Source organism: Argopecten irradians, chromosome 2, assembly GCF_041381155.1.
Source record: "Argopecten irradians isolate NY chromosome 2, Ai_NY, whole genome shotgun sequence".
NCBI lineage: Eukaryota > Metazoa > Mollusca > Bivalvia > Pectinida > Pectinidae > Argopecten > Argopecten irradians.
Window position 1 is genome coordinate 15702615 of NC_091135.1, and position 133156 is coordinate 15835770.

Sequence of the window (133156 nt, forward strand, 5' to 3'; positions counted from 1 at the left end):
TAGATAAAAACACTTTATTTATCATCCATTTTTAAGTTGAGTGATATTAAGAACTTTCATTGGATTCTATCATGATATACCTAAGATGGTTGCATCTTACGGTCACATGAGCTACAACATGGAGCAGACCCCTCAATTTTGAAAAAAACCCCAACAGAATTCTACCTGTTGCATGGTCGTAAAAGGCGACAAATTTTAGGACCTTATCTTTTCTTTCTTCCTAACTGACTTTTTTCTTCCTAACATTTCCCTTGACACCACCTCACCTCACCTATGGCTTTCGGTTGAGCGCTTGCCGTTGTGAGAAAGTCTCTGGGTTCTGTCCCCTGGCCGAGACACACCAAACAGTAGTTTCTGCTCCTGCGAAGCGCTCCGCATTGAGGGAGTGAGACGACTGGTTCGCCCCTTATCAGTGTCTTCTGCATCACGCTTCAGTGATATATCACTATAAAAAGGGCATACATAATTCCCGCAGTTTTTCGCTGTAAACAGATCTGATCTTTTTTAATCTCACAAAGACTCAGTGAAGACTGATGGTGGCTGTGGTGGAATCAGCTTGCAGTCTCTCTGATGGTTCTATTGAAGGATATAGTTGATTATGGTATCGATATTTGCACGTGACATACTCAATCTATCGAAACATAAAGTTGAGTAGTCTTTCCTTGAAATCAACGGGGTGCACATTATCAATTCACCACTGACTGTATATATAACAGATGTAATACGTGGACAAGTTATCATGATTAAGACGTCAAACCACGTTTTGGTAGCAACTCATTGGTGAGAGAAAATGGTGAAAAAATGGACGATGCTTGGTTTCTAAAATGCAAGCCATAATTGTCAGTAATTGATATCTGCCTACGGTGTCAACAATAAATACTGTATTTATAAGTAGTGTCAAAGTCTTCCTCCACACTTACTAATATACACGGCGTCTGAAGCCACTGAGAGCGATAATCTATACTAATAAAACATTGGTAAAAAGAACTGTCTATGTTTGTACCGACATTTGAGCATTAAGTTGCCTTCTTGGGGGATTGATGGTCATATAATTCTCCCAGGATTGTAGACAAATTGAACAACGCGCGTTACAAGAAGTTATGACGTCACAATTGCAATCTGTATAAGGTTATAATGTTAAGAGTTTAAAACACCGAGATGATATTCTAAATATCGACTTCTATGTTACCATGCTTAAGCCAATGAGACGAGTGGAGACGAGTGGGTAATTCGATCATAATGGTATTACGAAATATGTAATAACGATTAACACTGTACAATGCTTTCATTAATGAACGTCATGAATACTCGCATCATAAATAATTAATAATAAGTTATACTTAATGATAAATTCTTTGTGGGGGATAGTAACTTGTACCGATGTGATTTGTTTTCATAAATACTACCATCATACTCTGTCCCAGGTTTACACTATCGCTTAATACAATGTTTACTTATAACTGGTAAACGTTTGTTCACTAGTGGAAAATTTTGTGAATAATTATTAAAACCTCAACAAATGCGGACTATGATCATATGTTAAACTAAATGATTTCGAGCAAGCGTTTCAGTTGTCTTGCACACACGGATACACTCACTGAACACTGTATTATTCTATCAGTTACATAAGAGTCTTGAGTGTATTTCAGGCAGGACATTTATTAACATTGAGAAATTCTTCTTGTATTATTTAATTGCATAATAGTTTGTATTCTCCATCTTTAAAAAGATGAGCCTCTTATCAAATTCTGTTCTAATCTTATGTTTGACAGTCTTTATCCTGTATTTGTTTTGTGAAAGTGGAGACAAATACACTCAATACTTGTACCACAGTGTGTAGGAGAAGACTTATGAAAGGCAATTGTTCTGTCAAGTTATCTTTGTGAATAAAATTGTTTGAAAAGGTAAAATAGTGTATGTTCAAAGGGGGTGTAGAGAGATATATTAAACAGAAACATAAAACATGAGGAGACAGTATTGTCCCATGTTGTTTACAAATTTGCATATTCTTAGAATTTCCTCAATCGTAAGAAATTAAAGTATGATATATTTTTAAGAAAGACAGACATTTTGATTTTGATAAAGATAAGGGAGGTTAATACATTAAGTTGTCTTTTGAAAATGATATTTATGATACGTTACTGTTAGTGATACCCAATTAAAGCAAGTTTCATTGATCCCCCCTTCTTCTTCTGTCTATATTTGTCCTTATGTCCATCCATTGTATCAGTTGTCATTCTGACACTACATGTACATTGTTAGTTTGTTCAATCCTGTCTGTCTACAGTTTTCAGTGTCTGTCTTTCTGTCTATCCATGTTTCTGTTTTGTTAACACTTCCTGTCCATCCAATGTGTGTGTATGTTTCAATACATGTTGTGTACATTGTAGCTTTTTTTGTTTATCTTTCTCTGGTTTTCATTTTTTGTATTGTTACCTACCATTAATTTGTGTCTTAAAATGTCCTTCTTGTATGTTTCCAAAATGTATTTTGGTATATGTGTGCGCATACTTGTCTTCCATTTAAGAGTGATGTGTTTATATATCCACGTATGTACATATGTATAAAATGAGTATCTATATTTTGACAAGAATAATGTTAGTTGGTGTGTGATTGCATGTATGTTAATGACGGTAGGTGTGAGAATAGGCAAGATGTTAACATTTTGTGTGTTATTGATAATTAAGAATAAAAATAAATTGAACGGGTTGTATGTAAAGGCGTGCGAGTGTGTGGCTGGGTATGTGTATGTGTATTTATTTTGCATGTATGTGTATTCTATATCTGTACGATCTTAATATATGTAAAACAACACTTTTGAAAAATAAAACAATTACAAAAAAGTTTCATTTGTATTTTTCAGTTCCACAATATCTATTTCAACCTCTAACACGCGTTAGCATAAAGCATGTAAGTAGTTAGCTAAAAAATAGCCTTCTTTGTTCGTCGTCTTTTCGTTAATTATTATAATCATTAGCCTCCGAGGTATCAAATTTGTTGATGCTTTAGTGATGATTTCTTAGTTTTTCACACCTTTTTGCTCACACGTCGTGAGACATTAATAAAAGAGGAAACACGAAATAAGAACGATGTTCATTATGTTGTAAAAACTCAAACATTAGTTGTCATATTTTTTAGATGCGTTGGTCATACATGGAATGTTGATCTAGCATATATAATATAGTGCGCTATTTTTTCATATTGATCAATTTGCAGAACATTTTTAAATCCTAAGTTGAATTCTCCCACTGACGTAAACTGAGTCATTTTGTGATCTCTTGAACTCTAATGAAGCATTAGTACACCAGAGCCGAAATGCCTATGTAAATACTGGAATTCATCATACATTGATTTAGTGTTAATATTTTTAATGCAATGTATAATTCCAACAGGAGGGAATACAAATGTTCTTATTTAATGACCAATACCGCTGATAAAAATACATTTCAAAGTATTCAGAGCTTTATCAGCGAGTGACTACATTCACTCGATATTTCAGGTAATTCGATAGACATAGAATCATAAAGACTGGAAGGTTGCCAACAATATGAAATATTTAAATACGACAAGAATCCAGATGTGATAATTTAGGCTACATTATTTCTTTGCATTAATCCTTAATGGTTGCTGATTTTTTACGATTATATAACTTATATAAGACTTGTTATATTATTCGGGGGCGAGTCTTTAAGTATTAATGCAGCCTTTTTCATTCCATTTGAGTTTCGCCTGAGCTATCTCCTTGTGACTTCGTTCGATCCACAAACATGAACTAGGAAATCTGTAGACGTCACCTTCTGTCTGACTAAGATAACCATGACGTCAGTTGAGGACCGGGTCAAGGGAGATAACACTGACATTTCTTTGCTAATGACTACACAAGAAGACATTTCCTCTAGACAAAAAGAGTTGGATCTCAAACGAAAATAAGAAAGACTGATTACATATTGACTTGCTATCGTATGTTTAATGCCATTTTATGTATCATGTCTCTTTTCATACCGTCATATGTACACAGTAATATAGTAGCAATGCATGCTCTTTCTCGCCTTTCTTATAGCTTTCTTTGACAGGACTGAAGATACATGAATACTTATATAACTCTTATATAGCCCCGTGCTTGTTAAAATACCGTTGTCTTAATCATATTACCACCTATTTCAAATTGATTTTGTGTTTTCCTATACAAAGGTTTCGGATACCCTCAAATGTTTTGATCTCGTATAGACTTGGTTTACTTTATTTCAATCTTTATACTAATCTCCGCAGACTGAATGTTTTCTTATATTCTGTATTTGCATATTACAGAGTTATCTGCCCTTGCGGGTAGGTATTGATTGTGACGTAATGTGTTTTCGAGCGTAACGTCATATGTTTCGGAGAAAACGACGTGAATTGCGCTCACAAAAATATGAAGTAACAATTAATACCTAACCGCAAGGGAGCTAACTCTGTAATATGGCGGAATAACATCATACACAGTGTATGGATATTTTTGTTCATTCTTATTTAACATGTTTAAGTTTCAAGACGCTAGTAGAGCTCTCTAATGGCTTTACTTCCCATCGCCAATAAATCGTCTGGTTGATATGAATTATCGCTTTCCTGTTTTGAAATATAAAAATAATTTTAAACGCCTTTGATATATGTCAAATAGTTTGGTTGACCTGGAATTGGCATTACTTTGGCACGTCAAATTGGATATATTTGTTTTTCATTATAACAAAAACGGAAGTAGAACAAGACACGGATATCGGACTGAAATCCGGATATTTGTACCATTTAGCATTCACTTTAAATACTGTTCACTATGTGCCCTCTATACGTTCATAGGAAAACTACCATTGTGATTTGAAGCAGAAATTCTTAAAAAAGTATTCAATTAATAGACTTCTTTACATTGTCAAAATCAAAACTTGAAATGAATTTGATGTTACCTGGCTATACATAAATGCGTTCTTTTTTAATATTAATCAACACAATACCAATGATTAATTAATGTTTTTTATTGATAATTAGGAAAATTCATGCTAGAAACTGCAGTTTTACACATCCAAAGGTTATCAATAAACGATATGAATCCTCAATTAATTAAAAAAAAGATAGATAAAAAAATAAATATCAAAGAAAATTTTTCGTAATGTAAATATTATTATTTTTTTCAATTGCAATGAAATCCATTATTTGTGATATTCGATTAAATACAAAAATAAAACTTAAAATCAAAATTTTTGACTTAAGGAGACAATGATTTCACTGAGAATTTTACTATATAATGAGGAATAAGGATAAAACAACAGTCACATAATCATAATCCATTTAAATATGTACACTGCTTACAATTTAAATCAAATATTTACACAAAATTGATTTGCATTTCAAATATTCCAGTCATTCTCCGAATACTACTTGCATTAATAAAAAAGCTTAAAAATACAACATTATTGTTTAAGCAAAGGAGTAACTTTAGAACGAGAACAGTTTCGTTGTCAGTGTGTAGTAGTCCGTCTTTGCATATTACAGAGTTAGCTCTCTTGCGTGTAGGTTTTGATTGTTACGTCATTATTTTGTGCACGCAATTCACGTCTTTTTCTCCGAAAAGTATGACGTTACGCTCGCACACAAATGACGTCACAAGCGATACCTACCCGCAAGGGCAGAAAATTCTGTAATATGTAAATACAGAATAGTAAAAATATGCTAATCCTCTTTAACATTATATCTAAAAATATAGAAAATGACAAGGACGAAGACCCTTAATAGTTTTAAGGCTTTAACATTTCATTGACTTAGTACACTGGAGATTTAAAACCATGGATTTGTTTACAGTCAAAATCACGAGATATATATACAAATGTATTGTTTATTTTTCGTCATGATTAATTATGACATAAACATATCACTACGATAATGATTGATTGTAACAATGCAACACAAAGGAATGTATGAATGATAAATCTAAAACAAACTCAACAACATGCCATGGTATGATTAGCTATGGGTACAACTATCATAGCTATGGGTACAACTACCATTTTCACATGGAGCTTTTCAGAATGTTGATTTGAACCATACATGACGTCATAATGATTATGACGCCATAACATAGTCTAATAAAACTATATAAGATGGCAACATATATATATTTCAACTACGAACATAAAGCATCTCGGAGAACCTTCTACATTATGGATTGTATCTATTCATTGATTTGATATTTATAAATAGTTTGTCCAGTGAGAAAGAAAACGACATTTAAATTTATTGAAATAAAATAAGCGCAAACTGGTTGAAATAAAAAGCACTTTTATATGATTTCTTAATTACTTACAGAAACAAGTGAATTAATTTCTAGGTATATAACGATACAATGTGAGATGTATGAATAATGATGAATGTTCACGATACGCACGGAGCTAACTCAGCGTCCTGTTTTCCAAAAAGCTGTTGTTCTTGTTTTCTACACTTTGTTGTCATAGATGAACTTGTTGTCATAATAAAACTCATCACCATCCGAAGACACGAACAGAGTCTCGATTTCTGCGCGCACTTTGGCAAAAGACGGTCTCTTCTTTGCAGAGTCATTCCAACATTTCTTCATCATGCCATACATTCTGTGGGAAAACATTTTTGAATTATTCGAGCCATTTACCATTTTCAACAACTTATCCATTATTACCATTGTGTGGCCCTGACATATTCCCGAATAATGAACATACATGTATAACTTCCTTCGACACGTGCAGTTGGCCAATGAACCAGGAGACTGTATATCTGTGACACATATCGACTACACACGAAAAACATTACAACATAGTGACTTAAATACATTCACAGGGAAAAATCAACGACATTATCATTGTAAATCTGTTGAACTTGTAACCAATTTGGTCCCGGCCCTCTGGCCCCTAAGGGTCAGCCAGGACCAATTTGTATATGCTATCAAAATGTTATCTCGGGCTTATATGACCAAGTTTTACTTATTTCCTATGGGAATTGAACAAATAGTGCTCAAAAATATGTTTTCCCTATATAAACTATAGTAAATTTGACCCCATCGTCAGGAAAAAATCTGAGACCCAAGGGCAATCAAATCTACAAGTTTTGAAATCGGTCTAACCTTCTAAATACGGAGAGTATTTGATTCTACCACATCTGCGAATGCAGAAGTCCATCAAAATTTCAAAATTGTTATTAGGTTATTAATTTGTTTTATTTTAAATATTAAGTACATCCCTGATTCAACTCCAATGATTGTTTTCTGATTTTGCAGCTTCAGCTGCAATGGTAATAACGCGAAATATGCATAAATTATGAAACTGGAAATTTTGACAATTTTGGCCATTTTTTGCTTTTTGTTTTTTTCTCCTTAAGATGTATTGGAAGTGTACACATATTCTCAGTAAATATTACGTTTGTTTTAGGATGCGCTCTATAGTTTCATAGACAAAAACTTAGCAAAAAATGGCCAAACTTGTCAAAATCCCCACATTTTCATAACATATGCATATTATGGATTGCTACCATGGCAACTTCAGTTGCAAAATTAGAAAACAGTCCTATAGTTGAATATGGGATTTACTAAATATTTGAAATACAACAAATTTATCAATAAATAAAAGTTTTGAAAATTTGATGGATTTGGGGGCCAAAAAGGGCCCAAACAATACATAGTCCTTTTAGTTAATGCTATTTCCTAATGGCCCCTTCCACTGTCCTCTGGGATGCGAGTCATATGATTTATGATTTTGATTGGCCTTATGCCTTAGAAGATTTGTACAAAATTTCATTGAATTTTCTAGAGCAGTTTTGGAGGAGAAGTCTTAAATATAAAATGTTATGGACACATGACAGACGACGGACGACGACGGACAAAAGGTGTTTAAAATTTCGTCTCCTATGACCATAAAAATCCTGACCCTTTCCTATATGAAAAACATATCACAATATATCCACGTTATGTTCCCGTTAGCAAACTGTAAACGACACCGGCACTGGGTTTCCAGGAATCATATTATATGATGATGGCGTCATTACTGAATTGAATAGATGGGAGATCCTTTCAAAATTAAAAACAAGTAAATGTCTTACATTACAGTGATATCGGCCATTGCTGTGTAGAATAAAAAAACCTGACATTTATGATCATTTGACGTCCTTAACACGTCCGTATTAGCAGTTTTAAAGGCGATAAATTCTTCACGTTGGGATTCCATAAACCAACAAAACACGTCTATCTATGACGTTATCATACCGCTATAAATATAAGATTGACTGCATACATTCCTCAATCTCGTTTGTGCCTTCAGACGTAAAAGACCAGCAAACTAGAGCAATGAGCGACGAAGCTTCATCCGAATTCTTATTCCGAGCTGTTATGAAGGGACATTATAAAGCCGTGAAGATCCTTGTAGACGGGGGAGCTGATGTTAATGCCACTGACAAGAATGGAAACTCTCTTCTGTTGAAAGCAGTTTATGAATTACAGACATCTTCCAAAAAGATGATTGACACAACGTCATCAAGATACAAAATTGTCAGGTATTTAATACAACATGGTGCAGACTTTTACAATTTTGGAAAAGCAGGAACAAGTGCAATAGAAACTGTTTACATAGCTAAACACGCCTTTAATGTTGATGATTGCACCAAGGGGGCTTAGTCCGAAATCTGAACACTGGTAAGAGTGTCCTGGTTATACATGGCCAACAGGAGGAAGTAACTGGACAAACGAGGTTTAGCAGGCATCAGTGTGTGTATGACAAGAGAAAGAGACCGAAACGTATGAGTTTGAAAAAAGTGACATTCTTTGCTGCTTCAAACAGTAACCGTACCGTGATAGTCACGTATAACAGACACAGCACAACAGAAATAAGACGTCTGTACTAGCAGATGTGAAGTGATGCACATGTTATGGAAAGGACAAAATCAATGGTGTTGTTTATATATAAATGCGAATAATTATATAAACGTAAGTTTTGACCTGCTATGTTCAGTGTTTATATTTTGCTTAAGTTTAAGTGATGTTGATTAAATATTGTGATGCACACAATTCATTTTATGCTGCTTTCTTATAATATCATGTACATATAGCTGATACATGTATTTATCTGATGAAAATATAAATACTTTTTAAAAACTTTATTGTTGTGGTATATATTTTCTCCAAATACGAAATTATAAAACGGTGAGCTTGTGGCATTAAAGATGGTATTTGTCCGCAAATCCTTTCAAGTATCAGTTGGGCAAAGTGTATAACGGAATCAATGTTCTTTTAATTTCTGAAACACCAGATATATAAAAATAAATGAGAACAAATTACTTGTGATCGGCGTATTCCGGTTTGCTCGGTCTCTCGCCTTTCCTCAGCTGTGATAGTAAACTTGCAGCCCGTATATCAGGGAAAGGAATGTCACCTGTAATAGCAGAATTTGATGGTGTTAATATACAGGATTTTACATGAGTGTTTAGTAAGTTCAGTTATTTGATATGCCATGAGCCTTTAAGCTCGTGGCATGATACTCAAATTATTTCATAAATTTAATAAACATATAACGTAGTAACGAGTGTAAGATTTTATTTATCACATGACTAGTATTAGTGTATACAGAGGACAAACTTTCAATTTCCTTTCTATTTAAGACAGAAAAACTAAATTCGGCTTAAACGGAAATTCCTTCCGTAAGACATCAGGAATGTTGAAATTCTAAAATTAAAATGAATGTTGGGGAGGGGAATACACGTGTTACACGATTTATTAACTAGCCATAAATTACACATTAGTGGGGGGAATAGATGTGGTATAAACCAATATAGAATTATGCTTATCTACTAATTATGTAGTGTTTATGTTTATAATTTTGTGTCCACGTTTTTGTCGGAGACGGTTTAAATTATGTAAGGTTTGCTTATAGTCAATGCCATTTGCATTTCTTCATTTTTAAGTTAATATCACAATAATGAGAACGCTTGCAAAAATGAATAAATAAATAAAATGTATACATCTATACAAGAAAAACAAGAAAAATGATGTTCTGAGGGGATGTTTCTTACCTAAAGAAAAGATTTCCCACATCACAATTCCGTAAGACCACACGTCCGACTTTTCCGTTGCGTCTCGAGTGGAGCTGGCTTCTATGCATTCAGGTGGTAACCATTTCACAGGAATTTTCTCCTTTAAGTGTACAGAAAATACGTATATGTTCTGTTTGGTGATTCTAATCAATTTTCCAAGCTCACTTTCTAGTATTCATTATTTCGAAATAAATTTCTCATTAATTTATTTCATAAAATTGGTGTAAACATCATCAATACTCCAGGGTTTACTATCACTAACGTTATATCAACCCCTGAACTATCTCATAATAAAACTGGAGGCAACAGAAGACACAGGTAATTTGATCTTTTGATGTACATCAAAGGAATTGTATGAAGGTACACTGTGGTTGACAGTGTTGCTTTGAAATTGTTAGTCGCTCTCTATCTGTAATCTTCAAAGAAAATATCTGTGCAAGCGCAAGCCTGTGATTGGTCAGTTTTTTGTCTGGGATGTGGTATGTACATCGCTTACATTCTCAAATAAATACCATTAATAATTATATTTTTGAAAATATTACTCATGTAGGGTTTGGTTTGGTATGATTAGTTTAACGTCCTATTAACAGCCAGGGTCATTTAAGGACGTGCAAGGTTTGTTGGTGGATGAAAGCCGGAGTACCCGGAGAAAAACCACCAACCAGCGGTCAGTACCTGGCAACTGCCCCACATGGGATTCGAACTCGTGACCCAGAGGTGGAGGGCATGTGGTAATATGTCGGTACATCTTAACCACTCGGCCATCGCGGCCCCTAACTCATGTAAAGTCATTTTAACATGGTAGATTTTTAACATGACGGTGGTTTTATTCTGTAAACATACTTATTATGGTGTAATCAAATAAGTGTTAAATGATTTTGAACAGGTCTACGCAGGAGGAATCTCGGCATTCTCAATAAATGCTATAATTACGACACACAGAAGACTTAAACTAAAAAAGTATGGTGTTAAAATATAACAATCTGTGTTAATTTACAGCATATAAACATTAATCTCTATCAAACTTGAAATCGTGTATTTCAAATGAATAATCAATAATGAAGTATACTTAAATGCACAATAATGCTTACCGCTTTAGCGCCTTCATCTTCCTCGTTCGGAACTGGTCCGAACCCAGAAATTTTCACATCAAAGAGAAAAGTAAGTAGAATGTTTCTTGCTGCCAATCGACGATGCACGATCTAAAATAGGAATAAAGCAACACACTTATAACAATTAAAACTTTTTTATGTCTATTTCCGTTTCAAGTCTATACCTTAAAGGAAAACCAAATAAAAACATCGTAATGGCACAGTAAAAGTTCTCATTAATTAACAATATATTATTTTCTATGAAGAATCTTTTAGGTAGCTATTGTATATAAAATAACATTCACAAAGAGAGGAAACGGTGCAATTAACCTTTTTATTGGCCAGGTATTCCATGCCCTTAGCAGTGTCGAAGGTGAATTTAAACAGGCGTTCGTGCAATTGTTCGTCCACATGGTCCTTATGTTTCGTCAAGTAGTCTTTTAATGTGCCATTTTCACAGTATTCAAGAACCATGAATGGACCCACTGTAATACGAGAAAGTGTTTGATGGAGGATTACCAAAACAGAAAGCAATGCAGCTTCTAAATCATCAGCAAATGGGGTAGACGTTGAATCCAATGAGGTCAGGATGTAATATGTGAGACTGTGAGGCAGGAAGATATTGTCAAACTTTGTAAACATTACAGGAAATATAGTTACATTCGGTATTGATAAAGTGGGGAATAGGGATATTACATCAGTGGTATATGTATACACATACGGATATGTACGTATTGGAAAGGGAGCGACCATTATTCTTAAAATATTTCATATTTTCCATTTTCGTGTTTTGAATATTAAATTTTACATAAACTCATACTATCGTAATTTGTATGCTACAAATAAAATACTCTTTAGCGGGTCAATAAACATATCATGATCTCTGGAAGGCTAAAAGCTCAATTGAATACGCACGATCATTGCGTGACTGCCGTGTACATGTATATTGCACCTGTGTCACAGCGTGTTCTGTGTGACCTGGGTAACGGGAAGGATTATACGGTTAACGTTATAGTTTGTTTCATTGTACATCGTTTGATTAATATTATGAGATCAGAGAATTACAATGTGTTATATAACATATGAATAAAACAGACGCAAAATACACTATGTAGAAAATATGATTAATGGTCACTCCCCTTCCAATACGTATCTCTACACGTATACCGCTTATTGTAAGTATCCCTACATGTATCTTTTGTATTCAAAAAGTTATCGTTTATCCAGAAGGATATGATCACAGATGCATGATAGCACTGAACAGGTATATTTTTATATATGTAACGAATGACAAATGTATATTTTTTTCTGTAGCAACATGCGGCGAGAGACGTACTTGCGATGTCATCGTTTATCCAGAAGGATATGATCACAGATGCATGATAGCACTGGACAGGTATATTTTTATATATGTAACGAATGACAAATGTATATTTTTTTTCTGTAGCAACATGCGGCGAGAGACGTACTTGCGATGTCATCGACAGCCCCAATAAACTTGAGAACATTGGGATGGTTACCAACTTCAGTTCCATAGAAATTGATTTTGGCCCGCATTAATGTAAGATCCTTTTCGGTGTAATTTGCTACAAAGGAACGAACAAATCTAGGTATAATTTGTATATATGTTTATAATTATTATGTCCATATTCAAGTCCGCTTATTCGAGATTCGAAACATGTAAATATCAACTTGCCACTCAAAAATTGTTTGTAAAAAAGGTTCAGTATAACAAAGGCACTATATGGTTATACATGTCAATCATGAGCACAGATACATAGTTGCATATAAAGGGAAGAAAACACTTCAACAGTACTAGTTGTTTTTTTTACTAAAACAAGTGAAGATGATGAGAAAATCAAACACACAATCCAAGCCAACGTTTGTTAAACAAAATTGTAACATTATTTATCGTTCAAAACATTTGCTGTAGTGCCTTCATATTTTACGCTACCAGTTTCATGAAAATACCTTTCAATGTTTTCAAAACCACGGTATCAGCATCTGAACTGTGACTAGAAAACATCTTCCCCTTGTATATAGTAGCAAATCGTCCGGTCTTCACTTGCTCCTCCAGGGAGATATCCTTTCGTGAGAGAACCCATGGCTGCTTAGCGAGATCCACTTCACCATAGTATATCATGTCCTCATCGAATGACCGTGAATACGTTTTGTTCTGTTTTATACAGTAATCGTTCTTTGTTAAAGAGTTCCAATAAAGAAAACACACTGGTGGCTAGTAGTGGTTATGCACGTGCAAGTTACATATAATGATATGGACGAAAACGTCTGAAGAACTTATAAAGCAAATATATTCTAGACATTTTATGAGTGAGTTAGGAATTGATGTATCAGGGCAAAGATATAGTTCTCGCTTAATCCAAGATTATAATGCTATAACATATATAGATATAAATTATAATAGCTATGTAATGACAAAGAGTCTTCAACTTTATTATTTTTACATGCGAATCAATGAAAATCTATTCAGAATAAATGTCCCATTACATTCAGGTGGTATTTGATTTAGTTGACATTTAGTGAACGTTAGATTTAGTTGACCTGTATATTGTCTCGACTCACTGAATGTCTGTGACAGAAGCAATTTGTACCATACCTGAACACCCCTGGTTGGAAAGCCTGCTGTCTTCTCCCTCATGTAAGGCTCGTTAGAGAAGCTGATATTGGGAGCTGGTGCTCCTTCTCGTCTGCTCCGCATCCGCTTCAACATCACCTCTATCTTGCCAGTCCTCCACAACAGTACGATACCAATCACAATCACGATCAGCAGCAGAACCCCTGGAAAATATGTAGGTCTTTTATAGAGTGTAGTAGAGGAAGAAACATTTCAATGACGTGTGCCTCGATTGTTAAAACAACTCCAGTTTGAAAGGACAGAACAGCTTGCTAAGACCATGAATGCGTTTTATGCCATCAATCAGAGGCTTCTTTATATATGTTCATATTGTCACACCATTCTTAGTTGTTCAATAATAATCCAGCAGACTGAAGCTTCCCTAAACACGAATCTAATTAACCTACCATGTGCATAATGGTTTCAATGACCGCTTTCCATACCAAAACGTTTCCTGATTTTCTAATTATCAACTAGATTTCGGTAACTGGATAACTTGGAATAAAGTATATGTTAAAAATGGAAAACCAGTCAGTTCACACTAGTGATACTGAAAACAGAAAACGATAAAAAGGCATCGACGGAGGTTCTCTACATGTACCTACAATGTATGTATTCTGAGATTTCCTTGTCCATGCGATGAGAATCTACGCTTTAAAAGTTGTGAGAATGGATACGTAGTTCGGCCGATATTTTTTTATAAATATAATTTGTATTGCAACTATCAAAGAAACAGTAATCTGCTTTCAATTTCCCTTAGATATCTGCAAAATTGACCTGTTCATCATCTCAGATAGGCATATGTATTCACGATTATTTTCACAGACAAATATGTATATATTTTGTTCCAGGTAAGAAAAATAAAGATTTTAAAGAAACTATTAATAATGATATTTATAAAATGGAAATTTGGTTTGTAAAAAAATCATTCTGCAGTCATAATTGTCTTTGAATATCCTGAACTGTTGATAGCAAACTTTGCATGTTGACATGTCTATTTAGAATGGTGACGAGGCGCTTTACATGGATAACAGTGATACGATGACCTTGACTGTCCTTTACAAAGGTCATTAAGCAAATAGTGTACTTACCGATCACAATACCAGCAATGGTCCCAGCTGATAATCCCTCATCTGGTGGCTCTAGATTCATGGAAATCATTTGTAACAATTTTTTTTTCAATTTTTGTGATAAGATTTTTATTCAAAATATTTAAGAAAGCGACTTGAAATGAACTATTCATCCATCAGTGTGAACATTCAATCATGTCTTGAATGACGATACTCAAACAGGTTGACGGTGTCAATATGGTATCACAGATCGACTGAAGCCCAAAACCATCATCTTGCAATATCATAGATTCGATCAAGTTTTAATTTTGCGTGTTTATCAGAAACGCCAATAACGAATATGTTTACAAAAAAAACCCCAAAAAACATGACGTTTCCCCATACAAAAAGAGATAAAATTACAATTATAAAAACAATCTCGTCCTGAGGTTTGAAATTATAACTTTGCTTTCAGGACATAATACTAAAAGATCAGTGATATATAAATGTTCTCAGCAACAATTCTTTTTTCTAAATATTTTTTTTAATATTTGAAGTCATTTTCATTTTCACAGACAATACAGACAAAGACAATTAATTCAACATCATCAATACAAAAACAAAAGTATTACATTTGTATCAATTTTACATGACATTCACATTTATACTTTTACACACCTCAATGTACACACACACACACACACACACACACACACTCCACACATATACTAAAGAGTTTACTTATATTATTACATACATTCAAAGGTTTCCATACATCCACATTCGTTCAGACATACATGTATGACATTTAGAAGAGGCGGAAAAGATAGGTTAGACAGGAAATAGTTGTATAGGAGGATAGAGTCGAGATGTGGAATATATGTATTTTTTATCTAATGGTAGAGAATTTGTTGTAAAAGTAATACTGGTAAGTTGTCAGGATTTAAATGAATTATCCTTGGTTCTTAATTTTTTTCATAATTTAAAAGAGTTCATATAACAAATTGTATAAACGGTTTCCACTTACTCCAACTTTTTATAAATTTTGCTTTCAAAAAATCATTTTGACCATTATAATATTCTTTTATATTTTTTGCCAATTTGTTTATATTTAAGGTTTTATGAAATCATCTTGTTCTGTAAATGTATTGTTTTAACAATTCTTACTTGGTGCCGTTTTTATAGTGCAAGTAGAAACTTCGCTGAGAGTGGTAGTGTCTGTATCTTCATCAATGATGTAGACAGTGTATAGTCTTAATGGATACTCTGTGGACGCCACCAGACCAGTAACGTCGAATCTGTCAGTGTCCTTGTCCGCTCTCAGGGTTTTGGTGCTGTTGTCTGGCATTATCACGACCACCAAAATTGTGTCACGTTCATAACAGGAAGGGGCGTGATCCCAAGACAAGCTGACACCAGTCTCAGACTGACGGGTCATTTGAATATTCATTGGTCCAAAATCTAAAACCATCAAGAATATATCAGAAATGATATTTTATATGACAAGTGTTTTCCATTAAAGTTTATAATGGAGCTATACAATAAGGCGTATTAATTTCGTACATGCCCGGATAGACAGACAGGCTTGGAATCTGCTAGCTGGATCGAACAAATTTCCATATAAATCACATCTTCTATCGAATTGGCTAACTGTATCAAGTTATTTATAGTTTTTTCCAAATGTCTTGTATTTCCAACAGGTTAATCCAATATCAAGTATGCTCCTGTTGCATATGAATGATAAAAGTTATCAATTATAATGATGAGGATAATTAATAAAGGACTACATATATCTGTTTACAGGTCACACAATAACGATTTCCGTCCACACATGTTTTACTAACTGTCCCTACAATTATTTGTTGACTCCTTCGTACGATTCCTTTTTGTTCTACGTTTCCTTTCGAAATGCCGTGAATTAATATAATACCTTTAGCAAATCCAGTTTTCCTTTATTTAATATTACAGCTTATAATTAAAACTTGTGCAAAAATAGTGTAACTTTTGAACAGGTCAAAAACCTCAAAGAGCTTCTCCGTGTTTTAACTCTAAAGCTACTTACAGTCTTCGATGCCAGTATAACTTCGAATGCTGTTAATCTGCAAAAGTTAAAATACGTTATTTAGAACGGTTGTTTTATATTCGATACCTGTCAATATCATTGCATGCATAACATTGCAATGATACTATTTCGAATTAAATATCTTTTGCGCAAATAAATGAACATATCACCGCGAAGGAATGTTGAGCAACGACTATTCATGCAATAAAGTAGTCGCAGACGAAAATCGTACCCTAATGGTTGATGATAAAAAAAAACATAGAGAGAATAGCTGGCCTACCGTCATGACTGATGTCTGAGAGAGCATTGCTGAGTTAAAGACGTTGATCTCCAGCTCCATCACTTGTGTGTCCAGATTCTCCTTAGGGATTCTCATCCAACAGTGGTTAATGTCAAACTCAATGCTGCGGTTGTACCACTCATTTACTTGTGTCCGGTAACAGTCCGATGTACACGAACTCGTTTGCTAAATAGGAAATCATTTCATAACTAAAAATACAAATTGATACTTAGTATTGTTTCTAACCCATTCTCTATCAAACGATGGTTAAACTTTCACAGAGACTCTCAGAAGATGTATCACATAGCACAGCAGTAATTTCTGTTTAGTGATCGACATTCAAAAACTAGAACGAACTCATTGTTATTGACAGTGAGATGTTAAATGTTTCAAGTATTTAAAAGAAAACAGTATGACTACCAAACCATACCACTGGATTTATCACATCCCCTTCCATCTTCACAAACGACCGGTTGTTGGCCATGCGCAGTCTCCAGTGTAATTTATACACTCCGCTGTGAATGTCCCTACACTGCACATTGATTCTGAAATCAGTAGTGCATCATCATACATCAGTAATATCATTTCTTTATATTATTATTACAATTCAAATTACATGTAGTACACAGTCATCAGCCATGGTTGGGGACTGCATTTGGGACTAACATAACTTAACATATCTTTAACCCACAGTGTACATGGTACTAGCACTACAATACAATTTACAATTATGTCTTTCTTTACAGATCCAAGACGAATTTGTGAACCAATGTTTTGAGCAATGTTTGGTAATGTGGACTTTGTCTTTCAGTACCATACCATAATACATAATCTAGTCTTCAACAGGAAAAAGAGTTAAATTAATTCTATTTAGAAATAAAAGAATTCAATAATGTCTTACCGACTAGAAAACGGAAAAGTTCCGTTCACTATGTTAGTTTGTATTTGTGGCCCTCGGGTTATTTCAGGATCAGACTGGTCAAAACTGACCACAGTAGACTCAATCCTGGTATTCCCCATCGCATCATGTGCTCGGACCCAAACCTTTACTGTACTACCGTCCGAAATCACATCTTTATTGAAATACTGTGTTCCGTCATCTTGAGGGCCACTAATGGTTTGCCAGTTACTAGGTGGTGTAACAAGCGAGGAAGCCCCGTCACCAGCGTAATCGGACACGATATCAAACCGCACGATTCCTCGACTGTTAGGAATCGCCGACGTCGACCTGTCGCCGCTTTTATCCTCATATTCGTCTAATATTTTCTTATATCCCTCTCCACGTCTACCACCGTCGTCGAGTTGGGGCGGATATTCAAGAATCTTATTAAGCAAGTAATTGTTTTCATGAACACTGTTTACGAAGAAATCTTTCCAGGATATATCAATTGTAGTGCCTTCATTGGTAGAGTTTCCATAAAATGATTGCCATCGATAGCCGGTGTCCGCCCGGGCAGAGGTTACGGCAAGTTGGTGGGCATCACTAACGGAAATACTAGAATCGGGGTCATATAGAGCGAACCGTCTAGTATAAATAGTATTGTTTGCGAAATCCCGTATTTCTAAAATCAGACTGTACATTCCAGGTCCAGGTGGTGTGTAGGTTTGAGAGTACAGGTTACCAGAAGTAGAATGGTTGTATCTGAATATTGCGTCAGGTCCAAGCGGATTCGGCTCCTCCAAGAATTTCGATAACTGATTTGGACGAAGCTTGAAGATTTCTAGTGTATAATCCGCAACCCCACTGAGATCATCGTCCCATCCGGACCAGCGGGCAATGATAGGCGACTGAAATAAGAATACAAGAGGATCGATTGAAGACAATACCCTATAGTAATTGATATTATCTATATTATAACCATACTTGATGAAAGTAGTATTCCAAAATGAAATAAGTGTTCAGATAAGGAGATTGACAAAAAATAAAGCAAAATAGAAATATGATGAAAAACACAAAAATGAATAAAAAATAATTGTTATTTATGCATGGCATTGTTTCATTCATTGATTAATTATATATACATTTACGTCCTTTTATCTCAGGGAATCCTTATATTAAAATAAGTCTTCTTATCTATCTGCACAAAATGGAAGCTTGGCTTTTACTTTATCCTGCATGATTAGTTTTTGAATTATCGGTTTTCCTTATTACGGGTAACGTTGGGAACAATCTAATTCAGTTATTTCATACATGGTGTATTATAATACCGCACTATAGATTTTGAAAGGTCTTTATAAACGCCAATATATTTAAAGATGTTCCACCGCTGACAAATGGTATTTTTTCACTATCAAAATTAGGATCAGACTATTTGGTATTTTTCTTCAGTTACAAAAGTTACTTACTATACACCATTAGCACCATTGGAAAGTTTGAGCTTCTAATCTAATTTCAAGATAAGAATATTAGAAATAATTAATTGCATTCCGTAAAAATTCCGTGGCACTATAATCTATATAGAATGAAGTTCTGACTGCGCATGCACCAAAAGCAAAATAAATTATCTTATATTATTCTTTTGTGTTACTTAGACATATATATACACTACTTGCAGTAAGTATAAAAGATCAACTTGCTTCGAAAGAATGTAATATTTGCATAAACGCTTGTTCAATTTAATTAAAATATACATACCGCTATAATTACATATCAAGTATATTTCTTTGTAAATCTTTTGGTCATATTGAAGTTCCTCTAAGCTACGACCGACATGTGTTGTATTGTTATATCGCTAGTACTTTCCCTAAGCTACGACCGACATGTGTTGTTTTCTTATATCGTTCGTACTTTCCCCAAGCCACGACCGACATGTGTATTGTTTAATCGCTAGTAGTTTCCCTAAGCTACGACCGACATGTGTTGTATTGTTATACTGCTAGTACTTTCCCTAAGCTACGACCGACATGTGTATTGTTATATCGCTTGTACTTTCCCTAAGCTACGACCGACATGTGTTGTTTTGTTACATCGCTAGTACTTTCCCTAAACTATGACCGACATGTGTTATTTTGTTACATCGCTAGTACTTTCCCCAAGCTACGACCGACATATGTATTGTTATACCGCTAGTACTTTCCCTAAGCTACGACCGACATGTGTTGTTTTGTTACATCGCTAGTACTTTCCCTAAACTATGACTGACATGTGTTGTTTTGTTACATCGCTTGTACTTTCCCTAAACTATGACCGACATGTGTTGTTTTGTTACATCGCTTGTACTTTCCCTAAGCTACGACCGACATGTGTTGTTTAGTTATACCGCTAGTACTTTCCCTAAGCTATGACCGACATGTGTTGTATTGTTATATCGCTAGTACTTTCCATAAGCTATGACCGACATGTGTTGTTTTGTTATATCGCCAGTACTTTCCATAAGCTATGACCGATATGTGTTGTTTTGTCATATTACTACATGTGGTAGTGATTAATTACCTTTGTTATTTCGCTGGTGATTTCTAAAGGCATTTGATCAGTGCACGATGTATCACAATGCACGGGTTCCTCCAAATCAAACTGGAATCGCATCCGTTTTACAGTCTCTATGTTACCCGTATAGGTTTGTGTTTGGTAGGCCTGGTTAGTATTGGTGTTTACCAGCCTCCTGTATCCTCCGGTCTTAGCGGAAAATGTGAACGTAAACCTGCCAATAATGAATTCGACATTTTGAAACAATTATCACATCTAATATAAAACAAAAGCCATGTCATAAAAATAATCTCGGGATACATCTTAGGTCATAACTGAATACAACAGGGCTATTTAACATCATATTAACCCCCACAAAGGTCAATATATAATAAATTTAAGAGGAGACATAAAACTTGTAACATTGGGGTAATGCTCAATACAGATTAAAAGCAAATGACACGAATGAAGCTAAAACTAACAATTACTTAAAACCGCATCAAGTTTGAATGTTGACCTAGTTGGAGAAATCCGTGATTCTGTTATCAGGAATAACGATTTGTGATATTGAAATATATTACTTTGTATATTGGATAGTGTTTCCTCTCGAGATAGCTTCATGGATAACTTACCAGTCCCCAGAACGTATTGCTAATTGAAAGCTCTCTTCACGCAGACGACATTTCAGTTCCTCGTTAGTGACCGGATTGGACTGGGAGAGTCCAGGGCAGCTGTAGGTTTTTGCTCCCTCTGCTACAACTTCCCTAGCAGTTTCACCTTAAATAGAATATTCCTTTCAATGATAGTTTTAAAAAGTAATACGTTAAACATTCTTATTTTGGGACATTACAAGTTTATCTCAAAATTGTTGTTATACAGTACATCGCAATGATAAATTCTCACATTCGTAGTAATTGCTCTGCTAACCACATACAGGAAATACTGTTAGGGCATTTACACTTCAGTGAAAAAATTCTTGCGGAAAAAGTGGTAACAAATCATTATCGCTATGTACGTCCGTTTAACAGTAACCTTATTAATGGAGTGAATAAAACCGTAGTTTGCGAACATAGAAATATTAATTTGAGCAAAAAATACATCATACTGATTTTTTTATCGTAGAACGTATTAAGTGGTTAACCATTGCTTTAAATATTTCATAAAAAAAACATCTGGTTCCAATAATTATAGGCAGAACTAGTCCATACGCCTAGTACTTTATATACTAGCACATAAAAGGGACAATTTAGGCGGATGTGCATTGTAATTTTATTTACCTTGACAACAAACATGTTCTAATGAAAGTTTTTTATCATCGCGTAGTGTCCACTACCGTGGTCAGTGTATACGATGCCAAACTAACTAACACTCCGTCACTACACATTGCTGGGAATGTGTTAAAGGCCGAACTCGAATCTGCACCGCTGAAGTAAATTAACCTTTGTCTACAACTACCCCATTCTAGATGCTCAAAGGGTTCGTATAACACACACGATCTCTACACCCCTGGACCATCTCATAGTACAACTGGAGACAACAAAACAGATAATTCAGTCGTTTGATGTATATCAAAAGAGCCGTATAACGGTACATTGTGATTGACTGTGCGGCTTTGAAGTAGGACGTCGCTCTCTCTGCAGGCTTGTGATTGGTACAAATTTGTTCCCTTGAGCTGCCTTCAATTTTACTATGAGATAGTCCAGGGCTGTAAAGATCGTATGTGATAAGGACCTATGGAGTATCATCGAGGAAGGGTATTTTTACATTTTCAGATATATGATAATACATGCAAATTCGTTTCCTTTTACAGAACACAAGTACCTATGGTATTCATTTGCGAACCTTGCTGGAATCTAGCTTGGTTATAGGTATAGCTTACACATAATATCAGGAATTTCAATGGTATCAATTAAGATCCCGAATCTAGTTTTGTTTTGTTTAAACTTATTTAAGGAATTTAGAACAAAAGCTTTATTATTAATTTGGTTCGTGGTTATGTGTGTGAAAAATTGCTCATTGAATTGTACTTGCATGTGAATACGATTTTAATGATATTAAAATAATTTTGATAAGTATATTTGTTGATAAATATCATACTAAAGATTCCAACAAAAGGTATTTCTTGACACATTATGAAAAAAGACGTTATATATGTACAGGGGAAAATACATATTGTCGATTGCCACATCCTCGATACTCAAGAGGTTATTATCGCTGACGTTATATCCACCTCTGGACTATTTAATAGTGAAACTGAAGGCGGCAGAAAAGACAGGTAAAATATTATGGCTATAACGACAGTTATAGTAACCCCTGCAGTATCGAGGATGCGGGTGCCCCAAGCTGGAATCGAATCCGAGTGAAAATCTACACCTCTGCCAACTGAGACGTATGCTCCATCAGCTTAGTCACTGTATTTATATAGCACTACACCAACATGCTCTTATAAAATACAGAGCAATATTGGATAAAACAAGTGTCTATCTAGCAGAATGACTTTATCATGAAGAAGATAATTTTTGCGGTTATATCAGGGGTTTACTGGGGCTTTATTGGTTTAATGTCCTATCAACAGCCAGGTTCATGTGGGTCATGTTAGGACGTTCAAGGTTTGTTGGTGGAGTAAAGCCGGAGTACTCGGAGAAAAACAACCGACCAGCGGTCAGTACCTAGCAACTGCCCCATATGGGATTCGAACTCGCGACTTTGATGTGGAGGGCTTGTGATGATATGCCGAGACATCTTAACCACTCGACCACCGCGGCCCTTAAAAGGTCTAAGTACCTTATCACCTACCTGGTAGGGGTAATCGTGAATAGGTGGTATCAACCATTGCACTAACGACTCCGATCTTATACTCGCTGATATAATCTGGCTGCATTGGAAAAGTTTGTTCGAGCGTCTGCCAATCCAGGGAGACGTCAAAGGTCATGTTGATAATGTTGTAGTCATTCTGATTGCTCCAAATGATTTCTATGTCATCCTTTCCTGTGGCATCCGCCGAATACTCGTACATGTACATACTCTTCGCGCGGTCGTACAAGGAAAAATTGGTCTGGCAAGTATCGATAATGGGTCTATATCTATCAGACAAAACTGGAAAAAGAAGGAAATTTGAAATGCAATAAAGATATCTTAAGTATATTTTGCCTCAATAATGCATAATTTGGATATCTTATATTAAATGTAGCGAAACAAATTTATTTATCGTGTTAAAAAACAATGTTTATCACATAATCCATCTGATAGCCAGTGATTTCGCCATGTAATATGTTTGCATATGTCAATAGTGATATATCACTTGTAGTGCTTTCATTGGCTGGAAATCCTTGACGTCATGACTTCGCGTAAGTAATCAATGATGTGACTTCCGGATTCGAAGACTTCGTAACAAAATTGCAGCCACAGCTGGATTTTTGTAACATATTTTGACGTTGAGATTCTTCGAAATGTAGCTTATATAGTTATGTGATAAAAAATATCTTAAGGTTTTGTTTATTTTATTTGAGATTTTATGAAATTTCTAAAACTTTTTTCATAAAATCACACAGGAAGTCAGCACTCAGTTAATATCCTATGTAGATATATAAATATAGATATACAGTCCTCGATGCATTATTGCTATTTATTTTTTCAGATGTATTGTATGTGAGATTGCAAACAAAAAAGAGGTTCTAAAATGTATTTTTCTTCAATTAATTTGCTATAAATATATTACAAATAACAACTTATGCAGTACTTGATACTTAATAAGTCTGTGATCCCCTAAACATAGTTACCATAGGACACTGATGCGTGAAGCACAAATATAGGTATATCTGTTGATTACCTTCGGAACAACTGGAACCTCCAAAATCACTGAAGCATTTACAGTTATTAGCGTCACACCATCCTGGGTAGCAAGGCTCCAGGTAGGATGCACATGCCGCTGAAATCGTAAGAGGAACAGTTTTCTGTCAGTTTGTCTGTATCAACATTAGTATATATCCAGTGCATGTTCACAGAGTTACCTCACTTGCGGGTAGGTATGGGGTCGTTGTGATGGCATCAATTGTGAGCGAAACTCGTGTCGTTTTCTCTTAAAAGTGTAACCTCGAGGACAGATAGATATGTAATTATGCAAATACAAAAACAACGCCATCTTAAAAGAATTTTTTTGGCTTTTGTGAATAGTGAATCATTTGGTTTTCTGTTATTTGTGATATCACATTATTGCGACCTTATCAACATATTTAATTTAACAATATGAAGATGTTTTTCGTTGTCTTACTTTCTTGACAAAGAGCTCCTGTATATCCATCGCGGCAATCACAACGGTTAGGGCTGCTACATGTTCCACCATTAAAACAGTACGGCCGACACACAGCTGCAATGCATTGAAATAATTCATCATTATCAGGCATATAAGTTGTTCTTACTCAAATACATGACTCCTGTAAATACTAACAACTCATAATACATGAATAAGGAGAAAATAAAGTTAAATTCATATGATCTGTTTCTTAAAATGAAAGAAGAGTTACTAATTTTTACCTTTTTATAACTCATATTAAAAAAATCCTTTATAGATCTAATTATTATTTGTGTATTGCTTGACCCCATGAAGGTACCTTCAGTAGAGTCGTGTTCAGACTACACTAAACAAAATTCAACTATCAGTACTGATGGGCAATAAAAACAATATGCGATAAGACTATGAATTCGATTCGCATTAAGCCGTTTTATAATATTATTAATCTTTTATATGCATTTATGGCCCCGGTGGTAGTGTGATATGAAGGTTTATTTACCCGAAGGTGTGATATTTCCCGAGGGATATATCACACCTTCGGATAAATAAACCTACAAATCACAATGCTGTCGGAGACATATATTGTTTATTATACCGAAAATTCACGATTCGCTACTCTGGGTGAAATATTACTTCAATTTGCGATAAGTGAAAAAAAGACGTTTGCCGCTTCGTCCGTCGTTGTTGTTGTAAATCAGAAGGGATGATAAATGCGTGTTAAAGACGTGCAGTCACGCGCCCCGTGAACATACGATATTTTATTTCCCCTGAGGGAAATACGACGTTTTCGTTCATACCTACGGGTGTAATACTTGCTGGTCTAGTTAATTGCATGGCTACCCATGTAATAAAGCCTCGTGACGTCACAGCGTCAACACAAATTCTATTTCCTCGGTAAAATTTTAAAGATGCTCCACCGCTGACAAATGGTATTTTTTCACTATCAAAAAGAGGAGCAGACGATTTGGTATTTTTCTTCAGTTACAAAAGTTACTTACTTTACACCATTTCCACCATGGAAAAGTTTGAGCTTCTAATTTTACTTAAAGTTTAAAATACAAATGATAATTAATTGCATCCCGAATAAATTCCCTGACACTATATCCTATATAGAATGAAGTACTGATTGCGCATGCACCAAAATCGAAACAAATATTTTATATTATTTTTTGTGTTAATTAGACATACATATACACGATTAAACACCAATTATTGTTCAAATGAGGAGTATCATTTATGCTCTATCGGCGGTGGAGCATCTTTAACTTTTTTTTTCACAAAATTGACTAGTTTTACTCAAACAACGGAATTTTTGTCGAAAATATGGCTGAAGTCGGTTGCGAGTTTCTAGTTCCTAGTTCCGTTTAATAAACGGAACTAGGAACCAGACCCGAGTTCCGTTTAACTTAAACGGAACTAGGAACCAGACCCGAGTTCCGTTTAAGCTTATACGGAACTAGGAACCAGACCCGAGTTCCGTTTAACAAACATACTGGCCAACGAGCGGAGTTCCGTTTATTAGGATTTATTTAAGTTCAATTACATATTATATACAGGAATCGAACTTAAAGCTTCCATGAATAAACAGCACAGAATTAATCTCCTTAACACAAATTTCCTTAAACGGATCTGACACCTAGACTCCAGTTCCGTTTAACTTAAACGGAACTAGGAACGTTTAAGCTTATACGGAACTCGGGTCTGGTTCCTAGTTCCGTTTAAGTTAAACGGAACTCGGGTCTGGTTCCTAGTTCCGTTTATTAAACGGAACTAGGAACTTTCCGTTTATTAAACGGAACTAGGAACTAGGAACTCGCAACCAACTTCAGCCCTCCGAAAATATCACGTTATTTTTCATGTTTGAAAAATTGATCTCTAGCCGTGGATTTCTTCGAATTTGTTTCAAAATGGCGGGATATTATAGTCGTAAAATTGCAATAGAACGTCGAGGTATGAAAGAAAAATACTCTTTCATAAGTGGATATGAAGGATAGGGATATTCTATCCTCGGGATCACAAAATATTGCAAAACCCTTGGCAAGCCTCGGGTTTTACTACATTTTGTGACCCTCGGCAAGCCTCGGGTTTTACTACATTTTGTGACTATAGCATATCCCTATCCTTCTTATCCACATATGAAAGAGTCTTATATTATTTCTCTGTCATGTGATGCGTTTCAACTAATCACAGACACTGTTATAAAAATAAGGTATAATAATGTGTTCTTATTGGTGTATGAATGACCTGGGGTCTAAGAACATATCATTGTCAGTGTATGATTCCAATGTTTTTGATCAACATCATTTAAATAAACATTTTATTGAACAGTTAGGATAGGTTACACATTTATCAGCTCAGGAAAAATTATAAGATTACTAACTTACCATACTATTGTTTCTATGTCATTCAGACTTTAAAAAGCTAAATTCTTATTCATGAAAACTTACGCCTGTTGCAACTTCGCGAGCCGGGACTAGTTTCCTGCCATCCGTTGCAGCAGAATTTCACTGTGACATAGTACGAGACTCTCCGAGTTCCCCAGGCACAGCACCTGTAATGTATGGAATATTTCTCCTAGTGATCATATTGCATCGATTTTTTTTGACAAAATGTACATTGTATGCCCAATATAATATTCACTATGTACACTTCGAAAGATAATAAATAGTAAATAATCATATTTGAAGATTATATCGCTTCTGAAGAAAGTGTAAATAGTATAGGTTCATCTTTCAAGATTGTACTGATTTACTCAACAGCGACAACATAAGCCGCAAGATTTAATAGAACGATTAAAAGAGTTGAAAAATCAATTTAAGATTAATGTATTTCATTTGGCAATTTCGATGGAAACAAAAAAATCGTGTCATATCATTAGGGAATAAATTTGAGGATTTCTGATCACAGCACTGGTATAGAATCTACAGCGGATTAAGGTAAAATCACTTACCCAAACCATGTCCGATACCTGCAGTACCTCTCATAGCGGTACCGCTTATCAGCTCTGCTGCAAACACGTCTGTAACGAAAAACGGAAGTACAGAAATACACACAGCAGTTTACATACATGTTTTATCAAATAGATAAATAAATAAGTAAATAAATAAATAATATGGGAGCGATAGCCAAATCTTTTGGAAATCTAAAATGACCTCAAACTTTTCGTTTATCGATGAATCGTTTTAGCGGCATACACTCTTATAGTAGATAGGGACTTTATCTAATCCAACCATGCTGAAGCCGAGGTAAGAATGATAAGTATATAATTCATTGAATAGATAGACTAATGATGTTACGCAAAAATTGGTCAGTAATACAAATTACGGTAAATTCACTCATTGCCAGTCACATACTTTAGAACGAGGTGAGGGCGTCTAAACACTTACATATTTTTTATCTATTTAAAATCTATTATATCAAATGTGTTTAGCAAGAAAAAGTGGGGATTTATGTACCTTATATGAACATATTGTACAAAGTAATTTGATATTCCGTTTTTGTTTTGTTTTATCAGTAGCAATTATTTAAATCAACTATCCAATACAGCTTTCTTTCGCGCACGATTTAATTCTTGTGAATTTCGCTATAAAAGTAAATTCTCGAACGTATAACTCCGCGAACAAGTAATTCATAACTGCCATTGAAAGGTAAATATATATAATTATCATTCCGCGAACGTTTAACATTGTTTATTTTGATAAAGAAATCGCGGAATCTAGTAGGCACGAAATTTAGTAGCCAAAAACAGACAGTATACAGTTCTTGGAATATTTTATTGTAAAATAAATAATACACAAATGGGTTAGATCCATTGAGAAGTAAAATAGAGTATAATGCGGTGTGACAACTGGCAGAGTCATTGAAGGGACCGTAGAATCAAACCAAAAACAGATTTCTGGAAATCCCCTTTTGGGCACAGATTTCATAGAGAGGTGAATGTTTCGAAGCCTGCTGATGGGATATTCAGGGTGCATCTTTTTCAAATGTTTGATGTGTGGGTTGGGCAATATATGTAGATGTAATATATGTAAAGAAATTTTAAAATTCTGTCAAGTCCGTTTCGGACAGGGGAGGTAATCAATATTGGAAATTTATGAAAATTTTGGTCAATTTTTGGTGCGGAATTCAACATAAGATGGCACCCCCACATAAAAGTTTAGCAAGATGGTAGCTCTTAATTTTGTTTTATTCACAGATATGTGAGATGACCTTCAAAATTAGTGACGGGTGTTCAGACTTGAAAACTTCATTTAACCGGGACAGTGGCAAACGTTAACATTGTCTTCTATTGGAAATAATTTGGGTCTGCGGTATACTGAAATAGAAGATGGTCTGGATTTGGTTCACCAACATTACATTGATGTCTATCAACTTCACACTATATTTAATTTCTTAGCTCTAACGTGGAAATAGCATGTACACATTAAAATTGGATTTGGAAGCAAATCTAAGAATTATTATAAGAACTCATTTAGGTTCTGGACGTACATTTGTATTCACCTACTAAAATTGTAGTTAAACAAAGTGATATTCAAAGTTACAAGTGCAAACAATGATGACTTTGATAATATTGGTTATATTTATGCTGTTAACATCATGTAAATTTGCATTGGAAGAACGAAGTTATACATGTGAACTGTATAGAACACAATGTAATATCACATTGTGGCTTATCATTCACCAGGTAATGGCATGCTTGATATATCAGTACCGTAATGAATTAATAGTAATGAGATAAAAGCGGTATAAAGCTAGTGTATATATAATCCATTATAAAAGGCTTAAATAAATTCAAAATAAAATCAAAAATCATTTCTATGGATTTGACCATGTGGCTAGCTTGGGTAATCATAACGAATTAAAACTACCACCGTAGTTATAATGAAACAAGTTTTCTGATAGCGTCATTAAATCAAAACCGGTTGGTTCTTTCGAAATACAAAGTAACGCACGCTTACACCAGAGATAATATAACAGTTTCCTTATTTTATCATTTTAAGATCACCGTTATTTCCCTTAGGTAGAAAACAAAACAATATAAAGAAGTATTTAAATAATTTTAAGAGTTTTATTTTACATTCCATGTATAGATCAACCATACTTTCTGTGCAAATATTTAAACAAAAATTAATACATTTTGAAAAAGAAGATTTGCATGCTATATAATTCATGTTTGTGATCTCTTTATATATTATTGATGCAAAATAAATGAAACTGAATTAGGTTCATGTTTGTTATCACAAAATGAAAGGTGCTGATTATTATTTAAATTTGATTTAATTGAAAAAGAAGAAAGTACACTAACATCCACGTGATAAATAGGAGAGGACAGATACATGATGATAACGTTAGTTAGTCCTATTAGTGCTATCTTACTGATGAAGCATGCCTCTAGAGACAAGCGCACCCCGATCCAAATGGATCACATTTTACCAAGGGAAAACCAGTCGTTCCACTCCCTTTATGCTGAGAACTAAACAGGAGCAGAAACTATCACTTTTATACAATATGGTATGTCTCAGCATGGGAACAAAACCCTGATTCTGCCTAATAGGAGTGAAGGCTCAACTCATGGCCAAAAGTGAAGCTATTTCAATATAGAGACGTTAGGAACAATAACAACCCTTTGTCTGCAATAGAGACAGTCGGTATAATTTTAACGCCCCACCTGCAGGACAATTACCATAAAAAGTGTTTCAGTTTTACAACGCTTAATTCTTAAGGCAACAATTTGAAAAAGAGGAAAATAATTAAATGCAGAAATGACGCTACTAGCTTAACAAAGCATGATATTTTTATCTCAATGTCTATAGAGCGGCTAAATGCAGCATTGTAACAAGACCCCTCAAACAGCTACATTGCACAAAGGTTATAAACCACGTAAGTCTAAGCAAAACTATTTTACATCCTTATTTGATGATTTGGGAAGTCCCGAGCGATTCCTATACTCAAAGTCGCCAGGGAAACTGGGTAATCCCCATATGGAACATTTTGTCGCCTATCATACCTCTCCCGCAGTCTGAACAGGAACGTTATTGTTGACTTCCTGTTCGCTGTTTTCATTTCAGCTGCTTATTGGTGTTAGATAATTGTCAGCTTGCCATACACGACATGACAGGTGCAATTCTATATATAACTTATCATAGTAAGATAGAAGTGAGGATTATTTGTTTTAAGTTGTGCACATATGGTAACAGTAAAACGGCCACTCTCCAGGGTCATGTATAAAACAAAATATGAGCTGTTGGCTTTATGGAAACATGTAGAATGTTTTATATGAAAAACCACATTTACCTACAGGTACAGAAAGACACGCGGATAATTTATTTCACCTACTAGACAAAAGAATCATAAAGAACTTGCAAAAACATATAAAAAAATATCACGTAGATGTGTATTTCAAAGATATTTTATGATACATGGGGTTTATCCATGTACTCTGGTTTCGTTTCGCTCTAACAGATATCACTAACTTCCGGGTTTCTGAACGTGACTTTTTATAGTTGCAGAGAAATATCGTAATTAATATTAAATGATAGATTAAAATTACAGGTTATAGCAAATAATAGCAAACTCGATCTTAAAACCATTTTCCATTCATTCGAGTTAAGATTGCTGTAGTTTCCGTGTCAAATAAATAAAACTAAGTATAACTATCGTCTTTAATTGATTATCCAATGAATTATTTCATGGATAATTGTGCTTAAATTGGTTATATTAATGAACACTTCTGAAGTACCACAAACTCGTGTAGAATATCATCGAAAAGATCGTAATAATTCTTCAAATGTTTAAGTTATACCCATTAGTGACTAACAATAGTTGTTAGTTTCCATAATAAAATATATTCCGCCCTTACCCCTATTTAAACTTTTGAAGTCTAATACTACATTAGCTATGAATAACGAACGCACCCCCTCCATGACCTGTATATTGGACTGGCGCCAGTGGAGCGCTGCCACGCTTCCATCTAGATAGTTGAACACCTATCCCACTTAATATTAATCCTAGCATGTTACAGTTATAATTTTCCACTCCGACCAGGAATAAAGTAAGCATATCAATACCTTAATTAATCTTAATCGATTTTATAATACACAAGATTTCTACTCTCATTTAGATGTCACTCTATGCATTGTCACGTAGCTATATATAGTTGTCTGTAAATCGAGTTGCTGCATTTCGCAATATACATTTTTAAGTCTCTTTCTTATATGCAAATGGATCTAGTGAATTTTACAAAATTAAATAAAACATAAACGTAAGTGAAATTATGACATGTTACAGCAAGTACATAAATATGTTTATATCGGCGCGTAATGTCGACAAGGGCTAGCTTGTTGGATCAAGCAAGTGAATGAAAATCAACAACATGATAGGAATTGAAAATGGCCGTTTATTATGATAAACGACGAGATAACACATAAACATAAAATGATTCTTTCAATCATTTTTATAAACCAAATAAGCAAATTAAGATATGGTCCAAGGTGGGGATAAAAGGGTCCCATCCATAGTTAACGAAAATTCTTACATAAAGTACATATTATACCTATTAATTAAAATATGAAAAAGAATCTTGACATGTGTCATGGTCAAAAGCAAGATACAATTTGCAAGGATGCAACTCGATACAAAAACAACATGTGGTCAAACTATAATATTATATTAAAGCTATTCCGTAACGAAACCTTTTAGCCACAGAATTGAGGAAGGTCATGGGGATGAGGTGGGTGCTGATAAAATATTGAAAAATATTAGAAAAACTGACCTTGATCTGTGTCCATCTTGTGATAAAGTGGCTAATGAAGCTGACACACGCGCACTGGTCAGTAGATAATACTACGCGTGATAAGACCTTGACCCAATTACCTCTTACTTGCCCCTTGACCCTCCTCTCAGAAAAATAGCACGGAATATACAAAATATCAATATGAAACATTAATATTTAAAAAAAAAACTACTTGCCTGTATAAAATACATTAAAATTGAAATTTTAATTTACCATTATTAAACCAAATTTACAGTTTCAGCCCACGTGTTTCATTACTGTTTGAAAGTACATCAAATACCGTACCATATATAGGGTCAAAAAAGATTATAAAACTGTGATGATCACATACGTAACAGCAGTAAACAGTACCTGGACATGTACCTGGAATACTACCGAGTGCTAAAGCCTATCGACCTTTTTTCACCTAACAATTGTTTTCTAGCTTCTTAATGTCGGGATAATTGAGACAGGCCAAAGTCTAAAAAGATAACATTTTCTAATCCTGTTATACGCTCGAGAATACATAGGATGTAATGTAAAAGTTTTGTTATATCTTAGTTCTGATAGAATAATTCAAGTTTGCTTGTAACAAGCATTTTCATTGGCTTAAAAATTTATTGACAAATAAAGGACCAAATGGCGTCGCTGTAATCATTTCATAGAAAAAAGGTCCCGAAATGAATACGGACTTTTGAATAAATTATCGTTTGTAAATTGAATTTCAAGGATTTATTTGAATATATTTTCTATGTTATGTAGCTATAACAAAAAAATATGAGTGCACTCCTATCATAAACTGCTAAGTGGTTTGTTTAGAGGTTTATTTAGAGGTTTGTTTAGAGGTTTATTTAGAGTGCATTCGGATGTTGGTCTAATACCCCCATAACGTAAAAATCTATTCCAGTTAATCCTTAATGATTTCTCGTTTGATTCAAACAACGCGAAACATTACGCAATTCGTTAAAAGTCCACCATATACTAACTAGCTACTTTTTGTTGTTGACCTCATGAATAATGAAGTGCAATTTTGAACCACATATGAACTTAAAGCAATATCATCTATAGACATTAAGCTGCCAGTGTATGATGGCATGAAGGAAGCGTAAAAAGCAATTTAAAACATTTTACTTTTTTGTTGTCCAAGTACGATAAGGAAATATCTATGAAGTTCCCGAAATGTTTGTTTGGATCATCACCAACTAGAGTACTTAAAATCAAAACTTCCCACTGATTGTGTTGGTATCAATAAATCTAATACACCGACAAGAGTATTTACACGGATCAAAGTGTTTATGTAAGTATTTTATTTCTTCATTTGGAATATATCATGACCTTCGAACACAAAAAATTCCCCTATACATTATACGGTTTAAGATATATCAACCTTTCGTATTTCATCGTCCTTTATTGTTCAGTTGTATAAGACACCATTCTTTGTCCACAGTGCTTTGAGAGTCTCATTGAATTATAGCTTACTGTTAATTGTGGATTTACCAATGATCCATGTGTTTATCTGTTAATCAACAGCTTTATACATTAACAAGGCTTCTTTGTTTCAAAAAGCTTTACATATTGAAACTACAGAAGTGTATAAGATAGTGTTAAAGCGTTGAACACGTATTTGGCATTCGTCTATATTCTTTACACAATAATCAAGATAACTGATTTTTCAATTATTGTGATGTTACATTTTATTAATCTATATTTACTCTAGCTATAGCCATACAATGATTCTTTAAACGTTCATGAACAAAATCGAAAAAGAGATGAAGCTGTGTTCGGGGGTAACTAAAGGAAGGAATATCTTATACTGTGATCTATACCCCAGTCACACCCAAGTGTATCTGAAATAATGTGTTTACAATGCTCGCACATTGATTTTCGGTTCAACCATAAACTCACGATCCAACCTTATTGGTATCAACCAAATACCAATATACATACATTCATACCAGCTGTTTCATCTCGACTCGCACTTACACATATACAAATACTTAAAAAAATATGTTTAGAAAAAGGAAAAATAAGAGAAACAACGACAAAAGCACGTGCTACTGACAACGGTCGTTGATTGTTTCATTGTCAACATCTCTACTACGTTCAAATTCAAAGTTATTTACTCCTTTAAACTTGACTATAAAAGTAATATTGCAATCTAATTTCACTGTCACGATATGTCACTTAAACATTTGACATTTGAACATTGACAAGTAACTTAATGATTAAGCTCCCCAAAAGCATATGTCAGCCTATAAGAGAGCCGATATACAGGGATAATATATTCCTGGTTTGAATAAACCGCCTCCAATCACCGTCATGTTCAGTGACTTCAGGTTTTCTCGGATTCCGATTCGCATCACGTGACCGAAGTTCGACACGACCTGCACTTGGTGAGCCAAGTTACAAGCGTAAGCGCACATATGTTTGTTTACGTTTTCCTTCTGGCTAATATGAGCAAATCATGCTGGTATATGTCCACAGAGTAAGTATTTGAAACATCCATTCACACATTACCATAAAATATCGTGTATCAAATATTGAATGTGCGAGCATTATTTTCTTCGTAGATCCAGTCTGCTGAGGGCGACCACATATTTTGTTTATGAAAAAATTGTTGACATTTTCTCTCGGTTTCACAACTCTCGTGTTACTTCGAGATTGTCGAGACGATGTTCGGACGAGTTCGGAACGATTCGGCATCTTCTGAGCCTATTTTTCACGTATTCACATAAAGAAGATTTTTTTTAAAACTTTTATAATTGAAAATTATAAAAGTACTGCAACTTTATAAAGAGTGATAAAATTATAAAGTTTAAAACTCAGACAGACGGAGAAAAATATGCATAATACTTAAACCAATATTTTAGAAAGCAACCATATTTACATGTTGATATGAATGTATATGCCTTTTTAATTAAGGTATTGTCGGTATTAAACTGTTGTCTGTGATAACTGTATATATTGATGCAGGGCCATATTGTAAATTAGACTTGTCTAAATATGTAACCCTGGTTAAATAAAAGATTTTATTATTTATTATTATAAACAGTTTTCACTATGACAAAAAGTGCGAAAGTTATAGACCGTATAACTTTATGTTGTAAATGTAAGCCTTAGAGTAAAAGGTTTGTAATGCTGTCAATGTTTTAGCTATATTGTTCTTCTGTTAATATTAAATTCAGGAAAAGGATGAGGACAATGCTGTTTGTATCCTCTGTATTATAGAAACAGTTACACGGGGTCCAACACAGAAACGAAATGAAGCATGGATAAACAAGAAACTTTAGACCAATCAGCTGCTAACTCTACCGCACTGACTCCAACCAGGAAGTGACTACGATAATCATAGAGCCTTTCTATGTGGGTCTGAATCTCTTACCCGATATTTGCCCTTTAAATAGTACCAGTCAGTTAAGGTCATTTGTAACACACTGCTATTCTGTCGAAATGGCCATCAGACACAATACCCAAAGCTAAACACATTGTTCAATACGAACCTGTACAATGTCAATACTTAAGTTACATCTATTAGGTCGACTGAAATCTGGGCTCAATGGAACGTTTTCTAAAGATCTTTACAATATCTGCTGTCCGCCATTAAATCGGACGATAATAATACGAATATGTTAATACGCCAATGTTCTACATGTGTCATTTAAATGTCCTAGCCATCTTTTCCTTTTTGCACAAATGCCTTTAGTTTCACCAATACACAAAACGAACCAACGAGATTCGTTCTAATAAAAAACACACGTATTTCAACGTATTTATTTTTAACTATTATATTTAAATAAAAACTACACACAACAAATTGTTTTAATCAATATAGCGCTGACCTACGTATACAGAGACCTGCTTTCAAATGGCGGTAATGGACAAACCTATCGTTAGTGTACCCAGTTAAATACCGTACCCAAACTGATACTGTACCCACCAAACTGATACTGTACACAAATTGATACCAATGATACCGTACCCAAACTGATACCGTACCCAAACTGATACCGTAACCAAATTGATACCATACCCAAACTGATACCATACCCAAACTGATACCGTAACGAAATTGATACCCTTATTGCAAACAATTTTTGAGGTTCAATTTAAACTCATTTTCCATGCATACATTTATGATATTTTCTCCCACACATAACATTGAAATTGATAACTTGTTCCAATATCTGCGAATCTTAAGCAATTGTGACAACGCCACAAGAACTACTAGTGTTCACTTCTTTATCATCGTTATGGGCCTTATCAATGACAATTTTGGTAAACATTGAAACGTAAAGAAATAAAACACTCAACAGAAGTAGACAGAATAGTGTTGCCTTATAATTTTTTTCTCTAACAAGGTAGAAAAACGACTTTAGATAGCATTATCTTCGTCATATTGAGTCTTACCAAGAACTTATTAATACCATGTATAATAGATTCGATTGTGTCCGACTGCAAATTGCATCTAACATGTTGGCACAATGTTGGAACAAATTAAAAACTTTAATCTTTAAAAACACACTACATTTCCGAAACAAAAATTAAAAGTTTCTTGAAAACAATAATAGCATACGAGCATATATATTGATGGACTGACATGAAGTTACAACACCATACAAAGGCTTTATTTAAACTAACAGTGAATATCGGTATCCCTTTTCGCAGTTTTGCCGTCTGGCGCAGTGATAGTCAACTAATGCACGATATTTAGGACGACGGTGGAAAACATAAGACGACCCGCGTTATGAAAATGATCATTTAATTTATTCTAATTACATGTACATTGTTCTAATGGCGATGATAAGTGTAGTAATAATGGTTTGCGACAAAATGATCTATCTCGTTTTACACTCCAATTTTAAAAATCAAAACCCGCTTCGGAAAGATAGGGGGCTTCAACAAAATTACTTGGTGATGTTTTTTATAAACACGAGGTTAATTACTTAGGCATTCACGAAAATATTTTTCTTCGTATTCTTTTTCCAAGAAGAGAAAATAAGTGCACAGTATGCGGGAACCCATTTTTAAGAAATTTCATGGGAAACTGAAATTATTGCAAAATCATGTACATGTAATATAAATTCCACATAGCGTCAGACACTGCAGTGTGCTTTTTTTTTACAGCAAACTGTTATCATATTCACTATAACGGAACAAATATCCCCATGACAAGTATAATAAATACTAGGTTGCTCATACCTGGTAAGTACAATATGAGATAAAAGTGTTGCGACACATTGTTTACTATCAACCAACTCTCGAATTAGTAAACATACCCTTTGTTATACCAAAAGCAAAGCCAGAAAATAAATTGTAAGCACTTTTTCGTAAAAATGAAAAATCGTTAAGCAACAAATATGGTATCGTGAGAATTAAACAATGTATAGTATAAATTTGGGTACAATGAGATAAGCATCAGTCTTGTAAACCATTTTTCTTTCGCGTATGATTTACATTCGTGAATCTAACAAATACATGTAACTAGTATGTCGCAACAGTACATCTCTACGAATATAAACATATCTTAATAATATGAAAAAGTATTGTATTTGAATAGTTATGTTTAATATAGTTTAGTTTATCTCCGATATTTTGTACTAAAACGGATATTGCAAAATTTGGTCACATGATAGAAAGTTAAAAAATATACCGTTCGATTAGGGAATTTAATTATCTCAATGCTCAAGCCTTTCATCCGATCAGGACGCCTATGTACGATTTCAATTAACTTAATTACGTTTAGCTTCTCACAATGGTGGTATTCACTGTTTTGGCATTAGACCATATAACAGACTGCTATATACGGCCTATATAGAAAAGCAAGTGAAGCGTGGGTCCAACACGGGGAGTGTTTACCAAAATACTTCACTGAAAGCAACCTCACCGACAAGGAAGTAGTTCGGAGGTCACGATGTCATCCCATAAGCATCACGGTATTTCGCAGTTCTTTTCGTTTCGTTTTTACGAAAATTCAATTAAAAGATACAATGATACCAAATTTACAAATTTATTGTATTACTATTATGTTGTGTTAACACTTTTTGGGTGATATTCCAAAGAGAAACATTAACAATGCATTTATTTCGCTGGCACTAAAAGATAAACGTTTCCAAAACGACTTCCTATTTCATACAATTTAATTTTTACTGTACACATATTGTTAGTTTTGAATTTCCAGCACGAAGTACTACCATAGAGATCATCCAACATATTCACAACATAGGTTTTGGTCACCACACATTCCTACACACATTATATGCCACACACAGAAATCACAATAAGTCCGTCACGCTTCGCTACCACTTAGTGTTTTTCGGTGGTACACATGTGTATTCTATATACAGAAGTGAGAACCTAGCTGTTAATTAAAAACAACTTTTCAGATTTTTAATAAAACTAAGACGACCAAAATCTGCTAATAAATATATCTAACAGGTTATAATTGAATTAAAGATTTGTCAATGGGAGAGAAAATTTACAAATTAATGATACTGAAAAGTGAAGTGGATGTTAAAAACTCACCCCGACCATGCATCCACTGTCCCGACATAGACAGACAGGACGATGAGGACCCACAGGAGCGCAAAACTGCGGGCGCCTGAAGTCGACATTCTAATCAGGAGTTAAACAGACATAATATAACAACAAGGAAGTAAAATGGAACTTAAATAGTGTACCAGACCACGTGACATTGTCAAATGACTCCGTACCTACACGTTATTTTTGTGAGATGTGCATCTCTATTTAATACGTTGTACCCGTGAACCGATTCTTCCTATCGTGTAATATGGAAACATCACTATCCTACAGGGAATAAAAGCCACACACCGTAACGCATCCTTGTGTTGCTTGTGTTTTTAGTGTCACGTTTTAGTTTTACTGTCCTAGATTAGGGTTTCATATGCAGACTCTAAATACAGTATGTACAGTCGCAGGAGTTTTAATTCAGTGATACAATCAATGTTCCTAGCAAAATGGCCCATAGTAAGCCCCACCTTAAGACACAATTCTATGCATTGTATCATTTTTTATATAGAGGTGGCATTACAGGGTACATTTCTCTACAATGTACCTAGCAAACTGTAGGCCTATATAAACACCATCTTAAGGACATTTCTCTACAATGTACCTAGCAAACTGTCGGCCTATATTAAACACCATCTTAGGACATTTCTCTACAATGTACCTAGCAAATTGTCGGCCTATAGTAAACCCCATCTTAGGACATTTCTCTACAATTACCTACAAATTCGCATAGTAAACCCCATCTAGGACATTTCTCTACAATGTACCTAGCAAACTGTCGGCCTATAGTAAACCCCATCTTAAGACACATTTCTCTGCATTGTATCATTTTTGTATAGCCGTAGCATTACAGGGTAGGAGGGAAAATCTACGGGGTTCCAGTCCATTGGTGGAGACCAGTGTCCTCTATAAAATGATTGTTTTACATTGAAGATGGCTTGGCTGAAAAATGTTATTCTTTTGTTGTTATATTTACATATTACTTTCTAACTCAAAGTAAAACATAATTTAAATGTAGGTGGACATTTGAATTTCCCGCTTCAGCTATTTAACCTTAACAGCCAAGTTCGATGTGATAATAAATAGTCCCTATTAAAAATTGAAAAGATACCGAAATTTCAATGTTTTTCGATAGCTATTCAATTTTCTTTCAATTATCCTTTTAAATATTTTTTTAACAAGTTTCATAACCAAACTGGTTTATTCAACTACAATGTCAATTTTCCCGCGCGAACTAACATGGTATCAGTTAATAAGACTCGCATCCATTTATGTAGATATTACTACCCCAAGTCTAGACTGCATTTATTGGCCCATAATGCAGATCACGTTTATCATTAGAGTAATGGGATTCGCTGCGGCAAAATGTAGGTATAAAACGATAAAAACAATCTCCCTGTATAACGTTTCCAGATAATTCGTTAGTTAGGTCTGCAAAAGTATTTGCATCTATATTGGTGAAGCAATACAACAATAACAAGTTCTGGTTGTAATGAGTGACCATCACAGAACAACCTCCCCCCCACCACCAAAAAAACGCTCAAGTAGTCGTAGTATTGCATTCAGCATCCATCAAAACCCATGAACTGAGTCGACCCTCAATGAATAGGTAAGATGTAAGATCATATATACCGAATAGGTAGAACATTCTCCTATTATCCCGAGGTCCCGAATTTAAATCCCGGCCTGCCCGCTAAATTTTCTCCCCCTTTGTAAACACTAAATACCAATGGTTGTAATATTAGTGTCTCGTATGTCTCCAAGAGCGAAGACTTTAGAACGGGCTTCAGGAGTGTAGCGTGGCTGGACTAGGCCAATCATCTGTGACCAGGTAGCTCAATCGGCTAATGCTCGGAGATCCCGGCTTCGAATTCTGGTTTGGTCGCTACATCTTAACCTCACTTTTATAGTAATATTGAACGTACTGCAGCCTTATCAATCGTGACGACATCTGATGAGGCAGTAAATACAGTACAACACGGTTATAACGAATATCTAGGGTTCAACAAAATGACTTCGTTATGATGCATAATTTGTTAACTTGACAGGGAATGAAAATTACCACGTGATGAATTCGTTTTAAGAATGTTCGCAATAAACGTGTTTTACTGCCTGAACATGTCAAATCTGATAATAATACGGCATGTGACAAACGTATGATGTTGTCAAAATGAACAGTTCTGGTACCATTCGGAATAGTACACCAATAGTAAAACTTAAAACGGTCTTTAAACCATATAAACCAAAGCTGCTTGATAAATGCACCTTTTCAGCACAATGCCCTGTTGCTGATATAAAAAAAAGCTTAGATCGTTAGAAGACGAGCCTCTTCTTCACAGTTGTATACATTCATAGTTGAACACTCATATGCATGCTTCATCATCTAATTATAATTTTATTCACATTTACGAAAAACACACACAATACAAATATCAACGCGTGTCTATATCATGTTATACAGAGTCTTTATAACAAAACATATATGTATGCGTCCAATTAAAGGTTTACAACAACACAATAAAACCAGTCAGACTGGTGCGGTGTAGTCCCAATAAAGGACGTTTTCACATCAATAAACCACAACCGTGTTTATGTGACATTAAGTGTGTAAGTTCCGATCTAAACGATTGAGAATAAGGCATTCCGGTTTTTCTGGTTATTTTGTAAACAAACTTTATGGTACATAAATGAAACTGAAAATGTGATTTCAAGGTTTAGGTCTTTGTGTTAACATGTACATTTGTTTTGAATTTTAAATTAGTTTTCTTTTTGTGTCTTGGTTATATATTTATCACAACTATGTTATATGATGCACTTGATTATTTAATTTTGCCAAAATCTACCTTTCTATCAGTGGTTAGAAGCATTACCAGTTTGTGATTTTCCTGTCTTGGCTGATCCACATTTTAAAATGTGATCTATCTTTGAATAGTCATTTGCATAGATTATTCATATTTTATACACGTGATCCTCTCTTTAAAAAGGTAATCTACTTGTAACAGGTGATCCACTTTGTATTCCTTTCTAATCGGTGATTGAATTTTGAATATGTGATCCATTTTAACAGGTGTCCTTCTTTGAATATATGATTCTTCTTTGTTTAATAGGCAATCCACTTTTTAAAAGGTGATCCTCTTTTTGAAAAAGGTGATCCTTTCTTTGAATAGGTGATCCAGATTTTGATAGGTGCTCTTATTTATATAGATGATCCTTCTTTGTAAATGTGATCCAGATTTTACCAGGTGATCCACTTTGAAACGGACAACTCAAGGTATTGCATATATACGTTTATATTTACACTTGCTAGGCTTGTTTACTAAACGCAAGTACTAGCCGATTTTGTTTACCATAACTGCATGGTAACATTGAACTTTGAACTTGCGTATGAAAATGTTCTATGCAACGTAAAGGGGCTACTTTTTTTTAAAGAAACACATGGTATTGTTTACATTTTGACACAACATTACGTGTATATTGTTGTTTTTCATAGAATTTTGTAAAAATGTAAACAATATATATATATGTATTATATTTATATATGATACAAACATTTTTAAAATTACCAATCTATAAAGAAACGGGAAACAACTCGATCGGGGCTACAAGCAGTGCTTTCATTTTTGTTAAAAATGATGGATGACAAATGTAAACATTACCTCTGTGTCTGTGTTCATCCTACGATCGAGTCTTTGGGGTGGACGGGCGTGAGACCCTCTGACAGAGGTCAGTTATAAACATATCCTCTTGTCTTTGTTCTTTGAGAATTTAATCGTGTGTAGATCTATTATAAAACATGCACCGATCCACGTGTTGACAGTTATGCGTCACCACAAATACATTGTATCCATCGAACACAAGTGACATTGTTCCGTCTGTAGATGGCGATGGATCTAACCGTAGATTATACAACCACATGCCTCCCAATGATGTAATATCGTCAAGTCAGACGACAATCTCAAACACGTTGAGCTACTTGAACACTGGTGTTTTGACAACTTCGGCAAACTCCAGTGTGTAAGCGTGCGTCAGCTTCGCCTCGCTGCACAATAGGCCTAACGGTCACCGAGTTCACACATGTGGCCGAGTACAAATACTTTACGTTATTACGCTATAGGCTATATTAACTTTTAGCAAAATTGAATATCTATTTAAAGGTCTGATCTTATTAAATAAGATTATCTCTAAAATCTACTTTGTTTATCATGTTTATTTTACACTAAAATATTGAACTTTTTAGTCGTCGCGGATAAATAATATTATCTTACGTGAAGAGTCATCGTTCGCTGTTCAATTGAGTAAGCTACTCCCACGTTTGACCGACTTCTATTGAATAATTACGTCACTTTCAAATGACGATTTTATTGCATAAAATATAAATAAAAAAGTAGTTTGAGTATAAATATAGGGATTGGATTTCGCTTTTATGTTAACCAACTATAATGGTTCTTGGTTTTATACCGTGATATGGAGCTATATATTGACTATCATAGAAATATGAACAACTGTTTTATATAAGATTTTATAGAATACCGACAGCCAAGGTCACAATATGGGTACTAATGTCCTATGTTGACATATTACATATGTTGATATATGATAAAAAAGGATTAAATTACGCAATGTACATTTCCTTGAATCTGTCAAATTTTCCATGGTCATACTTCAAACTGAAAGCGTATCCTTTTATTACAGTGAAACTCGATTAAGTTCTAATCAAATAAAAAACAAGAGGCCCAGAGGGCCTGAATGGCTCACCTGTTTTTTTAGTAATTCTGTAATTTAGTAATTAAAGATTCAAAAATCACAAAGACTCTTACAATTAGAAATAGCAAAATTGACCCAACGATTTGTTTAATTTTGAATCCCAGCCCAATCATTTGTACAATTTTGAATCACCATCCTATAAGGATGCTATCATTGCATTATGAGTGCTCTCACATGCTTAGTTTCTGAGTCGTTTATATGGAAATAGCCTAATTGACCCTTTTTGGCCCCGCCCGTCAGGCCCCTAAGGGTCAGCCCCATCATTTGTACACTTTACAGTCAGTAACCTATGACGATGCTACCAGTCAAATTTTATTGAATTCTGACCAGCCGTTATGGAGAAATCGATTGTTGACAGACGGACGGACGCCGGACGCCACGGTATGGCATAAAGTAACCTTGGTCTTTCGGACCAGGTGAGCTCAAAAGTAGGAAATTCCCTAGAATTTTCAATCACGATGATTACATGCACATCTGGGGTAGATTATAGGTAGATATATAAAATTGGTTTGGTGTAATAGGTATGGAATGATAGAACTCTGATTTAGTTGGCAAATATGAGAGAAAGAATGCCAACTGGACAGCGGCAAAGTTAGTGAAGCGCGCTAGCTCTCTCTTTATGTTAGATTTACCGCTGTCTAGTTGGCATGCATTCTACCACAATTGCCCACTGAATGCAGTGCTTATATTTGCATTTGCTGACAATTGTATGATAAATCCAGAAGATATTATGCGTCTACGATGAATAAATAATTCGTTATCGTCATAGTTGGAACAGATATTGGAACAGCCAATTTACGTGATCATTACCACGACAATTGAGACGGAACAATGATAATGAGGTCATAATAAGCTGGTGACAGTTCTTAGACTGATGAATGCCAACTGCACTTGGTTACATAGTGGGACTATAATGTAAATGTAGAGGTTTCATATAAGACGACATCTATAACATAAGTTCACAATTTGAAACGAGTGATATATGTGTATCTGATACCCCGATTCCTTATTAGCCCGGGATCTAGGGGGGGGGGGGGGGGGTCTACGTGCACCCCACCCCCCACAACTTAACGAACCAATGTTTTTCTGAAGCCTTATGACCCACTGATAACGAAATCGAGAGGTAACATTGTATAAACTGGGATGAACTTCCGGTTATGACGTCATCAAGATGGCCGCCATCTCGAATTTCACTAAAGATTGAAAAATAGTCATAACATTGACATTTTTCAACCGAAGAAGACAAATGAGGCATCAAAATGACCACGATTGAACAACAAATACATATCAGGACCATAAAATCCAATATATGTCGTTATTTCTACGCAGGAAATGAAAAAATCGGATTTTAAGCTCAAAAATGGTAATTTTTAGCAATTTTTTCATATTTGGCTTGACGCAGCAAAAATGTTTGCCAACAGCAAACTATTATTTCTAATCAGTTATTTGACCTCTTATCAATCAGTAAAAACGACACCAACAAAAAAAACAATGTAAACATTGTATAAGCTCCGGTTATGACGTCATCAAGATGGCCGCCATCTCGAATTTCACTAACAATTGAAAAATAGTCATAGCATTAACATTTTTTCAACCGAAGTAGACAAATGAGGTATCAAAATGATCATATAATATAACAAAAAATTCCACGCAGGAAATGAAAAAATCGGATTTTAAGCTCAAAAATGATAATTTTTTAGCAAATTTTTCATATTTGGCTTTAAGCAGCTATAATTGTTTCCCAACAAGAAACTATTATTCGTAATCAGTTATTTGACCTCTTATCAATTAGCAAAAACAACAACAACAAAAATATATAGAAATGCAAAAGAGAATTATTGTTATACCATCATTTGGTATACAAAACATCACCGGGTGCGTATACAGGGTATATGATTGCTGTTTTTTCCAAACCGCTGACACTACAGTTTCCGGATGTCTTAGAACTTCCTGAAGATAACATTGGCAATTGACGATCCATATCTTAACACATTTGAATTATAAGTTGGCTTAATATCTAAGTGGGACTTGACAATTTCCTAACAAAATTCATTTTCATGTTCGAAAGTTTGTAGACTAGTAGCGTCTCAAAATGAATTTTTACTGCACAACGCCAACTAATAGGGTATCAAATTAAAACTGAAGAAAGCATTTGTTTCCGTTAATACCACGACACTTTCCGAAATTTGTTTCTTTTAGAAATAGCGCATCCACTGTTAACTTTATTTTTCTGTGTGTAACGTAAGGAAATGTCAGATGGTTACTGCAGTATCACATATTTCTTTCAATAGTTCTTAATGATAAGCATTATCTTCGTGCGCTTTCTGAGTGTCGATGAGATGAGTGATGTGACATTACATTACCGGTTCACCATCGTGGTTCTAACTTGTCAACCGTCCATGGCCAGAGGTAACATCAAGAACATCGGGTTCGCGGATGTGGGAGCTCATCCTGTTTTCAACCTAGTGATTCACATATCGTATATGATGTTCCAGACCTCTCCGGTAGGATGGAAAAGACACCAGAGCCACATTCTGCGAAGGGTTGAGTTGCATCTCCTTAATTCGTATGAAGCACAATTCCTCATTCTTGTGAACCCTCAGTGACCATAGATGACACAGGTGAATTATTTGAGGTCATAAATGAGGTCTACAGTGAAGTTCCTCTCTTTGCCAAGTCTGGAGAGCACTGTAGAAAACTTTTTCTGGAGAGTCTTCAATGGTGTATCCACGCATACACCAGATGCGACACAATCAGTACCTTCAAGGGACATGGGAAAGTCTGACCAATGAAAAACATTTAACATTTATGACCTCATTAAAGACCTCTAGGATATCACCTGTGCCATCTATAGTCGCACGAGTGTCCACAAGGTTAATGAATGGTGCTTGAATCATTCCACCATTCGAAGAATCTGGATCTGGTGTAATTTCCTGAGAAGTCTGAAACAGCATATACGATGTGTTAGAATCTGAAGGAGATCCCACATCCCTGAACCTGTTGTTCCTGATATAAACTCTGGCCATGGATGGGCCATGAAAGATGACAGGCTAGAACACCACTGGTAATGTAGTGTCACATCATCTCATCGACATCGAAGACGACGCCCTGGCTTTCGACGAATTGGATACTGATATCTCGATTACTCTGATTTGGACTGCATGTACCAGCTACCAGACATGCCGAGTCATGTCAGAGGATAGTGCAGTGAGGTGGGAAAGCACGCACAATGATAATGGTTATAATTGAGAACCAGTGAAAGAAATATGTGACATTGTGGTAACTATCTGACATTTTGCTAATAATATGCATAGGAAATAAACGAAACTGTGACTTGTCCTACCCGAGGCTAGATATTCTGTCAACTTTACATTCATGTTTCCTACATTTAAGGAACTTGTAATACACCAGGAAACTGTAGTGTCAGCGGTTTGGAGTTAGAAAAATAGCATATACCCAGTATACCCACCCGGTGATGTTTTGTAAACTTAATGATGGTATAACAATAATTCTTTTTTGTATCTCTATATATTTTATTGTTTTACTGAGTGATTAGAGGTCAAATAACTGTTTACGAATAATAGTTTGCTGTTGGTAAACATTTTTGCTGCGTCAAGCCAAATATGAAAAATTTGCTAAAAAATTATCATTTTTGAGCTTAAAATCCTATTTTTTCATTTCCTACCTAGAAATCACTACATATATTGAATTATGTGGTCCCGATATGAATTTGATGTTCTATTATGATCATTTTGATACCTCATTTGTCTACTTCGGTTGAAAAATGTTAATGTTATGACTATTTTTCAATTGTTAGTGAAATTCGAGATGGCGGCCATCTTGATGACGTCATAACCGGAAGTTCATCCCAGTTTATATAATGTTACCTCTCGATTTCGTTATCAGTGGGTCATAAGGCTTCAGAAAAACATTGGTTCGTTAAGTTGGGGGGGGGGGGGGGGGGGTGCACGTAGACCCCCCTAGATCCCGGCCTATATTGTTCTTTTCATTCAATTGGTTTAAATCTTTACTTAAACCAAAAAATAAATTTGAGTCGTTAAAATAGTTTTTTAATGCTTTTCATTGAACATCTTTTGTGAAGATGAACTTACTCGGGATATTGCTTGTAAATTATTAAAGAAAACTTAAATTATTCACTGAGCGTATATGATAATCAAGCCTATGTGAGTTGGAAACCATAATCCCAAACGATTACTGCGCCATGTCTTTAAATTAGCATTTTACGAGTAACCATGAAATGGTGGGTATTGCCTGTGTAGACTTTGAGTTGGTTATGACTCACTCGGGGTACGTTTCCAGAATTCAATGTGTGTTTGATTTGTCCTTTGTTATAGGCTGTTTAATAACGGATTATGTACCCAATAATGTAAAGGCATAATATGGATTACTTTGTCCCAAGTTTAGCCAAACATATTCTTAATTTACAATGGAAGGATAAGAATCGTTTGTCTATTTTAAATACATACAGTATTTGTTGCATTTATGACATCTTCAACGTTGCTTTTCTGTGATAGAATACTATAAGACTCTTTCATATGTGGATATGAAGGATAGGGATATTCTACCCGACGGTCACAAAATGTAGTAAAACCCGAGGCTTGCCGAGGGTTTTGCAACATTTTGTGATCTTGAGGGTAGAATATCCCTATCCTTTATATCCACTTATGAAAGAGTATTTTTCTTTCATACCTCGACGTTTTATTGCAATTTTACAAGTAATATATCCCGCCATTTTGAAATAAATTCGAAGAAATCCACGACTGGAAATCAATTTTCCATACATGAAATTTTATTATGTGATATTTTCAACACAAATTTCATCGTGTGCATCTTTTATTGTAAAACCAGTCATCTTTGTGAAAAAAATGTTTAAATTTTACTGAGGAAATAGAGATTTTGTTGACGCCGTGACGTCACGAGGCTTTATTACATGGGTAGACATGCAATACAGCCGCAGGCGACATGAGTGTATTGCCCTGGACCAGCCAGTATTACACCCGTAGGTATGAAAGAAAATCATACATATATCTACAGCCTATTTCGTTCTATAACCTTTCGATCAACCTATAATAGTGGTAAAATAGGGCGACATTTAAACAAAAAAAAATAAAATCAATATACCAAGAAGATTAAACATCTAGAGAGCTGGAGAAAATTATTACTATGAAAGTCGTTTAAGAGATAATGAAATGTTAGATCAAAATCTATTCACTGCAGGAAATAGCAGGTATGTTCTCACGCCCATAGCTATTTACATTTTATCAGTGACTGTAATAGAGTATCTGCCTTAACACATTTGTATAATTTTTAATTGCAGTCGCAAGCGGTACGAATTATCGACCCACACTTGCACGTTCTTTTTAATATTTGTATTGTGTTTATCAATAAATGGGAGATTGTATACCACCAGTCTTTAATATACTACCGCATCCTTTATGTAAAACACAAAGATAATGTCGCTGATACTATTCCCTACAACCTTGATATCAGTAGTAAACATGCTGCACAAATGTTTTAGTTACAGGAACTCCGTATAAATAACGCACTGCTCCTCACACCTACTGCAGTTGTCTAGAATGTTAACTGTGTTATGTACCATCATATGTGTGTTGTTGTATCGGATGGCTTGCTTTCCATGTAAGGTGTGCAGTCGCGTCATGATCTAATATGAATACACAGATATTATATGTAACTGATAATGGTTCTCTCCTCTGTCACTTCATCAATCCTACCTTACATAATACCTGTCGCAGGAAGGTTTATACTTTCATAGATCTAGGTTTATTTTACACTGTGGACGGGCTATGAACTGTGAAATAAATCATCCGAATAATATAAGAAAAAATATTGGAGATTAGAAATACTTTGATACTGTACTAATATGAAATTATTTAAGCAGTCACTCTTGATATTTTTACACTGAGTGTATGCCCTATAATACCTAACAAAATATATGGTATGTTAGGAATTCAGTAATACATAGAAAACGGCTATGCTGCTGTGGGTGTAGTTAACCGTATATAACGTGAGACAAACTGAACCAGGAAGTCGGGGAATACCCATGATTTTGGACAGTTTGAATGTATAATGACATCATTTTAGCTGCTCTGTAAAAAAGAAGTCACTGGGCACATGTCGGATGAGTATCGTTTTAAGAAAACCGCGACTTCTAGTCAGTTCTCCTTGCATGAACAAATTGCGCTTTTTTATCGTTTACAGTGAATTCAGTCTGCTTTCTAAAACTGACGTTCATTTACCGATATTAAAGACATTACTGTTGATGAGGCATGGGTAGCCTTGTAAGACGGCTCTGACAACATGAGTGTATTGCATGAGATAAGCAAACTACTACATCTCGTAGCTACGAGAGAATATAAAACCTGAATTACATATAAAAATTACTTAAAAAAACCCCTTTCTTTCACATATTCAAGTACATGTGTATTGTCGATTAGGGTATCTCAACTACAAATCCGCTTTTGTTTACAGTTCTTGTTGTGTACCCAGTGCACATATCAGACATGTAATCTGAGCTCTGCATGCTGGGAATCATGATGATAAAAACAGTTTATTTACTTTCGTGACAACTAGTCTACGTAACACACAAATAATGCTTTTGTTCCTTTTCCAACTTTATATTTTTTAGTAGAACAAGGTGAGTATCTTAAGCACGATAAATTTTAATGACAATAATAGTAGACATTTTTTTAGTATGCCATATACGTGAAATGAAGAGTACTTAGCGGTTTTATGTGACCCTAAGCATGCTGATAAGCTGGTACCTCTCGGATAGAGGCAAGGAAGTTTCAAGTCAATAGCGTTCAGGAACATTTGAAATGATCATAAATTACTATTATAACTACTTATATTATCGGTAATATTAGACTGCTTTTGGAAACATTCAATCCTTTCCTTTATTTCTACTTATGTTGTTTAAGAACCTTAGTTTAAGTCTTTGATTTTATTTCTTTTAAAGGGACAGATTGGAAATCACCGACAAGGAAGAAAGTTTACATATAGGGATTACCATGACCCATCAAAATGAAATAGGATATCGACCGTTTGAAAAAATGCAAAAAGGACAAAAAATGTTTGTTTGGCTTCATTATTGCACATACTGAAGGACTACAGGCACAGACAATACTAATTTACATATTGGCTGTACCAGAGAAAAAAAATTGGAAAGGATGACAACTGTAATCGTATTAGATTTGAGTTGTCATGATTTTGTATACTTTACATTTGATAATTATTGATAATTATCATTCTTGTCATGGCGTATCTTTTGCAAAGCCCACTAATTTATATCTTTTAAGTCATTTCTAAGACAAGTTCATCCTTTGGCATTACACATATATGCTTCAGTGAGGTAGTGCTATAAAGTAAACGTAATTTTGTCAAGTAGTCTGAAAAATTAATCATAAGATGTGATGTCACTTTTTGTTAAATTATATCGGGTTATGAAAAACTGTGCTTTGGAACTTTTGTGAGATGCAGATTCAATTTGCAAACATTTTGTTTCATACCCTTTAAATAAAATAGTGACGTTAATGAATTCCATCAAAGTGCCATAAATTTCAGATAGTGATAGGAACAACCAACCAACCAAGTATGTTAAAATAAAACCGTTGTTTATTGTGAGGGAAACTTCAGAAGTTAAGGTAAATCCCCCAGGTCTAGTATAAGTTATTTTACATTTAGCTTATAAAGTAAAATTACTAGACCGTGTCTCTACCAGTGCGGAGAAGACCAACGAGGAAGTGACACTTCTTTCAACAGTGACACTGGTTTCAACTGGGGCTTTAATGTGGAGAAACCTAGTTGCTTCATTAGTTTTCGATAACTAAGCAGCAACGCACATTTTTATCAAAATATTTATAAAATCAGTCATACAATCATATAAAGTCATACTGAATTTAAATGATTATGCATTTTTATATATTCTGTATGTAAGCATATTAAATATGTAAATCTAAAGACAACAGTGGTGAGTGCATATATAATATATACAAATTAGCGATCTTAAACAAACGACAATTTATACTGCATTCATGTGTTTGGATCAGGCTTTGCCGCACGTGTAAAAACGTTTAGGATTTTACAGCGAAGGATTAGGTTTGAAAGTGCAAAAAAAGTTTTCATTCAATTTTCTGTATATCTGCCAAATTAAACATTTTTGACTGTGGTGAAAAGGATTCTTTTTCTTCACTTATTTTTGCGGTTTGCAGTCAATACTTAATGTATCGGCATAGGTTTTGACACAATTTCTGTTGATGACATCGAATACTTTTAAGTCAATTGTATCTGAATATGAACCTGTGTCTTTATTACAAACGCTAGTAAATGAAGTAATAAAAGTTTGATATAATTTTTCACATATATATATATTTTTAGTTCAAATTACTATGCGATAAGCTTCAAAGATATACCGGCATATTTATACTAAGCAGATAGTACATATTTTACCTTTAAACTGTTGAATAGATTCCTCTCTTACTGTTAGTATGAAATGATGATAATTAATTGTCAATAATGCTTACGAATGAAGATTTCAAGGGAAAAACATTTTTGAAAAGTTCAAGCATTAACAAATAAGATATTGTTATTATCATTACATATCATTTCATACATGTACATGTAAGAAAAGTAAAATAGGTTGTTGTGATGAATAAAATGAGTATTTTTTTAGATATTCCAGGGGTTACTGTCACTAACGTGACATCCATTACAAAACTGAAGTATCTTTCATTGTGAAAATAGTGCGTTATTTTGTTTTGTTTTTAACTGTGATTGATTTCATTTGTTAAATAATTTTTAATTCAAACTTGTTTTATTCCAATTTTGGAAGTTTCAATAATTGTAATAAGAACGAATATTTATATGTATATATTAGTGTAAATTCAATACCTATAGCTTGACTTTGGTAGAAACATGATAGAAACTTCCGAATTACTGTATCAGTTAAATATGAACAAAGGACAAGTTCCAGGGCTGTAATATGAATTTCTCAAAACACTAATTTAAGATCTCAAGTATTGACAGCGCTGGATATTAGTACCTTACTAAATCTTTGTCGGTAAATCTGACACTACTATTACATATGTAGTTCTTTGTCGATGCTTTCGCTAAGGTCATTAATAATTGCTTTTGCCATAAGCGAGTTATGAAACAACGTGGCTCTGACCACTCGACTTCGCAGGTTTTGATCACTGCGCATGTGCACCTGGTCACTCTTGACCAAGACCAATAAAGAGGAAACATCTAACGAAACAGCTCTCTCTATTATATTTACAGGTTACCACTGACTTTGATATTTTATATGTTGTATAGTGTATAACTTTATATGATAATTATTTAAATAATTAATTAAATAATTCCATATCTAATGATGTAATTTGAAAATCGTTATTGTCTTGAATTAATTGTTTTTGATTAATTTGTATTTATTTATAATGTACGGAAATTTGTGTGTTCAGCTTAAATATTGCAAACCTGGCCACTTTGTAATTACTGATGTGCAACCTAACTCGGGTTACTCCCATTTGTTGGTTAGTGCATTTCCTGCGTTTTATAAAATTAACAATCCGAGAAAGAATAAAATGCTGAAGGTTGGATATATCATTTATAGACTTAAGTAATTGTTCTGTAAATGTGATATTATTATTATTTATCAATTTGGTTTGATCTATAATGTCACTGAGAGCACAAGAGACATCGGCGTCTTATAATTTTGAAATGTTTAATTATAAATGTTTGATATGTGTCAGCTTGATTTTGTTAAATAATTGAATTCATAGGCTCAGAAATATGTTTCACATTTTGATCTTGTTCCTGTAAACAAACATATTAATCCTAAATCAAATAAGGTTAACTCTATATATGAAACAAGTTATTCTACATTAAAAATACAAATGTGTGGTAACAGTTACCTCCCTTGTTAGATTGAAAATCAATGTTTTCTGATAGGATTCATGTCTAAATGTTTATCATAATTATCAAGAGTTCTTTGATTGTGATATATGTATTATAATTGATCAATGGGTATATCTATTGATTGTTCTTTATTATTAATGAGCAGAAATTAAGCTAAATTATAAAAATCATTAGAATAACTCATTTTGCAGAATTGATAGGTGCGAAAAATTTTATATATCTTAAGCATACTGCATAATTATTGATGCGGTTCATGATCAGTTTGTCATTTTCTCAATTCTTAGTTACCAAATTTAGATTTTTAACACATTGTTGTCTGCAGATAATTTTTGATTAGTTAATAGGCAGTTATTGTATAGTTTGGTATATCTAGTAATATTTACATTTTGCCACAGCGACTCCTTTTTTGTCTTTTCAATTTTTTATAGGGACTTTTTTTATCACATTGAACTTGGATGTTGAGATTAAAATTGCTGAAGCGGGACATTCAAATATTTATTCATATCTAAATTATGTTTTACTTTGAACTAAAAGAAAAATGTAGATATAACAATTAAAGGATTGATAGATTATATTTATTGGAGATAAAAATGCAATCTGGGTGGCAGATAAATAGAATAGCGCCCGTTAGTTTAATTAATTGTAAACAATTTATGGGGCTCATGATATTAATATTCTCATTTGAGTTTGTAAATGATGAAATAATATACATTAAGCTATATAAATTGAAGACATATTTATAAATAGGAATTTTCCTTTATCAGTGTACTTAAAGCTGAATTCCAGTATAAGTATATTTTATAACTTATCGATATAGATCAAACTTTATATATTACTCTTTAAGTTATTAAATTATGTATTATTCTTATTATTTTCATCATTATTATTATTTCTAGTGTCATAAATTACTCTCTCATTACCCTCTCATTTTCAAGTGAATTCTACCATATAATTGATTGTTAATTTCCCCCCAAAATATTAAAGTAAATTATCAAGTGTTCAGTGTGTAGTAAACCTTTTATTGTAAATTGTAATTTTATTGATGTGTTGTAAACTTATTAGTGTAACTTTAGTCTTTCAATTTTATTGTATGTGCATTTGAATTGTCACTCTCTTTACCAAGATCAATAAAGAGGAAACAGTTGTCACTATTATATTTACAGAACGACACAACCCGATGAAAGATCTCTGTGCTTCAAGAAGAGAAAGTTTTTGGTCCTTTGATGTACACCAATGGAAAAGAACATTATAATTGTACATTGTGGTAATTTTACTTCAAAGGCAGACTTTGTAGGCCTGCGACTGGTCAGGTTTGTTCAAGGGTGGATAATACGACAGAAATAGTAGTACCTTGAATATCGTAGATGGCTTTAGCTTTGATAACATGGTTTAACTCGTAACTGGTATAGGGAAAGGAACTGTATGAAAAAAATATATTGTTCCCCAAGAAGTCCTAGTTAAATGTGCCAGCATGTTAGTGTATAACAAATACCTGTTTCTACATACCTGCAATTAAGGTATTAACTAAACAACATTCGAATTTTGAATGTTGAAAGTCGGATGTCGACCTGCACAACATTCAAATTCTGTTCTTGGTGGCCAGTTATTGGTTCTGGATGTTGAATGTCGTATAACGAGCTGCAGAACATTCAAACGTCCGTTCATTATTTAGTTATATATAAGTTCTGAATATTGAATGTCGAGCTGCAGAACATTCAAAAGTCCGTTCGTTAGTCAGTAATACATAAGTTCTGAATGTTGAATGTCGTATGTCGAGCTGCACAACATTCAAAAGTCCGTTCGTTAGTCAGTAATACATAAGTTCTGAATGTTGAATGTCGTATGTCGAGCTGCAAAACATTCAAAATTCCATTCGTTAGTCAGTAATACATAAGTTCTGAATGTTGAATGTCGTATGTCGAGCTGCACAACATTCAAAAGTCCGTTCATTAGTTAGTTATATATAAGTTCTGAATGTTGAATGTCGTATGTCGAGCTGCAAAACATTCAAAATTCCATTCGTTAGTCAGTAATACATAAGTTCTGAATGTTGAATGTCGTATGTCGAGCTGCACAACATTCAAAAGTCCGTTCGTTAGTCATTATATATAAGTTCTGGATGTTGAATGTCGTATGTCGAGTTACACAACATTCAAAAGTCCATGCATTATTCAGTTATATATAAGTTCTCAATGCTGATGCCGTACGTCGAGCTGCACAACATTCAAAAGACCGTTCGTTGGTCAGTAATACATAAGTTCTGAATGATTGATGAATGATAAATGTCGAGCTGCACAACATTCAAAAGTTCGTTCATTATTAGTTATATAAAAGTTCTGAATGTTGAATGTCGAGCTGCACAACATTTAATAGTCCGTTCGTTTGTCAGTTATACGTAAGTTCTGAATGGTAAATGTCGTTTGTCTAACTGCAAAACATTTAATTCTGAATGTTGAATGTCGTATGTCGAGCTGCACAACATTCAGAAGTCCGATCATTAGTTAGTTATATATAAGTTCTGAATGTTGAATGTCGAGCTGCTTAACATTGAAACGTTGGTTCATAATTCAGTTTTATATAAGTTCCGAAAAATGAATGTCGAGCTGCAAAACATTCAAAAGTCCGTTCGTTTGTCATTTATACATAAGTTCTGAATGTTGAATGTCGTATGTCGAGCTGCACAACATTCAAAAGTCCGTTCGTTTGTCAGTTATACGTAAGTTCTGAATGGTAAATGTCGTTTGTCTAACTGCAAAACATTTAATTCTGAATGTTGAATGTCGTATGTCGAACTGCAAAATATTCACACTCTGTTCTGGTTGGCCAGTTTTTGGTTTTGAATGTCAAATGTCGAGCTGCACAACATTCAAAAGTCCGTTCATTAGTTAGTTATATATAAGTTCTGAGTTTTGAATGTCGAATGTCGAGCTGCACAACATTCAGAAGTCCGTTTGCTAGTCAGTTATACATACGTTCTGAATGTTGAGCTGCACAACATTCAAAAGTCTGTTCGTTTATCTGTAATGCATACGTTCTGAATGCTGAATGTCGTATGTTGAGCTGCACAACCTTCAAATTCTTAATGTTAAGGTCGAATGTCGAGCTGCACAACATTCAAAAGTCCGTTTGCTACTCAGTTATATATATAAGTTCTGAATGTTGAATGTCGAATGTCGAGCTACAAACATTCAAAAGCCCGTTCGTTTGTCAGTTATTTTAAAGTTCTGAATGTTGAATGTCGATTTTGAGCTGCACAACATTCAAATGTTAAATTTGAATGTCGAATGTCGAGCTGCACAACATTCAAAAGTCCGTTTATTAGTTAGTTATATATAAGTTCTGAATGTTGAATGTCGACTGCAAAACATTCAAAAGTCCGTTCATTAGTAATTTATACATAAGTTCTGAATGTTGAATGTCGTATGTCGAGCTGCAAAACATTCAAAAGTCCATTCATTAGTCAGTAATACATAAGTTCTGAATGTTGAATGTCGTATGTCGAGCTGCACAACATTCAAAAGTCCGTTCGTTAGTCAGTTATATATAAGTTCTGAATGTTGAATCGTATGTCGAGCTGCATAACATTCAAAACGTTCTTTCATTATTCAGTTATATATAAGTTCTGAATGTTGAATGATAAATGTCGAGCTGCACAACATTCAAAAGTCCGTTCGTTAGTCAGTTACATATAAGTTCTGAATGTTGAATGTCGTATGTCGAGTTACACAACATTCAAAAGTCCATGCATTAGTTAGTTATATATTATATATAAGTTCTGAATGTTGAACGTCGAGCTGCACAACATTCAAAAGTCCTTCGTTTGTCAGTTTATATATAAGTTCTGAATGTTGAGTGTCGAACTGCACAACATTCAAAAGTTCGTTCATTATTCAGTTATATATAAGTTCTCAATGCTGATGCCGTACGTCGAGCTGCACAACATTCAAAAGACCGTTCGTTGGTCAGTAATACATAAGTTCTGAATGATTGATGAATGATAAATGTCGAGCTGCACAACATTCAAAAGTCCGTTCATTAGTTAGTTATATATAAGTTCTGAATGTTCAATGTCGAGCTGCTTAACATTGAAACGTTCGTTCATAATTCTTAACATTGAAACGTTCGTTCATAATTCAGTTTTATATTAGTTCCGAAAAATGAATGTCGAGCTGCACAACATTCAAAAGTCCGTTCGTTTGTCATTTATACATAAGTTCTGAATGTTGAATGTCGTATGTCGAGCTGCACAACATTCAAAAGTCCGTTCGTTTGTCAGTTATACGTAAGTTCTGAATGGTAAATGTCGTTTGTCTAACTGCAAAACATTTAATTCTGAATGTTGAATGTCGTATGTCGAACTGCAAAATATTCACACTCTGTTCTGGTTGGCCAGTTATTGGTTTTGAATGTCAAATGTCGAGCTGCACAACATTCAAAAGTCCGTTCATTAGTTAGTTATATATAAGTTCTGAATGTTTAGTGTCGAGCTGCACAACATTCAATAGTCCGTTCGTTAGTCAGTTACATACAACTTCTGAATGTTGAATGTCGAGCTGCACACCATTCAAAAGTCCGTTCGTTAGTCAGTTATATATAATTTCTGAATTAATGTTGAATGTCGTATTTCGAGCTGCACAACATTCAAAAGTCCTTTCATTAGTTAGTTATATATAAGTTCTGGATGTTGAATGTCGAGCTGCATAACATTCAAACGTTCGTTCATTATTCAGTTATATATAAGTTCTGATTGATGAATGATAAATGTCGAGCTGCACAATATTCAAAAGTCCGTTTATTAGTTAGTTAGATATAAATTCTGAATGTTGAATGTCGAGCTACATAACATTCAAACGTTCGTTCATTATTCAGTTTTATATAAGTTCCTAATGTTGAATGTCGAATGTCGAGCTGCACAACATTTAAAAGTCCGTTCGCTAGTCAGTTATATATATAAGTTCTGAATGTTGAAAGTCGTATAACGAGCTGCACAACATTCAAATGTCCGTTCATTAGTTAGTTATATATAAGTTCTGAGTTTTGAATGTCGAATGTCGAGCTGCACAACGTTCAGAAGTCCGTTTGCTAGTCAGTTATACATACGTTCTGAATGTTGAGCTGCACAACATTCAAAAGTCTGTTCGTTTATCTGTAATGCATACGTTCTGAATGCTGAATGTCGTATGTTGAGCTGCACAACCTTCAAATTCTGAATGTTAAGGTCGAATGTCGAGCTGCACACCATTCAAAAGTCCGTTTGCTACGTATACTCAGTTATATATAAGTTCTGAATGTTGAATTTCGAATGTCGAGCTGCACAACATTCAAAAGTCCGTTCGTTTGTCAGTTATTTTAAAGTTCTGAATGTTGAATGTCGTATTTTGAGCTGCACAACATTCAAATTCTAAATGTTGAATGTCGAATGTCGAGCTGCACAACATTCAAAAGTCCGTTCATTAGTAATTTATATATAAGTTCTGAATATTGAATGCAGTTTATAGATTGTTGATGGAAAAATTTTAATTTATCTTATCGATGTTGAATATTTAGTAGTCGTGGAATTTTAATCAAAACAAATCACTAAGTGAAACATGCATCAATTGAAATATATTTTATATAAATTGTTATGTATTTCATACTATATAACAGGTAATTATCACATCTAGCATGCGTGTATAGTATTAACCTAAACCATGCTGTTACGTCACATAATATATTGAGTGTTTACCTGCACTATACCTGTATCTAGATCGCACATTATTAACCTTAATAACAAAAAAAAATTATCAGTTTTAAAAATCTTTCATCAAGTATGTCATTCTTTGTATCTGATGATATCAGGAGATTAGATGTAAAGATTGTCGACCCAATATAGCGTGATGTTATATAAATAAGTTAACACACTAAGCGGCGATAGTAGATACAACAGCCATTTCGTGTATGGCGGGTCGCTTTGGTGAGTATATAACTTTATCATACATGTTTAGGAAGCATACTGTTTGACTTTAATAATTAAATGTGTTTGTTGCTACATTCCTTACTGCCCAAGCACGATGGAACTCCACCATAAAAATAATCACTTGACCATCGGTGACAAATATATCAAGGTCCAACTATCAGCTAGGGGCAGCCTTGCCATCGGGTGACATAACGACTCTCTGGTGGGCAACACATTACAGGTCATCAATTGTAGATTGTCAACTTTCAGAATACTTTGACTATTGCCTAAGGATTGTAACTATGACATATACCACAGAACAGACTCATGCTAAAGAGCGAAGAATATATGTTATTTAAAAGGGTCTTTCTTAGGTTCTCTAACAAAATAGTTCAAACGTATGGAGTTCCCGTTTTGGTTAAGTTTGAATGTGTAGCTGCTTTAGTGTTTGTTTACCTGTACTGTATAGCTTTACTACTAAATATTATATGATCCTGAGCGTTTGAAAGAACCGTTATCCATATAATTCCTTTAACATTTGTAAAAAACTAATTCAAAAATATAAAATTTGCTTAATGCAGAGCGCTATTGTTTGAAATAGGTTGTATCAAAATAGTATAATGTCATGAAAATCTATGTAGTACAATCCTAAAACATCATCAACACACAGTGTGGTTTGTAACTAGTAGTTTTCGTAAGATTAATATAGATTCTTAAGTTATTAATATTTCAGTTATAAGATAAATTTATTATATCATACATTAAAGAGAAAATACAAGCGTGTTTCATATAATGCAATTAACTTTAATGTAAAATGTTGGATTGAGTAATTGTACACTTACGTCGAATCTAACCCATTTCATCGCATCAGTACCACACAGCAGTCCGCACACGACATACTCGCAATCTACATTATTGTATTGATTTTATCGAATAATAGAGTTTAGTAGCCCGTACTTAAAATCGATACCGTTCTTCATGTTATTAATTATCCACTGATTGTAAATATGAATTATTAATAATAAATCGATCATCCTTGCCAGAAAAGATGTCGACCAACACTAACGGGTATAAACCCAACTACTCTGAAAGTGAATCTTCTCCGTTCAACGAAGTCTCTGACGAGGACAACAGCGAAGTGTCTGACGAGGACAACAGCGAAGAAACATATCATACAAAAGACACATTAAACGAAAGTGGACCATTTCTTTACGAACTTCAGCATACTAAATCCACACAGTTTAAATGCCTGCTCAGTGTGTGCACTGCTTTTGCCTTTTGTATATTGGTAAGTAATTTTATATCGACGAGTCAGTAAGAAGAAAACCACCCGGACTATTATCATTCCATTGACCATTCTAATGCATCTTTCACTATGCGCTATTAAATAATATATAAATTGGGCGTCGTTAGTACAATAATGAATGTTTATTTTAATTCCTTTTATATATAAGGTAAACAGTATCGCTAAGTGCATGTATGATATTTATTCGTTACTATTTAAGCATTTAACTATCTTCCTATGGCATCTATGGTTTATTGTCTGCAAAACTCTGGCATCTATATAGACCATAGATGCCATAGGAAGATAGTTTAATACTTATATTTTCATTATCAACTCATTTTGAGGTCTCTGCATTAACATTGCTTAAGCTATACCAGGAAAAGCGTTTATCAACGACGATTTAATTCACAAGATGGAACAGCCATTTTGACGGTGATCAGTTGACATTACCGCGTCAACATTAGTGACGTCGTAATGGTCACGTTTTGGGTGTCAGGTATACCGTCATAAACTGCACTTTGCTTTGGTTAGTTTATATAGTAGAAATGACAAGTAAATGTAAATATTGGATCATATTATTTGTGTTAAGAAAAAAATTTTTAAACCCAGAACGACTACTAAAGCCGTCATCATTTTATTGTTAATTGATTTATTCTTATTTTACACTTAGCTCTCAAATGGAAGCATGTGATTTCAAATATGTCTACTCATCTGTAGGGATGGACAAAAGGGCAGCTGGGACCAGCATTCCTAGATATCCTTCTCATCTGTAATACCACGCTAGACAAAGGATCCGTCATCATGACATCGTATTTCATTGGCAGAGTGATAGGATCTATTTTAGGAGGAGCTGTGTACTCTAAATGTAACAGATACCTTATCCTAATAGTGGCTTTGACTACCAACAGCTCAATGTTCGCTGCAATACCCTGGTGCACAACATATGAAGTGATGATTTCTGCGCATGTCATCCATGGCATTTCCGGTGGTGTAATGTCTGTCAGTAAGTAGATAAACCAGTTGATAGCATAGTTTGCATAATTTGACCATGAACAACATGTAGTTTCCTTAAACAAAATAGTCATTGTCATTATCGTTAACAACATCAAGATATTTGATAGGCAAAGTTATCAAGATTTGAAAGAAGGTAATGATGTTGTGCCTTTTTCTCGCTCTCATGAGAACAAGTGATGTAAAACACATATCCATGAAGGTCTATCTCCAATTAGCTAGGAAGATAAATTTTAATTTTATAGTTTTATTTGTCTTTGTCTTTTAGTATCTTAACATAGAAATTATAAAATTTGACGTTAGAAATGCTTCTGGCAGTCAAAATCTTTTTTTTTTTTTTTTTTGGTAAAGGTAGACTTGCAACAATTCAGGAAGTTTCTTTGTTTTGCGTAAAAATCAAAAGAATGGGATCTTATTATAACTCATAGCATTACTTGCGATAGTAATGAAGCTTTCAAACTATTGTTTCAGCTTTGATATCCATAGCAGCTTCAATATGGGGAGCTTCAGTGAGGGGAAGGGTGTATATGAACAGCTTTTACGCGGCGTTTGCGGTTTCTGGTTTCTTGTCTCCAATGGTAACATCAAAATTTCTCGTCCCTACTGACGTCATCAGATATGATACGTCATTGAACAACTCTCGAATTACTGTGAATAACATCAGTTGGAAAAGCTCGTATTACATACCGATTCAGCGAAATAATCTAACAGATACAGACGAACTCAATTCCAGCCTATATTTAGCGTATTTGATTTCGGCTGGATTAGCATTCTGCAGTGCACTTCCTTTTGCTGCGATTTACCTAAAATCGCAAAATAGCTCTTTTAAACAACAAAACAAAGACGAGTTACAATTTATCGGCAGACTTCCAACATGGACGAAAATACTTCAGTTGATAAATGTTGGGGTGTTTGCAGCAGTTTTTATATCTCTGGATTTCACATTTAGTGGATACTTAACGGTTTTTTGTGTTCAACATTTACAGTGGAAGAAAACATCCGGGTCTATGCTGACATCAGTTGCTTTTATTGCCTTGCTTTCGGGACGGATAGGTGGTGCTGTATTAACACACTATCTTAAACCACTGACAATGTTGATGATTTCAATTGGTTTGTGTTCAGTAGGATTCGTCGGTTTCTTGTTAAGTGCTGTTTACCTTGACCACACGGGGATATGGATATCTGTGTGTGTTTTAGGGATACCTATGGGCGTCGTTTGGCCCTGCCTGTTAAGCTGGATCAACGAGAAACTAATACCATTGGGAGGTAAAATAGCGGCCTACGTAATGATTGCATCGTTTATGGGTGCCCTTTTCAGCCCAATGCTGTTTGGGTATATGATGGAGGAGATATCCCCGTTATGGTTCTGTTTCCTCAGCTTAGGAAAGACCGTTGTCGCCATCATCAGTGTAGTATTCATAGTTATTTATACCAGATGTCAATCAAGGTTAGAGAGTAAACAAAGCAATGATTAAACTGTCAAATGCTGAAAAGATAATAATGTACATTTTACTAAATCATTCATCTCATTATTTCTCAATTTCATCCGGAAACCAAAACAAAAGTTTGGAAAATGTGTGAATCCTCGTAATGTTCGAAGATCAGTAAGTCTATAGAGAGAAAATCTATATTTTCTCTTTATTTAGATGTACAGATTCATTTGTATGCTAAAATAAAATATTTATAAATTAATCAACAAAGACATTTTCTGCATGAAATTATCTACAAAAGTTGATAATTAAGATATATCATCTATCTTCATCGGATTTAACATCTCGCTAAATGCCCGGGATCAAGGGGCATTTTTGAATATCTTCCATATTATCGAAATGAACATATTCAGGGACACAAGATAGTTTACAAAGCCGTCATCATTTTATTGTTAATTGATTTATTCTTATTTTACACTTAGCTCTCAAATGGAAGACATGTGATTTCAAATATGTCTACTCATCTGTAGGGATGGACAAAAGGGCAGCTGGGACCAGCATTCCTAGATATCCTTCTCATCTGTAATACCACGCTAGACAAAGGATCCGTCATCATGACATCGTATTTCATTGGCAGAGTGATAGGATCTATTTTAGGAGGAGCTGTGTACTCTAAATGTAACAGATACCTTATCCTAATAGTGGCTTTGACTACCAACAGCTCAATGTTCGCTGCAATACCCTGGTGCACAACATATGAAGTGATGATTTCTGCGCATGTCATCCATGGCATTTCCGGTGGTGTAATGTCTGTCAGTAAGTAGATAAACCAGTTGATAGCATAGTTTGCATAATTTGACCATGAACAACATGTAGTTTCCTTAAATAAAATAGTCATTGTCATTATCGTTAACAACATCAAGATATTTGATAGACAAAGTTATCAAGATTTGAAAGAAGGTAATGATGTTGTGCCTTTTTCTCGCTCTCATGAGAACAAGTGATGTAAAACACATATGCATGAAGGTCTATTTCCAATTAGCTAGGAAGATAAATTTTCTTTTATAGTTTTATTTGTCTTTGAGTATCTTAACATAGAAATTATAAAATTTGACGTTAGAAATGCTTCTGGCAGTCAAAATTTTTTTTTTTTTTTTTTTTTTTTTGGTAAAGGTAGACTTGCAACAATTCAGGAAGTTTTTTGTTTTGCGTAAAAATCAAAAGAATGGGATCTTATTATAACTCATAGCATTACTTGCGATAGTAATGAAGCTTTCAAACTATTGTTTCAGCTTTGATATCCATAGCAGCTTCAATATGGGGAGCTTCAGTGAGGGGAAGGGTGTATATGAACAGCTTTTACGCGGCGTTTGCGGTTTCTGGTTTCTTGTCTCCAATGGTAACATCAAAATTTCTCGTCCCTACTGACGTCATCAGATATGATACGTCATTGAACAACTCTCGAATTACTGTGAATAACATCAGTTGGAAAAGCTCGTATTACATACCGATTCAGCGAAATAATCTAACAGATACAGACGAACTCAATTCCAGCCTATATTTAGCGTATTTGATTTCGGCTGGATTAGCATTCTGCAGTGCACTTCCTTTTGCTGCGATTTACCTAAAAACGCAAAATAGCTCTTTTAAACAACAAAACAAAGACGAGTTACAATTTATCGGCAGACTTCCAACATGGACGAAAATACTTCAGTTGATAAATGTTGGGGTGTTTGCAGCAGTTTTTATATCTCTGGATTTCACATTTAGTGGATACTTAACGGTGTTTTGTGTTCAACATTTACAGTGGAAGAAAACATCCGGGTCTATGCTGACATCAGTTGCTTTTATTGCCTTGCTTTCGGGACGGATAGGTGGTGCTGTATTAACACACTATCTTAAACCACTGACAATGTTGATGATTTCAATTGGTTTGTGTTCAGTAGGATTCGTCGGTTTCTTGTTAAGTGCTGTTTACCTTGACCACACGGGGATATGGATATCTGTGTGTGTTTTAGGGATACCTATGGGCGTCGTTTGGCCCTGCCTGTTAAGCTGGATCAACGAGAAACTAATACCATTGGGAGGTAAAATAGCGGCCTACGTAATGATTGCATCGTTTATGGGTGCCCTTTTCAGCCCAATGCTGTTTGGGTATATGATGGAGGAGATATCCCCGTTATGGTTCTGTTTCCTCAGCTTAGGGAAGACCATTGTCGCCATCATCAGTGTAGTATTCATAGTTATTTATACCAGATGTCAATCAAGGTTAGAGAGTAAACAAAGCAATGATTAAACTGTCAAATGCTGAAAAGATAATAATGTACATTTTACTAAATCATTCATCTCATTATTTCTCAATTTCATCCGGAAACCAAAACAAAAGTTTGGAAAATGTGTGAATCCTTGTAATGTTCGAAGATCAGTAAGTCTATAGAGAGAAAATCTATATTTTCTCTTTATTTAGATGTACAGATTCATTTGTATGCTAAAATAGAATATTTATAAATTAATCAACAAAGACATTTTCTGCATGAAATTATCTACAAAAGTTGATAATTAAGATATATCATCTATCTTCATCGGATTTAACATCTCGCTAAATGCCCGGGATAAAGGAGCATTTTTGAATATCTTCCATATTATCGAAATGAACATATTCAGGGACATCAAGATAGTTTATAAGAAACATCATTGTCCATTTCCAAATCTTCAACTTACATTTAATTGTCTACTCTGTGGAGGATAATTTTAGATGTCCCTAAGTTAAAGGTAGCCATATCCAGTGCTAAAAACAATGTATATTAAAAAATCCATTTCAAACTATGAGAATATTAAAACTATTGAAAATCAAAGAAGTTCACACCCGTATGATGATGCCGAAATGAATTGAAAGTAGTTCCCTGGATATTGTCAGTGGCGCTTTTTGCCACCATGTATATTAGAAAAAAACATCGGCCAACCAAAAAGTCAGATTAGTATGAAATAAAAATGTAATCATATAACTTTGGAACAAGTCAGGTAAACTTGTTAAAGATACTCGGTTATTGATGCAGATAGAAAATATATAAATATAAATGAAGCATTCGCAAGAAAGCTACAACATTGCTTTACGTTTGGTTGTGCATAGCGTTAAACATGTCTACAATGCTACTGCACATTTGTCTGTTTAATGATGTGAGCGCGGACATGATATTATAAATTATGAAATAATTCTCAAACTGTTGATAACTTTTGATGGTGAATAAAACATTAAAAGATGATTTGCCAGTATGCAAATAGTAGCGCATTTAACTTTTTAAAGTTTCTGATAATTTTAATAAGTCTGACATTAGCAAACCCCTGGTAAAACGGTAATACATTATGATAAAGGAATTCTAAGTACTTATTTAAAATCCATCACTTCAGACAATTGTTCAATATAATATCATGTGAAATGATAAGATTAAGATAAGATTCGCCGTGCTAACTTTTTTTTGTGTCAAATTATTCTATAAAATTCTCAAACAGTCATAAACTTTTGATCGTGCTGGTCCAAATTCTTTCTCAAATTCGGCATTAGAAAGCTGAAAACTATTTGTAGACATTTTGTCCCAGGTATATACCGCTTCTTTGCAAATTGGATCGGGAGATGCAATGAGCTCTCTGCGGAAAGATTCCAAACAGGAAGTGGCTTCATTAAAGGGGACATCACAAGGAACTGATGTGTTTTTCACAATTATTACAAGAGCTTTACTAAGACAAGAAATCAGTAACCTTTCAGTCGTTGCACCTTTGCATGAAAATGATTTCCAAATTGTGTAATGATCACGCGAGAGGCTGAAACCGTTATCAAAGAAATTCCTATACAATTCACAAGAATAATTGAATAACGGGCTGTGGCAGTGAGTGAAGAATTCCGTCTGACCTTGCGGATTTTTGCACCACACCGGAATAGGGCCATTCCCATCACCTCCTGTGACAGGAGTACAGAAACACTCTGAGTCAGGAGCCTCTCCAAACGCCGCTAAATTCTGACATGACACCCAGCAGTGTACATCCGGTGTACATTTCTCACAGTTACATGAATGTTTGTTTTTCGTCTTCTGTCTGATCAGGACGCTTGGCATACAGTACAGTCTCTCATACCGTGACGTCGGAGTTAGTGGGAACACTTTGAGACAGGCCACAGCATTTACTTTCGTAGCGTCACATTGTAATGAAGTGACAAAATTATCACGTGATTTACTGGGAGATGGGGAAATCGCCAGCTCGGAGAAGGAATTGATTACAACATCTGTATAATTCTTTGGAACTGCAGTAGACTTCTGCCCTGTCCAAAAATGATTATTTTTTTAAGCATTGATGTAACTATTTTTGAAAACTTCATTGGGGTATTTTTTATATATATATTTTTTAAATATTTTTGGACAGAAATTTTGTTTGCAAACTACGCGGATTCTCACAAACGGTTTCAAACAAAATTTACTTATTTTTGAATATAGCTCATATCATCTATTGATACCTCAAGCACCTTTTTGACAGCCACGATAGTTTAAAGAATAGTGGATATGCAAGATCAGGTTATATGATATAATGGTCTTCAAAACGTAAGCTGAACTGGTATTTAATGTTTCAAACTTAAATAGGCTCAAAATTATATACAATTTTACGTGTCTATACCAATAATCTTTTCTGATAATTTTCACTCAGAAATATAGCATGACAATAAAACATAATTAGGCTCTTAAAAAGTGTATCGAAATCTACTTACAGTAGGACTTTTCGTATTCAGACTGTGCAGAGGTAGGAAATATGGTGAGGTTCCCAACTGCCTTGATTTCACCACCCTCGGTATAAACCTCTATTGTAGCACGCCCTTGATGAATTAAAATTGTATATACTATACATACAGTAACATTTCAACAATCGACAAAATCACTGCAGCAGTCCTAAAGCTACTCCTGCTTCTAATCTCCGACCAACGTCAATGATACTGATGGCAGCGTCAATCCGTATGGGAGTCATCTAAGCATTAAATCAATTGCATTCTTTTGGAATTTTTGTGAGTATGAATACTAACTAGACAGTGGCAAATTCCACATGATGTGCGCTAGTTTAATGGTTATATTTACATTTGATAGCAATTTAATGATAAAGTCTCAAGACATTTCGCATCTATAATGCATTGAAATTATAATAGTCAAAGACGAAACAGCCATTTGAACAGCAATCTTCTGTGATCGCTCGCACGACAAATGTGTTACAATGACAATGACATCAAAGTAAGCGGATAGCAGTTCATGAACTGATGAATTCAAGAACTACATTTGGTAAGTTACATAGTGGTGCTGCAGTGAAAATGTAAATATATAAATATAATGGACTGTTTGTCCATGTGGGTATACGTAGGCGGTCATTGTAACGTCATAATTTTTGAGAAACTGTAAGTTAGGTCTCTGGTAAAAAAAACTTGTCTTCTTGTATTTATGTTTGTTTGCTAAATTAGATATGCTTTTTATACTGATGCGATAGGTTATACTATTAGTGAATGTTTTTTTTTATTTTTTTTTTATTTTGTAAACTAATTAGGGGAGGGGGTCCATAGAGAGGGATGGTAATAATGATTTAATGGCACAAACAAATAAAATCATGAAAACATAAATTGTATGATGAAATAAATCAAATATTAATTATATCAAGTCATTTAATGATGAAAAGATACGCAAAACAATATAGAAAATAGTATCATACAATAATGTATATTGATAAGATCAAACCATATACAGAACTTGATCCTACATTTAAAACACTGATATTCTATTTCACCTTATAGTGTCAAGTCCAACCTGTTCTGTGTGCGTATGTACAACAATCTGATTAAAATACAGATCCCCATTATACACTACGTTATGGAGATCGTAGTGTATAATGGGGATAAGGTATTTTAAAGATGCTCTACCGCCGACAGAGCATAAATGATATTCATCATTTGAACAATAATTGGTCTTTAATCGTGTATATATGTCTAATTAAAATTAAAAAAAAAATATATAAAATCATTTATTTCGACTTTGGTGCGTGCGCAATGAGTACTTCATTCCATATAGGATATAGTGACACGGAATTTTTTCGGGATGCAATTAATTATTTTTCATGTTTTTAACTTGAAGTTGAAGTAAAATTAAAAGCTCAAACTTTTCAATGATGGTAATGGTGTAAAGAAAGTAACTTTTGTAACTGAAGAAAAATACTAAATCGTCTACTCCTGTTTTTGATAGTGAAAAAATACCATTTGTCAGCGGTGGAGCAACTTTAATCAGATTGTATGTACAACCACGCGGAATTGATCACAGAATTAACATATATATGTGTTATCTAGGTGTTATTACAGATGAAGGTGGTCACTCTGTGTGTGTTTTATTCTTTCGCTGCCTGTCTCTCAACAAGTGTACTGTCGTTATTAGAATTGATGATAAAACAGTAAAAATCAATCTTACGACATTAGACAATAGACAAATCAATACGTCATGGTTTGAGTTTAAATAGAATTGATTGATGAACATGTGTGTTTAGTATAGCCTTCAGAAAAGCTATATTGTCATTACTATATACATGTACATATATAACGATGTATTTTTTTCAACATCTGTTGACTGTCCTTTTAAAACATCGACTAACAAATGTACATATATATATATGTAGCTAGATAAAAGCGCTTATTGATATTAAATGGGTCTCGTTCTAAAATTAATCACTGATTAAATTTGATTTTACCTAAATATTTCTTTATTTACCGACAGTTTCTCATAAATAAGAAAACTCAAATAGATTCAATCATACAAATTTTCGTACATGTGTTATGGTATCCACAAATAAAATTGCAAAACATGTGCATGTAAACGATGTCCCATAAAATATATCAATTGACATTTCTATCGAGATGGATACAATTTTATGTACATACCTGGATATGCCTGGAATATCAATGAAACGGTCAGAAAATAAACAATAGCTCCCATACTTGTATTGGTAATATGTCGTCTTCTTTATTACGTTGTATATATAGGCGTTATATAATATATCCACCCGGTGAAAAGCATGTAAATCACGTGACCATGCATGTAACGCCAATGATTAGATCTTTCATTTTGTGCAATTCTTCCCAGTGATTCAAACATAGTTCTGGCTTTAACTCTCTTATTATCGTTCCTTTTACCATTAATTAACTGTCCTATATGTTGCCCTTTACTGTGTTACATGTTTATAAAGACAGTCACTTATAAGACGGTAAAAGGTAACTTATGGGAGAGTATGGGTGAGTGTACGAAGGTCTCTGACATAATCGCATACTTGTTTTAATGCACAACACACAACAAGGAATATTTTGTTGTTTTTAACCCAAACCAAAATATGAACAGAATTGAACCCCCTGTTATTGACTAAGAATTAAACACATATCTACTGATAATTTCAGCTTTCTGAAAAGTTCCTGCTTTTGTATACCACGTTGACTTTAAATTTCTGATGTTCTTTTACATTTACTTTTGTATTATATTTCACAATTGGTTTCCAGAGATTTCGACTAAATCTTATATGGCACATGTAACAGCTGATGGTACTAAAGATACATGTATATGTATGCATAATGATTTAGTATTTTCCTGATAAATCCAAGATGGCCACTAAGGTTCTAGATGTGTCAAAATCTTTAAATCCTCCGATTTTAATGAAAGTTTTGGGGGCGGAGGGTACTGACTATATTGAATTGGCCTGGAAATCACTGCCTCTAACAGACACATTATTTGACTAGTTTCGTGTCATTATTTCTTTACTCATCAGTAATGTTTTAAAAGTCACTTTTAAGTGTTAAATCAAATGAGGTACATACAAATATATGTTCGTATGTTTCTAAAGTCTGTTTTAGTAACAAATATCGCAAAAACACTTCAATTTCAGAAACTAATATCACAGCATCACTGTTGGTAGAGATAGGAATTGTCTATGTGCTATTCATCATATAAAACACATACAAAGATAATGCTACCAGAACCCTTAGACAAAGGCCAAAGACCTTACTGAAATTAAAAACAAAAGTGTACTATATTAACACGAAGAATTGCTATGTTTTAAGTTAGAAATAACCCACAAAATGTATAATTTGGAAAAGAGAGCTTAGTGGGTTTCGATTCAGTTCTCTCTCCCGCAATTGTAGTTTTTGGCTCATCTCCATAATTCAAAAAAGAAAAAGAGCTTTTTGAATGTGACTCTCGGTACCGATTGTACAGTATTAGTTCTACCTTGTTTAGATAACAATATAAAAATGCGTTAAATCATTGACAAGAACATGTCTCACATCTTGATACACGTCTATCATTTATTTACCATTTTAACATGTTCGACTCTATGCCTACTCACTTGATATTAAATACTTTATTTAATCAATACTAGTGGGATATGTTGAGTACTAGATTATCCACTTTGTCACATTTTACCAAAGAAAAACTTTAGTATTCTTTTGGCTATTGCTGAAATAAATTCAAAGCAGTACATGGTCTTGTTTACTGTATACATATTATCATAAAAAAATAAATCAAACATGGGTCTGCACACTAAGTCGCTTCAACGTGATTTCAAGAAGTAGAGGAGGGGGAAAATACATTGTAGGTTGAAAATAAAGTGGCCGGATATGTCAATACTGTAGTGTAGTTTTGACGGTATACAAAAATAATGAGTTGTCCACTTTGTAGAAGTAAATGTAATTTATACTCACAGCTTTTACTCTTTTTTCTTTTTTAAATTGTTACTGAGGTGGGTGAAGTCCAAGATGAAGGCGGTGATGTGAGTATGGGAAAATGACACAATCCATCTTCTCTGTCATTGTAATTTATTAACACAAAGGTGTCTGCACACGCGTACACGCGTAGAGTCTGTAACAAAATAAAACAAGATTCATTAAATACAAGTTCACATTTCAATAATACATAATAACATAACATTCATACTAATCACACACGCACGCGCACGCCATATACACGCGCCACACGCACGCGCACGCGCACGCACCCACACACACCATCATACACACACACGCACACACATATAAGATCCCTAAGTAGCATACAGTATAAATATATATAAATCTGGATCAGATTCACAATATATCTAAGACACAAAATAATATCAGAGTTAATCTATATATAAACTCTACAACAACTATTAATTAGAGTTTACGCTAATAGAAATAGCTTTTGCTATTTATCATAAATACAAGGGGAGACAAACTGTTCCCACTATAATATAAAATAAGCGGAGACAATCTGTCTCCTCTACACCAAATTATACCAGGGCGAGATAATTCGCCCCTTTACAACTATACAATAAAATACTCTAGTCTAAGAGAAGATAATCTACAATATAAATACTATAATGCATTTACTAAGATCATGTTATAATACAAATACATACACATTATATAAATACACCTGTCAGGGGCGTAGGAAGCGGGGGGTAGGGGCAGGAGGTGGGGGGCAATTGCCCCTCGTTCCCCAGGACGGGGGGGCAAACATGTCTTTTTGGGGCCCTCCCCCCCCCCCCCATTTTCGCCGAGTGAAATGTTCTAAAATTGCACATTTGAAAGATAAAAAGGGTCCTCCTGCACATTTTTGTACTTCATTTTAGAAAATTTTCCGCTGCGCGGCGCGTTTCCTAAATCGTTCAAGCACTTATTGTTCAAACCATTGATAATGAAAATTCAACACACACGAACAAGACTAAAATGTCAATCAAGGGATTATACTATTTCAAAAAATGCTTCTTAAAAGATTAATTTGTTTATATGTCTTAGTAAGACAATCAATTCATTATTATTTTTAGTTACACAACAATGTGCCGATGGTGTGAATCCGGTATGTTCAGATCGCGCTGGGTTGCATAATGATAAGACAACACTCACAATTATCATTTCCAAATGCAGATCACATTACCGTGTTAAATAGGCTTAAACATCATCAAAATACAAAGTCGTAATATTTTTTCTCGGGGGAGGGTGGGGGGACCCAACAAAAACAAAATTCTCTATCGCCTACGGCGCTCACAAATTCAACGAAATGCATCGTAAAACCCATCTCAGCCATTCATAATCGTAAATATTTTCCCGCGGGAGAACCCAGTACCTCCCAAACACGAAAATCTCACGCCTTCGGTGCTCGCAAAATCATCAAAATACCTCGTAAAATTCATCTCAGCCATTCTAAATCGTATTTTTTTTCCAGGGGGGAAACCTCCAGACCCCCCAAACACCAAAATCTCACGCCTTCGGCGCTCGTAAATTCAACAAAATGCTTCATAAAACTCATCTCTGCCATTCTAAATCGTACATTTTTTCCCGGGGAGACTCCCCATCCCCAAACACCAAAATCTCGCGCATTCGGCGCTCTAAAACTCATCTCAGTCATTCTAAATCGTAATATTTTTTCCAGTTGATACCCCGGACCCCCAAAACTCGCACGCTAATTTCCGTATTCACAACTTTCCTGTTAGCGACGCCACTGTCTATAGATATTAACAAGGATTATATGTAATAATATATGAAAAAAAAGTAAATCAAGTATCTCCTGTGGGCGCGCAAGGGGGAGGGGGAGGGGGGGGGTTACACAATATTGTTTCATCTTCCTACGCCACTGCCTGGTTATGGTCCGACTCAAGGCTTCAATCTTTTCATTTACATTATTATCTTTATATAGATAGACAATTATACTTAGATTCAAATATATACTTATACTTATACACTTTCAATTTCATTCAACTAATTCAAAAATAGTTTCTACATTCTGATAATTTTACCAAAATAAGGTAAATAAATAGATAACTTACTCTATGAAAAATGCACAGGATGTATAGACTCTACAATATTAGTTAAAGGCCCACTACCTTTCCGAAATGGCTTTTTATTTTCATAATGGGAATATAAAACAAAATTGATAACTTTGTAGAGTCGCAAAAATTATTAGCTTAATAAAGTGAATAGTCGGGCAAAGAAAACCAGTCTAAATGCGTTCATTGGCCTTCCAAAAGTTCTCACATATTAATACGACGGTCAAGTTCTGCTTAGTTTCCCAGTTCTGACCATTAAAGTAAAGGAAGTTGAAAGCATTGAAAGAAAGCATTGAAAGCGAGGCTGCGTGGAAATGTAACCACGGACATAGTGAGCCGGGAGGACGTTTTAGAATTTCCATACTTTAAATTAATTTCTTCGTACGCAGACAGATTTTGACGAGAGATTTGATTTTTCCATTTCATAAGAAATTATACTGGATACATTCACAACATTTTTACCGACGACTTTAGCCATCCTTGCCCGACTGTTCACTTTAAAGTTAATACACTTATCACCTTCTGAACAATTTGATTAAAACAAGTAAATTTGGAATTTTCATCCCCCGCTTTCAGGACATATAGGTAAACATTATCGATGTTAGGTTTAACCTCGGTTGAAACATGAAAAAATAAATTGAAGTCTTGTTCGAAAGTAAGACATTTAACTTTGTTATCAAGTTTGAAGAAAATCGGTTCATATTTATTACAGATATTGTACGGAAGTGGCAGAAAATGACTTTTTTTTTTATTATTAAATCAAAGGGTCATAACTCTGCTAATTAAGATCTGCCAAAAGTGGCGATGCGGGTCGTCTTGTGTTTCCCGCTGTCGTCCTAACATTACAGCACGTTAGTACTGCGCCAGACGGCAAAACAGCGAACTGAATCTTCACTGTTAACATCGATTACGCAAGAAAACTTACATTTTTTTTTATGTTTTAGCCTCATCTTAGGCCGTCATTAACTTTCGTATAATGTTATAGACTCTAGTTGTTTTAAGAAACTTTTAATTTTTGTTTCAGATAGGTAATGGGCCTTTAAAGAAAAAGAAAAGAAAAGTTACAGAAGTAGAAAAATTCCCCCTAGATATATCCAAATACCGCAAAAGGTCTGAGAGACCAAAAACACAACTGCTCTCATTAAACTCTCTCTGTCTCTCTCTGTCTCTTCTCTGTGAACTGCCCACAGACAAAGGAAAGTTCTCAAAAGATAGAATTTTGGAGGGAAAGTTTGACCAATAAAATCACATTATTATATCTATAAATCAATAAAATCAATAAAAACAATTAGCTGACCAGTCTTGTAAGTCACCTGACTGATACCTGACCTCGCCTATATGCGCTAACTCATTCCAGGTAACATACAGGTATACAGGTAAACAGGACAGTGACAAATAGACAGTACTGGGCAATACTAGATTGGCCACCAGTCTCTAGAATATTAAAAAATTCACTAAAATTTGGCTTGATTATTATACTGAGCCTAAGTTTTAAACTAGGGGGAGATAATCTAGTAAAGAACTCTGCTGAGAAAGTCTTATCAACAACTTAGGGTCTGGTGGCCAGTCTAGGGCAATACATACATGTAGTGAAGGGGTGCAGATTAATTTATAACTATACATGAATACACTAATACTGATTACATAACTAATTAATTACATAATTAATTACAATAATAAGTTAATGAAATACCCTGCCACAAAATGGTTTTGAAAAGGCACGCGACATGTATTTATTCACATGTATAGTAAAAATATGGCTAAAACGAAAGTAGAACCTTACGATATCAGTCGCTAGCTTTACAAGATGCGTTAATCGGTCAGGACACATGACTCACATTACCAATGGCGCTTTTGGAAGCACACTATCACTCGTCAGGTCTCCGTAACAAAAGAAATGATTTTAGATACGTATTAACATGAACAGAAACAGTAACTGTTGCAGTTGACCTATATAACACCAATTGATTGGTAAGTCGTGTTACATGTATACTGTAGAATAAGCTACGTGTAAGCACGGGGCCTCGTTACTAATGATGATATATATAAGATAGGTCACGTCTATTTACATACCCTAGTCCGCTAAAACTGACCATAATCGCAGGCTCAAAATTCTGACTGATCGCCTGTTTTTATGGTCATACATTTACATACATGTAAATAGACGTGACCTACTTTTATATACATTATGTATATCGTAAGCCTATCCGTACCATACTTGTAGGTATTAAACTCGTCTCAGTCTGACAATAAATGTCAATATATAATCGATTATATATTTACGTTTATTGTCAGACGAGTTTAATACCTATGCAGCGATACATACAATGTAACGTGACGCTACCAAAATTGGAACACTTTTTGGAGATAACTGTAAATTCTATCATGTGCTTGAATCCAGGGGCCGCGGTTGACATTCCACAAATACATTTTACGCATTCAAGTTCATTTTCATGTTATGTTTACCAGTTTACTTGTCAACAGTGCATAGCATGCCTAGTCCATTAGGTTTGAATATACATGTAGTTGATTAATAAATGCCCAGACATAATAAAAAAAAGTTTGAATTCATAAAAAGAAAGTTTAAACATTTTTCAGTTTATTCAAGTAACAAATCTGTCAAAAATATTCCATTCTGCAATTGTTTTTCTTGTTTTAAAATATATGGATTTTTTAGGGTCGCAGAGTTTTTCACAATTTCATTAATTTCATTTTTATAATACAGATAATAAGCAGGTGTCAGTTGAACACTTAAAATTCTTACTTCTAGTTTTCCGTCTTTGCATGTTACAGAGTTAGCTCCCTTGCGGGTAGGTATCGATTGTTACGTCATAATTTTGTGAGCGGAATTCACGTCATTTTCTCCAAAAAGTATGATGTTACGCTCGCAAAAACATAACGTCACAATGAATACCTACCCGCAAGTGCAGATAACTCTATAATATGCAAATCGGGAATGGCCATAATAATGTGCTTCTGATATTAATCCAACAATTTAATGTTCAATAGAATTATAGCATGACAAACATTACTAATTTTTATATATATATGCATGAATGTGCAAACTGCTATGGCATAAACAATCAATACATTTTTACATCTATATGTAGCACCTGTCAATCTCATTCTGTATATATATATACATTGAGTTAAATCTTGATTATAAATTAACTACATCTGTGTATGACATACTTATACAGTCTACAATACATCATTTTTTTGTAGGACCATAAGTATGGAGTGTGAGAAGAATATGGAGGTAGATAAGATTGAACGTCTGCGGGAGCGGATCCTCCAGTGCCCTATCTGTATGGACGAGTTTCAGGACCCTCGTATTCTGCCCTGTCACCATTCTGTGTGCCTGAACTGTCTGCTGGACTATGTCAGACACTCGTCGTCTTCAGGCCGACTTTTTAGGTGTCCCCAATGTAGGTAGGTATATATCCTTACAAGCAAGCAGTCAGTATTTCTATACATGTACCTATGTATATGCATACAAATTACAGGTATTAAACTGGACAAAGAAAGAAGACAATCAATTTGAAAAAAACAAACAATTTAACCCATTTCCTTGTTCATGTAGATCTAATAACTTAATGACCTGGTCATCCTGAAAGACAAAATACTGGTATTGACTGCCTGTTTTTGTGCTGTATAAGAGGCTTACAAGCAGCCCAGCAGTATACACTAAGCTGACCTTTTGTGATTGGTTTCTATTTTATGTTTGATTGTGTTACAGGAGTGATGTCTGTGTACCTAGAGGAGGAGTTAGAGACTTCCCGCCCAATTTCTACATCAACTGTATCCAGGACGAGATCGGTGCTAGGCCATACTTTGGTGTGTGTGATGTGTGTCGTCGAGACTGGCTAGTCTCACAGTACCGCTGTATCAACTGTGACCTTGACATTTGTAAATTTTGCATCCACGAACACCGTCTGTTCAGCCATGCAATAGAAGAGGAAGCAAACATCATGAAGATAGAGACAGGTAACATTGGAGCTTTGCTGTCATCGCAGCGCACATGTACATCACACGAGGGTGAGACTCTACACATGTTTTGTGCGACATGCAACACACTCGTGTGTATGGCTTGTGTTTGTGAGGACCACAAGACACACAGTACCCAACCTCTTGGACGTAAACTAAGCCAGGCCCAAGGAGAGCTTCAAACAGAGCTTGATCAAGTCGGTTTGGAGTTAGCTAGTGTAGACAGGGCAATGGGGGAGGTTAATGACCTTAGGACCAGGATTCTGCAAGACCGAGAGGCCTGTGTACGGGCATTGCGTGCTCAGGCTCGCGCCCTCACACTTCAGATTGATGCCCAGGCAGAGGACTTGATCAACAATATCACAGAGGATGGAAGTGTAACAGACCTAGAAAGATTTTCCACTAAACTGTCCAGCTATAGGGACCAACTTCAGCGTGGCACCAAATTCCTGGAAAACCTTGAAGAGGGTGACATTAGTTTGGAACTCATTGATACCTACCGTCGATATCAGAGCAGTATGACGGAGTGTAAGAAGAGTCTGGCGGGTCAAACTCTCAAACATCATCATCCTTCATTCTCACCAGGACTACTACGCAAAGCTGGGCAATACAGATTCTTTCACTTTGGACGTCTAAAAAATAAAGGTGAGCAGACAACATTTCTTCCTTTCCTGCCCAGGAAAGGACGTTTGGGACGTATGATGAATAATATTGAACACAGACAAAAATATGTTACTTTAACACAGTGTTGGCGAGTACTGGTTGCTGTAATGACAGTGGTGATGGTTATGACACTGGTTGACCTGTCACTAAAACTCTATTCATCCCCTGGTACATTTACGCAGACTTTCGTAGGCTTTACTTTTGTCCTGTATGTAAGTGTAGCTGCAGTGTGTGCCTATCTAAAGGCATGAAACCCAGATGAAAAGGCTGCTGGTTGGCCTGGTTTATAATCTAATACTATAATTGTAAAAACTGTGACAGCTCCTGTTAACATTTCGGCATGTTAGTTTCTGACATGGTTAGAGTTGACAATTCTTATTTACTGGATTCACTTCCCTTCCTCCTTCAATACTGAAGTGAAACAAAGGACTGACTGAGTGAAACGAGGGGAAGATTATATTAAACTCTGGTAGGTCAGAATGGAGTTGACCAACTATAGACTGGAGCTGTGTACAGTGTGAATGTAAAGCCTGATTGGTACAGTGTATTTGTTTTATGTGTCCTGCGTTTTCAGCGCTGTGCTAATGATTTGCACCAATCTGCAATATTTGTAAAGTAATCATAAATTGGACTAATTAGTAATTTCCATAGATGTTGCTTTCTGTTTCGAAATGTTCGGTCACATGAAATGGATAATGTCATGAAATATCCAAATACTTTCAGATAATTAAGTTACAGTAGTACACTTCATATGGTAATCTGATGAATAGTATTACTAAATTATTAGATTTGAATTATAAAGAGTGCAGATCGACAAAAAATTGACTGTTAAGTTTACGAAGTGCAATGAAATCTTAATCTGTGTAAACACATATATAAAACTATGTATATGAGCTATGTAACTTTTGAAATATTACATGGATTAAATGTAATTACATGCAATTCTTTTGTGATAAACTTCAGTTATTTACAGCTGTGGTTGAAATTGATACAAATGATTTGTATTTTATTAATGCATGGAGAAATATCAAGATGTGATATCACAATTTGTTATTAGTGTATTTCAGAAAGCAGCATTAGATATGTAAATGTAACGTGTGCATACACAATGCAAGTCTTCCAGATCTGAGTTAGTGTATGAGAAATACATATGTACATGTACATGAATGAATGTAATATATCATGCATTTTATTATTTTGATATTAATAAGAATTAATGTATTTTAACTTCAGCATTTTATTTACACATATTTTGCTATATGTATATGTCCTGATATATTTTATTATTTTCGCGAAAAATCAATAGATGTGCTAGCTAGTATAAGATTTTTAATGTTATTGCAGATGTATTTATTATAAAATTGAAATACAATGTACCTTTCTATACCCTGCTATTATTTATCACAGGTTAATAATGTAGTCCTCAAAATGATTTCACAAGTAGTTATAAAAAAATATGTAATATAGAATTCATAACACTATTAATTGTTATTAAATGATGAAATTATATAAATTGTCATGTCAAATTATCATTAAGTTAACAAAATTAAGCAATGTATTTTTAATTGGCTATTTATTTGGCTATCATAAAGAGCTTGTAATAAATATGGTATAGAAGTGCTATTATATACATGCCTTATGAAAACAAAGACATGGTTGTGTTGGCACAAAAAAACAGTTTTGTGATAAAATTTGGTCATATTTATTGTTTTACCATACTACCCTCTAGATATATATATCTACACATGTATAGGTTAAAGACAACAAATGGAAGTGATTAGTTTTTAAATAGCATTATTTGATCAATATTTTTAAACAAAAATTAATAAAATTTATTTCTTTTAAATTAATACTGATGTGTTCTGTTGACTGATTGTATTGCAGTCCTTATTTCTACATGTATATAAATAGTGATACTTGAATACCCGAGAACAAATCTTCTTAATTAAAAAGATACAAAAAGTGGGGGTTTTTCTGGCATTTTTTACTTTTTTTTTGAAAGTGAAAATAAAAATGATAACATGCTTTGTTCGCTGTACATGTATTTGCTAAATGTGCACATTTTAAGACCTTATCCAGCATACTTTGATAGCTTACATACAGTATTATTATACATGTATATGGAGGATAAAACGCCTAGCTGAAATTTGAGGCTGAACCACTGTGATATTTGCATTTTTGCATTACATTAAATATGCAGTTGATACACAGGTCTTTGTTTGTTTCTTTTTTATTTCATGCCATAATTTTACAGATGTTGTGTTTAAGACATTACAGGAGTAACTTGATAATAATCTGTAAATTCATACACTTTGAAAAACTTTTACCAATTTTTTCACATACATAATATACATTTATATTTCTATTGCATATATATATTACACCTTATATTGTTCCGTTCTACTGCTAGAGATTACTGGTATTTTCCTTTTAATTCTTGTCACTGATGTAGTGTTACAACCATTGCACTTGAACTGACAAGCAAAAATGTAAAGTCTGCAGGTGAAGCTCATTCTTGCTGGTGTTGGTTAAGACAGCTGACTAGTTTTTGGCATACAACAATGCTTGGCTGTCCTCTCTGGCATATCCTACTACAGCACTCCATCACATACCGATACCCACTACCTGTAGCTTCTTAATGAGTTCCTGGTTATCCTCTCTCTCCTGTTTGAACAGAATTGGAATGATGAGTCTTTTCCTTAACTATTTATGGCATATTGGGACATATTTGACCAAATACATGTATGATAACATTTACTTACATTCCCTATAAGAGAACTGCAACACACACGATACTTAAATCTTTATCTTTAATGTTAATACTTGTAAGTAGCAGATCCATGATTTGAACTTAGATTTTTATCTTTATCTGGTTGATGGTTTTTCTCTGAGTACTCTGGCTTTCAACTACCAACAACCCTGTCACATTCTTCAATTACCTTCACGGTTATATAATCGATAGGATGTTAAACCAAATAAAACCAAAACCGAATACGCTTGGAATATGACCTTGTAATATGTCTGCCATATCACTGGAGCCACCTGTCGAATGATAATCTGGAATGATGTCTGCCATACTGTACTTACCTGTTGAAGTTCTGCTTGTAGTAGGACGCGGTAATGTTTCTCCCCAGAGAGAAGCTTCCCTTGGTAGCTCAGTAATGATCTGTGAAATAAAGGATGGTTATATTGTGGAATTGTTCTAAACTATTCATGTGATACAAAGATTTCAATGGTAGTAGATGTGTGAATTGTCTACAACCACTTAGCTTAAATTTCACAAGCAAGACACGATCTTGTATCAAAGACCTTGACCTTTGTATATGAAAACAATTTTTAGAAAAGAAAAACCGCATGAAATTGTATGAACCATGTACATATGGAAAATTAGTAGTATACCAAAACAATTTTCTGTTTATGGTAGAAATTCCTAGCAGAGGCAGTGATTCAATTCATACTTAAAAATCATACATACATGATGATGAAGATGAGTGGGATTGCTAGTAAGAGGGATGGTTAATACATATATGATGATGAAGGTAAGAGGGATGGTGAATATACATACATGATGATGAAGAATAGTGGGATGGTGAATATGTACATGATGATGAAGATAAGTGGGATGGTGAATATGTACATGATGATGAAGATAAGAGGGATGGTGAATATGTACATGATGATGAAGATAAGTGGGATGGTGAATATGTACATGATGATGAAGATAAGTGGGATGGTGAATATGTACATGATGATGAAGATAAGAGGGATGGTGAATATGTACATGATGATGAAGATAAGTGGGGTGGTGAATATGTACATGATGATGAAGATAAAGGGATGAATATGTAATGAGATGAATAAAAGGGATGGTGAATATGTACATGATGATGAAGATAAGAGGGATGGTGAATATGTACATGATGATGAAGATAAGTAAGTGGGATGGTGAATATAGTACATGATGATGAAGATAAGTGGGATGGTGAATATGTACATGATGATGAAGATAAGAGGGATGGTGAATATGTACATGATGATGAAGATAAGTGGGATGGTGAATATGTACATGATGATGAAGATAAGTGGGATGGTGAATATGTACATGATGATGAAGATAAGTGGGATGGTGAATATGTACATGATGATGAAGATAAGAGGGATGGTGAATATGTACATGATGATGAAGATAAGTGGGATGGTGAATATGTACATGATGATGAAGATAAGAGGGATGGTGAATATGTACATGATGATGAAGATAAGAGGGATGGTGAATATGTACATGATGATGAAGTGGGATAAAGAGGGTTGGTGAATATGTATATGATGATGAAGATAAGAGGGATGGTGAATATGTACATGATGATGAAGATAAGTGGGATGGTGAATATGTACATGATGATGAAGGTAAGAGGGATGTTGAATATGTACATGATGATTAAGATAAGAGGGTTGGTTAATATGTACATGCTGATTAAGATAAGAGGGTTGGTGAATATGTATATGATGATGAAGATAAGCGGGATGGTGAATACGTACATGATGATGAAGATAAGAGGGATGGTGAATATGTACATGATGAAGAAGATAAGAGGGTTGGTAAATATGTACATGATGATGAAGATAAGAGGGATGGTAAATATGTATATGATGATTAAGATAAGAGGGTTGGTGAATATGTATATGATGATGAAGATAAGAGGGATGGTGAATATGTATATGATGATGATTAAGATAAGAGGGTTGGTGAATATGTATATGATGAATAAGATAAGCGGGATGGTGGTGAATATGTACATGATGATGATGAAGATAAGAGGGATGGTGAATATGAACATGATGATTAAGATAAGAGGGTTGGTGAATATGTACATGATGATGAAGATAAGTGGGATGGTGAATATGTACATGATGATTAAGATAAGAGGGATGGTGAATATGTACATGCTGATTAAGATAAGAGGGATGGTGAATATGTATATGATTAAGATAAGGATGGGGTGTATATGTATATGATGATGAAGATAAGTGAGATGGTGAATATGTAAATGATGATTAAGATAAGAGGGATGGTGAATATGTACATGCTGATTAAAGATAAGAGGGATGGTGAATATGTACATGATGATGAAGATAAGTGGGATGGTGAATATGTACATGATGATGAAGATAAGAGGGATGGTGAATATGTACATGATGATTAAGATAAGAGGGATGGTGAATATGTACATGATGATGATAAGATAAGAGGGATGGTGAATATGTACATGATAGATGATGAAGATAAGAGGGTTGGTGAATATGTATATGATGATTAAGATAAGAGGGATGGTAAATATGTACATGATGATTAAGAGGGATGGTGAATATGTACATGATGATTAAGATAAGAGGGTTGGTTAATATGTACATGCTGATTAAGATAAGAGGGATGGTGAATATGTATATGATGATTAAGATAAGAGGGTTGGTGAATATGTATATGATGATGAAGATAAGTGAGATGGTGAATATGTAAATGATGATTAAGATAAGCGGGATGGTGATTATGTACATGATGATTAAGATAAGAGGGATGGTGAATATGTACATGATGATGAAGATAAGAGGGATGATGAATATGTACATAATGATGAAGATAAGAGGGATGGTGAATATGTACATGATGATGAATATAAGAGGGATGGTGAATACGTACATAATGATGAAGATCAGCGGGATGGTGACAATGTCGGAGCCTAGCCAGTGTAGCACCTTTCCTGGCCAGCTGTCTAGTTGGGCCACATAATGTCTGTAAGCATCAGTTGGGCGGCCTCTCCCAAATGGTCCACAGAAACGGCGGGAGGACGCAGTCTGGCCTAAGTGGATTAAGTCTTGACTAGAAAGCAAAACCTTAAGTGAGGTACAGTTGAGCTGGTTTATAACAAACACCCTTGGTTATAACGTTTGTGTAACAAATAAAACAATTTTGTTGATCCCCAGATGTTCGTTATAACCACATTTTTTGGTACTTTCAAAGTTGATATATTTCTGTGTATTTAACCTTACCTTATTTGAAGTCAGTGAAGGCAAAATATATGATGATTTAAGAAACCTTGAAGAAGGTCAACGTTTCACAAACATGTTAGGGCTATACTAAAGACATACTCAGTATCAAAGGGGTGAATAACAACTGACCTTCCAATGATAACGGACATGGGCAGTATGACAGCAGCCAATGTGATGAGAAGGAATCCCATTAGGAACCTCGTGTTACGTGACTGGTTCCATCTCTTCAAAGGAGGTCTGCACACACATCGCACGAGGTTGTAGTTGGTGACAAAAAATACAAGGCAAGAAATGGCACCGGCTAGAGGCATCAGAGGACAGGCAATGGTCCCAACCTGCAATACAGCAAATCATGGTGTGACATGCACGGCTATATAAAGCTTTCAGATTTTGTTTTTGTTCACAGACTTCAGTTATCAAATCATTTGTCCGAAGTGGTATGCAGACAAAAAAATTCTAAGGTGCTTTAGATCTTTGGCAATATAATCTCAAAGATAACGGAAAGCACTTGGTCATAACTAGTTGATTAAATGATGTGAATTTCCATTCTTCCTACATGCATGTAATTACGAATGGCATCAGGTTTGATATCCTTTCCCCAACTCAATGTTTTATTAGAATTAATAACCATACACTGCCTCCATTCCATTTCTGACATTGTCCATCTGCCAGAAATATTTTGTCTGTTGTTCGGAGCTACATCATGACAGTTTAATGTTTCAGGGGCTACTATAGCAATCATCAATGCTTTTGACCTTTGGCGTCAATGACATGTCCACATAAGACAAAGCAGTAAGGTACAGGCGGTTTCCAATGTGCTAAATGAAACATTAAAGTTACAGGAATTTTTGTGTTTGTATATTCAACTGTCAAAAGTACAGTCAACTTACCCACACCAAACCTTGTCTGTACACCAGAACTAGGACAGCTGCTGACAAATCAAATTCTGATTTCTTCTTGGTCCAGTAATAAGGTAGAAATTTGAACATAGAGAATATTACCTAGATAAGCAAATAAAACAAGAAATTTATAACACATGCATATGATAATCATTTTATTTGGTTTGATGCTATGAACATTTTGCCATTGAGAATCCTAAATCTTATAATTACTAGGCAGACCATACTTTAGCTCATTGGTTATCATGTTTGCTGAAAAGAGTGTAATATTGTGTGAATTTACAGTAGTTTAATTCACGACTTTTAATGGAACATGGACCATGTTAAAAGGTCAAATAAATCACCTTGGCTCATTAAAGGTAGGAAATCTTGAAACATATATTGCTTATAGCAACCAGTTATGATAATTTGAACATATCAAAGTAAAGCATGTTTGACAGAATAAACAAAATAAAGTATGAAATTCAATGTGTAGTAAATTGCAGTTATTTACATGAATGATGGTATCCATGACAACTAATTTGTAGATTTCTTGGCCAATGACAGTCCCCAGACATCCCCCACCTTCAATCTGAGAAAAACGAAACATTTCAGAAACAGTTAATAGGAAGACCTGACAGTCTTATACCATATACAGGCTAAATGATATACTGGAGAATTAAAAAGAACTAGAGAAAATTGGTCATTATATCTGTTCATCATACTTGATGTTAATACTAGACTTGCATCATTGCATGGGAGTTGATGTTGATGCTAGACTTACATGGGAGATGATATTGGTGCTAGACTTACATGGGAGTTGATGTTGGTGCTTAAAGACTTACATGAGAGTTGATGTTGATGCTAGACTTACACGAGAGGTTATGTTGGTGCTAGACTTACATGGGATTGATATTGGTGCTAGATTTACATGGGATTGATGTTGATGCTAGATTTACATGGGATTGATGTTGGTTCTAGACTTCGGAGTTGATGTTGGTACTAAGTCTTACATGAGAGTTGATGTTGATGCTAGACTTACATGTGAGTTGATGTTTTTACTAGACATACATGGGAGTTGTTTATGTTGATGATAGACATCTATGGGATTGATGTTGGTGCAACACTTAAATGGGAGTTGATGTTGGTGCTTGACTTACATGGGAGTTGATGTTGGTGATAGACTTACATGGGACTTGATGTTGATGTTAGACTTACATGGGAGTTGATGGTAGACTTACATGGGAGTTGATGTTGGTGCTAGACTTACATGGGAGTTAATGCCAGACTTACATGGGAGTTGATGTTGATGTTAGACTTACATGGGAGTTGATGCCAGACTTACATGGGAGTTGATGTTGATGCTAGACTTACATGGGAGTTGATGTTTGTACTAGACTTACATGGGAGTTGATGTTTGTACTAGACTTACATGGGAGTTGATGTTGATGCTAGACTTACATGGGAGTTGATGTTTGTACTAGACTTACATGGGAGTTGATGTTGATGCTAGACTTACATGGGAGTTGATGTTGATGCTAGACTTACATGGGAGTTGATGTTGATGCTAGACTTACATGGGAGTTGATGTTGATGCTAGACTTACATGGGAGTTGATGTTGATGCTAGACTTACATGGGAGTTGATGTTGGTGCTAGACTTACATGGGAGTTGATGTTGATGCTAGACTTACATGGGAGTTGATGTTGGTGCTAGACTTACATGGGAGTTGATGTTGGTGCTAGACTTACATGGGAGTTGATGTTGGTGCTAGACTTACATGGGAGTTGATGCTAGACTTACATGGGAGTTGATGTTGGTGCTAGACTTACATAGGAGTTGATGCTAGACTTACATGAGGAGTTGATGCTAGACTTACATGGGAGTTGTGTTGATGCTAGACTTACATGGGAGTTGATGTTGATGCTAGACTTACATGGGAGTTGATGTTGATGCTAGACTTACATGGGAGTTGATGTTGATGGAGTTGATGTTGATGCTAGACTTACATGGGAGTTGATGTTGATGGAGTTGATGTTGATGCTAGACTTACATGGGAGTTGATGTTGATGCTAGTGATGTTGATGCTAGACTTACATGGGAGTTGATATTGGTGCTAGACTTACATGGGAGTTGATGTTGGTGCTAGACTTACATGGGAGTTGATGTTGGTGCTAGACTTACATGGGAGTTGATATTGGTGCTAGACTTACATGGGAGTTGATGTTGGTGCTAGACTTACATGGGAGTTGATGTTGGTGCTAGACTTACATGGGAGTTGATGCTGTGTGCTAGACTTACATGGGAGTTGATGTTGGTGCTAGACTTACATAGGAGTTGATGTTTAGACTACTGGAGATGGGAGTTAATGTTGGTGCTAGACTTACATGAGAGTTGATGCTGTGTTAGATTTACATGGGAGTTGATGTTGGTGCTAGACTTACATGAGAGTTGATGCTAGACTTACATGGGAGTTGATGCTAGACTTACATGGGAGTTGATATTGGTGCTAGACTTACATGGGAGTTGATATTGGTGCTAGACTTACATGGGAGTTGATATTGGTGCTAGACTTACATGGGAGTTGATATTGGTGCTAGACTTACATGGGAGTTGATGTTGGTGTATAGTGATATCAGGAGGCAGAACAGATTGGCCATCCTTAAGAAGAAGACTCGAGCCAGTGTAACGTAAAGCTCTTTTCTTCCACTGTGATAATCCTCCATCTTGGGTAGCTGAGAAATAATGCATTCATTAAATCTCCATATGTAACAAAATGGACAAGTCTGTAGGAACTCATGTGTATAGAAAAAGGGAAAGTTATTAGTGGCCCCTGACAGAAAAACCTACCTAGATCCTGGATAAAACTCATCCTAGCTGTAGTCTATGTTGGCTTCATTTCTATATTTCCTTTAATAGCTGATGCATCCATCAATCAGGGAGTGATTGATGTACTAAACTAACTTTCATTCTGATGTGATATACTTTTGAAAATTTGATATTTACATCATCTGTATTGAATATTAAGAACATCAGCTGTATTGATAAGAATTTGCATTCAATTTTTACATTCACAAATGTTTGTCGTTGTGAACTTGTTTTAAAATTGGAAATTCCGATTTACAATACCTGACAGACATACAGGTGGGCTAAGTGGCTGATCTGCCGAGTGGCTGAATGATTGTGGTCAGGCATAACTCATTTTTTTTTTTTTTTTTTTTTTTGTAAGGATTGCTCATTCAATTCTAACTGAGTCTAGCTGGAATAGGAAGTAATGTACAAATGTAGTGAAAGATGAGTTGAAGGTATATATGTATGTCATTCAGCACATGCCACATTGATGATGAAGATTATTATCTATAATACTAGAGACTTTAATTCTACAGTTTTTAGATGAAAATCATTAACTCTTTAATTTACCTGTTTGATACATAAAGGTACAAGGAAATTGATGAGTGTAAAGATGATGGGAGTGCTGTAGACAACCACCATGCTGTCCTCAGATAGGCCTGTATCGCCCTGTAACAAGGATTACATTGCAACCATTTATGTTAGATCCTTTGGTATTAAAATTTCTAATTTACTGGATGGTGAACGTAAAAACACATTAGCCAAATCTGAGTAAATTCTTTTTTATATAATAGATATGAAAAAAAAATTACAAACCAAGAACATGATCTTTATATGGTAAGTAATGTGGTAAAACTATTACAAGTGTTTATTGGGTACATTAATTGATTTGCATTTGTACCTGTTCTTTGATAAGACTGGACACATTGTATATGACAAGGAAAACAATGAGTGTACATCCACCTCCAACTAACAGACTGAAATGGAAAAGTTGCATTTGTAAATAAAACCACATATTAAGGACAACTCTTTTACACATGTAGATTATAAAGGGAGCTAACTGCATTCTAACAAAATAAAACATACAATGATATAAATTATTATCAAACTTAATTTCATTGTTCTTTACAATAAAAGTGATCATATATTTCAGAAATTATATGATCTGCTTGCCTGATTTTAGCAAAACAAGGGGAGATAACTACTTTGAATAGGTCTGGTATACTTATAGTCCTCCATGCCCCACAGTAGTATAGTCATATGAATATTTTGATATAGAAATGGTGTGGTTATATGGAAAATGGAAAACACCTAACAGTAAAAGGCACAAATACGATACAGCACTAGTCTGATCTATTAGTTTAATGGAGTTTAATGGTTTTGGAGATATAGCTCGGAAGAACATCTTAGATGATGCATGCACATATGCATTCTTTTTGGTTTGTTTTTATTTTTACGTCCTATTAACAGCCAGGGTCATGTAAGGACGTGCCAGGTTTGTTGGTGGAGGAAAGCCAGAGTACCCGGAGAAAAACCACCGGCCAACGGTCAGTACCTGGCAACTGCCCCACATGGGATTCGAACCCGCTTCCCAGAGGTGGAGGGCTTGTGGTAATATGTCGGGACATCTTAACCACTCGGCCACCGCAGCCCCAAACATATACATATGCATACAACCTCACCTTTAGTCGATAAAAGATAATAATAAACAAGTGTGTATTCACAATGTAAAGAACCAGGCCAGGATACGGCGACAATAAATTCCCCGTCTCTCCTTCACACTTCTGTTACGCTCCGCATCTGATGCCTTTACCTCGTACATGTTGTCCTAATAACAGGTGAGATATTATCAGAAAATGATAAATAATAACCTCTTAACCATATCTGTTAGCTTACCAAAAGAAATCCACATTCTACCTATCTGTCAAAGGTTTTATACTATAATTAGCACAAAAATGAGGATCAATTTAATATAAGTATCGCTATTACAGATACATACATGTACATGTGAATTAAGACAAATATATCTGAATTAAAAATACCACCAAAAACATATCTTATAAATAGAAAATATTAGAAATCATCTCTGACAAACAGAACATATACCAGTATATAACTGTTTGTAGCAGAAGTTGGTTTTTTTAAATATTTTTTAAGGAAATAACTGGTTTGAATAAATTTGCAATACATGTATATGTTAAGTTTTGAGTTTTCACCTGCAAGAAGAATCAAGGATCATTTTGACATTCTAATATGAAGAGTATACAACTTGTATTTATACGGTTATGTGATGAATATCTTTTTAATTCTTTTGGAGACAAATTGACTATTTCTTCTAAACCCTGATAATTAGTAAAGAAAGAGTGTAATAGAGCAGCTATGATGATTTGTAAGAGCATACAAGGTTTAAATGGTGTAGGAAATTCAAATCACTTTGAGAAACACCATTAATATCTCATCTGTAAAGTCTGTAAATTATGACTGACAGGTAGAAGTGGTAACAGACATTGTTACTAATTTTCCAGGTGAGTTGAATACCTTGATGATGCTAGCTATGCCGTGTACCATATTACGACTGGCCTCCTTGTTAGTGATGGAGTGATCCCAGGATGTAAACACCAGCAGGGAGAACTTGTTTTGGCTTTGGAGAGGAGATGCTGACTTGGGCAGGCTAGCTTCTCCAATACTATATAACACAGAGGTTTCCTTATATACGATGATTTTACATTTAATAGGAAAAACTTATTATACGCTTGTTATTTGCTTACGAGGATCAATTGATGACCAACTTTTAGCAAAATTAAACATATAAATTTTCATTTTGTTGCAAATGAATGGTACTAAATCTAAATTAATTTTCTATGGACCAAACAATTTCTCTTTCTATCATATGATTCTACAGCATACCTCCTCATGATCAGCAACAGGCTGCCAAAGTAGGTGATGAGAAGAAGAAATAGATAGGCTACTGACAGCCAATATTCATTGCCTACTTTCTCTTGATACTTTCCAAAGAATAGCCAGGACTGTCCCACTGCTCCCTGAAATCACAATAATCACTTATTTCAATTATTCTACTATAAATTCTACTTAATATGTATCTGACAACATCAAAAATAACATGATAGCCGCCCCATTTTCTCAAAAGTAACTTAAGTAAAAAAATCACCTTAAGTTGAAATAATCACCATAAATTACATAATAGATATATACCTAAGTTTTTATTTAAGTTGTCAATTTTATTTCAAGTCAGGCCAAATTAGCAAGTGGAAATGATCTCATGATAGATACCATAAGGGGGGAGAGAATATGATGTTCAGTCTACATCTATAGTAATAACTGCTGTACACTCTCACTTGGAGGAGATAATTTGTTGCATGATGAGTCTACATTTACAGTAATAACTGCTGCAAACACTAACAAGGGGAGATAATCTGATGGCGTGTTAACATTTACAGTAATAACTGCTGTACACACTAACTAGGGGGAGATAATCTAATGGTGAGTCTACATTTACACTGATTGCTGCTGAAAACACTAAATAGGGGGAGATAATCTGATGGTGAGTCAATATTTACACTAATTACTGCTGTAAACACCAACTCAGGGGAGATGATCTGATGGCGAGTCAACATTTACACTGATTACTGCTGTATTTTCTCACTAGGAAGAGATAATCTGATGGTGAGTCAACATTTACACTGATTACTGCTGTATTCTCTCACTAGGGGAGATAATCTGATGGTGAGTCAATATTTACAGTAATAACTGCTGTAAACACTAAATAGGGGGAGATAATCTGATGGTGAGTCTACATTTACACTGATTACTGCTGTAAACACTATATAGGGGGAGATAATCTGATGGTGAGTCTACATTTACACTGATCACTGCTGTACACTCTCACTTGGGGGGAGATAATGAGTTGCATGATGAGTCTACATTTACAGTAATAACTGCTGTACACTCTCACTAGGGGGAAATAATCTGATGGTGAGTCTACATTTACAGTAATAACTGCTGTACACTCTCACTAGGGGGAGATAATCTGATGGTGAGTCTACATTTACAGTAATAACTGCTGTACACTCTCACTAGGGGGAGATAATCTGATGGTGAGTCTACATTTACAGTAATAACTGCTGTACACTCTCACTAGGGGGAAAATAATCTGATGGTGAGTCTACATTTACAGTAATAACTGCTGTACACTCTCACTAGGGGGAAATAATCTGATGGTGAGTCTACATTTACAGTAATAACCGCTGTACACTCTCACCTTGGGGAGATAATCTGTTGCATGATGATTCTACTGTTTCTACATTTACAGTCATAACTGCTGTACAATCTTACTAAGGGGAAATAATCTGATAGTGAGTTCACTTTTACAGATTACTGCTGTAAACACTAACTAGGGGAGATAATCTGATGGTGAGTCTACATTTACAGTAATAACTGCTGTACACTCTCACTAGGGGGAGATAATCTGATGGTGAGTCTACATTTACAGCAATAACTGCTGTACACTCTCACTAGGGGGAGATAATCTGATGGTGAGTCTACATTTACAGTAATAACTGCTGTACACTCTCACTAGGGGGAAATAATCTGATGGTGAGTCTACATTTACACTAATTACTGCTGTAAACACTAACTAGGGGGAGATAATCTGATGGCGAGTAAACATTTACAATAATAACTGTTGTTAACACTAACTAGGGGGAGATAATCTAATGGCAAGTCAACATTTACATTAATTACAGTTGTACATCCTAACTAGGGGGAGATTACTTTTACACTTATTACTGCTGTACACTCTCACTTGGGGGGAGATAATGAGTTGCATGATGAGTCTACATTTACAGTAATAACTGCTGTACACTCTCACTAGGGGGAAATAATCTGATGGTGAGTCTACATTTACAGTAATAACTGCTGTACACTCTCACTAGGGGGAGATAATCTGATGGTGAGTCTACATTTACAGTAATAACTGCTGTACACTCTCACTAGGGGGAGATAATCTGATGGTGAGTCTACATTTACAGTAATAACTGCTGTACACTCTCACTAGGGGGAAATAATCTGATGGTGAGTCTACATTTACAGTAATAACTGCTGTACACTCTCACTAGGGGGAAATAATCTGATGGTGAGTCTACATTTACAGTAATAACCGCTGTACACTCTCACCTTGGGGAGATAATCTGTTGCATGATGATTCTACTGTTTCTACATTTACAGTCATAACTGCTGTACAATCTTACTAAGGGGAAATAATCTGATAGTGAGTTCACTTTTACAGATTACTGCTGTAAACACTAACTAGGGGAGATAATCTGATGGTGAGTCTACATTTACAGTAATAACTGCTGTACACTCTCACTAGGGGGAGATAATCTGATGGTGAGTCTACATTTACAGCAATAACTGCTGTACACTCTCACTAGGGGGAGATAATCTGATGGTGAGTCTACATTTACAGTAATAACTGCTGTACACTCTCACTAGGGGGAAATAATCTGATGGTGAGTCTACATTTACACTAATTACTGCTGTAAACACTAACTAGGGGGAGATAATCTGATGGCGAGTAAACATTTACAATAATAACTGTTGTTAACACTAACTAGGGGGAGATAATCTAATGGCAAGTCAACATTTACATTAATTACAGTTGTACATCCTAACTAGGGGGAGATTACTTTTACACTTATTACTGCTGTACACTCTAGCTAGGGAAGATTATCTGGAAGTGATTAGTGAGTTCACATTAAAACATTTACACTAAACTGTACATACTAACTAGAGGGAAATAATCTGATGGCGAGACAACATTAACATTAACTACTACTGTACATTCTAGCTAGGGAAGATTATTGGGTGCTGATTCTACATTTACACTAATAACTAATTTAAAAGGTACTTAGGGTGGATAATATGAGGTGAAAGTCTATATTTACGAAAAATAGCGTTTACATTTATACACATACACTGTAACTTCTCTAAAAGTTAACTAGGTGGAGATTACATTTACACCAATAGCTGTTGTGAAAAAAGCTAGGATAGAGGATCTTGTGAAAAATTAAAACTAGCTTGGGGGATATAAACTGGTGGAGAATCGCCACTAACACCAATACTGTCTGTAAAAAGAAGACAGGGGGAAATAATCTAGCTTGGTGAATGTACATTAGTATTCATTGTAATCCTATTTTAACATAATTTATGTGTGGAGTTATAATGAAAGTTAAGATAGTAATTGTTGCCTCACCCTACCATCCAGCAAGTTTTTAAAGCTGAAGTCCACTTTCACCTTGTTGTATGAGAAGGTAATAGCTGTTGGTAGGATGACCAGGCCAACCCACAGTATACTCAGGCCAATATTCAGACACAGAATCCAGCGGGCAAACACAAACAGAGAGCCAAGGCCGGACCCAAAGTTACCTACAACAAAAAGTACACAAACAGAGAGCCAAGGCCAGACCCAAAGTTACCTACAACAAAAAGTACACAAACAGAGAGCCAAGACCAGACCCAAAGTTACCTACAACAAAAAGTACACAAACAGAGAGCCAAGACCAGACCCAAAGTTACCTACAACAAAAAGGACACAAACAGAGAGCCAAGGCCAGACTCAGAGTTACCTACAACAAAAAGTACACAAACAGAGAGCCAAGGCCAGACCCAAAGTTACCTACAACAAAAAGTACACAAACAGAGAGCTAAGGCCAGACCCAAAGTTACCTACAACATAAAGTACACAAACAGAGAGCCAAGGCCAGATCCAAAGTTACCTACAACAAAAAGTACACAAACAGAGACCCAAGGCCGGACCCAAAGTTACCTACAACAAAAAGTACACAAACAGAGAGCCAAGACCAGACCCAAAGTTACCTACAACAAAAAGGACACAAACAGAGAGCCAAGGCCAGACTCAGAGTTACCTACAACAAAAAGTACACAAACAGAGAGCCAAGGCCGGACCCAAAGTTACCTACAACATAAAGTACACAAACAGAGAGCCAAGGCCAGACCCAAAGTTACCTACAACAAAAAGTACACAAACAGAGAGCTAAGGCCAGACTCAAAGTTACCTACAACATAAAGTACACAAACAGAGAGCCATGGCCAGACCCAAAGTTACCTACAACAAAAAGTACACAAACAGAGAGCTAAGGCCAGACTCAAAGTTACCTACAACATAAAGTACACAAACAGAGAGCCAAGACCGGACCCAAAATTACCAACAACAAAAAGTACACAAACAGAGAGCCAAGGCCGGACCCAAAGTTACCTACAACAAAAAGTACACAAACAGAGAGCTAAGGCCTGACTCAAAGTTACCTACAACATAAAGTACACAAACAGAGAGCCAAGACCGGACCCAAAATTACCAACAACAAAAAGTACACAAACAGAGAGCCAAGGCTGGATCCAAAGTTACCTACAACAAAAAGTACACAAACAGAGACCCAAGGCCGGACCCAAAGTTACCTACAACAAAAAGTACACAAACAGAGAGCCAAGAGCGGACCCAAAGTTACCTACAACAAAAAGTACACAAACAGATAGCTAAGGCCGGACCCAAAGTTACCTACAACAAAAAGTACACAAACAGAGAGCTAAGGCCAGACTCAAAGTTACCTACAACATAAAGTACACAAACAGAGAGCCATGGCCAGACCCAAAGTTACCTACAACAAAAAGTACACAAACAGAGAGCCAAGGCCAGACTCAAAGTTACCTACAACAAAAAGTACACAAACAGAGAGCCAAGACCGGACCCAAAGTTACCTACAACAAAAAGTACACAAACAGAGAGCCAAGGCCAGACTCAAAGTTACCTACAACAAAAAGTACACAAACAGAGAGCCAAGGCCAGACCCAAAGTTACCTACAACAAAAAGTACACAAACAGAGAGCCAAGACCAGACCCAAAGTTACCAACAACAAAAAGTACACAAACAGAGAGCTAAGGCCAGACTCAAAGTTACCTACAACATAAAGTACACAAACAGAGAGCCAAGACCCGACCCAAAATTACCAACAACAAAAAGTACACAAACAGAGAGCCAAGGCCGGATCCAAAGTTACCTACAACAAAAAGTACACAAACAGAGAGCCAAGGCCGGACCCAAAGTTACCTACAACAAAAAGTACACAAACAGAGAGCCAAGACCGGACCCAAAGTTACCTACAACAAAAAGTACACAAACAGATAGCTAAGGCCGGACCCAAAGTTACCTACAACAAAAAGTACACAAACAGAGAGCTAAGGCTAGACCTAAAGTTACCTACAACATATAATACACAAAGAGAGAGACATATGGCCAGATCCAAAGTTATCTACAACATACTTACACAAACAGAGAGTCATGGCCAGACTCAAAGTTACCTACAACATACTTACACAAACAGAGAGCCAAGGCCAGACCCAAAGTTATCTACAACATACTTACACAAACAGAGAGCCATGGCCGGACCTAAAGTTACCTACAAAATATAGTACACAAACAGAGAGCCATGGCCAGACCCAAAGTTACCTACAACATACTTACACAAACAGAGAGCCATGGCCAGACCTAAAGTTACCTACAACATACTTACACAAACAGAGAGCCAAGGCCAGACCCAAAGTTACCTACAACATACTTACACAAACAGAGAGTCATGGCCAGACCCAAAGTTACCTACAACATACTTACACAAACAGAGAGCCAAGGCCAGACCCAAAGTTATCTACAACATACTTACACAAACAGAGAGCCATGGCCGGACCTAAAGTTACCTACAAAATATAGTACACAAACAGAGAGCCAAGGCCAGACCCAAAGTTACCTACAACAAAAAGTACACAAACAGAGAGCTAAGGCTGGACCCAAAGTTACCTACAACATAAAGTACACAAACAGAGAGCCAAGGCCAGACCCAAAGTTACCTACAACAAAAAGTACACAAAGAGAGAGCTAAGGCCTGACTCAAAGTTACCTACAACATAAAGTACACAAACAGAGAGCCAAGACCCGACCCAAAATTACCAACAACAAAAAGTACACAAACAGAGAACCAAGGCCGGATCCAAATTTACCTACAACAAAAAGTACACAAACAGAGAGCCAAGGCCGGACCCAAACTTACCTACAACAAAAAGTGCACAAACAGAGAGCCAAGACCGGACCCAAAGTTACCTACAACAAAAAGTACACAAACAGAGAGCTAAGGCTAGACCCAAAGTTACCTACAACAAAAAGTACACAAACAGAGAGCTAAGGCTAGACCCAAAGTTAACTACAACATATAATACACAAAGAGAGAGAGACATATGGCCAGATCCAAAGTTATCTACAACATACTTACACAAACAGAGAGCCATATGGCCAGACCCAAAGTTATCTACAACATACTTACACAAACAGAGAGCCATATGGCCAGACCCAAAGTTATCTACAACATACTTACACAAACAGAGAGCCATTGGCCGGACCTAAAGTTACCTACAAAATATAGTACACAAACAGAGAGCCATGGCCAGACCCAAAGTTACCTACAACATACTTACACAAACAGAGAGCCATGGCCAGACCTAAAGTTACCTACAAAATATAGTACACAAACAGAGAGCCAAGGCCAGACCCAAAGTTACCTACAACATACTTACACAAACAGAGAGACATGGCCAGACCCAAAGTTACCTACAACATATAGTACACAAACAGAGAGCCAAGGCCAGACCCAAAGTTACCTACAACATACTTACACAAACAGAGACCCATGGCCAGACCTAAAGTTACCTACAAAATATAGTACACAAACAGAGAGCCAAGGCCAGACCCAAAGTTACCTACAACATACTTACACAAACAGAGAGTCATGGCCAGACCCAAAGTTACCTACAACATACTTACACAAACAGAGAGCCATGGCCAGACCCAAAGTTATCTACAACATACTTACACAAACAGAGACCCATGGCCGGACCTAAAGTTACCTACAAAATATAGTACACAAACAGAGAGCCAAGGCCAGACCCAAAGTTACCTACAACATACTTACACAAACAGAGAGCCATGGCCAGACCCAAAGTTATCTACAACATACTTACACAAACAGAGAGCCATGGCCAGACCCAAAGTTACCTACAACATACTTACACAAACAGAGAGTCATGGCCAGACCCAAAGTTACCTACAACATACTTACACAAACAGAGAGTCATGGCCAGACCTAAAGTTATCTCTGACAGCAACAAACTTACACAAACAGAGAGCCATGACCAGACCTAAAGTTACCTAAAACAAAAAGTACACACAAAAAGAGAGCCAAGGCTGGACCAAAAGTTACCTACAACATACTTACACAAACAGAGAGTCATAGCCAGACCTAAAGTTATCTCTGACAGCAACAAACTTACACAAACAGAGAGCCATGACCAGACCTAAAGTTACCTAAAACAAAAAGTACACACAAAAAGAGAGCCAAGGCTGGACCAAAAGTTACCTACAGCATATAGTGCACAAACAGAGGGCCAAGGCCAAACCTAAAATTACTTCCAACATTTAGAAAAAGACGTCTTTTGATAATTTACTTAAATCTTTATGACAGCATCTACATAAATTTCAACTTTAAGTGTACCTTGTCTGAGATCTATACAAATCATCTTTTTATCAAGCAAATGATTTATGACATTGCTAGCCTGAAGATCCTCAGTGAGTGTTACATTAAGCACCATCATCTCTTTTTTGGTCAAATGTTATCAAAATAATTGGGTGCACATTGCTAGATATTTTTTCTCTCTTGAATGCAGTTGTGCATATTGTGACTTACTTTCAATTTTCTCAATGTACTTTTTAAGTAAAGGAAGTTCCCAGTGTTTGTGTTTCCATCGCCTGTACCAGACCTAAACGAAAATTTGAATTATATCTATAGAGAATATATTTTATAATTTGAATAGCCCTAACAATGTCTTCTCTTACAGATACAAAGAAGTAGCATCCTTAAGGTTTTTATATTGGGCACAAGTGACAAATTTGTGTTACAATTTGTGTATGATCAATCTATAAATTTTATTTTCAACTAAAATGGAAATTGCTTGAAAACAAATTATTTATAAGAAATTTAATTCTCACCTTGAAGTCATGACTTAGAAGAGCTAAACAGTTCATATTGGCACGTACATTCTTTTTCTGTTGTTTTTTTGTTTTGTCAACCCTGTTCAATAAATATAAAACATATTAACTCCAGGGTCACCATTTGAAACACATCAAATGGACCGTAAGGCTTACATATCAAATATGAAATATTTGCATTTCAATTTCATAAGAACTTACATTAAAGAATCTGTCCCCATAAATTCTTTAAGCTTTGAAGGCTCCACTGTATTTTTCTGATATTGATCTTCATTGAACTGTGTCCTTGAATGATGAGCTTGTAAACTGCCAGTAACTATGGATTTGGACAAGGTCTTGGCTAGAGAAGCCCGTCTCATAAAGGGCTGTAATGTACCGGGTAATAACATTGAAATTTGAATTTAACAAAAAAAACCAAAAAAAAACCCAAATAACAAACAAGAGTTTCTGCCAATTTCTGGATTGGGCTAATTCCTCGTGACCAGGTAACTATTCAGTTTTGATTGGAAGACCACCTGACTTAAGTACTTGGAGGTTTGATCCTGATCTGTCTGCTTCATTTTTTCTAGAACGAATATACGTACCCGACCTACTATACCTTTCGGCCGGGTACGAATTGGTCCCTCTGTGTCGTAGTGGAGCACTGCCTCCGAAAATCACTCGGGCATAGTTTTCTATACTTTTTTGTAGGTTCCATTTATTTTATGCGTATACATGCATTTACATATTATTTTTGTCCAAAACAAACATAACTACCATTCTTAATATCTACCGTACCGCTTACAAGACGTCAAATTCACAATTTGTGGACTTGCCGTATAAATTCCCTTCAGAAAGACCTTCATATGTATTATGTAAAAAAAATAATGCCTCGATGAGAATTTGATATTTTATGTGGTTTAGTTTTATTGCCTAGTAGGTAAGCGATATCAAACAAGTACGATAAAAATGCAAACAAACGTTTTATAATGGTTTGCATAATCATTACTTTGCTCCATTAGCAGTAATAGGCACCAATTGTAGCTCTAAAGACCACACCATTTTCTGTCAAAAAGTCTTTTGAGCTACAATATTGCAGCTACACTTTTTCCTCTCCAGCTACAAGAACACTTTCCAAATGTTTGTCGTAAACATTTCATATTTGAGATAAGGGTTTTCATTATGCTTACCTTCCCCATGTGTTCAAAATCCTGTGCTGTCATGGTATTGCCAGTATGGCTATGATGTTTCTGTCATGAATATAATATGTACGCCACATGATTATAGATAACACAAAATGTTCATTATAAGTTACTATAATTTTATGTTTTAATTAGTTCCATGGACAACCCATAATGCATAAGGTTCAATAGGTTGCATGTCTATTGATAATGGACCGACAATGTTTCTAATCTATGATATTCTACAGTTGCTTAGGCCCACAATTATTTGTTAATTGTTTTAATTTTGAAAAATGTGATAAAAATAATGGATGTTTATCATCATGCGTGCCTAGATATATAACTTAGGACTAATTCTTTTTAGCAAATGATAAGATATATGATATCCCAATCTTTAAAATTTAAAAGAAAGCATTTATTTATATGCATGGTTAACTTTGCAGCGGTTATAATGCAATAATTTGCAACAAATGGCTTCTATCATACTTCTACATTGTATTTCTTAATTAAAAGTTTGAAACACAAGACATGTTTCTTATAATGTTTCATTGAGTTCATTTGCATTAGCATGACATAGCTAAATGACAGCATACATTAGCAGCATGGTTTCAGTATATATGTTACATACTCCAAAATGAGAGGAATATTTGAGTTGTCACACAAGAGATGACATACGGTATTCGTCATTATTAGCACCCGTCTCCCTATAAGTGCCCTCCACTCTTCCACAGAATGAGTTGAAGTTATAAAAATGCCCCCGTCTCAATTGGATTTAACAAATGTTTTACAACTATGTGATGTTAATCACCCTTGATATTCCAAGGGTTATTATCACTCTAACGATAGTGATTTCTTTGTTGGATTAAATTATTATCCTATTAACAGCCGGGGTCATATACGGACGGTCTCTCATGTATGCAGTGTGTTGCATGTATGAAATACATGGTGCATGTTTTAGGAGAATGCGGTTCCCTGTATCTATATTTGTGTGCAACTGTTGCCCTTTTTATAGTGCTATATCACTGAAACATGCTGCCGAAGACACCAAGCAAGACACTCCATCTGGCCACATTATACTGACAACGGGACTCATTTAATGCTGAGCGCTAAGCAGGAGCAGAAGCTACCACTTTTATAGACTTGGTGTGTCTCAGCCAGGGGACAGAACCAAGAGCCTTATAGCTACCGCACAGGGGTGAGTGCTCAACAGAGGCCAAAAATGAGGTGGTGTCAAGGGGTTAGGAAGAATAAAGTAAGTAAGGAAGAAGAGAAAAGATAATACAAAATGTACCCTAAATTTAGTGGCTTTTTACAATCATGCCTGAGGGCCAGCAGGTACAATCCTTGTAACACCTTACACCTGAATAAAATATTACATTTGATACCAAATTACATTGTATGTGTATTTTTACCTGCACATCGTCCCTTTCACTTATAACTTCCCTATGTAAACTCTCATTATGATGTCTAACATTTGCATCAGCTGTGTTCTGTCTTTCTCCTGGAATCAAGTTTCTCTCTGTCTGTAAGGCACTGCTGAAGCCCATGTTCTGTGTAGATTGTGTGTGTGGTAACGATCCACTCGTCCCCGGAAACATTTCATTCTGTTTCTGATCTACAGTCTGGACATTTGTTGTTCTTCGAGTGATGTCCATATTTGTCAGTATCCTCTCACTTTGCACAGGGTCCCTCTGTGAATTGATGGTTGATGGTCGGTTAGCATCAGATATCAACTGTCTTCTGTAAGCATGCTTTGCATATCCACCAAAACTCTCCCTATAAAAGACATTTTCTTTACAGTAATAGCCTATATTAGTGTACTTTTTATACAATTTATGTTATATCTAGACTATTTAAATTGTTTGATGTTTTTATATGCTTGTGCATGAGAGATAGAGTTACCGCGGCTATCAACTATCAAATATGGATTATTGAATATTGTTAAATATGCACATGTACAGTGGCTGGTATCGAACTTGCAGTTCATTAATGATATGTATTTGTAAGCTTAAAGCATATTTTCTAGATTTACTGTAGGCGGTCCTGGAGCGATTTTTAGCCGAGATGTTGATAATAATAAATATATTGTAAATAAAAAATGTTTCTCGTTTTACTAATTCCACTTTGACTGTCTGTCTATTTTGACTATTTACAGTACCAGTTAAGATATCAAATTTTAGAATATTTTAACAAACATTGTAGACCTACGGTACATAAAGTCAACACTCACATGCTGGCAAGCTAAGGTCGTAACTTTCGCCAATCAAACTTTCCCGCTTCCATTACTATTTTGCCAACTTTGAAAATAGTTCGTTTCGGGTTAAATATGGCGCATGCGCAGAAACCACTTTGGGGGACAAACGTCATCTGGGCGTCCTTTGTTTATAGCAACCAAGATGGCGTCGCGGGAATTACAAAATTCTTTTGTTGACAGCATCGCGCTCCCGTCAGGTTTTCCACCTTATATACTCGGTAGCATATGCTTCGATTTTTTCAAAGTAAGGTTCCAAACATAAATTTTCAAGTCATTTATGACTTCATGGTCAATAGAAAGCGGCCAGTTGGGGAGTCAGGCGACGGATGTCATCAGCTGACTTCTGTCAAATCGTACCGATCGATGGATAGAGCTGTCGCACATTACCAGGCAGGGGATGTCCAGCAGATTAAATTTGTGGAGGTATGGATGTTTTTAATAGAAACTTATGTAATTTATATTTAATCGTTAGATATATTCGATAATTAAAATTCAAGCGGGCCTAGATTCAGTCGTACGGTGGCCAAGGCTACAGTAGGCCTACACGGTGACCTAATTTTCGGCGATGTTATTGCATTTGTCAATGATGTCAATCTAATTCAAAAGCAAAATTTCAAACCCCATCATTGGTAACAAAGAATATGTATAAAAAATTATAAACACAAACTGCTTCAAATGTCTTTAAAAAGCATGTCAAAAGAAAAAAAAAATACTATGAAAAGGCGCCACAGACAGTGAAGTAGACTAGTCAAGTAATTAACCAAGAGTTATCTTTCTTTCTTCATGATTTGCACTGACAGGATTGGGGAAAAGTTGCATCTATGAAATAAATAATAGTGTTTTTTCATCTATTGTTTTTTTTTTATAGGTTGATACTGATCTAATTTATGGGACAGCAATGGTACTTGCGTCAATGAAAAAAACGAAATATTCTGTCAACATCGCCTTCAAGAATGAAATACCCATTCATGCTTTTTGCCAGTGTCCTATCGGGTAAGACCACAGTCATTATACATTTTGTAAAGCAGACAAATGAAAACAAATTTTAGGTTGAAAAGTATCCTTTTTTATTTTTTTTTAAATTATAAATACCGCATAGATGCATTCAGTCTGTCCATAAAATCATTTATTATTTATCTATTTTTCAATTAATTAATTCATAAAATTCTGTCCTCAAGTCTGTTTATTTATTTAGATTAATTAGTTTATTATTAATTTAGATTAATCAATATATTTATGTATCCATTTGTTTTTTATTAATTTTACAGTTTGGCCCAATGCTGCAGCCATGTTGGGGCATTATTATTCGCCATCAATGGGTACCATTTAGAAAAAGATAAAGAAAATTCTCAAATCCCATGTACATCAAGAAAATGTGAATGGAATGTACCAAGAAAACTCCATATGGATCCGCAACCTCTAAACAATATGCATTTTGGAAAGAGATCTGAATGTGACAAGCAAAGTGTCTTGAATTTTGATCCACGACACTCCTCCGACAGAATTTATGATCAAGACCACTACACCAATATGATGATGGAATTAAAGGCAGTTTTTCCAAAATCAGGTTTGTAAATTACCTTCAGATATTTCAGTTTTCTGATATATACATGTATTACCATCAATGAATCAAAAAGATAAAATACTATGATATCTAAACTTTCAGACATGTATTACCATCATAAATTTAAAAAAAAAATGCAAAAATCTTGGGATTTTATAAATGATTTTTTTATAACCCAGTGATTGTTAAAATTTCTTTCAAAACCACAATCACTATTTTACCTTCAAATACTAGTTCTCCAGAGGGAGAATATATATAAACATTCAATAGTATAAATATCCCTTCCACAAATTTTCGGCCTCTTGGCCATCTTCAGGTACATAGAAACACAACAAAAGCTAGGTGAAATCCATCTTGAACATTTCATACTATTTTACCAGCAATGTTTTTATATTGGCAGGTATGTCACACTTAGCCATCATTCCTGATGTCACACCACCTGTCCAGAGAGAAGAAGTTGTATTGACAGCCATAGAATCTAATCCAATGGGAAAAAGGGCACATGAACTGGTGTACAAGCCAAATAGCAGCACTGGTACATAAATTGTAATTAAAAAAAAAAAACAAAAAAAAACACACACACACACAAAAAACAGCATTTCTTTCAGATAAATGTGATTTATTACAATGTTCTGAATTTAGATGATAGTAATGACACAACATTGATTTTACAAAATCTGTACATGTATTATTTATTACACAAAACAACTACCGTATTTGACCCAATAAGCACCCAGGGCGCTTAAAAAATTGATAAAAATAAAAAGGTGCTAATAAGTCGCAAATCTATACCGTTTTATGTAATTTTGGTCCTTATTTATGCATGGGCAATTGAAATTGAGGCCTCAAAAAGGGAGAGGGGCGCTTATAGGGACATGGGCGCTTATTGGGTCGAATACAGTACATGTAATCACATTAACGATTCATCCATAAAATAACATGCATAATGGAAATATTCACACTTTATATTCAATACAGACAAATTTACATTTAATTTATTACAATTACTGTTTGCATTTAATCAACACAAATGGAATTTATTTTTACAGCTGCAGTAACATTATAAATGTTTTGTCATATATTTCAGTTCATCTCCTAGCACCAATCGATCCCTCTTTAACCCAATATATTGAAGAAAAAACAAGAGGTCAACGGGAAAATGTATTGTGGCAAGATTTGCATAAAGGTAGAATTACCAGCTCCGTGTTTGGGGACATACTTCGGGCAGGTGGTAAACCTTTATCCCTGATAGATCGAATTATGCATGGATCTGGTTTAGAAAGGTAAGTATTTGATCTGAATTAAAATTATAGATGACAAATTAAAAATTCATATAATGTACATACAAGATATTCCTTTTGGACAACACTTCAGTTCTCATCAGCTTTACTTGATCTGTATGCATGTAATACACATGTACACCTACCAAAATATTTACATGTACATATATATACAGATTGTACCATTTGATTTTGTTTGTTTAATGTCCTACTAACAGCTGGGGTCATTTAAGGATGTGTTAGGTTTGTTGGTGGAGGAAAATCAGAGTATACAAATACACGGAGAAAAACCATCGATCAGTGGTCACACATTGGATTCCAACTCGCAACCCTGAGGTCGAGGGCTTGTGGTAAAATTTATGTTCTGTACATGTATATAAAAAGTATATGCATCTATACTAGTATACATTGTAGCCAATTACTAATTTTAAACTGAAACAGGTGTTTTCTCAATTTTAGGTACAGCACTTTACCCAAACCGATTCAGTGGGGAATCGACCATGAAAGGGAAGCTGTGGGTGACTATATAAAGCTCCAGAACCGGGTTACATCTCTGAGTGTTAGTGAGACAGGTCTTACTCTTCTCCCTTCTCATCCCTTTATTGGCGCGTCTGGGGATGGTAAGATTATTGATACCTCCATGCCCCAAGAAAACAATATTGGAGTTTTAGAGATAAAGTGTCCATATTCTGTAAACGGCCAGCTTGTAAATGAAATGCAAGTGCATGAAATAGTAGAAATGGGATCAAACGACTTTTGTTTACAAAAGACAGAAGAGGGAACCAGACTGAGAAGGAGTCACTGTTACTACGCACAAGTGCAAGGCGAAATGGCGGTTATGGGTATCACATGGTGTGATTTTGTGGTTTGGACCAGTGCAGTACACGGAAACTGTTTTATAGAAAGAGTGTATTTTGATCGTGACTTTGTCTCAAACATGATGCCTCGTTTAGTGGAATTCTATGTGAAACATATTTTACACGATTGAATTCCTATTTCCAACAAACTTTAATTCATATGACTTTATATCAGATATACCAATATGTCATTGTGTTGGATTGCTGTTGTAGGAGAAATAATTATAAAATTAAAAGGTTCTATCTTATTTGCTGAGATCTTAGCTTCATCAGTATGTATGAATTAAGTACATGTATCAGCAAGTGTATCTATGTTTGTTAAAAAAAATATGTACATTGCAATAGTTCATCTGATTAACTGGTATTAATTAAGTACATGTACATGTATACATTATTTTTATTTGCCATCATTGAACCCTCATTGTGTTGACAAAAACATACCATTTCTAATGGAAGATTTCATTCTCCATGGAGTTACTTCCCTTTACTAGCTCCAGATGTTGCAAATGCCATATATATAGGCAGTCTGCTTTGTTTATACCTGTTCTCATAAGATATGTTTACAAAAAAAAAAAAAAAGTAATTATCCGGACATTGGTATTCTCTGCCTAACTATGTGTGATACAGTAAAAAGGTTCAAGCAAGTTTATTGGGAATAAAATTGATTTAAATTTTTTAAGTTTCAACTTTGAAAATGTTTTCTGAGCAATATATCTTTCAATATTTTTAAGCAACAACAATTTAATATCTTGACTGTCTAAATCTTTCATATTTGTTTTTGGTTCTTTTTCATACAATATCCAATTATCAATTATTGTTTTACACAAAAGAAACAGTTTGTGATCCATTAAACATTAACCTTGTACACAGACAAGGGGTATTCTATATTCATGTCTTCTTGTCGTCATTACATTATATATATACCTTGTAAATTCATATATTTACAAGTTAAGTATATATATATATACTGTGCATGAGTAGTACTTAGATTAAATTTTAAAAAATCACATATTCAACATCAGGTACAAGTTGAATTGATACTATTGTTATTTCACTCTAGGAAAAATGGGTAATTGCTTATACAATAGGCACATCGAGGTTGGTCAACCAGCAAGCAACCTTAAAACATTTTGAAGCAATAGGTGCCAAAGTTAAGGGCAACACACCATCAAATAAATGAAACTTTTTCACTCGACCAATGCTTCTTTCAACATGAATTCTCACTTTTGCAATTGATTGTGTCGCAAAAACCTCTTCAACAGTGAACTGTGAATTACCTCGTTTAAAGGGTGGTATATTATATTTAATGAACACTTTCTCTCTCTGAGTAAATCTGAAATAGTAAAACCTTTATCAGCCATAACATTATCTCCTGGCTCTAATAAATCCAAAAAACCACTCTCCATAACAATACGGCGGTCAGATACTTTTCCACCCCAAGCATCTGATACATATGAAATAACACCTGAAGGTGTAATACCAATTAAAAATTTCAAAGTCGCATGATGTTTGTAATTTGAATACAACAAATTCTGGTTCACAAGACTTGATGACCTCTGTACAAAAATTTCTGTACAGTCTACTATAATTCTTAAATTTGGGAAGGATTTGAACGCTTCAGGCATGTTCTGGTTTACTAACTCTCGGGAAGGATACACATTAATTAATTTCAACTCTTCATATAAAAGACAGATCCATGACACAAATAAATTTGAAAAAGTACTACAAGAAATATCAAAGCGATCAGCAATGTCCTGCACAAACAGACCCAACTTCAGTCTCATCAATACTGCCAGCAGTTGATTAGGCAATGAAATGGAAAGTTTCATAGGTCTTTTCCTGTCTCCTGGAGTGTTCTGTCCATCCCAGAAAGTCATATCCTGTGCTTTAATTTTGAGGAAGTTGAATAACCATAAAAAAACTCCAAAAGTGGGTAAACCAGTATAAAAACGAGTTGCCTTATCATTCTCTTTGATTTTTTCCACAGAAAAAGTCAGTTTTCTTTCTTTCTCTCTGAGAATGATGTTCTCCTCCCTCAAACTGATGTTCTCCTCCAAGATAGGATAACACTCGGATTGAATACCTGTATTTACATAATTTTTCACGTCTTCTGTCTTATCAGTGACAATGGCATAGTCATGATGGGCCATGGACAGTCTGAGCATTCCGTCTTCTCTTTCCTTTTGCCTCCGAGCTGCTTCCTCAAATGTCTAAAATGTTCAACAAGATATACAGCATATTAAACATACATTTTAAGAATATGAATAATAATTACATAAACTGTACATGTACTGCATGCATGTTGAAAATAGTGTGAAGTTTTAGTTTGGATTATTTTCCTTGGATTATACCCCTTTGGTTTGTGTATGTACTGGTAAGGTGAGTCTATATGAGATTGTGTTGTGGGGGTCAGTCTATGGTCAGTGATAATTATATGAAGTAGTCGCTAATTAACAATAGGAGAGATAAGAGTTCATGTAGTGTTCTCAGTATTAATTAGTTGACATTGTTAGCGTTATCAGTAAGTCTGACTGTTATAAGTGATCTTAGAGTTTGTTGATTAATGTGTGTATAAGAAGTAAATATATAATTGTCCTTAGTGTATTAGTACATGATACAGAGTCTGAGGGACTGTAGTGTATAAATATAAATGAGATCATTGTGAGTTAGAGTGTCCAGTTCCCAGGGTGTCGGGTTCTGATCTGGGCTTAGTTGGTCAAGTTCCCACGGTCTCAACTTTTGGGTTAAAAATAGGTATGAGGTCATTTGGGGAGGGGGGGTAGTTTGTTGTGTTGGTCACTTCCAGGAAAGGTTCTATATTAAGCATATGATGTCATTCTAAACTTAGAATTCTGTGGTACCTATGTATATCTATGTTGTAGCTAAAAGTAGTAAGTGATGTCATTAGTCTAAAATAGTCAGTATAAAAAGGGCTGTTGGGCCTTATTTGAGGCTTTTCTCTTGTTAGTGCTGTAGAAGTTGTGTCGGGAGTTGTGAATCGGGAGACTTAAAGTTGTTGTTAGGGAGATTAAAAGTTTTGTGTAGTTCTTGGATTTTGGATATTATTCGAAACTGTGTTGTGTATAGTTTTGTGTATAGTTATAGTTTAGTTACTGATTTTGTATGACATTTTATGATTACTGGATATAACCCCATACTTTGATTTTACTTAACTTCAGCTTTCCGGGATTTACTTTGAGGAAATTTACTAAATATAGTTATTATTCGGAATATATTGGAAATATTAGTTGAATTCAAACTCCTGGATTACTTCCTGGCATTTCCGATTTCGATTGGAATAAATTATTTGTGGCAAGTATGGGGAAATAAATCTTTGATTACACTTAATAAAACTTAATTGAATTTTATATTTCCCTTGGCCACTGCATCACTTCTCATAGGAAAAACTCTAACTCTTGTATCAATGAATTTACTTGTATTTATTGATAACTAGCGATAGGTATATGCCGACACAATTTACAAATACTCAAACTCAATCTCTCATCCACATCGTACTATAAACCTACATTAATCCCCACTGTGCAAATCATAACCCTTATGAAATACAAACCGATACAACTTGCTTAAATGTATATCTTCTAAAAAATATATATATATATATATATATAGATATATATATAAAATATACAATTGTTAATTCTCAATAACACGTGTGTCGCCTCTGGTCTACCCTCGCTGAATGACACACGTTGTACTTAACACCGTGAACTGCACGTGCAAACACCCTTGCGCCACCTATGAGAAAACTCGCAACATAAGGGAAAATAATTTCCGTCTAATTCGCTCCGCTCAAACCACGGAAATTTTATTTCTGTGTATGTTGTTTTGTTAAGAATTAGCCGCCTGACAACGGAATACCTGACGACAGGATAAGTTTATCTTACAAAGTTGAGAGTAACAAAAACCTTACAATAGAATACACATATGGCAAGACGTTTGAGTTTTAACCAATTATATATGTATTTTAATTATGTTTATTTTCATGCGTTTTTATTGCACAAGTTTAGGGCAATCTGTTATAGTGGTCTGGCACAGACCCTGGTAGGTAATTTTGGGATCCTGATGAATCCTTAAATTTGAAATAATATACATGTATCTTAAGATACATGATATTTGTATTTGTACAAGATATTTGTATTTTAAATAGAGATCTGTATAATTCAAATTTGAATATCTGAAATGATGTTGTAAAAATCATATGCACATCCATTTTAGAGACTTTAGTCAGGTGCCAGAAACTCTCTATTAAATGTCCATGAATTTATTCATTTGAAGTACATTAACTGTATGAACAGCTAGTACATTTACAGTATAATATTGGGTACTGGAAGCTTTGAATTCAAATAATTGAAAAAAAAAAACAACAAAAAAACACTATCATAGAATATCTTACAATATTTGTTGTAATTGGGAAACAAAATAGATAAATAAGCTAGCTCTACAAAATAATCATAGCATTTAACAATACGATTAATTTTTAGAAAACCGTGTGTATTTGTTTACACTTAATTAGGCCTAAAAGGAAACGTACATTGTAGGTACATTTTTTGTACAATGCCATTTTGAATGTACTTGACTTTCATCTAATTCGGTCTTAATTTTAAAAGCCATATACCTACAGTTACCTACTTTACTTAAATTTCGTCGGAATGCCCGATTTGATCTACCTGGGCTGACTGGTTTCTTCTTATAATGGAAGACTGTCGGCGTGTAGTCCACCTCGGATCTATCGTAAGCGTGCCAGCCGCTGACAAAATGGTCAGAGCACACAAACGAATTTGACGTAGGCTGCCAGTCCCTTCGATTGATAGCTTTGATCCAAGATCTTCTCTTATGTTTGTCCACGGGAAATCTAAAAAATTTCACTCCGCGTTCCTTCGCCTGTCCATTTGAACGATTAGTACAGCTCCAAACACTGCAACCCTTCACCATCTCGATCTCGTAGCGAATGTAAACAAACAATGACGGTTTGTCCCCCCAAGCCGCTTGTACGCATGCGCCAGCATCTATCCCGCAGTTAAGCCGAAACGAACTAGTGCTCTGTATTTTGTCTTAGGTTCTCCTTCTGAACCAAACATATCTGTGGCTAATTATGTCAACATTTTTAGTAAATATTCTTAATATTACCTTGATATATTTGATGTCAATCAATAACAAATAATATTGATTCTAGAAATTACGAATTAAGCTAACAAGACATCTTTGTCAATGTGACCATATACAAATATATTATTGACTACCTTGTGTGAAGTACAATTTTACAACAATCATTTTCGCCGTTTTTTTTATTAAGAACTATTTCAAAATGCTATTTGTCATTTCTTGATTTTTACTAAGTTATAATTGATAAGAAACATATGATTGGATGCCATTACTTAATTAAAGTTTTATTACGTTTCTGCGTGACCGAGATCTTAGCGGAATGTTTCAATATGGCGGACGTCGGTTTGAGAACATCATCCGTTTGATAGTCGGTCCGATATTTGTCCACGTTATGAACGTCTGATAGTGATTTAACCTCAAGATGAACAACCTACGGGTGGAAGCCATAGCTTCCTCCATAGTTCGAGAGTATCTCAGTCGAAAGGTATATAGAATTTTAATTCTTGTACTCTGTTTTACAGCCGCCATCTCATGTGATGACCGGTTTTGAACGAATTTAATATCATCACTAGGCCTACTGATAAGCGACCAGTTCTCGCCGGGTACCAGTTCTTGCCATCGCATGTGTACTTGTATGATCACACACGAATTTTCAGACCACTTTTTGTGGAAATCAGCATGGTTATAGTGTCTTCTATCAGAAGATGGCTTTAGTGACTAAATATTTTCATGTAAATTGTGCAGATACAGATACGATGGCGAGAATTAGTACTCGGCGAGAACTGGTCGCCTGCCAGTAGACCTAGCCTACCGGTAACTACACTCTCTAACCGAACTTCACTCTGTCCCTGCAGCTTATACTGATATGGCCTTATGGGACTACTGAAAATACCACAAATAGGATAAGACCACTTATATATCTGCTTGCTTATTGCAGGAGTGCACATAGTCTTTAAATAGTCTTATTTGACAGGTCGGTAGCATGCTAAATTTGGCTATACTGGCAAGTGACCAGTTCTCACCGAGTACCAATTCTCGCCATCGCATATATATATATATATACTAAGCTTGTATGATCACAGACGAAATTTGAAACATTTTTTTGTGGAAATCAGCATGGTAGCTGTCTTCTATCAGAAGACGGCTTTATTGACTAGATGGATTTGCATGGAAATCTTACAGATTCAGATCCAATGTCGAGAATTGGTACTCGGCGAGAACTGGTCGCCTGCCAGTATAGATAGATTTGACTATATAGCCAAATCTGACATCACATATAGTGGACAAATGTTATCAAACAGGTGAGGTTTGGTCACATTTTTCTCTTGCAGTATGAAAGCATGGATGACGAAACATGTGAGTCGGTGATATGAATAATGTTTGCTTACTTGTTCATTTGCAGGCGACTTTTTAAAATTCCATCGTTGCAATTTTTTAGTATCCATTATCATTGTATAGTCCCCGGTAACAAAACTATAGCGAGGCTAACCAATATGGCGTCAATGTGTCGTCTGCAGATAAGCATCCACCTGATGAAGATTCGGGCCACAGGTGCGCTTGGAGCATGTATAGATCCCGTGCAAATTGATCATGTGCAAAAAGTGCTGTAGTCAGCTCATGATCATGAACAACAAGATTAAGATATGTGGCATATTTCAAATGGGAAATTTGGATTTTGTATATTTTTCATCAGAACATGAGGATGAATGGATGCGAGTACCAAAAAATGAAACAACAGATTTTTAAAAAATCACCGGAAATTATTTTGGATGACAAAAATATTTCGTTTTACCGATTCTCTAGATTCAGCATTCAATCAATTTTCAATGTGTACACTGATTTTGTGACCAGGTATGTCACTTTTGTTTACATTTGTCCACTATACGTGTTGTCAGATTTGGCTATATAGTCAAATCTAGCTATATATAGCCAGATTTAGCGTGCTACCAGACCTGTTTCATGTGTAAAAGGATACTGGAGTGGTTTGGTGTTATTTCATTTGTACATAGTTTTAAATATGGTCTAGATCTCTGTCACTCAGCTGACGGAGCATGCTTCTTTAGGTCAGTCTGTAGAGTCGTAGTTTTTCACACCTGAGACCTGGGTTTGATACCTGCATGGCCATGGCAGTCTCAATATGAATCAGGTTGGGCACATGTTAATTTATTGCTATTATAGCAATATATTTATATAGCTATAATAGCTATTTATAGCTATACAAAACTGACAGTAAACAACATTTTATAAGATAAAAATGCTTCCGTTAAACAGCAACTCCTGAAACTTACTATGGTTTGTTTATAAAAATCATTCGAACAAATTGAAAGCATTTTTAATCAAGTATGATTAAGCTAATTAAGTCAATTATTGCTCTATTGTTTCAAACGAAAAGTACGTGGTTGCATAGTGTTCAAATGACCCTTAACATCCCCTGTAAATTCCAGGCGTCGGTTTTTCTTGCAAGCATTTTAATCTCCAGAAATGTTATTTTTTGCTTGTGTCTTTAGCTTAAAGCTAAAGATTGTTTTTTCTTTTTTTTTTTTAAATTGAAAATGTTATTGGGAATTTTGGTATGTGATATTTTTCTAAACACAAAGCCGTTTGAAAATTGCATTTGTTATATGCCACGCCAATCAAAATCATGATACAGTTATATGTTCTTCATGATAATATGTTGTCAGCCAGTATATACATGTAGATCCCCACCCTAGGACTACACTACAAAAAAAGTATATTATATCGCTTAGTAAGCCTTTAAATTGTATAGGAACAAATTGTTTGAATGCATTTTAAACTTTGCTACATATGCATTTTTTGAGTACCATATATCAATTTAACAAGCTTTAAATGCAACTGGAATATCTTAATTAAAGAAGTATTAAAACAAAAAAAGTTGATTCATAAAAAAATGTGGATGATCCACTTTTTGATCACTGGTATATCATGATCATGATATGATATTATTACTTTTAAACTCTGCAGGGCTTGAAAGGGACGCTTCAGTCAATGGATGAGGAAATGCCCAGGTCTGATGCATGTATTAGTAATCGCCAAGCTTTGATGAAGGAGTTACGAATTGAAAAATTGATGAAGAAAAATAAGGTAGGATATGAGGATGTATATATTTTTATTTAAGATGAACATAAATGATGTATATTTAATTTAATGATCTAATGAAGCCTTGTCTGATAGTTTGAAAGACTGATTACATCATTTGATGAGTTTTATTTTTCAGGAGATGATTGAACCTCTACGATCTATGATAGAAGTAGTAACTAAATTCTTACTGGAGAGAACTGAAGGAAATCTAGACCGGCCAAGTAGCTCTAAAGGTCGACAGGGTGATCGTAGTCCAGACACACTACACTCCCCAGGAACAGATAAACTGAACTTTAAGTTTTCAAGTGAAGCCATGGCTTCTACCTCCTCAAAGAGAAAGACTGCAGGCTTTGGTTCTGCTGCAAGTGGTACATGTAAGTAGTATCTTAATATCAGGACGAATGGAAATCAATATTGGTAATTTGTGATCTGACTTGTTGCTAAATCTAGAAAAAATAATATTTCAAAAAGTATTAAACTATAGCTAGCTACTAACTCTGAAACCTAAGAATTCCTTTGTGATTTGTGCCATATATTTATCTCCCCTTGATTGAAAAGTTATTCGATAATAAAAAAAATAAAATGAAACCACAATTTTATGATTGCTTATTAATATTTACTTATTAATGTAGTTATTTTTTAGTGTATATGTAAGTGCCAGTTTATTTAATTGATACACTGGAAAAAATATATTTTTTCACATGGAATCATTCAGTTGCACAAGGATCCATCTCAAAGACTTGCAGCCTTTTATATTTTTTGTCATGTGATATGTAATTGTCTTTGTTATACATTACAGCCTCCAATAGGACAGAGACAGGTGATCTTGTGATTGAAGACAACCTTGAGAGTGAGACAATTCTAGGTGATGGCAAATCTGGTGTCCTTGGCCAGGACACATCTGATGTCACTTCTTCCACACAGAAGACACGACCTCGCTCCTCTAATAAACACAGAGGTCTCTCTGGGCCTATCACTAGTAACTTAGATGTAAGTTAACATACCCGGTTCAATGTAATAGAAAAAATTCATAATAGATATTATACAAAAAATGACTTTTTGTGGTTTAATACTATGTTAACCCTGAGAAAGGTGATATTCCCTGAGACCAAAGGCTGAGGGAAATATAACTTTTCAAGGGTTTAACATGTACATTTACCATTTGTAAAATATTTTTTTCTAGTCCTACCACATTGTTGTCTGCCATGTCTGCTAAATATATTATGGATATTGTCTGATGATCAACAATGCTCTAGTTTGATTGGTCAAAAATGTGGAAGACACAGGGAATTCCTTGTGTATATCTATTCATATTTATAGCCAGGTTACCAGATTTGTAATGTCAATTAACCTCTGAACAGGTTCATTATATTGGTTTCAGATTGACATTGCATTTTGTCGAGACCTGTCCAAGTGCACTAAACCAATTAGAAAACGGCAAAAGTTAAATTCCTGTAACAAAATCTATTTTCATTTGTATCATTTCCTGAATAGTTTATGGTTATTATTGTGTCCAGGAAAGACGAAGAGGCCAGCGCTCGCGCCCTATGTCTGGTGTATCTAGGAAAGGAAGTATTCCAACACCTGCCAATGATAAAGAAGCTCCGTCGATATCTGCCAGCAACAGGGAACCTATAGTAGTGGCACCTAAAAGTGATCTGGAAAGTATAGATACATTGATTTCACGACCCATGGAACATCGCAAATCTATACAAAATGTCTTAGATGTTGATACTCCTGTGAAATCTGGTAAGATGAGTCGTCGTCAGAACTCAGTAGAGAAAGAAGAGACTCACTACAGTGTTGACAAGTCAAGTATCAGCAAAAATCAACCCGCCCGGGAATCACTGCCACAAAGGTACAACAACAGAGTACACAATACTGTATAGTATAGCGGCTAGACTCTCCATGTGTTTTAATTTAACTGTATTCATCTTTTCATCGAAATCTGCAAATTCTATGCACCAGCAAAATATTCAGAAATCCATAAAAATTATTAAAGGACAATAATATTTTATAAATTCAAGAATTTTAAAAGTATTAGTTTAGATTAGTTTATCTTGAAAACTTGTATACATTATAATTGTATTTTGATAGTTTTAGAATCGCTAAGGATATTTAGTGAACAATTATTCAGAGTATACATATGCCTATAACAGTCTGTTATTATGGCTGTATAGTTTGAATTGCTGTAGCTTAAATTTGATCATGTGTTAAGAAATGTAAACACCTAAAATATAGAGGCATTATTGGTTTTTTTACCACCAGTCTCATTATTGAGATTCCAATGATTCATTTCAGAGTTTTAAATATTGGTTTCTATGAAATGTTTGATGATAGATCAAAGTATGAGGAGATAATCTGGTTTAAAAATTAACTGAAAAAGTATTAAAAAATATCTTAGTAAAATCTGTTAAAGAAAGCATTTTTTTCTTTTGTAGTAGGCCTTCATCTTTTAAATCTACCTCGACTAAGGTCGGTGATGTAGAGATTGGAGATATAGATGACCTTGACAATGAGGTATCAAATCTTGACCTTGGTCCAAGACTTCCTGTTGGAAGACCGATTCAAAACCTTGTGCATGCTAGACCTATCACTCTACAGACAGCTGTTGTAAGTTTTATTTGTAGATTTATGGTAAAGTTGAGCATAGTTTGTCTATGCCCATCATTGTAAGATGGACAAGTAGCAATGAGATAGGTAGAATGCAGATATTTAATAAAGTTATAATAACAGATTTATTTCTATCATAAAAAAGAAAGGTTTAAATGTTATTGCAAAAATAAAAACTACATGCATAAATAATATAAAGATATATGATATAGCTATGTATATACTAGATGTATAGATAAAGTGAAATATGAAATATGAAAAGATAATGGTCCAACATTTGTTGTATTATTTTTGTTTACAGAACCTAAAGACAATTATTTTTGGCCATGCCAACCAGAATTTCAATGATGAGTGGCGATACCAGAGCTTTACATTCTGTGATCTACCAAATCTCAAGTTTGGCATTGTACAGAAAAAGGTAAAGAAAATCAAATTGATGATATTTACGGTATAGTGAATATAGTTCTAATAACAAACTCGGAAATTTCTGCACTAGAATATAAATATACCCTGGTAAATGAATCTTGTTGAATGTGATTGGTCGTATCAATTGTAGGGTGGGCCATGTGGTGTACTAGCAGCAGTTCAGGCATGTGTGCTACAGGAGATGCTATTTGGAGACAACCCAGTACCATTTAGTAGATTGTAAGTAAAAAGATCTATCTCCAAACGTTGGTATTGAAAGCAAGTTATTTTAAATTGGAAGTAAAAAGATCTGTCTTAACACATTTTGAATGTTAAAAGCAAGCCATGTTAAATGTTTGATGAACTTTCCTTGCACAATTTGATTGGCACTCTATTGGAATGTTTGTGTCGGCACTCTATTGGAATGTTTGTGTCGGCACTCTATTATAATGTTCGCATCGGCACTTTATTGGAATGTTTGTGTCACTGAGTGTCTTTGTGTTATTTACAGCAGTGACCCCAGTATAGAGGAACGTAGTGGCTGCTTGGCAACGGCCCTGTCACAGATCTTCTGGAGAGCAGGCGAGAACAAGACTGCAGTCGTCGTGCTGTAAGTGTGCAGTTGTCGTGCTGTAAGTGATCCGCTCTATCTCATAATTATAAGCAACACATAAACTGAGTGTGTTTTTGTTGTTTACTGTATAGACCCCAGCATAGAGCAACATACTCCAACAATGTTAGAGGTATAGCACATTATGTCGTGTCTATAACCTCTAACAGTCGGGGCAGGATTCGTACGGTGCAGAAACATCACTTTGTAGTACATGCTACATTTTGAAAATGTTGGTTGTCTATTATGAAAAAATATCTTTTTTTTTTCAAAATGTATTATTTTTTTTCATCTTTTATAGCAGTGCAATAAATCAATTAAATTAAATATACTCTATGACATAGACTGATTTAACCAATTTTACACTAATCTATCACTGATGAATTTCCTGATCTGCACAAAGTACATTTATTTGCTTGCCTTAAGATTGAACAGTATATGGTTGTCATATTGGTTCTTTATTTTAGTCCATCAGGAAAACCTCAATTCCAAACAGGAAAGGGAAAATTTAAAGGGGATGATTTAACAGAAACGGTAAATAAATCTCCTCTTTTGATCTTATTGCACCACAAACATGTGTACATAACGATTGGAAACTCCTTCATTGTCTCTGCTGATCACAGAGGGAATTTTCTTTTATTGGTGTTATTAAAATTTTATTTTTTTCTCTTCCCAAAAACTGTACCAAAACCATATGAAAATTACTGAACTTTCATAACATATCAAAGTTATCCTCCTGTATTTAAGTATTTAAGAGTTATATGAAAAAAAATCTAGGCACATATAGGAGATACATCTGCTGATCGTAAAAATGATGGAGTTGCCGATCTTTCTAATTTTACCTACTAGTCATTGCGTATTTCATTCCAACCACAGGATTCAAGATCTACTATTACATACATACAAATAATTTCAAATTTTACATGTCATATATTACAATATATTTCTTTTTAATTATGGAACAGAATAAAACAAATTAGAGAATTGTGTACTGTTACAGTATAACATGATCATTAAAACCTCAGGCCTACAAGTTTTAACATTATCAGAGAGGCATCGGGCTTAAAAATTAGACCTCGACGACAGGTAATGAAAGATCCATTGCTATTTATAACCTGATACAGTTGATAGTCATATACCACAGTGATGATGTAAGGAATGTGATTTCACAGCAAAGCTGTTTATGTGCTCCATGGTTTGGAGCATTCCACTCATTTCACAATTAGAAACATTTGATTTAATGGTTATTCTTTGCAACATTCATGACAGTAAGGAAAGAAAGAAATTCATTTTTTGTTTAAAGTCATAGCTTCATAGTATCCAAATAACCAGTGTAATTTTCTACACAGGGAAAGTTCCATGTCATACTGTAACAGTAGTCTTTCTGTTCAGTTGTTTCTTGCTGTTCACTACATTTTATATTTTTTTACAGTTGATGATCAACCACTTTAAAACTTATGCAGAACTAAAAAGTTTCATTACCCAGAATCTCAGCCAGGTGATTGTTACAAGCATTCTAGTTTTTGTCATGCTATAAACAAAATGAGACAGAATTAAATAGAATTATTATCCACCTTGAATGAATACAATTACATGTATCCTTAATTATAATATCAATAACAGTGACTTTCAAGTTTCTGTCAATACTGGTCATTCCTTTTTCCCACATCTACAAATTTAATTTAGCAAACCTAATTTCATACAAGTCATATGTCCTTTAAAGATGTATGTTTTAATATGTTGACAGTTTGAGCTGGATGGTACCAGTGGGGTCATTCTGGCTCTCTATTCATGTATCATGTCCAGGTTTATGGATTTGTAAGTACATACTTCTCAGATATAAAATTTGTGTTTGCAGGAAAGTCATTGTAATGATGCCATTCAATGATATTTAAGAAAAACTCGATTATAGGATATGATTTGAATATAATGGTTTAAAAACGCTATCTGTCAACCATACAAGGGTTTGAATTTTCATTCTTAAATTACTTGCTAAATAAATGCTCCACTGCTGACAAACAGTATTTTTCTCTATCAAAAACAGGAGTAGACAAATGAGTGTTCTTCTTCCATTACAAATGTTACTAATTTAACACATACCATTACCACCATTTCCTATATGGAATGAAGTACTGAATACGCATGCAACAAAAGCAAAATAAATTACTTTTTACCGTATTATTTTTATGTTAATTAAAAATACATACACACGATAACACACACTATTGTTGTTCAAATGATGAGTATCGTGTATGCTTTATCTGCGGTGGAGCATCTTAAAATTATAATAAATCACTTACATGCATTAATAAGTAACATTACGACTTTGGAAACCCTGGCGTCACTGCTCTATTGTTGTGACACAAATGATAGAGCAGAGATTTCTGGGTTCCTACTATGGGGAATTTGATATGGGTTTCTCAGATGGTAACCTATATTCGCTAAGGCAATATTTTTATAAATGATGTATTTATAATTAATATAGACAATATTACTTTTTTCCAATGTTCCACAGTCCTAACAATCCTCTCAGATGTAACGTCATATTTTCGTCCGCCCCCCCCCCCCGTCCGCCGTCCGCCGTAAATAAGCAAGGCAGAGTCACTCATATTTGGCGTGTATTTATTTACAATGATGTATTTATGATATTGCCCTGGATTCATGTTGCTGGGCATAAAGGTTCTAAATCGAATACTATAACTTCATCAAGGTCACGAGGGTCAAATAGGCAAAAAATCCTTTAAACAACTTCTTGTGAATAACTAAGAGGCCTAGAGACCTGATATTAGGGCCTTGGCAATGCTGGGATGAAGGGCTACCAAAAGTTTGTTCAAATAAATGACCTTGACCTTCATTCAAGGTTCACGAGGGTCAAATAGGCTAAAAATCTTTAAACAACTTCTTCTCAAGAACCAGAAGGCCCAGGGTACTGATATTTGCCCTGTGACATGCTATTGGATGAAGGGCTACCAAGTTTGTTCGAAATAAATGACCTTGACCTTCATTCAAGGTCACAGGGGGTCAAATAGGCTAAAATCTTTAAATAACTGCTTGTGAATAACTGAATAGGCACTAGATGACCTGATATTAGGCCTGTGGCTTAGAGGCTACAAAGTTTGTTTCAAATAAATGACCCCTGACCTTCATTCAAGGTCTAGGGTCCAAATAGGCTAAAATCTTTAAACAAATTCTTCTCAAGGAACCAGAAGGCCCAGGGGTACTGTGGACATGCTTGGATGAAGGCTACCAAGTTTGTTCAACATGAATGACCTTGACCTTCATTCAAGGTCACGAGGGGTCAAAAAGGCTAAAATCTTTAAACAACTTCTTCTCAAGAACCAGAAGGCCCAGGGTACTGATATTGGCCCTGTAGGGATGCTGGGATGAAGGGCTACCAAGTTTGTTCAAATAAATGACCTTGACCTTCATTCAAGGTCACGACTGGGTCAAATGAAGGGCTTAGGCTCAAATAGGCTAAATCTTTAAACAACTTCTTCTCAAGAACCAGAAGGCCCAGGGTACTGATATTGGGACTGTGACATGCTTGGATGAAGGGCTACCAAGTTTGTTCAAATGAATGACCTTAAACCTTCATTCAAGGTCACGGGGGTCAAAAAGGCTTAAAATCTTTAAACAACGTCTTCTCAAGAACCAGAAGGCCCAGGGTACTGATATTTGCCTGTAGGAGCTGGGATGAAGGGCTACCAAGTTTGTTCAAATAAATGACCTTGACCTTCATTCAAGGTCACGAGGGGATCAAACTTCTTCTCAAGAACTAGGCTGATAAATTCGAAAATGACCTTTAATACAAATTAAACAACTGCTTGTGAATAACTTGAGGCCTAGGCCTGATATTAGTGACCTGTACTCTTGGGATGAAGGGCTACCCAGTTTGTTCAAATAAATGACCGACCTTATTCAAGGTCAAGGCTAAAATCTTTTAAAAGATTTGTTCAAATAATGAGGTCGATGGGACAATATTGGGACTGTTGCTTGGATGAAGGGCTACAGTTTGTTCAAATTTTTAACCCATTCAAGGTCACGGGGGTCAAAAAGGCTAAAATCTTTAAACGACCTCTCAAGAACAGAAGGCCCATCATATTTGGCCTGTTTTATTTGATGCCTTGACCCTTCATTTTCAAATTCCTAGAGTAGAGATATTAAGTGAAGGGACCATGTCCAAATGAATCAGGCCCAATGGATACAAATCAAGGTCACTCAGGCTAAAATCTTTAAACGTAAAATAATAGTCAGATGACCGTTAAGGCCCACTTGTTTGATGCCTGTCAAAATTTTTAAATAAAAATTCACTTGTCAAGATCAGACATCAACATATCCTCAAAAAAAAAGAAACTTTAAAATTTATGAATGATGAAATGCATATGCTCCATCATGTACTCTGAGATTAACAGTTGAATCTCTGTATATTTTTCAATACATTTTACATCTTTTACACTTTTACTGAGATTTTTTCGATGTATAACTTTACTAAACCGGTGAGTAAAACTTCAGAATTTCACAAGTGACGAGGTAATAATGCAAAAACATTGTTTGATTTTGGTTTTCCTTCATGTATAAGTCGCACATATGTAAAGGTCGCACTTCGGATTTACAAGGAAAAAAGTTGCGACTTTTACTCCGGAAAATATGGTAATTAATATCCAGTAATTTAAAAGGCCTTGTTTAATTCAAAAGTAATACTGAGATTACTTAAAGTATTAACACAGTCCAGTTACGAAAATGTACACATTTGTTTTTGTTGACCAGGACATGGTGAACCTGATCCTGACTGGTAGAGCTGTGTCTAATGTGTTCAATGATACGGTGGAGCTGGAGTCTGGAGACGGCTCCCCTGGTACAGTCCTCAAGGGCCCGAACGCTCGCTCAGACACTGGACTTCTATCTCTGTTTGAGCATTATGGATCCTGTCAGGTACATTTTGATTCATGAAAAGAAAAGTGTAACATATTCAATGGAAAAGTTTTTGTGATCCAGTGAAAAAAAGAAGGGAAATTCTTATCTTTTTTGAAAAAATCTGAGAAGCTCCTAGCCTCTGTGAGCTTTTATTTCCTCACCAAAGATTTAAGGGTCAGATAGGGAATGCATGTGTAATCATTTACAATTTTATTGTAATGAAAGGAAATTCAATAACAGTAGTAGTTACTAATTATAGATAAACAAAAGTTATTTTGCAATCATGAGATACAGGTATCTAAATCGATGTAATATATTTAGTCTTTTCAAACGAAAAATAGCATTTTTTGGAAGTTTTTAAGTCACCTGAGACGAAGTCTCAAGTGACCTATTCTAATCGCCTTTTGTCCGTCGTCGTCCGTCGTATGTCTGTAAACAATTTACATTTTCGACTTCTTCTCCAAAACTGCTGAAGCAATTTCAATGAAATTTTGCACAAACCTTCTAAGGCATAAGGCCGATCAAAATTGTGAATTATATGTTCCCCACCCCCCAGGGGGCTGTGGGAGGGGCCAAAAGGGGTAAAATTGACTAAAATTTAAAAAATCTTCTTCTCCACTCACAGATGTGATGGAATTAAATACTCTTCATAGATAGAAAGGTCCTAAGGTTCTTTACAAAAAATTGTGAATTATATGACCCAGGGGTCTCTGGTTTCCCCCTGGGGAGGGGGTTAAGTTTACTATAGTTTATATAGGGAAAACACATTTTTGAGTATTATTTGATCATTTGTAATAGGAAATGAGTCAAATATTGTCAGAATTATCAGTATGAGATGACCATTGAATCCTATTAACCAATTTTCCATGACTGACCCCGAGGGGCCTTGGGGCGGGGTCTTAAAGGTCTTGAGGTCCTTTTCAAATATTGTGAATTATATGACCCTGGGGTCTCACGTTTCCCGCTGGGGAGGGGGTCAAGTTTGCTATAGTTTATATATGGAAAACACATTTATGAGCATTTTTTGCTCAATTTTCATAGGAAATGAGTCAAACTTGTTTAGAATTATTAGCCTGAGATAGCATTTTAACATCATATCCATATTGGTCCTGGCCGACCCCCAGGGGCCAGAGGGATGGGGCCAAAAGGGCTCAAAATGGATAACATTTCAAAAATCTTTCTTCTGAATTCACAGATTTGATGGAACCAAATAATCTTCATAGATTAAAAAGTCAAATTTATAAAATCACTGACTGACTTCAAGGGCCTGATGGGCCAATATATAGTGTTTATATGCATGTCTTTGTTTCATTCTGTATCTGAACTCAGGTGACCGTTAAGGCCTATGGGCCTCTTGTTTAAAATCATATTTATATGGATATACAGTGCACAATGTGTCATTGAGATTTTCTTATTCAAATTGACTGAACATGTGTAGTGCTTTGTAAGGTATCTTAAAAATGTGAAAAGGAAACTGCAGCAATGAAAGATCATACATCTTACTGTCCATCATTGTGTACATCATCAATAACGGGCCTTAAAATTGTCCTTTGTTGACAGGTAGGGACCTACCTAAAGACTCCCCGTTTCCCTATATGGGTAATCTGTAGTGAGAGCCACTTCAGTGTCCTCTTCTCTCTCAAGAAAGATCTGGTCAGTAACTGGAAAGCCGAGCGAAGATTTGACCTCTTCTACTACGATGGCTTGGCCAGGCAACAAGAGCTAATCAAGCTGAGTGTCGGTCAGTAGTATGCTTTTATTGTTCTCATATTTGCTGGTCATTTCATTCAGGTTGGAAAGTATGGCTTAAGTAAAAAGATTTGTTACATAGCCAGTGGGTGTTTCTTATCAATGTTTAATGTCAATTTAATCGGCGCTGAAGTATACTCTTACTTAAAAAATATAAATATTTCAGCATTGTTCATCGATCTCAGATTTTCATTTTAAAGGCCACTCAAACATATCAACTTTTGTTTATGTGCAATTTAATTTCGTGATCCAAGTAAATTCATGAAATTTTATTTTCATGAATTAATACAGTCATATATCTCTACATCATTAATATTGATAAGAATTTCTATTAAAGTTTTATTTCCACAAATGTTTATGTTTGCAAACTTGTTTTTAAAAGTAAATCGTAAAATTTAGTAGCAGCAAAAGAGAGTTTACAGTATTCGAAATGTCACAACTGTCACTGATAGAGGAACAGATCTAATGTCCTTATATATTTGTTTGTGAGTTGTAAACATTGATGTACTGTATGAATGGCATACTTCCATAATGGTATCAGGTATATAGTAATGTGTAGTGATGGAGGTAGATACAAAAAATGTAGTATTTTTGAACATTGTCTTATTTATAATTGAGGTGAATTCAGTCATGTGCGGTATTTGATTAAGGATTTGTAAATAATCTGATTACTATTTTGTCTGGTTTAATTAATGTTCTTCAAAAAGATTTTATTTTGTTATCGAAATTCAAATACTAAAAGTTCTTAAAAATTATTTAAAAAACTCTTTTCATTGATTTCTTTGTGTTGGGTTGTCTTACTGTGTAAATGCAATATGCTCCATGTAATTTGTAATATCTCTAATCTTACCAAACCTTTTACAGACACCACACTTAAATATGAAAAGGGAGAAGAAGAGCTAGTGCCCCCATTGGAACATTGCATCAGAACAAAGTGAGTGCCATTCTTCTTAACACAACTTTTATAGTATCCTTTTTTGTCTGTTTGTGTTTTACGTCCTATTAAGAATTCAGGTCATTCAAGGACATTTATATTTACAAGGTCAGGAGGTGGAGGAAAGCAAAATTACCAGGTACCTATAGAAAAACACACCTAACCTATGATCATTACTTAGCAACTGCATCACGTGAAATTCAAACTTGAAGCCCATAGATTGATAGTGGTAATAGGTTTGAACATCTCAAGTACTGGACACTGCGGCCTGTAATAATGCTTTCCTTGGCATGCCAGCCTATATTTCGAAGTTCTTCTTCGTTCTTGTTCCAGTTGCTAAATAAGGATTAAATTTATTTTAAGTTATTGCTCTGGTTGATGCAAAATTTAAAGATGTCTATCACAATCACCATCTTGAAAAACAAAAGCTTAAAACTACTTCTTGTTGAAATGGTGCGTGCCACCAAGTTAAACGTTGGTAGGAATATTCGGATACTGGTGTCGTGTAAAGTTAAATGTTGGTAGGAATATTTTGATACTGGTGTCATGTAAAGTTAAACGTTAGTAGGAATATCTTGATTGAATAGGATCCTTTACACCATTGCTATCTTTTTAAGATTTATAAAAACAATTTGAAATGGCAGATGGTATCTGTTAAAATCCATGAAAGGTTTTATTAGTGGCAAAATTTCTGATGTAACTGGTGTCTTTACAGGTGGAAAGGCAGTGTTGTGGACTGGAACGGAACAGAACCATTATTATGACATGGGACACACTTACAGCTGGAGTACCAAAGAATGTTCTATCATCACCAGTTACTCAGTCAGCATCAATCACTAGTATGATATTGTTATAGAGATACCAGTATATACTGATGGCTACAACAAATAGTGCCTAGTAATTAATTCACCAGATGCGTAAAACACTCGTGATTCATCATCTGAATATAACTTCTCTTAGTTTATAATTATGATTCTTGGATGTAACACAGCAAAATAGCTCTGTATGTGTCTCATAAAATTTGCAGTTTACAAAACATTAATCCTACATCATACTGTACAAACACTGAATGATACAGGGCCCTATGTGACATATATACAACAAGTATGCAATGATACAGGGCCCTGTGTGTCACATAAAGCCAATATACAATGATACAGGGCCCTATGTGACATATATACAACAAATATGTAATGATACAGGGCCCTGTGCGTCATATAAAACCAATATAAAATGCAACAGGGCCCTATGTTTCATACAAAACTAACATACAATGATACAGGGCCCTGTGTTTCATACAAAACCAGTATACAATGATATGCATTTATGGTAACGGCGTCAGTGTGATATGAAGGTTTATATACCCGAAGATGTAATATTTCCCAAGGGCTTGCCTTAGGGAAATATTACATCTGAGGGTGAATAAACCTTCATATCGTACTGCCACCGGGGACATAAATTGCTTATTATGCAGAAAATTCACAATTCCGTACTCTGTGTTAAATATTAATTAAATTTGCAATGAATAAAGAATGATGTTTTACGCTTCGTCTGCCATTGTAGTACAATCGAAAGGGGAGATAACTCTGTGTGAAACACCATAGGGGCACACGCCCCAGGAAAATACGATGTTCTATTTCCCTGTCATGTGATGAGTTTCAACTAATTACAGGCAATGTTATAAATTGAGGTATAATAATATAATATATAATTAAAGGGACAATTCAGTCTAAGAGAACATTAAAATTTGTATATATATCGGATAAGACAAGTTCTAATGGAAATTAGATCAGTCAGTTTTACTGTGATATGCCTGAAACGCCTATGGTGGTGACACGTGTGTGAAATATTCAATTTTGCTCGCTGTCCGCCATTACACACTGTGGTCGAACTTCTTGTATGCCGAACCCTGTCCCTTGCTCGTAAAGTAATGCAACTTTTGGCTAGAACTGCTCAAATCGCTCTGACAGTAGTGTGTTTACCTTATTAGGTGAATTGTCTTGCCTAAAAATCATTTTATCACCTTCTCAGTGGTTATGTAGTTTATTTGTTTAACGTGCGTGACTTTGGCTCGGGTATGGGTACAGAGTTAATATTGTACCTGCTTAATCGTATTGATCAACGATTCGATATTTCAACGATATTAATTAAAATACTTAACAATTTCGTGGAATTTGTCAATGTTTTACGTTATATGTTTCATAAGAAATGTAGAACAATACATTTATGCTATATTTTGCTTATTGGTTATGTAAAAGAATTTGCCTGAGTGAATTGTCTCTTTAAAATACATGTAATGTATTTTGCTCTATATATAGTACACCTTTCCAGCTTCAATATAAATAAATTTATTGTTCAAAAGACTGGGGATTTATTTAACATTATTATTAGCAATATGGAATGTGAAATTGTGATTTTCTATTCTATTAACTTATTAGGTACTAACTAAAGAATGTCATATGATTACCCGGTATTAACTGTGGAAGGAATCAATACCAGATAAGCTGGGTCATGTCCCTGTGACAAGATATTTCTATTGTTAAAATGAGCATTTACACTCATCTTTAGAGTGCCAATTGACGGTATCATTCTGCAGCAGTCATTGCTGAACTCATCAACCAACATAAACTGATCAAAAGTAATGGCTGCAGTATTATTAAATATAAATCAATGGAAAAATTTATTAACTTACAAATCAAAACTAATCTGAAAGCTTTTACTTGTGGATGATGTTTTATCTAATTTTGTAGTATATTTATTAGATATTTATCAATATGTATGAAAGTCGTGGAAAAGTTACTGTCAGTATAGATTACAAAATTAGTGTAATAATATATGATGTATATATTATACATCTAGAATTTTCAAAGGACATGGAAGTTTACTGTCAGCTTTAATATATTTCACTATAAAAATTTACATGTTCATGGACATTTTAAAGCTGAGACTTGAGTGAATGGAAATATAATTGTCCTCAAGAAGGAAATATCTCAGTGTGGTGTAGATTTTTCATGTACCATGGTATTTGATTTAGTTTAAGATTAAATTAAGATACATTCTCACTGATGTGTTCATGATGTGTGTAAAATGTGGTGTGGTGTGCCACTGTAATCTGGTATGTTACAATCTGATGGGCAATACGTGGGAAATAAAATTGATTTTGTTAAATTGTATTACCTCTTATATAACAACTCATTTTACCTAAAGTATATTGCTTTATAGAGTTTTAATAACAAGAGTTGCCAATAGTTACTCCATATATGTATAATATATATTGAATGCATACTATACATATCATATACAATGACATGCTTTTAAATATCAGGCCCAAGTGTTGCCAATGTGTTTTTTTAACTGATTAAGTTTAATTGCTATATTTTTCAGTTAACATTAAAACTAGTTTTGGGTGCCAAATATGTTGACAGAATTTAATGTCTTGATTCACACCAAAGTGCCGTCCAACAGACTCCAAGCAGAATTTCTTTTTAACATTAATAGACTAACTTTGGATTAATCTATATGTTTATTATGTTGACTGTTTTTGTCTTGCTGTGATCTTTGTTTTAGGTTGCGTTCTTCTTTTCAAATGTTTATGATGAAAAGTAAAAATAATTACTATATATATTGTTTGTATTATATATCAGACATTTACATGTACCTGTAATGTGATGGTAACTGATATCTCAACATGGCAATGTAATTAACTTGAGAATAATAGGTTTACATTTTTGCTACAATAAGTAAAAGTGAGGGAAATGTATAACTGGGGCCGCTCTGTGCCCCATCCTCCCTCTGAATTTTCAGTCTTGTTAACAGTTTTGAGACTTTATATTTACCATTATAGTAAATTGAGATGTACAGAGAGGTGTAATTATTTATGTCACACTTGTGATTTACTGTTGGGAATTGAATTTCATTAAATTTCGTGAAGTGGTATTATTTGTTACATTCAAGTTTGGTAGTTTTTTGAGAGTTACATACCTTAAATTAAACTTTTCTTTTTTACACATTGGTGGTTGTATTAGAAAGATAGATTTCATAATGTAACAATAACATACAATTTCTTTAAAGCACTGTTGTGTTTTTGTAATATTTTTGTTGTAAAAAAAATAATGATAATGATAGAATTACTGTCTTCAAATGACAATATCATTTAACAAAAAATGCAATCATTATTAATCAGACTTGTAAAATCAGTCTGGGGAATAACCAAGAAAAGAAATCCTCAGGTACTGTCTGTGATTGTAGCACATTCCAAATATCATAGTCATCAAATTTTTGCATGAATTTTCAAGACTGTCAATATCAAAAACACTCAAAATCTTTAGATCCTTAAAATCAACTTAAATTTGCAAAGTGAAAATGGAAATTGAGATACATGAGACAAATTAGTCTCTATTTTAGTAAACAAATGTTTTTTGCAGGCAACCTTCAATAAAAAAAAAACTGTCACAGGTATACATACAGCCAGGTATTATATCAATACACATGCCAGGTTCAGGTTCGTTGTATTTTAAGTACAAATGATTGATTGAAGTTGGCCAAAATATGTAAAACATTTTATTTTTTAAGAAGTAAAACCTGCGTTAGAAAACACCAAATAATTCCATATATGTTTAAAAATTCCTCCTGGAGTGGTAGCATTTACCTAGTGATCATCCCGGACATACAGTCACAAAAGTTATTTTTAGATGAGCACATCTATTTATATATATTTTTAACATCCATCCATTTGAAGCTTTAGTGTGAATATATAGGTTGTTGCCTTTAAGAAATTTTTGTTACACATAAGGAATCTTACTAGGAGGAAAATATTCTCATTGTTAGGAATAACTTTGGACCTGTAGTGTCTTATTATATTTCAACATTCACATGTGTACTGCAGGTCAGCTAGAATTATAGGAAATTGGGTGTTTTAACAAGTGTCAAAAGAATGTGAAATGATATAAACATTTGGTATGCATGAGTAGAAACTATTTTTGTTTAGGTATTCTAAAATTCATACTACATGTAATTATCTTAATTATAGTTTCATATATATGTGTTGGTGTCTCATCACTTTTAGTATGCAACACTAGTCAGTCCTATACACTACATATGTATTAGTGATGTGTCAATAAGGAACAGAAAAAAAGTCCTGGTGAAGATTGACTTTGATGTTTTGAGTGAAACGTACCCATTGAATACTCTCCAGTCACGGTGCCTAATACAAAACTATTGATTCAGAATCAATTTTGATTGGCTATAGATATAACCTTATACATTGTAACTGTAAAGCCATTGGATCATCTCTAATACTTGATAGTAATGTATACATAATTGATGTGGAAAAGGTGCTTTAAGAAATGCAATGGAATAGCTATATATATATCGTTTCAAAGGTATAGCTGTACATGTAGAAATTCTCCCCTGTGCTTGACATCCAGAACATATATCATTGAGGACAATTCTAATTATATGATATAGAACACAATATGTTTCGCCATGACCTTGATGTATTTATTTAATCACATTTTTAAAATGTTATAGGTTTAATAAACCATTTCAATACATAAGATAGTATTATTATGTTTTGTTTTGGATGATGGTGTGGTCGGAGTTTTGAATGATCCTTTTCCCCCTCCCCCCTCTCCCCTCAAATCCAAATGAGAATGAAATCAGTCATGATTGGATTTGACAATAAATAGAAGTATACATGTACAGTATATATGCCTTAGTCTGCTAAACCTGCCTATGCTTCTAAGTTTGTTTGTTGGTGGTTTTTTTGTTTTTTTTGATATATAGTCTATATTTTTGGCAATTTTATTTTTAAATGCCTAATAATATACAATGTAGGCAGGTTTAGCGGACTAAGTATGCTGATACACCGAATCAATTGTATGTACCTCCTCATCAACACCCCTCAACTTTAAGAGTTCATCTAACTGGGTATGCAAGTATAGTGTGTGGTCCTTTAGCTAAGTTAAATATATTGATATGATTGAGGCTGTACAAAGGAGAAATAATACAGATACCTGGATTACGAGATTTGTCATATCTGGATTGACTACCGAAACTCAAATTACCAACTTTGACGTACATGTATAAAAGATCTAGTCACCTCTTTCTCTTTTATACATGTCATATATATTTAGTATTTTATTTTAACATCATGCAACAGACTTTATAAATTAGGGAAAAATCTGTCATACAGGCAAGGAATAATGGTGCATCCACAGCATTTAAGATAAGATATTAGAAAGAACTTTTTTGTACTTAAAAATCTTAAAAATACCTAAGTGTTCTTTGAGCAGCAAATAAAAAAAAAAATCAGAAATCAGAGAAGGGTTCACACAATAATACCAATTGGCTTTGCGATGAGAAGATATCTAGAAAAGCTGGAAATATTAAAATATTCTTGGAATTGTACAACAATTTATTTTAATCTTCTGTATTTTTTTTTTATTTTTTTTTTATGTAAATATTCCATAACATTTTCTTTTTATAGCCTCATTCAAACGTTAGAATTTTGTAAAAACGTTGCTGTGAAAAATATACCGTAAAATGATATTGAATATTGCATTGATTCAATTCAATTCAACTTTATTGCTTTCTTACATCCATACAAAAAGATCGATAAGAAAA

At 34.8% G+C, this 133156-nt stretch overlaps 8 protein-coding genes and 1 pseudogene across 12 annotated transcripts; 5 read left to right on the top strand and 4 right to left on the bottom strand.

Annotated features, from left to right (window-relative positions):
• Nucleotides 1–4990: 4990 nt before the first annotated feature.
• Nucleotides 4991–39338, bottom strand: LOC138314587 (uncharacterized). The gene is made up of 22 exons (XM_069254995.1): nt 39182–39338; nt 27839–27907; nt 27336–27439; nt 24868–24963; nt 24427–24525; nt 23394–23693; nt 21230–21374; nt 20625–20832; nt 18093–18979; nt 17622–17736; nt 17192–17377; nt 16912–16948; nt 16017–16310; nt 14892–14942; nt 13783–13964; nt 13137–13341; nt 12635–12751; nt 11496–11650; nt 11166–11276; nt 10054–10174; nt 9323–9416; nt 4991–6614 (listed from the first exon to the last, which is right to left on the bottom strand). The coding sequence occupies exons 1-22, from the start codon at nt 39268–39270 to the stop codon at nt 6461–6463; spliced, it is 3819 nt and encodes a 1272-aa protein (XP_069111096.1). The 5' UTR covers nt 39271–39338; the 3' UTR covers nt 4991–6460.
• Nucleotides 39339–60611: 21273 nt separating this feature from the next.
• LOC138314588 (sodium-dependent glucose transporter 1A-like) lies at nt 60612–63824 on the top strand. Its single transcript, XM_069254996.1, has 3 exons — nt 60612–61125; nt 61840–62125; nt 62605–63824. The coding sequence occupies exons 1-3, from the start codon at nt 60886–60888 to the stop codon at nt 63606–63608; spliced, it is 1530 nt and encodes a 509-aa protein (XP_069111097.1). The 5' UTR covers nt 60612–60885; the 3' UTR covers nt 63609–63824.
• Nucleotides 63825–64098: 274 nt separating this feature from the next.
• LOC138314592 (sodium-dependent glucose transporter 1-like) lies at nt 64099–66141 on the top strand. The gene is made up of 2 exons (XM_069255002.1): nt 64099–64379; nt 64856–66141. Exons 1-2 carry the CDS (start codon nt 64178–64180, stop codon nt 65857–65859), a joined length of 1206 nt encoding a protein of 401 aa, XP_069111103.1. The 5' UTR covers nt 64099–64177; the 3' UTR covers nt 65860–66141.
• Nucleotides 66142–66264: 123 nt separating this feature from the next.
• LOC138314593 (uncharacterized) lies at nt 66265–70772 on the bottom strand. The gene is made up of 3 exons (XM_069255004.1): nt 70510–70772; nt 68317–68421; nt 66265–67875 (listed from the first exon to the last, which is right to left on the bottom strand). The coding sequence occupies exons 1-3, from the start codon at nt 70562–70564 to the stop codon at nt 67055–67057; spliced, it is 981 nt and encodes a 326-aa protein (XP_069111105.1). The 5' UTR covers nt 70565–70772; the 3' UTR covers nt 66265–67054.
• A 5449-nt stretch (nt 70773–76221) lies between these two features.
• On the top strand, nt 76222–79318 carry LOC138314591 (E3 ubiquitin-protein ligase TRIM56-like). Its single transcript, XM_069255001.1, has 3 exons — nt 76222–76291; nt 77643–77849; nt 78157–79318. Exons 1-3 carry the CDS (start codon nt 76263–76265, stop codon nt 79316–79318), a joined length of 1398 nt encoding a protein of 465 aa, XP_069111102.1. The 5' UTR covers nt 76222–76262.
• Nucleotides 79319–80567: 1249 nt separating this feature from the next.
• On the bottom strand, nt 80568–103426 carry LOC138314589 (transmembrane channel-like protein 7). 4 transcript variants are annotated; one of them, XM_069254997.1, is made up of 19 exons: nt 103360–103426; nt 102542–102905; nt 101139–101198; nt 100171–100334; nt 99970–100051; nt 99668–99740; nt 95115–95287; nt 91751–91884; nt 91382–91529; nt 90568–90671; nt 89745–89820; nt 89414–89512; nt 88600–88728; nt 86508–86585; nt 86006–86116; nt 85245–85450; nt 84766–84945; nt 82155–82233; nt 80568–81731 (listed from the first exon to the last, which is right to left on the bottom strand). In XM_069254997.1, coding segments are annotated over exons 1-19 (2322 nt in total). In that variant the 5' UTR covers nt 103362–103426; the 3' UTR covers nt 80568–81671. The 4 variants fall into 4 exon arrangements, with proteins under 4 accessions (XP_069111098.1, XP_069111100.1, XP_069111099.1 ...); XM_069254999.1 differs by having other exon boundaries at nt 102542–102820; nt 103360–103420; XM_069254998.1 differs by lacking the exon at nt 101139–101198.
• A 185-nt stretch (nt 103427–103611) lies between these two features.
• On the top strand, nt 103612–106060 carry LOC138314594 (uncharacterized). Of its 2 annotated transcripts, XM_069255006.1 has the most exons (5): nt 103612–103806; nt 104252–104376; nt 104652–104950; nt 105348–105493; nt 106035–106060. In XM_069255006.1, the coding sequence occupies exons 1-4, from the start codon at nt 103669–103671 to the stop codon at nt 105488–105490; spliced, it is 705 nt and encodes a 234-aa protein (XP_069111107.1). In that variant the 5' UTR covers nt 103612–103668; the 3' UTR covers nt 105491–105493; nt 106035–106060. The 2 variants fall into 2 exon arrangements, with proteins under 2 accessions (XP_069111107.1, XP_069111106.1); XM_069255005.1 differs by lacking the exon at nt 106035–106060 and having other exon boundaries at nt 105348–105521.
• Nucleotides 106061–107715: 1655 nt separating this feature from the next.
• On the bottom strand, nt 107716–112145 carry LOC138314595 (uncharacterized; annotated as a pseudogene).
• Nucleotides 112146–112496: 351 nt separating this feature from the next.
• On the top strand, nt 112497–132089 carry LOC138316464 (probable ubiquitin carboxyl-terminal hydrolase MINDY-4). Its single transcript, XM_069258158.1, has 16 exons — nt 112497–112692; nt 115191–115310; nt 115444–115681; nt 116107–116297; nt 116825–117165; nt 117749–117920; nt 118222–118338; nt 118477–118565; nt 118837–118935; nt 119403–119469; nt 120368–120433; nt 120683–120753; nt 123663–123867; nt 125410–125590; nt 126463–126532; nt 127248–132089. The coding sequence occupies exons 1-16, from the start codon at nt 112630–112632 to the stop codon at nt 127294–127296; spliced, it is 2139 nt and encodes a 712-aa protein (XP_069114259.1). The 5' UTR covers nt 112497–112629; the 3' UTR covers nt 127297–132089.
• Nucleotides 132090–133156: the final 1067 nt, after the last annotated feature.

What these genes read in the sequence shown, in the direction of transcription:
- LOC138314591 (XM_069255001.1), top strand. Translation starts at nt 76,263, where the DNA reads ATGGCGCTTTTGGAAGCACACTATCACTC. An exon ending in TTGGAAGCACACTATCACTC is followed by an intron (nt 76,292 to 77,642) that starts GTCAGGTCTCCG and finishes ATTTTTTTGTAG; the next exon opens with GACCATAAGTATGGAGTGTG. An exon ending in TTTAGGTGTCCCCAATGTAG is followed by an intron (nt 77,850 to 78,156) that starts GTAGGTATATAT and finishes ATTGTGTTACAG; the next exon opens with GAGTGATGTCTGTGTACCTA.
- LOC138316464 (XM_069258158.1), top strand. Translation starts at nt 112,630, where the DNA reads ATGAACAACCTACGGGTGGAAGCCATAGCTTCCTCCATAGTTCGAGAG. An exon ending in AAGACTGCAGTCGTCGTGCT is followed by an intron (nt 118,936 to 119,402) that starts GTAAGTGTGCAG and finishes TCTTTATTTTAG; the next exon opens with TCCATCAGGAAAACCTCAAT. An exon ending in AGCATTATGGATCCTGTCAG is followed by an intron (nt 123,868 to 125,409) that starts GTACATTTTGAT and finishes CTTTGTTGACAG; the next exon opens with GTAGGGACCTACCTAAAGAC.
- LOC138314588 (XM_069254996.1), top strand. Translation starts at nt 60,886, where the DNA reads ATGTCGACCAACACTAACGGGTATAAACCCAACTACTCTGAAAGTGAA. An exon ending in CTTTTGCCTTTTGTATATTG is followed by an intron (nt 61,126 to 61,839) that starts GTAAGTAATTTT and finishes ACTCATCTGTAG; the next exon opens with GGATGGACAAAAGGGCAGCT. An exon ending in CGGTGGTGTAATGTCTGTCA is followed by an intron (nt 62,126 to 62,604) that starts GTAAGTAGATAA and finishes CTATTGTTTCAG; the next exon opens with CTTTGATATCCATAGCAGCT.
- LOC138314594 (XM_069255006.1), top strand. Translation starts at nt 103,669, where the DNA reads ATGGTCAATAGAAAGCGGCCAGTTGGGGAGTCAGGCGACGGATGTCAT. An exon ending in AGCAGATTAAATTTGTGGAG is followed by an intron (nt 103,807 to 104,251) that starts GTATGGATGTTT and finishes TTTTTTTTATAG; the next exon opens with GTTGATACTGATCTAATTTA. An exon ending in GGCAGTTTTTCCAAAATCAG is followed by an intron (nt 104,951 to 105,347) that starts GTTTGTAAATTA and finishes TTATATTGGCAG; the next exon opens with GTATGTCACACTTAGCCATC.
- LOC138314592 (XM_069255002.1), top strand. Translation starts at nt 64,178, where the DNA reads ATGACATCGTATTTCATTGGCAGAGTGATAGGATCTATTTTAGGAGGA. An exon ending in CGGTGGTGTAATGTCTGTCA is followed by an intron (nt 64,380 to 64,855) that starts GTAAGTAGATAA and finishes CTATTGTTTCAG; the next exon opens with CTTTGATATCCATAGCAGCT.
- LOC138314593 (XM_069255004.1), bottom strand. Translation starts at nt 70,564, where the DNA reads ATGGGAGCTATTGTTTATTTTCTGACCGTTTCATTGATATTCCAGGCA. An exon ending in GATATTCCAGGCATATCCAG is followed by an intron (nt 68,422 to 70,509) that starts GTATGTACATAA and finishes TAATTCATCAAG; the next exon opens with GGCGTGCTACAATAGAGGTT. An exon ending in TGAATACGAAAAGTCCTACT is followed by an intron (nt 67,876 to 68,316) that starts GTAAGTAGATTT and finishes ATTTTTGGACAG; the next exon opens with GGCAGAAGTCTACTGCAGTT.
- LOC138314589 (XM_069254997.1), bottom strand. An exon ending in CCAGTCTTATCAAAGAACAG is followed by an intron (nt 89,513 to 89,744) that starts GTACAAATGCAA and finishes TCCTTGTTACAG; the next exon opens with GGCGATACAGGCCTATCTGA. An exon ending in ACACCAACATCAACTCCCAT is followed by an intron (nt 86,586 to 88,599) that starts GTAAGTCTAGCA and finishes CGTTTTTCTCAG; the next exon opens with ATTGAAGGTGGGGGATGTCT.
- LOC138314587 (XM_069254995.1), bottom strand. Translation starts at nt 39,270, where the DNA reads ATGTCGACTTCAGGCGCCCGCAGTTTTGCGCTCCTGTGGGTCCTCATC. An exon ending in AGGAGCTCTTTGTCAAGAAA is followed by an intron (nt 24,526 to 24,867) that starts GTAAGACAACGA and finishes TTACGATTTCAG; the next exon opens with CGGCATGTGCATCCTACCTG. An exon ending in CTCAGACATCAGTCATGACG is followed by an intron (nt 16,949 to 17,191) that starts GTAGGCCAGCTA and finishes TAACTTTTGCAG; the next exon opens with ATTAACAGCATTCGAAGTTA.